This window comes from Notamacropus eugenii, chromosome X (assembly GCF_028372415.1).
Source record: "Notamacropus eugenii isolate mMacEug1 chromosome X, mMacEug1.pri_v2, whole genome shotgun sequence".
Classification (NCBI taxonomy): Eukaryota; Metazoa; Chordata; class Mammalia; order Diprotodontia; family Macropodidae; genus Notamacropus; species Notamacropus eugenii.
The window spans coordinates 78,411,948-78,556,126 of record NC_092879.1 but is presented as its reverse complement, the minus strand read 5'-3'; the positions used below and the strand labels follow the sequence as shown (position 1 = coordinate 78,556,126).

The following is a 144,179-nucleotide window of genomic DNA, read 5'->3' as shown; positions in this document are numbered from 1 at the left end:
CTTAGGTCCCTTTCAGTTCAAATTTCTTTAACTCTTAACCCAGTGCGCTTTGCTAGATGCTTGCATAAATTATGCCAAGCGTAGCCCAAGCTCCTTTCTTAAATTGGGAATTTATGTAGCTAGAGTCCTTTGAGGGATATACTTTGAAAAAACATCATGTGAATTATTTGGTGCAAGAAATCTTATTCGTGATTTATTCATATGAGATGAGGAAATGGGAAGCTTGGTGATAAAATGAGGGGCACAAAACTAGGGAGTGACCTGAGTGAGTCTCCAGAACTCTGTGTCTGGTACCCCTCATGAGATGGTGCTGCAGGTGTGTGGGTGAATTTATTGGGCTGGACCTGAGCATTATTGAAGAAGAATCCGACTGAAGGTTGAATTGCTTTAAAAAATAATAGAAAAGTTAATATTAGAGTCCAGAATTATGCAGAAATTTTCTTTAATCTGCACAAGTCAACTGAGAACCTACAGACATTTATATGATGTCTAGAACTTTATAGATAGAACTGGCATTTGTCCTCAATCAATCCTCATGCCAATGGTAGTGAAAATGATTTGAATTCTTGTTTGTGGAGAATTGTGTTTTCACATGTATTCTTTATATTTTGATTGTTATCTTGGCTGCTATAAAGTTTTCTCTAAGGGACTAGCACTTTTCTGCAATACACAGATCTAGCAACTTTAGGAGAGAGAAAAAGATTCCCAATCCCATGAGGAATTTAAAGGGAAAAAAATTTCCTAAAATGTAGCCCCTAAACTTTTGATACAATTACAAGCATTCTCCATTTTCACTCCATTCCTTCCATTTTTTTCCTGAATAATCCTCCAGAAATAATGAAATGAAAGCTGTTTAGCAGTTTTTCTCTTCATGTTTCAAGAAATGTTGGAAATATTAACTATGAAACAAAACTGAATAACTGGCTAGACTCTTTTGAAAGGCTGTACGAAAGTTTAGAAAAGGCCTAGCATTCAAAGTGGGTGAGTTGCAGTTAGCCCTTACAGGCCTTTAACGTATTCATCTTGATATTGCTCTTCCAACCAGCCTTTGTTTTAAATAAACATCATCCCTGCTGGAGGGATCATCATGGTGCTTACTTTTGGAGGTGATTGTTGGAAGTAAATAATGCTCACAAGATCATTGGTCGCTGATGAATAGGAAGGGTTTGTTGGGAAAAGAGGATTTAAAATATTTCTAACCAACTGCTAGACTGCTTTCAGTATGCGTTTTGAGTATTTCTGATTTGGTCCTTCCGCAGACTGTTTTGAAATTACTAGTCGTGTGTGGTGTAGAAGTAGATTGCAAGTAAACCTAGTGAATTAGGATGATTCTCTATCAGTTTAATTTATGTTTTATAGTTAGTTTTAGCCTTCTGATTTGATTGCCTTAGTAATGTGAATTGCCTACAGCTGCTGATGATACAGCTTTAATTCTGTTTTAAAGGTCATGTAAACATGTGCCTGTAGCATAAGGAATGCAAATTCAATTCCCTTTTAATGTTTCCTCACATTCACTTTGCAGTCTTCACCTAGAAAATTAGCAGGATCTAATATGAAACTGTTTTAACGTTATGATTTCATTACAATCTCCTTCACTTTCCCTTTTGCAGGGCAAAGAAGTCTCCTCATACAGCGTATTGCGTAGCTTCTGACACATGTAATACTACTTGCAGGCGAAACCGAAAAGGATTTTGTTAAAATCAATTTACTTTTCAGTTACTTTCCTTAAAAAAGACAAACAGACTTCATTCTAGGCATTTGTATAGCTGCAGGTAAACAGTAAACACATGGATACTAACTAGTGAATCTCACAAGGCTACATGTTAAGAGAATGAAGACTGTGCATGCAGTGGCTTAGGTTCACAGGCTTTTATATTCAGTTAAGATATTGAAAGCGAACCCTGGAAAGTACATATTAACAGGGAAAATGATTTACAATAGGGTTGGCATATGTGTGTTCCAAATTGGCATGGATAGAAGCTGTATTAAGACCCCAGGGTGCTCAGGCTTAAATAGAAATTGCTGTGCAGAGAGGTAATTTGAAAATATTTTTAAAAAACATTAAGCCCTTGAGATTAGTGGCTGAGTAGGAATCTGTATTATGTTAAAACTTTTTTTTCAAGAAAAGTTGGATAAATTAGTAGAATCTCTATGTTAGTAGAAAAGGTGAGGCATTTGTGGAGTGAATGGGGAGGGAGGGAGTCAACTATGCAAGCTGACATGAAATGGAATTGACTTCTTTTGCTCAAATCAAACAGTTTACGAGCCTGCAGAGCTTGATTTCAAATTTGTAGCAGCATAATTGGCAGTCGCCTGTTTTAGGGTTTCTATCTCTGCCATGCACATTTTGTCCAAACCAAAGTTTGTGGACACTGAACTTCAGCTGGGGGGCATCCTTTCATACATCTTTTCCCACAAATTGGATTGGACAAGAGATAAGCGTTTAGGAAAAAAAAAGAAAGGAGGTTCATTGGTTGATGATTCAGGTACCAACAGCAACAATTCATTTGGAAGATGAAGTCTGAATCACTTAAGATCAGTCTAAAATACAGTTTTATTTGATATCCAGGAGCAGTTATTCGAAAACTTAGCCTTTTCAACTCTGAAAGATAGTGACTGTGCTTGTAATGGGAAACTTTTTTCATAAGGCATTTTATGCTACCCATGGATAGGCCTAGATTCCTGGATGACTACTTATCTAAAGAACTCTGTTGGTGTTCCCAGCAAACAATCTATAAGCTGAGCACATTTGAAATGCTGTTTGAAGTGGGAGATTTTGGAGTTTGGCTCTGGCTTGCTACTTACATTTGTCAAGAGTTTATGTTCTTTCCCTTTTCTTTTTAACAGTGGAAATCAGCACACAAAGAGTATCTTCCAGAAATGGAGGAAAGGGTGCATCTGCTTGGAGTCTTCTTGATAATCATATAGTATTGTCAGGATTGTTGGCCCTTGAAAGTCAGCACAAGTGGCTTCTGTGCACTAGTAAAAGTGGCCTCTCTGGAGATGAGGCTGCCAGTGTGTTGGCAAGGATGGCTTTGTTAGCTTTTTTTTACTTTTCTAGCTGTCAGTTTGGCTTATAACCCTAACAAAACAGATCAGAATTTGTATTTTAAAAAATGACTAACACATCTATGCATATTTGTCCTCAGAATGATAACAGCACCCGAGAAAGCCAGCTCACATGCCAATAGCAGAATTCTAAATGTGGTTGGCCTTTTATTAAATACCTTCAACCACTGGCAATACTATTTTCTTGCTCAAGGCAAATCTAATGTGCTGTGCAGAATGTCTTCATTTTTGTTCTTTGACCAAGATTAGTGGGTGAATGTCCACCTTCCCAGGATGACTTTAAATGGTCTAAATTAGAGAGTTTCTGATCATAAAATTTCAAAAGAAACGAACAATAAGCAGTACTGAACTTGTCCAAACCAAATTCCTGCTTTGAGAGTCGGTACGTTGCTCTGCCATTTGCTTGTGTGCAGTTGATGGCCCTGTCCTCCGATGATGCTTCATCTATAGGTGCTGGTTTCAATGTAGGTGCATATTTTCCTTTGATGGCCATTATCCTGTCAAAAAGATACAGAGATACCACTCACAGTTGGAAATTAGATATTACATGACAGCTTTATATGCACCAGCAAAGAACATTCTGTGTGTGTGTGTGTGTGTGTGTGTGTGAGAGAGAGAGAGAGAAAGAGAGAGAGAGAGAGAGAGAGAGAGAGAGAGAGAGAGAGAGAGAGAGAGAGAGAGAGAGAGAGAGAAACACTTGACCTCAAGCAGCTAAACTAAATGTATTATGAAAGTGTATAAGAAAACCAGCTTGGCATTCACATCTATCCTAGACGTGCTGCAATTCACTTTCAAGGTGTTTCATTGCCAGGGCTTTTTGTAAATTGCATATGTATGTATTCTAAAGACAACCCTGAGTGCTCTTTAATGAAGTTAAACTTTCAGTCATCCATTTCCAACTTCTTTCAATTATGATTCTTTTCTAATCAATTTATAGTCCCTATAGGGTGGTCCCAATATATAGCACTTTCTGTTTGTGTTTTGGAGAATGAGCGATTTGCACAAAAATGTAATTCTTGCAGAAATGGTCCATTGTGAATTTCTATTAATGTTGTACACTTCATCAAACACCTCACATAAAAGAGGCTTAAATAATTTTATTAAATTAAAAATGGCATTGAAAAGCACCCCTGGTAATCTCTTATCAAATAATTACTTTATATTGTAATACAGATACCGATTCCTTCGACATGTCTATTCAGAGAAAGTTTATATATTTCCTGAAAATCAACTTCATTAAAACAACTCCAAGCAACACAATTTGCTTGAAACACTGAACTGCATTTATACATTTCCTAATAATGTATGTTCTTGTATGTTCCACTCTGTATTTTTCTTCCTTATCTTATATCTGCAGTTCTATTTCCAACCCCTCCACCCTGTGTATTTGATCATTTCTTGAACTCCCTTGGCTGAACCAATCTCTTTTCATGCAGAGGATAAAAAGGGAAGAACTTCAAAGTAGGTTCAGGTAATTAACAGCTGAGGGGAATACAATCTAAACCATAGGCCCTGCTTTGCACCCAGGTCTGCTCCCGGAGCCAGCCGGCAAGGGAGTGCTTATTCCCTGTAGCTTCCAAACCTGCTTCCTCTGAACAGCTTGGCCAGGCCGCCAGTTAGCACATCTGCATTTCAAACACCATGTCTCTGGCATTAATTATTAATTAGCCTACAGTCACCCCAGAGGATTCAAGTTCCAGTCTGCACATACTTATTCACTGACCTCTATCTTAGTTTTTACTGGAAAAAAAAGCTAGAATGCTTAATAATTTCCTTTCTCTCAGACCCTCTGTTCCAGCTTCATAGAAGGGAAATAGTCTATTTTCTTAGTGGGAAATATAAGTCACAGGGCTATATCCAAATTTATTTAGAATAAAATGCTCAGTCAAAGGTTGATGGTGGTGGTAACAGGGAATTGCAGATGGAAAAACTTACAGAATGATTTATGGGCAATATTGAGTATATGAAAGTTATTTTATGCTTAAGAAATTGCTTTACTATGGCATCTCCAAACTGGGAGATGAGATGATGAGACAAAACTAAATGTCCTTTAATTCTCAGTAGAGTATGTGCCACTCTAGAGCTTGTAAAGTTCACTACTGCTTATCCATGGATCATGATCAACCAAACCAGTGTTGACCATGTTTGAAAGAAAACATGGCAGATAGTTAGCAGTAGCACCAAATGTAGAATATTTTTTTATATAGGTTTGTTTCAAGTACAGCCTGAGGTAAACCTTTTTAACCAGTAATTTGTAGTTAAATGATTGAACTTTGAAACTCAATTATTATGCTATTTATGACATCTTTGCTTTTAAACAAAAGTAACTTGCATTTGAGTAACACTGTGTTGTTTTCAAAGGGCTTTCCTCAGCAACCTGGTGGGCAAGGTAGTGCAAGTATCATTACAGATGAGAAAATGAGTGATTTGCACTCAGGAGGTTCAGAAGAGCTGAAGTCACTTGTTTAAGGTCTCTTAGCTTAAGTGGCCAGAGTGGGGGTTGAACCCAGATCTTCTCCTTTGATGTACAGTGTTTCGTCACTGACAGGCCTCAGACCCAGTGGTGAGTTGCAGGGATGTCGACTCCAAGCATGTGAAGACTTCCCCTGGTGGAATGTGTGGATGAGAACAATTTGTTCCAACTGCCATGAAGGTGGCTGAAGAAGGCACTGTGGAATACTTGGTTGGGCATCAAAGATTCCATGGGTGTCCACTGCATCCTAGACCATCACTGGCCATCCAAACTTATCATACCAGTGGACTTTAATGACTCTGGAAGAGAGAGTGAGACTGACTTTATGTAACTTTGCCTTACTGAAATCCAATTTAGGTGACAGTCAAGACATCACCCTGTGATGTTATCAGTCCTCTTGAAAATGAAGGACAAACAGCACTTTCCAACCTCTAGTAATTGGAGGTCTGAGAACAAAGTCTTTTCATCTTTCTTCATTTTTGAAAATTTCATATGCATGAAAAATTGTTACTATCTGCTTGGAAGCCATAGCCCTTGCTAACATGAAAACTTTTCATGCTGGAGCCCCTGCCACTGCTTAGGAATTCCTATCCCTGTCCCCTTACCAATGGAAGTAAGGTTGCTATTCCATTTTAGTTACTGAAGATGTAACCTGATGACCACTGCTGGAGCCCTCATGGGAGTTTCCCCCTTCCCATAATCCTTTGTGGGAGCCACAGCCCCCAAAATTCTAGCCTCTTAAGGAATCCACATAGAACAAGAGGAGAGGGAGAACTTGCTCTATCTCCTTGGGCTGGGAAAGATGGATTTGAGCTCAGAACTCAGAACATATTTTCCCAAAGGCATTGTGGTATGGTAGCTAGAGAACTGGTCTTGAGGTCAATGCAACTTAGGTTTGAATCTTTCCTCAAACACATACTAGCTCTGTGATTCCGAGCAAGTCACTTAACTTCTCTGTGTCTCAGTTTCCCCATCTGTAAAATGAGCATGAAGATAATAGCATCTACCTTAAGAGGTTGTAGAAAGGATTAAATATAAAGTGCTTTGTAAATCTTAGAGTCATACAATTAAATGTGAATTATTATAATAACTTGCATTAGAGGAACATGCTACCACATGATGGTTACATTTTAGTCATACTAGAAGAGTATGATTAGAATTATAGAGAAGTACCAGAAAACTGGTGATTTTCAAGTGTTTTAATGGTCAAAGACAGATGTAGATTCAAGAAACTACAGACAGTCAACTTGCCATTGAGGTCACTGATTAAAGGTCTGCCCTGAATTATGACATGGATGGGGTATGACCTGGGTTATTGGGAATATCAAAGAGCCATGGGAATATCAAAGCATATTATTAAACAGATGATATGTGAGCACTTTTATGGGACAACAGTAACCCTTAGGAGCAAGCTAGTCATACCTAACTAAACTTTCTTTTTTGGATCGTGTACTCACTCTCTGGTGTGTAGAGATCAGTGAAGCACTTTTAAACGTCTCTCATGATGGCCATACAGAGAAGATGGAGAAATGTGGGCTGACTACCAGAACGTACAATGAGGGATACTCTTAAGGTCTCTCTAAAGAACTTGGATTTGTCTGTGTAACATGGGAGACACTGGCACAGTACCACTCAGCATGGCATGCCCCATCAGAAAGGGTGCTGTGCTCTTTGAGCAAAGTAAAATTGATATGGCACAAAGTAAATGCAGGATGCACAAATTTGGGATATCCACCCCACATATTCACATGGACTATTCTTGCCTAACCTGTGGTAGAGCATTCCAAGCTCGTATTGGTCTGATCAGCCACAGTCGGACACACTGAAATTTCATTTTATCGTGGTGATGTCACTTTGGTCCTCTTCAAAGATGAAGGACAACAACCAACACTGAGGGTGACTGAGAATCAGTTGAAAAACTGTCTCCCAAAAGTATTGATCAATGAGTTGATGTTGATTTTTTTTTTAAAGACCTGGACAGTGAATTCCAATGATATGCTAAGAGGTTATCCCTGCTGGATATTGTGTTGAATTTGCAGTCAGGAAGACAGCTTTGGACACTGACACCTACTAGACAATGTGCCTCAGTTTCCTCATCTTTTTCATGGGGCTAATACCTGTAGTACATCTACCTCCCAGGCTTGTTGTAAGACTCAGATGAGATGATATCTCTAAAGTGTCCGGCATACTTTAGTGAAAGTATGTTAAAAATATCTCATTGAAATCATTACAGAGAATTTTTCTAATCTCCTAGGCTAGTACATGATTCCAAGAAGGTACGGCATTTAATTTGGCGTGACTTGCTGCAAACTTTAAAACATTATATGTCTATTGCTATTTTTATAATATTTATTATACTTATCATTAATTGTATTGATTTATTAATTATGTTAATTACTTATAATTAATATTAGGCTATTAATTTAATGGCGTTTAGATAGAAATGGTCCTAGGACAAGTCACTTTCTTCTTATTATTTTATAGTTAATATTTTATAGACTATTGCACAGGTGTATACAATAACTGCTTTATATAGCTGACTAAAGTATTAGCATGTAATTGTATCCTCTTTGGATTTACTGAAAACATCCTTGCCCAAGGTCCAGGAGTAGGCAAGATGACAGGATTGATATGGAGCTTATCATCTAACGTTGCTCCTTCAACTTTGTAGATGTCTCCCATATTCACATGTTCTTTCCCCCGTTAGTATGTAAGCTCCTTGAGACCAGGGACTGTCCTTGTGGTTTTTTTTTTCCGTTCTTGTTTGCCCAACACTTTATCATAGTGCCCTGGCACATAGTAAATGCTCAATGAATGTTTGTTGATTAGATTGCTTGATTCTGAATGCTTGATTGCTGTTTTTGAATGATTTTGATTTCTTTTGCTCAGTGTGTACATTTTGAAAGCTTTTTGTTTTGTGTAGTTTGGAGATGATGACTTTTTGAGATATGTCATTTATTTTTAATGTTCATAAGTTTTTAGGCACCATTGTTATGTCTGGACAACTGTAACAATCTGATCTGTGATAATGTTCCAGTTCCCATAAAGTCTAATGACTGAACGTATATATATATATATATATATATATATATATGTTCAGGTTCTACTTATACATTCTTATTAAATACATTTTCACCTTAGTCATGTTGCATAGAAGAATTAAAATGAATGGGAGAAATCATAAAACAAAACAAAACGTAATACAAAAGAAAATGGTTTGTTTCATTCTGTGATCGAATTCCTTAGTTCTTTCTCTGGATGTGGAAGGCATTTTGCCTCAAGAGACCATTGGGAATTTTTTAAGTCCTTGCATTGCAATGAAGTACTAAGTCTACCAGAAAAATTCCTTGCACACTGTAGTTATTGCTGTGCACCAAGTTCTCCTGGTTCTGTTCCTTTCACACAGGATCACTTCATAGAAGTCTTTCCAGGCCTCTCTGAAGTGTTCCTGTTCATCATTTCATATAGCACAATAGTATTCCATTACATTCATATACCACAATTTATTCAGCCATTCTCCAATGGATGGGCATCCTCTTGATTTCCAGTTTTTGTCCACCATGAAAAGAGCTGCTATCAATATTTTTGTACATGTGGGGCCCTTTCCCATTTTTATGATCTCTTGGGGATACAGTCCTAGACTTCTCAAGTTTATATTGAGGTACATATTTGTAGAATAGGAACTTGTCATCTGTCAATCCATCAAAGATAAGAAGCTTCTTGAGAACATTGCTGTCCACTAGATTACGTCTTGCTAGGTGTTCTGTGGGTGCTAAATTTTTGCAACCACAGCAATGAAAATAGTTTCAATGAATTCTTTACATAATCTCCTTTTATCATTAAGTCCAGGTACCTTGAAGATAACCGTTCTCTAATTTCTGGTGGTGATGATCTGGTCCTGAATTGCCCCAACAAACTTCTATTGTGACCTACCCATTTGTTGATACTTTGCTGACATATTGTTGGTTAAGTTTTATGAGTGTTACCCATAGAGGGCCTTTTGATACTCTTGGTTCTTAGCCCATTCATGGACTTCATCTGGAGGCAAACTACTTTTTGGTTACATTTTAGTTGCTATATTGCTTGCTGCAAAAATATTTCTGTAGGTTTTTGGTGTGCTAATAGTGTGTTCCAAGAATGTGTTTGTCCTGCCTTCTCATCCTAGAGCATGAAGGAGCACACTCATTCTTATTATCATGTTGGTCTGCCATGTCACCCTATGCTGCCCTGCTTGTTTCTTGCCCTCTCCAAAGCAGTTGAATTACACCGATGGGCTTGACAACCCAGGTAATGGTATTGTAAAAGCTCAATTCACCATCGTCCCTGAATTCTTGTCAGGCTTTCATAGCTACCATAACAGTTCCCCACCATATGAACTGCTAGCTGCCATTTACCTCCTTTGAAGCCCCTCCTCCTCTCTGGGGCATGGAGGGTAGGCTGAATTTGAAGGGGATTCCTAGTACTGTCATACTTGTCCTCATCATGATTAGGTCCTTTCCTGTTCAATGTTTTGATCAATGACTTCATTAAAGATGCAAAGGCTTATTTAGGAAATATATAAATGATAAAAATTTGAGAGGGTCACAGGGCCCTCGGCTAGTAGTAATTTTTTGTGTTTTTTTTAAATTGTTCTTTTATTTATTATTATTTAAATTGTTCATTTATTCTGTGATCATGTATTTAATAAATAAATTATTAAGCCACTACTCTGTGTAGAAGAGTTTGCTAGGTGCTGGAGGAGATACAAAGTTTAGATAAAATACCCTCCCTGCTTTAAGCAGTTTTCAGTTTAATCACAACATTCATGTACAAGGCAGGGGTGGTATGGTATAGTGCATAGGATGCTGGACTTGGAGTCTGAAAAACCAGGATTCAAATCCTACTTCTGATGCACTTAAGAGCTGTGTGACCCTGGGCAAGTCACTTAACCCTTCTGAGCCTCAATTTTCTCATCTATAAAATGAAGAGGATAAAAACACTAGTAGTACCAACCTTCCCAGGGCTGTGCTGTGAGACTCCAGTAAGATCATGTCTGGAAATGCCTCACAATATTCAAATGATATGCATGGGTTAGTTATATGAGCCATTATGTAAGATGGCAAAAAAGAGATGCCCCTGAAAGGGATAAAGCTGAGCAAAATCACTTTGTACTTTTCTGAAGTGATTTTAATAAGGCTAAAAAGCCCTCCTGTTATCTGGGATGGATTGAGTTTGCTTGGGCTCTACCAGGCTTGGTACCTGGGACTCAGGGGAAGGGTATTTGTAGTCAGCTTGACAAGGGGAACTAGCTGTTATGGGAAAACATGACTGGGCTGTAAGTTTGGTCATTTAGAGTGGTGCCGGTGATGGGCAGAGAGGAAGGCAAAAGTAGATCAGAAGGTAGGATTGTTGAGGCTGGGCTAACACCTTCTCTGCTTTGGAAAAGCCTTTCTGGTACAGCAGAAACTAGCACATGACATGGCCAAGGAGAAAGGGGCAAAGAGCCAAAGAGTTGGCAAAGAAGGCCTGGGTCCAGGTTGGAAGCAAGAGTGGGAATCTCCAATCTGCTGCCTATGAAGTCTCCTTGTGAAATGGTGCCTTCTAATGGGCAGCCTGGTCCTGGAGGCAGGAGTATGCCCAGTCTTAGGGAGCATCAGCCTCTGGAAGAGTTTGAAGCTCTAGTCCCAAAGTATTTTCTAGGCCCTCATGCCACTGGTTCTCTGCAGGAATGCTGTGGCTTCCGATTGGATGGAGGGCTCCCTATATCTTTGTTTCCTGGTGTAGGGCCTGAGGGGTTTTAGCAGGGCATCTTCCTGGAGAGCTGATAACTACTTGCTAATAATTTCAGATGATCCTTTGGTTAATTATAATCATTTACATTTTTATACACTGTGGCATGCTTTTGTAATCATGCCAACTCTTGGTGTGGGTTCTAGTAAGTTAGACATTTCCCTTGTCACTGAGAAACTTAAATTTATTTCTGGTGGGAGGCTGGTAATAATGATGAAGGAAGAGCCAGTTCTCCTGCCCCACCCTACCTTTGCCCATCCAAAAGTAAGAGTTGGAGGGGTCAGACCGATAGCCAGGCTGACTGTGGCTATTGAATGAGATGTGCCCAGTCTGGCTGAATTGAGTGAACCTTAAGTATGGAGGTAACTGTCCACACAAAATGATGATCACTTGCAGGATGGGAATTCAGCTTCTAGCTCTTTAGAACACACTACTTGTGATCTAGAATCAAAATCTCTGCTTCTTAAACCGTGGGTCACAATCTCATATGAGGTCTTGAAAAATTTGGCAACAGTAAAAAGTTTCTAAATGTGCAATGATCAAAACTTAATTAAACATTGAGCATGTAATGAATCCAAGGTGTTTCTGGCAGCATGCTGTGGCTTAGCTACCCAAGGCATGCATATCCTCTTCTATCTGACACAGTGACTGGGGTGCCAACATCAGCCCTAAGGATCTCGCATATGAGGGGGGTGCATACCAGTGGTTTGGCCAGGGAAGGAGGTATTGAAGTGGAGTTCTTCATGAACAGAAATTTCAGCAGGGAAGCCAAAGTATCCCTTGAGCAGAGAAGACATGTAATCTTCACTTCAGCACCTGGCTGGATGTTGCAGCTGAGGGTGGATGTGTGTGCATGGAATGGGATGGTTGGCTGCCCATGGTCAGCAGACCAGGTAGCTTCAGGGTGGGAGTTGGATAGCCAGAAAGCTTCCCTGGCCTCCTGAGGCCCACCAGCCCTCATGATCATAAATGATCATTGGCCATCTCTCAACTTCTTTGCCCTCTGATTCATAGTCGCACACTCCCAGGATGGGATAAGCCACGTAGTTCATCCTGTGTCAGGAGGGACACACTTGCTTTGCCAGAGCACATGGGCTGGATTATTCAGTGGCTTAGGCTTAGGGTTAGAGATTCACATGGTGGAGGAAGCTTTAATGAGACTAGGGGTAGACTGGGTCACTTCCACCTCACTTGCACCAGGGGTACAGCTCTGAGTCACTTGTACCTCTAGCAGTGTGCAGGACCAGAGTGAGCCTAGGGCCAGCAGGCCCAGATGTGGCTGCATTAGCTGCTTGAATTTCTCTGTGCCCAGAAGAACCATGCCTATGTCATGCACATTGTGCCATGCTCACCTGGCAGCCCCAGCACTGACAGGTACCCCACATCCCCAGATTGCTACCATTGCCATCCTTGGGACTGCATGCCCTAATCTGTAGGGAAGAGCCCCCCTTCTCTCTTGTATCACTTTCTCATGTTGGTGGAAGGGGATTGTAGCAAGGCATTTGGGGTGGCTGCCTTGTTTCCAGCCTAGGGGAACATAGTTCCAATCCTCTAGTAGGGTTTATTCCCTGCTGTACAAGCAGGATAGATGACTGCCCCCATTGTGAGACTTTGGGGGAACCAAGAATGCCCCTGCCAGGATATTATCCTACCCCCCAACCAGATTCATTCCTCTGGGACAAACATTTATTTTTTCCTCCAGGGAGGGGTGACATTGGACCATCATTATTCATAAATATCTTAGTGGCTATCAGTTTAGGACTATGTGAGAATCTTGAGAAGGCAAGTCTAGGTGGGTGGCCTTGGGCAGGAAGACATAATGTATCAGGATGGCACCTGGTACCTGTTGGGGGGGAATCACCACATTGGGGAAAAAGGTGTCACGAGGAGATCAGGGGGCCCCTAAGATCTAATGTGCTATTAGGTGAGGGTCAGCAAGGTTGGATTAGACCCGAGGAGCCTTCTAGCTCTGGCAGTAATTCAGTAATCCTAAAGCATTCGTGGGAGTAGAGGGATGATGTTTATCTGAAAGGAATGAATCTGGCAGGGTCATGTTCATGGAGCCTTTCTTGATTCCTCCAAATCACGCCCTAGTGTGGTCATCCCTTCTATCACTTTGTACAGCTGGTTGTAGGGCCAGGCTAACATAGCACTGAAACAATTTGCCCTGATCTAGAAGCTTAGAGGCTGCTTCAGATGTGTTGGTTCCCCAGAGCCACCTGGGGAAGATAACATAAGAGAAGAAAAGGGGGATGGATGACTTATCCAGAAGTGACTATGACATCAAAACTAAAGGCATCAATGAAACAAAATTTTTAAAGGAGCAGAGTGCCTAAAACCTTAGTGCTTTTCTCTTAACTTGTCTAAATTTTAAAAACTGGGGCTTAGCGCAGTGCCTGGCACATGATGGATGTTTAGCAAATGGTCACTGATGAGTTGATTAAGAATTCATGGCTTTCTTTCTTTTTTAATTAATTAATTGATTTATTTTTAGTTTTCAACATTTACTTCCATAAGATTTTGAGTTCTAGATTTTCTCCTCTTCCTTTCCTTCCCCCTCCCTAAGATGGAGTGCAATCTGATCTAGGCTCTACGTAGATATTCATATTGAACATATTTTTCACATTAGTCATGTTGTAAAGAACAAGTACAACCAATGGGAGGAACCACCAGAAAGAAGAAACCAAAGGAAAAAAAAGGGGAGCCAATAGTATGCTTCGATCTGCGTTCCGACTCCGTAGTTCTGAACTCACGACACTCTAAGTAGGCTTCTATCCCCTTAGGAAGGTTACATTTGTCCTCTTTTCCCCTCCCATTATATTTCACCTTGTACTGCGTTTTGTATCTCTAATGTGTTATTTTGTATTGTAATTAATTGCTATTTTATTGTATCACCGATGTTCCCTGAGGTGACTGGCTTCTCAGAGGTGTCAGTGCTGAGCTCAGCAACAGAATTTGTCCTCTAAGGATCTGCCCAAGCACTGACAGGTTATCTTGTTGATCACTAAGTGATTATTTTTTCCTCAGAATAACCCCTAAAGAAATTTACTGAGGTATGGGGGTTTATGATTTGCATTGATGGTGGGAGTAGCAGGAAATACATCGAGAAAGATAGGATGGGGTCTCGAATGTCAGGCTAAGGGGATTATTGGTAGGGCACTGGGAAGCCATTAAAAAGTTGTAATGACCCAATGGAGCGTCCCTTCCTTGGTTCGGAGCTCCTCCGGGACAGGGAATGTTCTTTTCCTTTCTTTGTATCCTAAGTGCCTAGCCTGCACATGATACGTAGTAGGGGCTTGCAAAATTCCCATTGGTCTGTTGGCTTGACGTTCTAATTCTCAGTGAAGTACGTCATGTATGTGATTTTCTCATAGATCGAAATCAAACTTTCATTTCAAGTTTTATTTGAAAATGTAACGGGTCACCCCTGGCTGCATTAGCGAATAATAATGTTAGCTAGCATTTTATATAGCACTTTAAGAGTTACAAAGCACTTTACAGATGTTATCTCATTTGAGCCTTCGTTAAGGTAACAAAACAAAATACCCTCTATTCTGAAACCTTCTTGGCTTCTGAAATGAACTTCTCAGAAATGACAGTCCATCCTTCCACGGGGCCAGGACCAATATGGCAGTGAGGTAGCTTGGTGGATAAAATGCTTGCCTTGAAGTCAGAAAGACCTAAGTTCAAATCTTCTTCAGACACTAAAGTAACTGTATGACCATGGATAAGTCACTTAATACTAGAAGGGTGAGCTGTTTTAATGGATGCAAAACTTTTAAAAACAATTTTATTGCAGTTTACCATAACTTCTCCTATTTATACAAATATATTTTCGATACAAATAATTACAAATAGTGTAATTTTACTTTGAAATAAAATTTTTATCCATTGATCTCCATTTTCTTTTTGTTTTATGGATAAATGCACAATCAGTGCATTGGTCCTATGACGTATCACTAAATTGGAGTCATCTGCCTCATCTGTAAAATGGGGATAGTAAGAGCATCTCCCTCCCTGGGTTGTTCTGAGGCTCAGATGAGAGAATATATTCAAAGCCCCATCTAAATGTTAGCTATTACTATTATTGATGTTATTATTACATCCTTTTGATATTTGGGGAGCTTTAGTCCTCAGCTGTTTCGAGACCAACTGAAGCCGCTTACTCTCTATAACGTGGGCTATGAACTGGGACTCTGGACGTGAGATAAACTTGGTAGGCTGTTACAGATGATTGTGGAAGATGATGATATGGAGGGGATGACTCAAGGGGGATTGGACTAGAATAGATGATCTCTGGGCTTCTTTCTGACTGGGATTTTGGTCAGTTCTCTCAAGAGGCACATGGTTATCATTTTTTTGGCATCAAACTCTAATAGAAATAGAGTCCTACAGGCACATACCGACTTAGAAAACAACAAATTAACCTTATGTTGTATTTTATTTTATGTTCTTAAACATTTTCCTGACATTTGAATCTGAATCAGACTGAACTAGGTAGTAGTGATTTTTGACTCCTCTGGTGTAGTGGATGGGAGTCTGTCCTTGGAGTCAGGAGGCTCTGGGTTCAAATTCCCACCTCAGACATTTTAGTAGCTGTGTGATCCTAGACAAATCACTTTAGATCTCAGTTTTCTCATTTGTAAAAGGAGGGGTTGAAATTAGGTCACCTCTGAGGTCAATTTCAGCTCTAACTAGCTGTGATCTTCTCATTCTCTGGTTTTCTAAGTCTCCTATATGCAGATACTGAAAAAATCCTGTTCTGGGCAGAGTATACACCCATATTTATTTTTGGGTTTGATAGATTTTTTAAAAATAATATCATAGAAGCACACAGTGGGAACATATCATCAAAGCAAGTTTCCCTGTTTTATAGATGAATGTAATTCAATAAACATTTGTTAAGCACCAACTGTATGCTAAGCACTGCATGTATAGCTTCTGGCTTCATGGAACTTATAGTCTAATTGGAGGATGAGGCACTTGCCTTGCTCACTGGACTTCTCTGCCTCATTGGTTCTTCCATGTCCTCTGTGTGGGTACTTCTCCAACATAAGATCTCATGAGCTGTTGGTGAAGGCTGAAAAATAAACCATTCCGAGGTTATGTCCAGGACTGGCCTCTTGGCCCTAAAGCAGACTGGTCCTCTGATAAGATAGAAGCTATTGCTGAATCTTTCTAACCACTCACATACTTTGGCCAATAAGAGTTCTTAATCTACCTCTTCATTCCTATGGGGGAAAGTTAGACTAAGTCATGGGTGGGTAACCTGCAGCCTTGAGTCAAGGGGCTGCACTTGAGGACCTAGAGGGCCACATGTGGCCTGGAGGCTGCAGGTGTTCCACCCCTGGGTTGAGCTCTTATGAGTGATTTATAAATAATAAATGGCCCTTTCAGAGAAAACTTCAGGTTTCATTTTGCTTTGTGAGAAAATCTAGCTGGTGGTGTATGTCATTGAGAATTCAGATGTTCAAGTCTGAGTCCTGAACTAGGTAACTTCATCTCTTCAATCTCATCATTCATCATCTCTCAACCTTTTCAGAGGCTACCAAGCAAGTTCTTTAGCTTGGCATTCAAAGCCCTCCATAATTTTATCCCTGACCTATCTGTCCTGTTATATCTCTTGCCACTCTCACACAGTGCAGATCACAAGATCCCCCTGTTTCTCCCCCACATCCCGCTCCATGCCTTTGTAAATGGTCTTCTTGAGGTATTATGAGTGAATTAAATTGCCAGTTATCAAAATTACATAGGAGAAATTTGTCAGAGGGCTACAACACCGTGTGCTAGATGAGTCCAAAAGTTGGGAAGGGGAAAGTGAATGGAATGGAAATAAAGTTAACATTGTAATCTTCCTAAGTGAATATTGGTCTCACAAAAAGTCATGAATTCTCACCACTACCACTTTTAATTCTCAAGAAAACAGTAAGAATGTAAATATTTTCCAGTTTGGTTGATTGCATGTGGTATTACTCTACTTCAAGTTCATCTGCTCAAAGTAGCCCTTTGTGACTAAACCATATAGCGATACTGTGTACTCTGATGCTTGGATGGATCTGTGGTCTCCTGGGTGTGGAGATTCCATCCATTGGTGCAGGTCACTGCTCCTTCATGCCTTCTCATCCTCTGATTCTGGTTTGTGTACTTTCATAATTACTTCATAGAGGGCCCATGCCAGTGTGCTTGAAGATCTTTCTTCCTTTTAGGATTTCAGGGGTGTCAATGTAGTACTTTGTCCTTCCACCCTTGGTCGCTCATTCTTTCTGTAACTGGCCACCTTGTTTTCTCATTATGTACAAGTTGGATGATGCCTTGTATGCCGCTTCTTATGTTCAAGTGATCCCTGAAATACGCTGTAGCCCAGATACACTCACCACGTGTCTTTTCATTCCTCTTTGGATTACTTGTAATTTTCATTCTTCTGAGATTGTTATTTGATGATTTCCAGCCACGTAATGTTACTGGATGAATAGTGGGATGAAAGAGATGGACTTTTGTGTCAGGGAGCAATTTGAGATCCCAGGAAACTCCAAAAAACAATCTCCCAGTTGCAGGCCTGCTTGCTTTCTCACTCCATTTGGGGCCCAATTCATTGTCCACCCATAGGCCATGTTCCCAAGATGGAGCTAGTTCTGTGTGTGTCCTTCTTGGTGAGTCATTTAGTATTGCACTAATGGCATTACCTAGGTGTCATCTCTGAATTTACTCTTCAATGGAAGTGATATAAAGGGATAAATTCCATCTTTGGAAAGGCTATTCCAACTTACATAGGAACAAAATACCCATCCTCTTACTTAGTTGGTTAAGGTTCTGTTAATAGCAGTGCTTTGGGCAGTGTGGTGCAGTGGACAGAGTGCTAGACTTGAAATCCTCCCTGTGACCCTTCTTAGCTTTGAGACTAGGAGCATCACTTAGTCTCCTCCCCTGTAAATGGAGGTGAGCACACCTATGGTACTAACTTCACAGGGTTGCTTTGATAATCCAATGAAATGATGTTTGTAAAATGCTTTGCAAACTTGAAAGTGCTAGCATTCATGTAGTGCTTTGAAGTATGCAAAGTGGGTTACATTTCTTTACTCGTTGGAGTCTCACAACAACCCTGGAAGGTAGGAACTATTATTAGCTCTATTTTATAAGTGGGGAAACTGAGGCACAGAGAGATTCATGTCTGAGACAGAGTTTTAACTCAGATCTTCCTGACTGCAAGGTCTCTGGTCTCTTTACTGCATCAGTTATTATTGTCTTTGTTATTTAGACATGGTGGACAGTGAGATTAAAAAAAATTGAGGTCACTACTGTTCTAGATCTTCTGGAACCCACTTTTGAGAAGTTATAAAACATTCTGGAATATCCCTTCCACTTGCCCTCCTTTTTGCTCTGCCCTTTTCCTTCTTTTCTCACCGATTTTTCCTTCTCTTTTCCTACAACCCGTTTCCCTTCTTCCACTCTCAAGCCTCCAACCTGCCCAAGGTCCTGACTGGGAAGTGACAGTTGGTGGGGGCAGGAGATACGACAGAGCTTCTTTTTTCTCCCCTCAAAGCACTGGTTGACATGAAGCCAACAGGAGCTATTCAAGCGATCATTTCTATTTCTTTTTTTTGTTAATCCAACTTAATGGTTCCCACCAGCCCCTGCAAAGTTCCCACTGAATTGTCTATTTGGGTTGAAAACAGACTAAATAAAGGAACAAGTGATCAGTGCTTCCATTTTAAATCATAGTAGCCAAAGTATCATAAATTCTTGGAAGGCTTGTAACAATCAACAACAAATGTTTGTTATGCACCTACTCTGTGTAAGGTTCTTCTCCTGGCAGAGACGCAAAGACAGACATAACACAGACCTGGTTCTCAAGGACGTTTCAGTCTAATGGAAGGGAAGACCTCCTAACATATAATTCTGATATTATGCTAGAGAGTCACATAAGTACAAGGAGAGGGCCAGAAAAGAGTGCTATGGGATGTTTTGAAGAGGGAGAGATCCCTTTCACCTGGGGATGCAAATCAGGAAACTGGGATCAGGAAGGAAGAGACTGCATCAGAAGCAGGCCTTGAAGGAAGGGTAAATTTCAACCTAGAGTTTGGTGTGGGAGAAGCATCTTCTAGGGATGGGGGAATAGCATGAGCAAAGGCATGGAGAGGAGAAGAGTGAGATGCACTCCGGTTTGGCTAGAATGTAGAGTTTGGAAAGGGAAGAAATAAGCAATCAGGCTGGAAATGGAGACTGGGGCTAGATTGGAGGGAGTCCTGAATGCAAGCACAAGTTTAAATTTTATTCCACAGGCAATGGGGATTACTGGAAGGTGTTGCTTCATATGACCATAACAGTGCATTAAGAGGATTACTCCGCGTCATCAGTGATAGACTGGAAAGAAGAGAGAGATTGGAGGCAGGGAGGGCAATGAAGGGACTCTGAAATCAGCCAAGTAAGAGGAGATACTTTGTGTTTCTTCATATCTTACTCAGTACTTAATCTATTCTGCACAATAATATGTGCTGAGTAAACCTTATTACTGTGGTGATGGTGAATGCTCCTATTCATAGAATCCTTTTTCAGAATTAGACAAGATCTGGCGGTGGCCCAATTTCTAAGACAAATTTTTTAAAAACTTGCATTTTTGAAGAAACTTTCTTTGTAAGAACACTAAGGATACCTCATTTTTTTTCACACAAGTGAGGCAGGCAGAGTGGGGAGTCTTTTATGCCAATATTATATCTGCAGATTAAGGATATAGAAAGGTTAAGCAATTTCCCCAAGAGTAAGTTGGTGGCAAGTGGCTGTGGGCATTTTCCAGGACTGTTCTTTTGACCAAGGTTAGATCTATATATGGAAAGTGAAGAAAATATATAATTATGTGATAAATTCAGACAGTGTTCATAGCCAATCTGCATAATTCAAGACCCTAAACTAACTATCTGAATAATCTAGCAAAATTATAGTTTGGAATCAGAAGAATCAGTATAATTGTACTATGCAGACCTGGCCTCATGTAGGGATAGAACTGAACTTGTGACTTCATTGGCATAGGGAATTCCCAGGTAAGGAAACTCCCTCTATTAATGTAGCTTGGAAACTTCTCTGCAACTTATAGTCATAGAGAGTTGCCTAGAGCCCTCCCTAAAAGGGTAAGCGATTTGTCTAGGGTCACACAGCCAGTATGTGTTAGAGTTGAGACTTGAACTCAGATCTTCCTGGCTTCGAGGCCAGCTCTGTTCATTTTGCCATAATACCCCTGGGCCTCTCTATGCATTATCTAATAATGTAATAACTTTTCATCCACCTAGAACCACAACCATACTTTAATGCCAAATTTTTGTGACATTAGAAAAGGAAATATAAGTATTGTGTGATTCTTGGCCAGTTTGTTTTGAGATGAGTTTGGACTGATCTTCTAATTGCAAAAAATAAATAATCAGATGTAATATCAAGTGCAACTTTGATTTTAATTAACTAAATCAATAAAATGCATTTTCACAGCAGTAATAGCTATCTAATAACTTTATTTGATCTTTTAGTACTTTGGAGAAAGGGAATCCAATGCTAATTAAGCATGACTCATATTCATTTGTAGTCCAGTATAGCTTTTTAGACAAGATTATGACATTGATCAGTCCATTTTGATTTGTCTTATATAGCTTGTGGTACAGACCACCATAAACTGTCCTTTTCATTGGTGACTCGCCGAATCACCTGTTTGTCTTTGCTTCCCCACTCAGAAAATTGGGAACTTGTGAAGCTGTCAAGGTATTAAGTTGGGGACAGCTAGGTAGATAGAGTTGTGGGTCCAGAATCATCTTCCTGAATTCAAATCTGGCCTCAGACACTTACTAGCTGGGTGACCTTGGGCAAGTCATTTAACCCTGTTTACCTCAGTTTGCCTCCGTGATATGAGCTGGAGAAGGAAATGGCAAACACTCCAGTATCTTTGCCAAGAAAATCCCAAATGGGGTCTTGAAGAATCAGACATGACTGAAAAAAGAGTGAACCACAACATTATTAAGTTGTGACTATGTTGACAGATTATACTAACAGACTGAGACAAGGAACAATTTTGAAACAATATTGCATTTTATTGAGCCAGAGTGTCTGCAAGTAACAATAGGAAGCATTCTTACATTTTCTTTTCCCTTCCCTTTTCCCAGAGTAGTTTGGGATTCAAACTCCCCCAGATCTCATGACCCTGAAAGGGAGCATGTGGACACAACTTTTCTCTGTGACTGGAACGTACCTTTGGTGGAGCCTGGGGCTGAAGGCATTGCCAAAGAGCTAAATCTGTCTTCATTCCTTGCTCTCCTTGTAGTCCCTGTCCATGTCCAGTCCATGAAGCTTTTAGCTGTTATAGTACCACTCTCAGCACCATGGAGTCACAATCTTAGCAGAATCCTTTGGTATTCATCTGTCTTTTCAGGAATCTTCCCTCCCCAATCAACAGCACATGGTCTCATGGGAAATAGAGTTCTCCTATGAGCATTTTTTTCTGTGTCCAAGCATCCGGGGAAACGTAGTCATTTCTTGACTTGGTCACGCCTGTTATAGTTGGCCCGTACTGTTTTACTTTATATTGTGTTTTTCTTTATTTTCACATGAGCTTATGAAAGTTAAAAACATTTGCTACCTTTATTTATTTTTTAAAAACTTGCTATTTAAAAATTTCCTTCTCCCCTACCTCCACCCCCCCAAGCAGTAACACAAAGATTGTTGTACAGGGGCTCTATTAATCCTCCATTTCCTAGATTGTATCTGAGGCACAGTGGGTTTCTACAGAAATTAATTTGTCTTGACAACAGGCCTCAAAATTGGAGTCGAGGGATCACTTGGCAAATTCCCTTTAAACAGAACACAATAATAAATAGGAAGCTGATAATGGCAGTTCTAAAGGACCACACAGAGGAAGAACCCAGAATAGACTTCCTATGTGTGCATCCGTGACAACTCCTGTTAACCAGCACGCAAAAGCTTTCTAAGTGATTTTGTGTACCTTTAAATTGCAAAATTCAGGAGATGAAAATGCAGTTTTCAACGTAATTGTTTAATAGCAAATCACTTTTAATTCAGCATATCAAAGATCCTAAGCAATGCTTATTATTTTATATTTGAAGCAAATTTTTGCATTATCTAGAATAAATGTTAATATTTTATTGTTAATGTTTTATTGACTATGATTCAGACTGTGTATGTATCTTTTGCTCTCCTGAACGTCTTAAGGCAACAATTGATATATAATAGATTCCATTTATGTAATTCTTTACCCTCACAAAGTGCTTTGCATACATTGTTTGGCTTGCTACTGTCAATAACCCTGTTCAATAGGTAGTACAAGTATTGTTTTACATTCGTTTTATAAATGAGGAGACAAAGGTTCATCGGAGTAAGTGAGGCACCCAGATCAACACAGCTAGTAAGTGGTAGAGCCCGAGACTTGAGCTCAGCCCTTATGTCCAGTCATATATTCTTTGCACCATTTCAGTATAAATAGCTGTTCTCAAAGTCAGTAGTGTAACATAAAAACAGTCTTTTAATTTGCATCACTATTTTGAGAGTACTGAGGGATAAATTCTAGAGGTGTCTGAAAGACAAGAAGATTCCAAGGGTGAGGAAGGCATCTCAGATATTATTATACAGAAAGGCAACTGGGAAAATATTATTAACTATGGAGCCTTATTCTTCCACCTATATAAAGTGTTTATGAGAAAAATCTATATACTTATCAAAGGCATCTTTTACAAAGGCATGAGCAAGAGACAGGTAGGCCTTTGCAAATGGCATTCTACAGTACATCATCGTTTTACAATCCTATAACTGACTGAAAGATATAGAGAATACAAAATCTTATTACACTTGTTTGTGGATTATAAAAATCGTTTTATTTGGTACAGCAAAACAATTCCTTAAAGGTTGTCATTCCGCAAGATGTCTCCCATGCATATGTCAGAATCATATGTGGTCGCTTGAAAGATGAAACAACAGGAATGATTTTGTACAGCTATCTTCTGATTATTAATATAAAGTGAAGGATAAAATAGGGAGATATATGCTCACAAAGGTGTTGGACATGCTGATAGCATCAAACTCCAGAATGTTGCAGGGCCCCCTAAATGAGATCACTTACCAGAATTTAGCTTAACTACCCACAGAAGACAAAGCATGTGGATGTATGTTTGACCAGACTATGATATGAATATGGATGGATTCATTTATCAGGGTATAAGTATGTTTATATACACAGGCATATCTTATACAGACATTGCAGATGAACAGTGAACTGGGCCCAGAATTGAATAGGACAGAGTAGAGCAGGGTAGATCACTTTAAGGAAATTCTGCAGTTCTTCCAGCGATCCCAAGCTTTTTCTTGAAACAAGAACTGGTCATGGTCTGGTTGTATGGTTGCAAGTCCTGGAATTCCACATTCATCAAAAAATCGAAGGTAAGCATCATGCAAAGGGTGATGGAAGGGTACATGTTGGGTGTGAATAGTCTCAAAGTCATTGCAGATAAAGAATTGTGCAGTAAAAGGAACATAAAGGATATCACCAAATTAGAAAATCTGGGCCAGTCACCTAATGAAGGTGAAGAATAACATATATACTTCATGGGTATTCGTATAGTGTCAAGAAAATGCTTTGAGAGCTGCTGGTGTATTGGGTGGATTTATGGGAAGACAGACAAGTGTCATCCAAGATAGGCAAACAGATTGGTTGCAATCTGCATCATTAGAAGAAGTACTCACATTAATGGAATTAAGATCTATCAAAGTGTAAAAGGATTACAAATTTCCTCATCTAGTTTTGTATTTGCTTGTATAAAATAATTAATTGGGAAAATAGCATAAAGAATAAAAACCACTTAAATGTTAGCCTTTTTTTGCAGTTATACTCTGTCATGCTGGAATGTTAATAGGTAGAATTACAGTCACTGAATTTCAGAGTTGGAAGAGCCCTCAGTGTTCCCTTAGTCCAACTCACATTTGGAAAAGAATTCCCCACTATAACATTCCAGAAGTGGTCATCTAACCTTTCCTAGGTCTTCACTTTTCTCTTCATACTCTCTCATTTGAGTACCTCATCAATTCTCTTGGATTTAATTATCATCTTTATGCAGATGTCTCTCATGTCTACACAGCCACTGCTAGTCCCCTCTCCTGAACTATAGTTTGCATCAATAACTGCTGGTTGGACATTTCAAACTGGGTGTCTAAACATGTACAAAACCAGAATGTATTGCCTCCTCTCCAAAAAATACTTACCCATCTTCCAAACTTTGCTATTTCTGTTGAGGGCAACACCATCCTTCTAGTCACCCAAATTCACAGCCCTGGTGTCATGCTTTACACTGCATTTTTCTTGCCTCATACATATAAAATCAGTTGCCAAATCTTGTTTCTACAACCACAGCATCTATTTTTAAAAATTTTTAATCATTTTTATTTCTTTTGTTAAATATTTCCCAATTACATGTAAAACCTTTTTAACAATAATTTTTTAAAATTTTGAGTTCCGCATTCTCTCCCTCCTTCCCATCCCTTCTCCCTCCTTGAGATGGCAAGCAATTTGGTATCAATTATACATGTAAAGTCATGCAAAACACATCTCTATTAGCCATGTTACAAAAGAAAAAAACGAAATAAAAGAATAAAATAAAGAGAATAGAGAAAACTATACTTCAGTCTGCATTCAGATTTCATCAGTTCTCTCTGGAGGTGGATAGCCTTTTTCATCACGGGGCCTTTGGAATTGTCTTGGGTCATCATCTTGATCAGAGTAGCCACATCTTTCACAGTTAATCATCCTTTAAATATTGTTCTTACTGTGTACAATGTTGTTCTGGTTCTGCTCATTTCATTTTGCATCAGTTCATGTAAGTCTTCCCAGGTTTTCCTGAAACCATACTGCTCATCATTTCTTATAGCACAATAGTATTCCATCACAATCATGTAGCACATCTTGTTCAGCTATCCCCCAATTGATGGACATCCTCTTGATTTCTAATTCTTTGCCACCACAAAAAAGCTGCTATAAATATTTTTGTACAAATAACTCTTTTCCCCTTTTCTTTGATTTCCTTGGAATACAGACCTAGTAGTGCTATAGCTGAGTCGAAGGGTATGCACAACTTTATAGCTCTTTGAGTGTAGTTCCAAATTGTTCTCCAAAATGGCTAGACTATTTCACAACTCCACCAAGAGTGTATTAGTGTCCCAGTGTTTCCACATTCCCTCTGATGTTTGCCATTTTCCTTGTCTTTCATGTTCGCCAATCTGATAGATGGGAGGTGATATCTCAGAATTGTCTTAATATGCATTTCTCTAATCAGTAGTGATTTAGAGCATTTTTTCCACATGACTATTGATAACTTTGATTTCTTCTTCTGAAAACTGCCTGTATATATTCTTTTACCATTCATCCACTGGGTGGCTCTTGTTTTTATAAATTTGGATCTGTTCCCTCTGTATTTAAGAAATGAAGCCTTTATCAGAGAAATTTGTCATAAAATTTTCCCCCAGTTTTTGGTTTTCTTTTTAATTTGCCATATTAGTTTTATTTATGCAAAGGCTTTTAAGTTTCATGTAATCAGTTTCCATTTTACTTCCCATGATACCCTCTCTCTCTTGTTTGGTCATAAGCTCTTCTCTTTTCCAGACATCCAACAGGTCCATTTTTTCATCCTCCCCTCATTTATTTGTGATATCACCCTTTATCCATTTATGTCTTAGTAAATGGGGGGAGACGATGGTCTATTTCTTCTTCTTCTTCTTCTTGTTCAGTTATTCAGTTGTATGTGACTCTACATGACCCTGTGGACCATACTGTCCATGGGATTTGTTTGTTTTTGTTTTTCGAACGGGGGGCAAGACAGGAGCTGCTTGCCATTTCCTTCTCTAGTGGATTAAGGCAACCAGAAGTTGAGTGACTTCCCAGGGTCACGCAGCTAGTAAATGTCAGAGACCAAATCAGGTCTTCCTGATTCCAGGCCAAGTTCTCTATCCAATGAGCCTACTTGTTGCAAAACTGCTTTCTGGTTTTCCTGGCAATTTTTGCCACATCTTGAGTTCTTACCCCAAAAGCTTGGATCTTTGGGTTTATCAAGCACTAGATTATTGTCACTTACTACTGTATATTACATTCTTAATCTATTTCACTGATCCTCCATTCTGTTTCTTAGCCAGTACCAGATTGTTTTGATGATTACCTCTTAGTAATATAGTTTGAAATCTAGAACTGCTAGGCCACCTTCCTTCATATTTTTCGTTGATATTTTTGGCCTTTTGTTCTTTCAAATGAATTTTGTAACTTTTTTTTCTAACTCTATAAAATAATTCTTTGGTAGTATGATTGATATGGCACTTAATAAGTAAATTAATTTAGATAGAATTGTCAGTTTTATTACAATTGGCTCATCCTACCCATGAACTTCTCTAATTGTTCGTACGTGTCTTTATTTCCGTGAAAAGAGTTTTATAATTGTGTTTGTATAGTTTCTAAGTTTGTTTTGGCAGGTAGACTCCTAAGTGTTTTACATTATGTCATTATCTTAAACAAAAGTTTCTCTTTCTGCTCTTTCTCTTGCTGCTGGGTGTTAGAGTTGATTGTTTTAACTTGTTTTTTAGTTGGTTTTCTAGAGTTCTACAAGTATACCATTATATCATCTGCAAAGAGTGAGTTTTGTTTCTTCTTTGCCTATTTTTTTATTCCTTCATGTTCTTTTTCTTGTATTATTTCTATAGCTAGCATTTCTAGAACAATATTGAATAATGGAGGTGATAATGGACATTCTTGTTTCCCTCTTGATCTTATTGGGAAGGCTTCTAGTTTATCCCCATTACAGATAATGCTTACTCATGGTTTTAGATGGATACTACTTAACATTTTGAGAAAGTTTCCATTGATTCCTATGCTTTCTAGTGTTCTTTAATAGGTATGGGTGCTGTATTTTGTCAAAGGTTTTTCCTGCATCTATTGATATGTGATTTTTGTTATTTTTCTTATTGATATCACCAGCTATGAAGATAGTTTTTCTAATATTGAACCAGACCTGCATTCCTGTCTAGCATATGATACTTGTTATATAGTGCTGTAATCTCCTTGCTAGTATTTTATTTAAGAAAATCTCACGTTGATATTTATTAACAAAATTTGTCTACAGTTTTCTTTCTCAGTTTTTGCTCTTCCTAGTTTAGGCATCAAACCATATTTGTTTCATAAAAGGATTTTTGGTAAGATTTCTTCTTTACCTATTTTTTCAAATAGTTTATATAATATTGGGATTAATTGTTCCTTAAATGTTTGGTAGAATTTACTTCTAAATCCATCTGGTCCTTGGGATCTTTTTCTTAGGCAGCTCATTGATGGCTTATTCAATTTCTTTTTCTAAATAGGATTATTGTTTCTTCTTCTCTTAGTCTGGGCTGTTCATTTTGTTTTTGGTAAATATTCATTCATTTCACTTAGATTGTCAGTTTTACTAATATTTGGGGAAATATTTGGGCAAAATAGCTCCTAACAATTGCTTTAATTTCCACTTCATTGGTGGTGAATTAACTCTTTTAATTTTTGATATTGATAATCTGGTTTTCTTCTTTCTGTTATTGAATCAAATTAACCAATAGTTTATCTATTTTGTTATTTTTTTCATAAGACTAGCTCCTAGTCTCATTTATTAATTCAATGGTTTTCTTTCAATTTTATTAATCTCTCTTTTGATTTTTAGTATTTCCCTTTTGATGTTTAACTGAGTATTTTTAATATGTTCTTTTCCTGTTTTTTTTTAGTTGCTTGCCCAATTCATTGATCTACTCTTTCTCTCTTTTATTGATGTATGCATTAAAGATATAAATTTTCTCATAAGTACTGATTTGGCTAAATCAGACAAATTTTGGAATGTTTTCTCATTGTTTTCATTATATTTAATGAAATTATTAATTGTTTCTATAATTCATTCTTAGACCCATTCAGTCTTTAGGATTAGATTATTTAGTTTCCAGTTAATTTTAATCTATATTCCCCCAGCCCTTTATTAAAAGTAATTTTTATTGCATTGTAATAAGAAAAGAGTATGCTCAGTATTTCTGCTTTTCTGCATTTTCTTGTGAAGTTTTTATGCCCTAATGTATGGTGTGTGTGTATGTGTGTGTGTCTCTGTGTGTGTGTGTGTGTGTGTGTGTAGATACCATGTACAGCTAAGAAAAAAGGTGTGCTCTTTTCTGTTCCCATTCAGTTCACTTTTCTTCAGAGGTCCATCATATCTAACTTTTCTGAGATTCTATTCATCTCCTTGACTTCTTTCTTAATCTATTTTATTATTAAATTTATTTAGCTCTGATAGGGGAAGGTTAAGGTCCTTCATTAGTGTAGTTTTGCTGTTTATTTCTACCTATACTTAATTTGACTTTTCCTTTAAGAATTTGGATGCTATATATTTGGGGCATATATGTATGGTATTGATATTACTTCATTGTTTATGGTTGCTTTTAGCAAGATGTAGTTTCCCTTCTTATCCCTTTTAATTAGGGATTAATTAAATCCCTAAATTAAATTAAATTGATTCTGCTGCAATCCTTTATCTTAATTCTGTGTGTGCCTCTCATAAACAACCTATTTTTGAATTGTAGTTTCTCATTCATTCTTCTATGCACTTCCATTTTATGGGTGAGTTCATCCTGTTTACATTAAAAGTTATGATTACTCACTATGCATTTCCCTTCATCCTGCTTTCTTTTGTTTTTCTTTCTTTCTCTCTTTTTATCCTGTCCATCCTCTCAGGTCTGTTTTGCCTAATTTTTCCTTTATCACTCTGCTTTTGAAAGTTAGTTTTTTAAAAGCTCTTCAAGAAGTTATTATTGGGTTTGTGTCCAATTCAACTTTTTCCTTGAGGTTTTGCTTGTAGCTATTTTGACTTTATTGTCTTCTGAGTTTGTGTCTTGATCTTCCCTGTCACCACAGTACCTTTTTATGATCAGGTTCTTTTTCTGTTGTTGGTTCATTTTCTACCCTATTTCTTTATTTGGAACTTTATGTTAATTTTGGGTTCTGGTGTGTGTGTGTGTGTGTGTGTGTGTGTATGTGTGTGTGTGTGTGTATGAAATACTGTCTCATGCTTCAGCCTTTTTCACTCTGCTATTTTCAGAGTTAGCTCTGGGGGTTTGGAAGTTTTGGGAGCTTCTAAGGTGGTGTGATCATTGACCTGAGAACTCCTGAAACTGCTGTTGTTTCTATCATCACCACCTAGTCACACCTCTGGTGTTTCATCTACATGGTGTCCAGGTCAGCCACCTTCCTTGTGTTACAGATCTCTCTTTCCAACCTCCTTTGTTGTCTTGGGCTGGAAGAACGTCTCACTCTGACCTTTTGTTGGCTCTGCTACTCAAGAATTTGATTTGAGGTGTTATTATAAAGTTTAGAGGTGAAGGTTGAGAGAGCTCAGTTGAGTGCTTTCTCTACTCCACTTTTTGGAGCACAGTTGAGTGCTTTCTCTACTTTCTTGGCTCTGTCCCTGGAAGAAGCATAGCATCTATTAAACATCTCTTTATCCTCACTCACACAGTCATCATTCTAGTTCAGGCCCTCATTATCGCTCATGCAGACTACTGCAACATCCTCCTAATTGGTCTCCTTGACCCAAGTCTCTCCCTACTCTAAACCATCCTCCCTGGATCAGCCCAAGTGATTTTTGTAAAGCTAAGAGCTGACCATGTCAGTGCCTATTCAATAAATCTCAGTGGTTCTGTATTGCTGCTAGGATCACATATAAAACCATCTGTTTTGCATGCAAAGCTCATCACAAACTGGCCCCATTCTACATTTCCAACTTTACTACACATTGCTTCATACTGGCCTTTTTGCTGCTTCTCACATAGAATGTTTCATCTCCCATCTTTGTGTCTTTCTCCCATGCCTAGAATCCTTTTATTTTCCTCTCCACTCCTCTGACTCTGTTAGTGTTTAGAAAGAGAATTTATTGAGAAGATATAACAAGAGCAGACAGATAGGCATTGCAGTGGATAAACTGCTGGACCTGGAGCCAGGAAGACTCATTTTCCTGAGTTCAAATCTGGCCTCAGACACTTACTAGCTGGGTGACCCTGGGCAAATCACTTTACCCTGTTTGTCTCAGTTTCCTCACTGATAAAATGAGCTGGAGATGGAAATGGCAAACCACTCCAGTATCTTTGCCTAGAAAACCCCAGAAGGAATTACGAAGAATCAGTCATGACTGAAACATCAGAAAAACAAGAACAAATATAACAAGAGCAGTTGTTATAAACCATCCTCACCCCCAACTCTAGGGACATCCCCTCTCCTTGGGCACACAAGGTCCCTGGGGAGAGGGGCTCAGTCTTAGACTATAATGGTAATGAAGCACATGGAGTGAAGAAGTACTTTCTGACTCTTGACCCTGATGACCTTTTCTCCCATTTACGAGTCCTCATGTAATTTGCCCTGGGTTGTGGCATTGGTGTTGTATGTATCACTCCACTGGTCAGTTGGACTGACTTTTTCCAGAATACTGTGTCTCAGCTGGCTGGGTTGGTCCATTGATATGATGGGTCAGTCTAGCTGCTTTCCTGCTATTTTGACTTCACTGAGCCTGATGAGTGCTGTGCCAGCTCAATCAGCTGCTGCCCTGCAATCTCTTCAGACCTTAGAGTGCTCACCAGGTGTCACACTTGGGCATTTTCATCTCCAGGTTGCTGCTCAGTTGTCTCCCAATTCCTGTGGTTGCTGATTCTAGCGGACTATGGTACTAACTCTGGTCAGCAGTGGAAACTCAAATATGGCATTTGAATCTCTCAGGCTTACAAGGTCACTGTCTGGACACATCTGCTATAGCCATCTGTGAGATAGGACTGATGCCCTTCCCTCAGTCAACTCTTGGAGAAGCAGCCCAAAGTAGTCCTGCCTCATCATAGCACCAAAGGAAAAAAACTAACAGATAGGAGAGTCTCACCTTTTATGTGCACAGACAGTTCTAGCTCAGCAACTCCTGAGTCATCAATTTTTCTGGCTCCCTAAGCACTTAGAAGACTTTTCCTCATTACATAGTACCAGCCTCTGAGTCACCATGATCAGAAACTAGCTGCCTCCCAAACTCTACAAGGTCACTTGGATTGAAACTAGATAGGAAACATCTATGCATGCTTCAAGACTTCCCTCCCTCCCCCCATTAGCCAGTTCACCCTATTACATTTTTGTACTTCTATAGATGCCTGCTGTCTCTGTTTGAATATAAACTCCTTGAGGGCAGGGTCTGTTTTCACTTTGGTCTTTGTAGCCCCAATGCCTAGAACAACACGTAGCATATTCAGTTGTTCCATTGTTTTTCAGTCAGATCTGACTCTTGGTGACTCCATTTGGGGTTTTCTTGGCAAAGATGCTGGAGTGGTTTTGCCATTTCCTTCTACAGTTCATTTTACAAAAGAGGAAACTGAGGCAAAAGGAGTGAAGTGACTTGCCCAGAGTCACACAGCTAATAAATGCTCGGGAAACTGAATGTTCTTGGCCTGGCACCCTGGTGCTTAATGTTTATTGATTAATTGATTATCTAAGTCATCCACAAATAGCACAGGGACAAGCAAGCACCTCTTCCCAAGCTGACATGCTTGAAGTTTGTATTGCATTTACATATTGCATGTCTTATAACATGTCACTTTCATTTATTTGGTTTTTGTTCTTATGATAGCTAACCTCACCACAGAAAAGGTAACAGAAATTGTCAGAACAGACCAGTGTAGATGTGAAAGGAACTCAGCAAACAGTGCATGTTGTTAAAAACATGTAAAGGGAGACAAATAGAAAAGCTTGACATGGTCCTGTGTGAGAACTGTCAGCAGTTCAAACTCTTTGGATGTCCAGAGATCGCTGAGGAAAGCTATGGACAACAAAGAGCTTTTTCTTTTTAAATTTAAGGGTTTGGGGGGGAGGAAAAAGGAGGGTCAGAGAAGGGATATGGCTTCTGTTTTGAATAGATTGAGTGACAGAACGATAGAAATGATAGAAACATGATAGAAAAAGGTGGAGCTGTTCAAATCTAATTTAGTTTCTGTTTTCTCTGCCAAGAAAAATGAGCTTTGGACTCAAATAAATAGAACAAAACGGCTAATGATGGATTTGATACAGAAAGATATATGGGGAAATACACTAAAGAAATACTTAGCAGGCCCAGATGAACCAGATCCGAGTGTACAGATAGAACCAACAGATAATAGTTACAGTGAGAAGCATAGCAATCAGAATGCGATAAGAGCTTGCATTTGTGTAAAGTGCTTCACAAATATTTCATTTTTTATTATTTTATTTGTTTTCAGTGTTCTACAATCACTTCTATATGTCTTAGATTTTTCCCCTCCCTCTCCCTCCTTTCCCCCTCCCTCCCCAAGATGGTATGCCATCTTATATAGGTTCTACACATACATTCCTATTAAGTACATTGTCACCTTAGTCATGTTGAATAGAAGAATTTAAATGAATAGAAGAAACCACAAAACAAAACAAAGCATAATACAAAAGAAAATGGTCTGTTTCATTCTGCAATCCATTTCCATAGGTGTGATATGGTACCTCAGAGTTGTTTTGATAGGCATCTCTCTAATCAATAGTGATTTAGAGCTTTTTTTCATATGACTATAGATAGCTTTAATTTCTTCCTCTGCAAACTGCCTGTTCATATCCTTTGACCATTTATCAATTGGGGAATGACTTGTATTCTTGTACATTTGACTCAGTTCTCTATATATTTCAGAAATGAGGCCAAATATATCATTCTATAACAACAACAACAATAATAGCAACTGGTCTTTTACAAAATATCTACTATATTCCAAAAATTATGTGAAGTACTCTACAAATATCTCATTTAATCCTTTCAACAACTTTGGGAGGTCAGCGCTATCATAATCTGTAATTTTACAGTTGAGGAAACTGAGGCAAATAAGTTCGCTGACTTGCCCAAGGTAACACAGTTAGTATGTGTCTGAGGATGGATTGTAATGCAGATCTTCCTGAGGCCAGCTGCCTAGACATTGTGACTAAGTCATTGTCACTGATCTTTGAAAGATTGTAGAAAACAAAAGACACAGTATTACTTGAGAAGGGGTAAATATACTGATTTTCATAAAAGGGAAAAGAAAGGAGTCTGTAAACTATGGAATAGTGAACTTGAATGTATTACTTGGCTTAATTCTTGAATATGTTATTAACAGAATGCATGGTGACAATATAGGAAAGGAAGCGGTCACAAAGAGAGAGGATGACATCATCAAGAACAAAGCATTGTAGACCTACCTTATTTCCTTTTTGGTTTTCTCCAGTTTTACTAAATTATTGGAATTGCCACAGAGGTAATTTCCCTATATTTTTAGCAAACCATTTGACTGTCTCTCATATTCTCCCTGTGGTCAAAATGAAAACGTATGGGCCAGCTGATGGTATGGTTGGGTGGATTTGGAGATGATTGAACAGCTACACCCAAAGATCAGTCATTAATGAATCCATGTAAACTTATTTGTTTTGTTAGAAGGGGGAAGGCAAGGCAATTGGGGTTAAGTGACTTGTCCAAGGTTACACAGCTAGTAAGTGTGTCAAGTGTCTGAGGTCAGATTTGAACTCAGGTCCTCCTGACTCCAGGGCTGATACACCACCTTGCTGCCCCAATCTACGTCAACTTAGAAAGAAGCCTCTGGTGCTGTGCCTTTGGGCTTTCTTCTTGGCTCTGTGCTATTTACTATTTTTATTAATGACTTTAAGAAAACATGGAGGGCACTTTTATCACATTTGCAAGTGCCACAAAGTTGGAAGTCATCGCTAGCACCTCAGATGATAAAATCAGAATCTGAAAAGCTAAGTGGCATAGTGAACAGAATTCTGGGCCCAAAGTCAAGCAAACTTGGGTTCAAATTCAGTCACTGACTAGCTTGTGTGACCTCATTTGCCTCAGCTTCCTCATCTGTAAAATGGGCACAATAATAGCAGTTATCTGCTAGAGATGTGGTAAAGATCAAATGAGGTCATAATTGAATAGTGCTTACACAGGGCCTGGCGCATACTAAGTGTTCTGCAAAGGTTCTCTGCTGTTGCTGCTGCTACTACAACTATCCTGACAGACTTGAAAATTGGGTTGGATCTATTAAGATGAAAACTTTAAAAGAAGAAAGTAAAATCTTGGGTCCAAAAACAAATTTCCTAAGTACTAGTTGAGGGAAGCTGGTGAGATAGCAGTTTGTATACAGAACATGTAGGGATTTTGGTGGAGTCTAAGTTTGGTAGGAGTCAGCAGTGTGATATGGTGGCCAAAAAACTCCGGTATTCTGGGTCTACATCCATAGAGTCATGGTATCCAAGAATAGGGAAATGAAAATCCTGCTTTGCTCTGTCCTGATCAGAACACAGCTCTAGTATCATCTGGAGTTCTGAGTTTTGCATTTTAACAAAGGACATTGGCAAGCTAGAGATGATGGAGAGGATGGCAATCAGGATAGTGAAAGCACTTGAGTTCCTACCATATAAGGATTAGTTGAAAGAACTGGGGCTATTTATCCTAGGAAGAAAAGATGTCAAGGGCTTTCTTGAGGCAGATGGATTAGACTTGTTCTGCTTGTCCCAGAGTAGCAAGAGGAACGGCGAATGGGTGGAAGTTACAAAGGTCCCATTTAAACTTGATATGAGGAAAACCTTTCTGTAAATTGGGGTTATTCAGAAATGGAATGGCTACCTCTGGAAGTTCTGGGTTCCTCTTCACTGGAGGCCTTCAAGCAGATTCTCTCACTACTTGGTGGGTCATTTGTTAACTTTTGTCCAGCTATGAATTGGAATCACTGGTCTCTGAGATTCCTTCTACCTCAGAGATTCTGGGATTCTATAAAAACATGCCCTAATTTGTAATCTGTGGAACAGGCAATGTTTAACTTGTCAACACATTTATGAAAATGTCATTCTTGGTTATTAAAGAGCAGTACCCTGTGTGGTAAATACATCTTAATAACAGTCCACATCACCAGGTGGTTTTTGGTATTTCTGGTTTGAGAAGCAGAATGATGACTTAAATTGATATAATGCTTTATGTCAACGATCTCATAGAAGCCTTACACCAATCCTGGGATATTGGAGGTACAAGTATTCTTATCTCAGTTTTATATATGAGGAAACTGAGGATTAGAGACAACCAGTGATGTGTTCAGGGTCACATGGTTGGTGAGTAGTTGGTCTAGAAAATGAACACAGATCTTTGAACTCCTGGATGGATCCCCCTTCCCTCCTATGCCATCGCTTTCTACAGAAACTTTACTTCTTAACTTTGGGATATGTAATGGAGTTAATGATACATACCTCAGGAAATTCTGAGCTCGGAGTTTTGCCGAGAAGTGGTCTGAAAAACAAATAGAAAGGGAGGATGTCACTAACATTTGTGTCTGTATGTATGAGTGTGTGTACACACTTATTATTATATTGTTATTGGAATGTTGTTTATGTATGTACCCAAAGGGGTGATGGAAGGTAATCTCAGAAGAAAGACACTAGCAGAGGAGTATGGAGGGAAGACACTGGGAAAGCTGAGATCTGAGGGAAGCTAGGAGGAAGAGAAAGGGAGAGATGGAGGGAGGGAAGAAGGGAGAGAGAGAAAAGAAGAAGAAAAAGAGAAAGAATGAGGAGAGAGACAGAAAGAGAGAGGGAAAAAGACAGAGAGAGGGAGAAAGCATAAACGCATTCTGGGCATGGGAGGTAGACAGTGCAAAGGTGCAGGGTCGGGAGATGGATTGTCATAGGTTAGAAACATTAAGGGGGCCAGTAGAACTGGAAAGTAGAGTGCCTGGACATAAGTAAAATATAAGGTGACCGGAAAGGTAGGAAGGGTCCAAGTTGTAAAGGGCTCTAAATTCCAAATGAAAGAGTTTATATTTGATCCTAGAATTTACTGACTTGGGGGAGGTGACATGGTCAGACCCATGCATTAGGAAAATCACCCAGTATCTGAGTGGTGGATCATTTGCAGTGGGAAGAGACTTGAGGTAAGGAGGCCAGTTGTTCAGGAGAGAGGTGACGAAGGCCTAAACTAGATGGCAGCTGTGTGAGTAGAGAAGACACATACATGAGAGATACTGTGAAAGAAGCAATAAGATTTGATCACAGATTGGATGTGGGGTTATTGGGGCTGAAGAGTCAAGGAGGGCACTGAAGTTGTGATCCTGGGTGAGTTAAAGGATGATGACATCCTCAAAAGGAAATTTGAGGAGAGAGTAAGATCTCTGCTGTTTTGGATGTCTTGGGTTTTGGCTGCATATGAAACATCTAACTTGAGATGTCCAAAAGACAGTTGATGCAAAACTGTAGCTTAGGAGAGAGGTTAAGACTAGATATATGTAGAGCTAGGAATCATGTGCATAGTGGCGATATTTGAACACTTAGGGGCTAATGAGGTCACTGAGCAAGATAGTGTAGAAGGAAAAGAAGGCCCAGAACAGAAGAACCTTGGGGACACCAGTTATTAGTGAGAATGACCTGGATGAAGATCCAACAAAGAAGACTGAGAAGTGGTCAGCCAGATTGGAGGTCAGAACCAGGAGAATGCAATGTCACAAAAATTTGGAGAGGAGAGAGGATCTGGAAGATGTTGATTGACATGCCTTCCATGGTCAGAATGTGTTTGCACTTTTTCCTTCTCTCTCTGTTTCTTCCCCCCTTTCTGTTTGTCTTTCCTCATTCTCTCTCTCTCTCTCTCTCTCTCTCTCTCTCTCTCTCTCTCTCTTTCTCTGTCTGTCTCTCTTTTGGCTCCATACTCCTATGCTAGTGCCGTTCCTCTGAGATTACCTCCCATCACCACTTTGGGTACATACATAAACAACATTTAAAATTTGCAAAGAAGTTAAGGTAAGGATTGAGAAAAGATCATTAGATATGGCACATAAGAGATCATTGGTCACTTTGGAGAGAACCATTTCAATTGAATGATGAGGTTCAAAGCCAGGTTGCAGTGAGTGAGAACAGAGGAAGTGGAGGTAGATAAATTAGTGAAGAAGGAGAGAAGAGATATAAGATGACATCTGGTGGGGAGGGTTAGGTTTTGTTTAAGGAAAAGGGGATACATGAGTTTGTTTTTAGCAGGGAAGGAGCCAGTAGAGAGGGAGAGATGGAAGGTTAGAACTAAGAAGGCCAGCAACAAGGATTTATTAAGTGCTGAGGGCAATCTGTGGGAGAAGATGGGAGGACGTGGGAAGGATGGTGCATATGGAAGAGTAAGCCGAGCTACCTCTTCATGCACAACAGGAGGAGAGGAAGAGAGAGTGGGAAAAGATGTGTGAGTGATGTAAGATGAGCACAAGAGAAGAGGCAGCTTGGAGGGAAGTTAATGGATATTTAGAACTGTTTATGAAATTAATGGGTACAGTCGAAGGCAAACCACTGAGGTCTAACAGACTCCTCCACAGTGTTCAGAGAATGGTAAAAGACAACAGATAACATAACAATATTATACAAACATGTAGAGAAAGCCTTTCAATTTTCTAGTCAGAATGAAGGAATGAGTGAAAAAGCATTTATTAAGCATTTGCTGTTCTACAAGCACAGAGCTTGCTGCTGTGAGGCAGATAAAGCACAATATGGCACGAGGAACTCCCATTCTAATTGGTGGAGATAACAGGACAGAAGGCAAGGCCCAGAGGCCTTGATGGAAAAGAAGAAGGACACATGGTAAGATCTAGCGGGCTTGAAGAGGGTGAAGTGATGGGATGGTGGGTGAGGCCTGAAGAGGGCATGGCGACAGGGTGGCAGGTAAGGCCTGATGGACCTTGGACAGCAGTGGCAGGGTAATTGTTAATGCCCAGTGGTCATCTCTCACCAAAAGGATTGGAGTGGGTGGCTCTCTGCTCACTGAAGTGACCAGTTTCCCTTAGTTTGTTCATGTTAGCAATGCATAGTCTAACCATAAGCCTTTGCAGTAACAGAACAAGGCAAGCTGAGAGATCTCATTCCACAGGAGGGAGGTGCATTTCGTGATTGATGCTATCTCATTATGAAAGGGTCAGTGGCACTCTCTTATTAACTTTTGAGAGAGAGGTTTGGTTGCTGGCTGCCCTTGGTATTTGAAAGATCATAGCACGTTAGAACTAGGAGAAGCTGTAGGGATCATGTTGTCCAACTGCTTCATTTTGCAGGTGAGGAAACTGAGTTTCAAGAGTTAAAGCGAAATGCCCAAGGTCACACTCCAATTTATTAGCAGAATCAGGCCTAGAATCTAGGTCTCTTCACACTCAGTCCAGAACCTTTTCCACTGAACCTTGCTATTGCTGCTGGTCTTAGGAAAAAACAGTATTATCTTACATATTTTGAGAATGGATATTTTTTCAGGTATTGAAGAATAGGCCACAGTCAACTAAATATAATGCTTCATAGATGAAATACAATATTATGCTAATGTTCACGGGTGAAATATTCTGGAATAATTAATTTATTTCAACCACTATATCTTTGCGGGGAGGGAATTGGAACAACTTCAGTGTGTAGTCACCACAATTTTTAAAGAGTTCAATTTGATATGGAAGATTAGAAAAGAGCCAGTTTTCATGCTATCTTTCTTATTTTTTTATGCCAGATCAAATCAACCTGCTATGGCATTTTGTTCATATTTCCGCAAGAGACCAAAGGCACATCATATACGTTTTCTTTTATATAATCATGTCAGGTATTTCAATGTATGAGGTACTAAATATTTTGAATTTAGACTAGAAGAGGCAGTAGATTTTTTTTCATTTACGCATTTCTGAAGCATCCTTGATCTGTTTGATTTGAAGTACTGTATATTTTTTGATGTTCTTATGAGAAAAACAATAAATTTTCAAATACATTTTTTCATTTGAATAAGAGCCTATAGATTTCTCTCCCTGTATCCTTCAGGCGGATTTCCCTGGGGAGTCATTATCATGCAGCTCACACTGTCACTCACCTACACTGGTGAACTTGCTATCAAATAACCTGCAAAACATTATAAGTTATTATGTGTCATAGGGCAGATTTATGATAAACTCACTTTGAAATAAAATAATGAATTCCTGACATTTATCCTGTTTCTAATAACATTGTTGCTAATTTCATCAGATTTAATTTTAAATCAGGAAGTTACATTTCCTTTTGTTATATCTTATAGAAACTCCTCAAATAGCTCCCTTGTTAAATATGGCCCATGATTCTATGAATTCTGCCTAGGAAGGATGAAAATGAGAACATTTGTCTTTAAGCTGCCAAGGTGATCTCCAGAGTTCACTATGACCCCTTGCTTCTAACGAAATTTTGGGAACATTTTGTACGTACTGAAACAAAAATCTTTTTGGCTTGATTCGGTGAATACTGATTAAGCATCTACTATATGCAAAGCGATGTATAAGGGGCAGGGGCTACAAAGATGAAAAAGATATTGTAGTTCCCTTCCGTAATCAGACTACAGTCTATATAACGTATACATAAATGTTATAATATAAAAAAGAACATGAAAGGCATCAAGTGCCTTGCTTTATCCAGGGAGACCCAGAGTGCTTCTGACCAAGGTGAGCAGTGAAGATTTCATGGAAGAGAGCATTTGAGCTATGACCTTGATGGACTGTAATAAATGGAGTTGGGGTGGGAGAGGTCATTCCAGCAATAGGAGAGAGAAAGTGACCAAACAGATGTGGGAAAGAATGGGATGAGTTTGAGAAACTGCATTTAATACAGTTGGTTAGAATTATAGAGTATGTGAGATGGAGTAATGGAAGATACAACTGGAAGAAAAGGAAAGGGGTTGGGTTTTACTTGGGGAAGGGTGAAAGAGAAATTGAGGAACTTATTCAGTGGGGGAACCGCTAACCATTTTCCAGCAGGGGCGTGACATGATCAGAGGTGTGTATTAGGGAAATTGTTCTGGCATTGTTATGGCAATAGTCCAGTTTCTTCTATCAGTTTTCTGGGACAATGGTTTTTTAAATTACTTTTTTTTACAAGCATCTATTATGTCTCTTCTCATTCCCCCTCCCCATTTGATTTTTTTAAAAAAGAAAACCCTTTGAAAAATACGCGTAGTCCAGCAAGAAAAAATCCCATATCAACCATGTCGAAACCATGTCTCCCTTTGCTTTTCAAGTCTACCCTCTCTCTGGTAGAAGGTGGGTAGCATGCTTCATTTCTGGTCCTCTGGAATTGTGGTTTATCATGGCATTGACCAGAGTTCTAAAGTCTTTCGAGGTTTCTTTTCTTTATAATGCTGTTGTCACTGTATAAACTGTTCTAATTCTATTCACATCACTCAGTTCATAGAGACTTCCTAGTTTCTTCTGAAAATGTCCTTTTAATAATTTCTGATGGTACAATGATATTCCATTGCTTTCATATGCCATGGTTTATTTAGCCATTCCCAGTAAATGAGTACCCCCTCAGTCTCCAGTTTTGTGGATGCTATGAAAAGAACTACTATAAATATTTTTAGACATACAGGCCCTTTCTCTCTCTCTTTCATAGTTTTGGGGTACAGGACTAGTGGTGGTATTGCTGAGTCAGTGGTTATGGACAGTTTCATGATGTTTGGGGCACATTTCCAAGTTGCTTTCCACAATGCTTAGGCCATTTCACACCTTTACCAGCAATGCAATAGCTTGTTTTCCAGCAGTCCCTCCGCCATTTGTCATTTTCAGACAAGATCACAGTTATGGAGCATGTTGGTAACATTACCTACTAACATTACCATTATACAATATAATGAAATGTTTCTCTTTCTTTTCAGAGAATTATTGTCTCTGCTTCTACCTCAAGCCCATCAGATTGGCAAAGATGATAAAAGAAGAAAATGATCTCTTATACCCCAAATGCACCATTAACAATTTGGTCAGTTTTGTTAGTCAAGGTTTTAAGGTCCTCGCAGTCTCCTCTCAATGAGCAAACCCCTCTGGAAGAGATATCCCATTCAAGTCACCCAAATCTTATTGGGAATGAATTTATCAAATTGTTTTTAAACTAGGACAGCACTACAGAGTTAGTGCCTATGTGAGTAGGCAAAGGGAAAAGTGAAAGAGGGATAAAAGGCAAGAGAGAAAAATGAGGCACCAGGCACCCAAGACAGATGGCCAGATTCACATTTTTCCCCAGGACTGACCACGAACTCTATGTATGCTCTGGCACTGCCTTGATACTATATCTTTGGACAAAGTCTGGGAGCTTTTTGCTTTGATTCTAGTGTTTCCTTTAGGGTTACCTGACTTTGAATCATTGTTGTCTGGGTCAAAATGTTGCTAGATAAGAAGAATGTATTTAAGATTTACATCAAGTACTACTTTTCTTATCCGTATTTTAAATACCTGGTCTGTGCTTACTATCCTGTAATACTGAATGCGTTTTGGTGCTGATGAAGATCTGACAGCGGTGGATGAGTGTCAGCTGGCAATTAGTCGATTGATTAAGTGATTCCTGTAGGGCAGGCATTAAGGATATGAAGTCAAAATCGAGAAGTCTGCAGCTTACAGTCTATATGTACATATATACGTATAAACAGAGTAGATACAAGGTCATTTTTTGGAGGGAAGACACTAGCCAATCAATCAAGAAGCATTTATCAAGTGCGTACTATGTTTTGGGCACTGTGCTAAGTGCTGGAATATGAAAGAGAGCGGTGAAAATGACCTCAGCCCTTAAAAGTCTCACATTCTCTTTTTTTCACATTTATTTATTAATTGTTTTCAACTTTCAACAATCACTTCCATAAGTTTTAAATTTTCTCTCCCTCCCTCCCCAAGACCACATGCAATCTTATGTGGACTCAACACATACTCATATTCTTTTTTTAAAAGTTTTTATGTCTTATTTTTTTATATCATCATAGTTTCCCTCACTATCCCTTCCCATTCCAGTATACACTGAAAACATCAGTATAACGGAATAGGTACAACATGCACCACTTGCGGACTTCCCACCTCCATAAAAGGGTCAGCAAGGAGTCTCTTAATGAATTTCTTGTTTTGAGCCATGCTTGTCTGTGTTTGTGGCGATATATGTTTACATTACTTCAAACACTGTGTATATCGTTTTCTTGGCTCTGCTTCCTTTACTCTGCATCAGTTCGTGTCAATCTTTCCATGCTTTTCTGTACCTATCATATACAGCACAGTAATATTCTGTTATATTTATGTACCGTAATTTGTTTGGCCACTCCTCAGTCGATAGGCATCCGTTTTGTTTTTGATTCTTGACTATTACAAAAAGTATTGTCAGAAACATTATGTTATATATAGAGACCTTCTTATTAAGGACCTCCTTGGGGCAGAAATTCAGCAGTGGAATCTCTGGGCTAAAAGTTATGTACATTTAATCATTTTATTGGCATAATTCCAAATTGCTTTCCCAAATGGTTACACTGATTCACAGTTCCATCAACAATGTGCCTATCATCCCACAATCCTTCCAACACTGACTGTTCTCATCTTTTGTCATTTTTAGCAATCTTTAGCAAACCTCAAGGTTGTTTTGATTTGCATCTCTCTGTTTAGTGATTTGGCACATTCTATCTTGTGGTTATTAAATAGTTTGTAATTCTTTTGGGAAATGTTTGTTCATATCTCTTGACTACTTATCTCTTAGATAATGGCTTTTGGTCTTATAGGCATATCTATTGTTTTTATATCTTGGGTGCCAAGATATTATTATTATTAGAGAAATTGATAAAAAAGATTTTTTCCCATTTGACCTCTTTGATTCATATTTTAGATACATTCATTTTTATCAGTGCAGAAGGTTTTCAATTGCATTCAATCAAACTTTTAGAAACACACAGATGGCATTATCCTTATTGTACCCATTTGACAAAGGCGTTGCCTGAGGGTGAAACAATTGAATATGACTTGGCTAGGGTGCCACAGTTATGAAGTGTTCGAAATGAAATTTGGTATCAAAACTTCCTGTTTGCAAGTACAGGGCACTAAGCCACATCGCTGTCACCATTTGTCCTCATCTTTATTATTTACTTTTAATTCAAATTTATGACATGTCTCTGGCTTTGGGATCCATAAAGAGTCATAGGGTGGTCTCGATGAGACCTATAAAGAAACTGCAGCCTTCTGGAGTCTGATGACTATGTGGATAACTTGTATTTGGATGCCAGATCCAGACTGGTGACCATTTTATCTAGGGTGCTCTCACCTTGTTCTTGGCTTTTTTTAAAAAAAATTATGCCTTGTATGATCTCCCAAGCTCATATCTTTTGAATGGAGCAGGAATGTAGATGGCAAAGAAAAAAGATGTAATAATGCTTTCTAAGTTTCCAGGGTCATTTTAGAGTTCAGATACTGCATCTCTTTGCCTCTGCATATCTTTATGATAAAATGATTTCTCCATTTCATAGGATCAGATCTGTGATAGTAATTGCAGTCTCCTTCTTGTGGTCCAATTGCATAGGGCACCACTAGGCTTACTTTTGAAAAGTAAGCTTGCACAGTTCATTTGTAAGCTAGTTCTGGAAGTTGAAGTTGGAGGAAGTGAGAGTGGCTGATAACACAGGAAGTTCATCCTCAAAAGTGTTTTGCTTCTGACTATCATCTCCCCTAATATGCCCTGCCTTCTATCACCTCTCATTTCTCTTATCCCCTCCCCCTCCTACTTGCTGGTAGAGTAAGATAGATTTCTATAGCCAACTGAGTGTGTACATTATTCCCCATTTGGGAACAATTCTGATAAGAGTAAGGTTCAAGTGCTCCCCCTTACCTCCCTCATTTTCCCCTCTGCTGTAAAAGTTCTTTTACACCTCTTTTATGTGAGATAATTTACCCCATTCTACCTTTCCTTTCCCCTTCTTCCAGTTCATTACTCTTTCTCATCCCTTAATTTTATTTTTTTAGACATCATCTCATCATTTTCAACTCACATCCGTGCCCTCTGTCTATGTATATGTCTTTTAACTGCCCTAATAATGATAAAATTCTTAGAAGTTACAAGTATCATCCTTCCTTGTAGGAATGTAAACAGTATAACCTTTCTGAAGCTCCTTTGCCATCTGGAATGTCACAGTCCAAGCTGTCTGATCTTTTAATGTAGAAACTGCTAATCTTGTATGGCTCCATGATATTTGATTTGCTTCTTTCTGGTGCTTGCAACATTTTCTCCTTGACCTAGGAGCTCCGGAATTTGTTTATAATATACTTGGGAGTTTTCCTTTGGGGATCTCTTTCCAGAAATGATCAATAGATTCTTTTAATTTCTGTTTTATCCTCTGATTCTAGAATATCAGTTTTCCTTGAAAATTTCTTGAAATATGATGTCTAAATTCTTTTTTTTATCATGGCTTTCAGGTAGTCCCATAATTCTCCAGCTGTCTCTCCTAGATTATTTTTCAGGTCAGTTTTTTCCAGTGAGACATTTCACAGTTTCCTCTATTTTTCATCTTTTTGGTTGTCTTATTGCTTCTTGATGTCTCATAGAGTTATTAGCTTGCATTTACCAAATTCAAATTTTTAAGGAATTATTTTCTTCAGTGAGCTTTTGTACCTTCCTTTCCAAATGGTCAATTCTGCTTTTACTTTTACTTCAGTGGATTTTTGTACGTCTTCCATGTGGTCAATTCTGATTTTTAAGGAGTTCTCTCCTGTGGAAATAGTTGTTGTGATATATAGAGAAGAAGGTAGTTTCAGAGGCTTGAGGCAAGTTTAGAACAGTTGTTGTGGGAATTGGGATAGGTAATGCCCCAGATATATTTGCTTTTCCCAGATGGCATGCAGACATAGCTAAGCATTTGATATGTAAACTTAAATTTTATAAATCTGAGACATTTATTCATAGGTGCTTATTAAATACCTACTGTTTGCAGAGTAGCATTCTTGATACTAGAGGAGAAAACAAAATATTGAATGACACAGAATCCCTCACCTTAAGGAACTCCAAGTTTTATAGAAGAGATGATATTCGTTTTATGAAACAAATGCCTTTTCAGCCCTGCTAGATTCTAAACTCCTTGAGAGCCAGGCCCATATCTTGCTTACCCTTATAACATTCAGTGCTTCAGTGAGTCTGTGATCTTGGTTATTCTTTTCCATGTTCATCTATAAATCCTCTATGGAGAGTCTACTCTCTATGTGCTGGAAGCCTTCCTGTATGTCTCTTGATGTGACATAGGTACCAGTAGGGCTTGCGGAATATTCATCTGTTGTCCCTTACTCTTACTGTGGGACTTGCCTTCTGGATAACCCACAGTTTTGATTAATTGAAAATAGTATCCCATGATTAGCAGCTATATAACTTCATTGTAAGAATATTTATATTAAAAAGATAGAACCTTGTTATGCTGGATGAGGGAGAAGCCTGAGGTCACTGAAAGAACTGTGTAGTTTCCCAGATGCAGTCCAGCCTATTCTCTTCCTCTTCTTTGGTTGTGTGTCCAGTTTACTGTCTTCCTACAGTGTCTATCCAAGATTATGTATTGATGACCCAGCCCTAGAGGTTGTTCAGCCAACTGTATGTCGTAGGATAATAGGCATTCTTCCTCCACATTGTTTTTGTCTACATCAACGGTCAGGCCAAACTGCTCTGAGTAAGTGTGGACTGCTTTTAGGAGGTTTTACAATGTTTCAGTGCCTAGTGCAGTTAGCACAGTATCACTTGCCAATGTGAGAATTGTGGGGACCTCACCCTCTTAGAGAATCCCTATTCCAGTTCCTGGTTTTATCGCCTTTATTGAGTAAAGAATCTTGGATGATCTTATTATCTTAATGGGACACATGTTTAAGCTGAATCATGCAGGAAAGCAGGGAGTCTAGGAGATGAAGGTAAGGAAGGAGAATATTCCAGGCATAAGGGACAAAGATAGGAGATGTAGTGTTGTGTGTGCCAAATAGCAACAAGGCCACTGGGGACCAGTTGAGCACAGAGTGGGTTATCCAGAGCTGAAGGCCAAAGCCCTCATCAGAGAGGATGAATTGTTTTTGGTCATTGTAACTGCAGCAAGAGTATCTACATGGAAAGGTTGTGATCTCCACAAGTGCAGGAATACCCATGTTGATGTAATCATGAATATTTAAGGTACGAACTAAAACCATAATTAGTAACAACAGAAAAAGATGTCTATTATTCACTTTGTTCTTTTCTAAATTATTTTGTTTTTAGTGTTCTACAGTCACTTCCATATGTCTAAGATTTTTCCCCTCCTTCTCCCTCCTTCCTCACTCCCTCCCCACTCCCTCCCCAAGACAGTGTGCAATCTTATAGAAGTTTTACACATATGTTCCTAGTATTCACTTTGTTCTTGCTTATTTGGTAGAATGATTTAGTAGGAAAAGTGCTGGAGTTGGAGTCAAGAGAGCCCTGGGTTTGAATCCCAGCTCCACACCTGTAGTTGTGTGACCTTGGCAAAATGAATTATCTTCTCTGAGCTTCAGCATCTAAGGAGTTTAAATTCTTACTAATAGGCTATATACAATCTTTCTCTCTCTTTTTTTTTTTTTTTGAAAAAAGGGACCTCCCCTTCTCCATCTCCCTGCCATATTAAACTTTAAAGGGTTGGGTTGGTTCTCTTATTGTTGACCACATTTTTTAATGTATCAAATCTACTGACAAATTGTGGTCTTTTATTTGGGGGGAAGTGGGAAGAATTGAGTTGAGGGGAATAGAGGTGGCAGTAAAGAGGGGAACAGGACTAGATTCTCATTTCATTGGAATAGAAGACAATTCCTAGAGAAGAATTACCTCTGTCAATGCAGATCTGTAATATTTGGTCCTAGAGAGTTAGTTGTCAGAGATACCATGTGGTTAAGTGTCTTGCCTGGGGTCACAGAGCCCCTGTGACCGAAGGGATATCCTTTGGCCAGCCTTCCCTCCATGCCATGGTCCTGGCCTTCTCCCTCTTCTTCTCTCACTCGCTGATAAGTCTACTTAAGATTATGATATACTTTCTCCTTTTTAATGAAATCTCCCTTTCGACCTTTTTCCTTTTAGCTTTTCCACAATATTGGAACAGTGAGCTCCATGCTTTTCTTTGCTAACAGCTTACTAAGAGATACTTTGAAGGTTCCGTCCATCAGTCATATTACACATGTTAGTCGCTGCTGTTTTTCCTTTTGCTCCTAATGTGACTTATCCCAACAAGAAACTCTGATTTTAGGGAACTTTTCAGCCTCCTTGTTCTTTATGTTCAGCTTTTCATGGTTGCCAAATGTACAAATGGTCTGTCTTATAAGACTCCAAATCCTGATAGAATCTGTGGAAAGCGATGAATGGCAGACGGGCCCATTTTGACTGAGTTTGGACTGGTGGTCTCTTATGGAAAGAGAATTTCTAGAGTAGATCCGTGGACACCAAATGTTGCTTACCTTGCTTATGTCTTTTAGCTGGGCATTGTAGGAGAGGCTGGCCGTGCTGCTGTTATAACCTCAGACGACGAAAGAAAACACGGTAGGAAGTCTGTCTGTCTCTCAGCCTTACTCATTGCTAGGTCTCTAGACCATAGCAAATTGTTTCTTCACCAACCTCCTAATTTGCATGTCCTTGAAAATACACCTCAGAACTTGATTTAAATTTTTTACAAAGCCCACACACACCTTTAGTAGCTTTTAGGTTGTTCCTCTGTGATTTTACATTCCAGTTTGACTAATATAAATTATTTTTAAGATTATCTGAATTAATTCAGTAGCTAATTCTTTCACAGCTATAAGTTGAAGACCCCAGAGCAAACTGAGCACATAATGCCCATTACATGTGGGCCTTGTGGTGTTCAAACAAATCGTGAGATCCCTGAGCTCTATTTTGTTTTTTCACTGAAATTTCTTTTAATTCATTTGCTCTAGTGGGAAAATAAAATGTAGTGATTGGCAGCCTACTTTGTGTTAGATGTAATCCTTTACATTTTCTTATTTTTAAATATTTCTTATATTTAAAAGGCACTCTTCTCTTGATAGTTAGTTATCTTTATCAAAAATATCAGGGATAAAGCAGGTTTGGCTTTTTCCTCCTCTGTACCTTGGGGACAGAAAGTCACCCCAAAGAGTAGTAACTGAAGACCAGCCCTAGGTTAGAGCATTTAGGGTTAGCCATGAAGACCTTTAATTCACAATTGGGCCATAGTTACACTTCCTTCATCACTTGCATGTATAAAACATACAAGAAGAACAGTAATCAACTGTGAAAGAAAGTAGCTGCCTTTGATAACCTTCACTTTCTTCTAAGATTAATTTTCCTTTGAGAGAGGAGAAGTCCTTATCAGGAGGATGAGAAGGCTAGTTACTTTTTCACAGAAGTAATTATGTGAAACTAGTAGTCAGATAGAGCCCAAAGAGAGGTAACGGAGAAAGTGAATTAGTGTGCATCTGTGAAATTGATCTCCAAAGGAGGGGAGGTGTAAACCCAAGTCAGAATGTAGTGGGAATATCAATATTTTTGAAATATCTGTATAGATTTATAATACCAACCATCCATGCCGTGATTACAAATACTTTCATTCAAAAGTTACCACATGGATGACAAAATTGGTATTTTTGTACCATTAAGACAGTAACAAAAGCAGGGCAGACCAAAATGTGACTCCCAAGATGTTCTGATATCATGAAATTGAGTTAGATGTTCTTAGCCTTTATTATTTTAATATCCTGCCCAATGTCACTTAGCATGATGGACAATGGTGAAATTCATTACCAGTACAATATTATACACAACGTTTTTTGTTGTTGTGTGGCCAGCCAGCCAGCAGATGGAGCACAAGTTAGACAATAAACCACAACTTACTTTGACTAGAGCAATGTTCATATCTTCAATAATGATAGTATATAAACGATAGAGTTAAAAGAACCCATGACTTAAATGTTGGCTTGAGCTGGATAAAGAAGGCGAGTCCACAGACACAATGCACTGAAAACAAATTGAATGCCCTTCCTGCAGTCAGGTTCCATCGCTCCCTGTTCTGTTTGGTTCTGGGGAGATTTCCCCATCCTCCATTAGGAGTTTTCCATGAAAATCTCAGGAAGGAGATAAATGTTTGTGTGCATGTTCATAGTGTTTGTTTCTCACATTGTTTGCTCACCCGTCACTTTTGGTGAACTCTCTCATTCTCTATAGCCCGCAGTGCGCATAATAAGAGCTGAAAAGCACTGGTACTAATCTGGAGGGAGGATGCATGATGTTACAACAGCATCTTTGTCACTGTAGTGATACAAAATCAAGCAGATTTTCTGTTACTACCTTGGTACTCTGGTAAGGAATGTCCTAGCTTGTTTTAAAGAAGGAGAAAATAGAGGAAACATTCCTGAAACTCATTCAAACCTACAAGTGGAAACAGCTTTGTACTAGTTTCTAGGTTGAACAATAACGAATACACAAGTAAGGTTAGGAACTCTGAATGGAGTGCCCTTGTAAGCATAATGCAAGCTTACTGATGCAAAATGCATCTGTTTGATAGTGAGGAAGAATCTAACACAGAGGATCTTGGAATCTGAGAATTTTATTGCTGCTGGGATCCTTAAAGACCATTTAGTCACACCCCTTCATTTTACACATGAGAAGACTGAGAGAAAAAGAAGGGAAGAGACCTGCTCAAGGGCTCACACCAAGGCAGCAGGGTGACATAGTGGGTAGAGTTTTGGGCTTAGAGGGAAGACATGGGTGTGAATCCTACTGGAGACATTTAGCTGACTGTGTGACCCTATGCAAGTCATTGTCAAATACTGACTACTTTTGTAGTCTCAGTTTCTTCATCTATAAAGTGGTGATAATAATGGTAGCTTCTTTCCAAGGTTATTGTAAGGATCAAATGAGATAATAGATGTAAAAGAACTTTGCAAACCATAAAAATGCTATATAAGTGTCAACATCATCACCATTATCTTCATCTTCATCATCATCATCATCACCATCATCATCATCATTGAGCAGATCTGGGCCAGGACTCTAATTTGTCTTTGTTCCTGGTCCAGTGAACTTTTGAGTATACCACACTGCCTCTTCTTGTCTTTTATTCTTATTTTAATTGAACTAATGATTTCAGTTAACCCTGTGGTGTCCCATGTCACAAAACGTAGAACTTGTGCCCTTCATGGCCAGGCGACGGTAACTTAGGTGAACTGGCGATTCCCTGCACGATCTGGGATTTTGTCAGAGTGAGTATGGCCTCAGCTCATACTGATCGTTATCCCTCTATATAGGCTATAGAGCATAGATACGCCACTTTTTCTGGGAGAATCTAGTAAAGTCTGTGCCCCCTCCCAGTCCCAGAATGATGATTTTAGATGCATAAAATCCAAACACATAAGATTGCAAAGGAAATCCATTATACTGAAATGCAGTTGTCAGAATATTTTTTAAAATGCTCCCAGATCTTCTGAAATCCATTCACAGGCCTCCTGGGTACTCACCTGTTCCCAAGAGCCCATACCAAAGTTTATGCAATTGGCTTATTTCATACTCTGAAATACGTTTCTTTATGCGAGCACAAAGGATTTGGCTTACAGGTTTTATAAAGTTCAGAGATTATTGGAGAAATTATAAATATTCTAATTTTTCAACTATTTTCCCATGAAGTGCTTCCTTTCTGATAATAGTCATAATCTATAATAGTTTGCAACCAATTACTGGACATCATCATTAACAAATCAAAATAAGACGTTTTCATTGAACATTTAGCCAGTGAAATGCTCTTACGTGTAAGTTCTTCATGTGTTAAATTCCTCCCAAAGACCTCTGACATCTGTCATTCATTTTCATGAAGTCTGCTAATATAAAGCTAAATGTATTTTTCAGTTTGGTAATCTGCAGGGAGATTTCAATTAAATCAATGGAAACATTCTTAATAAGGAGAAAATAAAGTCTTAAGTATAAATTGTAAAAAATAGTGCATTTCAAGTTAATCACTTTAAAAAATACTAGGTCAAAACAACCTCTAAATGATGTATGAACATGAAGTTTATTATTCAGACGTACACTTGTTCTATCATTACATTGATTAGAATATGGGAAACTTTCTATTAGGTGAAGAATGAATGAATGAGTGAATGAATGAATTGTTTATTAAACCCTATGTTCCAAGCACTGAGGATTCAGATAGAAAACCAAGACAGCCCCTCCCCTGTCTTGGGGAGCTTACATTCTTATGAGGAAGACCATATGTAGGGGAGTTTTCATATGTAAGTCAGATGGAAAAGTCCCAGGGGGCATAGACAAAGCAGGTGGCAGTGCCTCATCTTTACTATCATTTCCACTGATAAAATGCCGTCAGTTTCAGGTGGTGAACCATTTACAGTGCCAAGGGCTGCCTTCCAGTATATAGTTGGAGCCCCTGCAAGAGCAGGACTAGGCCACATCTCCACAGAGGCTGCCTGCCAGGAGAATGGCTGAAGGCACTGGGGAGGAAGCTTAGTTCTCCTCAAGGTTCTTGGGTTCTGGGTGAATGGCTAAGAACTTGTTTTTTTTAAAAATAGTTGGTTGCCCTTATAATCCAATGTATTTCATATTATTACTTAAAAACACTATTCTGAGGTGTCCATAAGCCCAACAGCTCAATGAATCCAGAACATACACAGAGAACGTTAAGAACCCCTCATCTACTGGTCTGTTCTAAGGAGAAATCTCTCTGCTAAGATTATCACTGAGTGGCAAGGTTAAACTCCTTATAGAGTCTTTGCTTTTGAGTCCCAGGGCTCCAGATGTTCATCTTGAATAGTCCTAAGCCTCAAGTCCCCTCTATTTCTTTGTCCTCTCCAGCATCGGCAAAGTCATTCAGGTGGTTACCTGGGAAAATAGTACTGAAGGTTCCATAAGTTTGGTGTAAAATTCAATTGTTTTTGTTAAATGTCTCATTTCACAACTGTTAATTAAACAGTCAAACACAGTTTTATAGTGGCTCTATAGAAATACATAGCTAGATACATAAAACAGTTGTTAAGTCCTAACCATGAGCCAGGCAGTAGGGTTGAGCATGGAGGATAAAAATGCAATTAAGCCACATAGTCCCTGTCCTCAAGGAGGGGGAAGACACTTAAATGGGGAGCTGGGAATTGTGGTAGGTGGGAAGGGGAGAAGGAAAGGAAGAAGACAAAAAGAAGTCAGGAGAGGGGAGTCAGAGGTGCTGTGTAAGGTGCCAGGGCTCCTCCTGAAATAGTGGGCCAGGTGGACAGCTCCCAATCAGGAAAGGAGAGCTGACCCCAGGGTGCCAAGGGAATTGTCACAGAGTAAGAAAAGAAGTAATAAATGCCCGTTGACTTCAAAGAGTCACTTGATATGCTGTTAGATGGCTAGAGATGCAGATTGGTTTGAACTAAAACTTTTTTATTGGAAGAAAGTAGCCATTAGAAAATAGACTCGAGGGTCATTTTTATGCTACTGTGTTGGCCATAATGATTTCTTAGGAATGAGGTTCTTCTTTCACCCCCACTTTACATTTCCTTCCTTTGTCTATTGACAGCTCTCATTTAGTCTGTTCTGCTTGGTAGCACACTTTATTCGTATACCTGTCTTTTCTCTGTGTTAGAGTGTTAGACTCCTTGAAGCTGGGGACTGTGCTACAGCCAGCTAGATCTATCATTTATTAAGAGTTTACAATGTGCTAGGCTATGTCTTAAATACTAGGGATACAAATAAAAGCATGCCAGATAGCCCTTGTCCTCATGGGGCTTCTGTTCTTATAAAAAAGATTAAGTTTTTATTAACAAGCATTTATTTTTCTCCCCCTTCCCCCCCCCCCACTGAAAAAGGAAAAGAAAAACCCTTACAATAAATTGTTTTTGTGGTTGTGTTTGTCCTTCCTTCTGGAAGAGGGCCATGACATCAAGATGATGACATGACTTGCAGTTGACTTTGATTTGAGTGAGGGAGGGCTGTGCAAGGTCACCAGCCTCACTTTCTCCTCCTGAGCCATCTGGGTTCAGTGGCCTGATATTCATCAGGACAACTGGATATGGCCCAGAATGCAGTGGGAGACCCTGGCCCTTAAATATGCATAGTCAAGAAAACAAATTCCTGTAATGATTATGTCCACACTTCTTTGTTGGGAAGTGGGCAAAATGATTTATCTAGAATCTGGTTGATCTTTGTGTAGATCACATCTTTAAGTCTTTCAAAGTTGTTCTTTTTTAAACAAAAATAATTTTGTTATTCTAGTATGAATTGCCCTCCTGGTTCTGTTCTCACTGCATCAGTTCACACATATCTTTTGAAGCTGTCCCCTTCCTTGCTTCCAATAGTATTATAATATCCCATTACATTCATATACCAAAATTTGTTTAGTCATTCCCCAATTGATACCTTCCTTGGTTTCTAGTTCTTTGTTACATAAATAATTTTGCAGAGGACCTTTCTCTCTTTTAAAAATCTCTTTGGTGATACGAATGAGGGGAGACCAAAATAGAGAGCAGGAAAGGGGGGGGACACACTTGGTGACATGAGTGGAGATGTCCAGGAAGTTCCTGGATTTCAGTAAGATAAGGCCCAGAATGGCATATCATAGCCCAGAGTGGCTCAAGGGGCAGTGTTTAATTTTCCAGTGGTGAAGACATGGAGGTGATTGTCCTAGTAGAGGCATCAGGCTGGAGATGATCTGAAAGCTATCCATCTTCGTATCCCCAGTACATAGTACAAAGCACTGAACATAGAACAGATTTCAATAAATGTTTGAAATGGACACAAGGGACATTTTCTGAAAGGGGTATTTTCTTTGCTTTTTTCTTACTTGATGACTGGTCCAGCCAGCCATGCCAATTATAATCAATCGTGATATTAATCCTTATTTCATTAAAAAAATCCATTAATGGAAAGAATGCAGGATGTGGAGTCAGAAATCTACGGTGTAAATCCTAGCTGTATTACTTACTATCTGTGTGACCTTGGGGAAGTAACTTTGTTTTTCTGGCCCTCAGTCATTATGTGGGAAATTGGGAGGCCTTTGAGGTCCCTTCCAGCTTTAAGTCAATGACCTTGGATTCTCTTTGATTATTGTGCGAGGAAGAAAATGACATGGGTGCAAATCCCACCTTTGGGGAGATGCTAATGTGGGACTTTCTAACACTGCTGATTCTCTTTCCTTAATTTCTAATATTTCATATCACTGCTGTGACCTGTTCCTTGTTTCTTTTGTTAGATTAATTTCCTTACTCCATTTTGAGCTGTCTCGGTTAAATGTGAATATTGTAGGTTGTGTCTGTATAGTGCTATAACAGTCAGTTAAAAGTGAACATTTCAACCAACTGGTTGTTTTATTTGTGTTTGCCAAACAGCCGGGTTGGCAACTTCCCTCTGAATTGACATTGTTTTGGCACTGGAGAGACAGTCTTAGCCTGTTGTAGAAAAGAATCCATTATCTACGATAGTCAGTTCATAGAAAATATGACACAATTACCTTTCAGTTATGACTTGAAGAAGTGGTACAATGGTAACAAGAGACAGCATGGCATAGTGGAGAGAGGGCCAGCCTTGAAGCCAGGACATACCCCGGCTCTGTGACCCTGGGCAAGAGACTTAACCTCACAGCGCTTGAAGGCAGCCACCCATGAGGACTGGAAGGTGCAGAGAAGATGCTGCCCTGCATTTGAAGGGGGAGTTTCCTTATCAGGGAATTACCTAGAATAGTGAAATCACAAGCCTACTCCCTCCCCTGAGCCTATAATGATTACACATAGGGCCACTTCCCAGACAGCTCCAAGCCATGCCACTGTGAGACAGTCAGCCCCCTCTTCTATCTCCAGTTCCCCATGTGGATTGCCTTCCCCCACTGGATGTGAGCTCATTGAGGGCAGGCTCTATCTTGCTTACTTCTATTTGTATCCCTTGTGCTTAGCACAGTGCCTGCCACATAGAAAGTGCTTAATAAATGGGTTTTTTTTGTTTATTCACATTAATTCACACACACACATATTTACATGGGGCATATGACAAAAATGCTTATTTGTAAATAATCCTTGTTATTATAGGTGGATTACTGGACTTGGAATCAGGAAGATATAGGTTCAGATCTCTCACAAGCTGGGTGACCACAGGCAAGCTATTTAACTTGCCCGAGGCTCAGTTTCCTCATCTGTGATTATAATGTTATAAGAATCAAAGGAGATAATGTCTATGTAGCCTATATGTGTTTTTCAGTTTTTCTTGGTATTGCGTAGTTCTTATTGCTAGTATATAAGACACAGATACTTTCCTCCATGACTGCCTACATGGATACACTAGTGAATCTGTGAACCATAGATGTCTTTTCACAGTTCTTATCCATGCATTCCTTTAAGTTCTCCATAGGAGATTGATTCCAAATTCTGGAGGCTTTCCTCTAGCTGTTTAATATTTCGTTTAATAATCCCAGGGCCACATGCTGGCTGTCCACCTGGTGGCTTCCCTTAGTCTCATGGCTGGCTCATTGTCTTTTCCAATCTTGACTCTCCTCTTACAATATCTAAGTGCTACTTAGGAGTTCAGATTCATTCATTCATTCAACAGGCTTTTATTACACACATACCTACTAGGTGCTTGTCACTATGAGCTACAAAGATACACACAAAACAACCTCAGGTTATTAAGTGTCTGAGGCCAGATTTGAACTCAGGAAGATGGATCTTCCTGACTCCAGGCTCAGTGCTGTATCCACTGCAGCACCCCCTAGAGAATGTCACCCAAACATTTGTGTTGAAAAGATGGGCTTTTGTGCAAGGGAGTGGCTAGCAATTATTAAAGGGGCTTTCTTATATCCCAAATACAATTCCCATTCTCTTCCTTCTGTTCCATTCCTTACCCATTTGCAGTGCCCATCTTAAATTGATGTACTGATATAGACTAATGGATTGGGCTAACTTCATGTTGTTGACTGGCCAATAGACATTTTATCCCTTTCATTTTTCCTGTATGAGTTATTAGACTCATTCTTTTTAATAATCACAGAGCTCATTGGTGATGCCCAATGATGTTCCAAGGTCTGATAAAACCAAGTCAATATCACCTGCAAACAGATTACAGAACCATTAGTTGCAGGAATTCCCTTTTTATTATGACCTTGTACAAAATGTCCTTCATGACAGTGGCCAACCCCTATCGTGTGCGTAAGACTTCTTGTTTTATGTTTTGCTTTCTGTTAATAATCAAAGGGTCACTGAACAGAGTTCTTTGTGGTTGTGTTTACCCAGGAATCTTATGTTATCTTAACCTAAGCATGAGGGACTCTGTTGGAGGAGAGTCTTAAAGACTATATTTTTCTAAAACTGAGTCAAATGTTTTCTGTAATCAACAACTAAATGCAGTTCTGGAAGGAGGATTTCATTCAATTGTGTGATTGTAAAGAATGTAGTCTGCCATGGAATATCATTTTCTAAAAAAACTACCTCTTTCTTATTGAGGATGCCCTTAACATGCATGGAGAACATTTTGAAAATTTTTTAAATAAAGATGTGAAACTATGTACATAGTAATTATTGATGGTCTCTTGGTTACTTACGGAGTTACTTGTCATGATCTGTAATTTTTCCTCATTATTTTGGTCTTGTTATCTCCCAGAAATATCTTTTTTTGTTGTTTAGTCGTTTTTCAGTCATGTCTGACTCCTTGTGATCCCATTTGGGGTTTTCTTGGCAAAGATACTAGAGTGGTTCGCCATTTCCTTCTCCAGTTCATTTCACAGATGAGGAAACTGAGGCAAACAGGATTAAGCGACGTGCCCAGTGACTTGCTAGTAAATGTCTGAGGCTCGATTTGAATTCAGGAAAATGAGTCTTCCTGACTCCAGATCTAGCACTCTATCTACTGAAGTGCTACCTAGGTGCCCCAGAAATATCTGCTAAAGCCTGAATAATTTCAAGATTATGTTCCTTCCTGTGCAGGTTTCCTCAATATATATTTGGTTTGGTCCAACCACTCTTTCTACCTTTATTCTTCTAAATGCCATTTTTCTTTCCCCATCTAGTACATCAGGAACTGAGATGGTAGCATCCAAATATGGCTTATCTTCCAATGATGATGAAAGTAAGTGATTACAGAAATGTATACAAATTAATTTGGGCCCCTTTGTTTTCTTCTCACCAGTGTCTTTTTGGAATTCTCTTGGGATGCTGTGACTCCTGGTCGTCTCATACCAAGCCTCTGACTGCAGCTGGTGTTCCCTTCACTGGACCATGCTGTCTCTCTCAGATCAGACTGAGGGTTTGTGTGGCAGAATATTAGCAAGCAAGGCCAGAGGATAGACTGAGGCACAGCAAATCTCTCTTCATCTGACTAGTTTGAAAGGGAAGTAGAAATAACATGAATGCTTGTATTTCGGCTTCTGTTGTTACCCAATGTACCTCCCATAGTATATCAACATTATTAAAACTGTCCAAGAATATTATTATAAATTAAGTGGAAACACAAACTTGACTTTGTTAGATTAGAAATGTATTTTCAGGGAGGTGGAACATTAATGGACTTCACAAATATCTTTTTTAGCTGTTTTCATGAACATGAGTACCATGATTTCATTCGGTGTTTTTTTCTAAATCTTGCATGAACAGTTCTGAAAGGGAATTTGATGATGTGATGGCTGACTTGTAGTTTTCTTGTTCCCTCAGGTGTATACATGTGTGTGTGTGTGTTTCTGTACTGTACACAAAGCCAAATGACATGGACCCCACTTTGCTAACAGCATGGCTAAGCGGCTGGTGTGGTACAGAGATGATGGCTGTCTGCCTTCATGGTTTCTTCCTGCCCTAGCCACTGATTGCTGATGTGTAGCCAGAAAGTGCCAGTAAAGCTTTGGTGTAAAAACTAAGGTAGAGAATGATGGAAAAACCCCTTGATCTACTAGATATTTGCTACCATGCACTCTTATAGACTTACTTGACTTGAGGTACATGGTTTCTGAAACACAGCAATCTTTACAAGTTGTCCACCACACATTTACTTTGTCTGACCATGATTGTGTCAGTCCAATGCAGAACGGAATCCAATTAAGTTCAACGAATGTTTATTAATTGCCTACTATATACAAAGCACTGTCCTTGAATTTTGGTATATAAAGATGAAAAATGTCACAGAGTCCTCATTCTCAAGGAGCTAATAATCCAGTGGGAAGGAAAGAGCGAACAACAGGTATATAAGTTTGATACGAAGTGGAAGGTAATTGGGGCAAAGGAGAAATCAATCAGTCTGTTAGCACTTATCAAGTACTTCCTGTCCTCAAGATGCTTATACTCTACCAGGTGTTCTCAGAATGTTTGGGAAGGGAGTAGTCTTAATTGTTTCCATTCAGCGAGCTCAGGGCACGCTTCAAGGGAGAAGTGAGACTTCACTTCAGGATTGCAACAGGCAAAGATGAGGGAGGAGCATGTTCTAGGCAAGTGGAATGGCGTAGAGGCAAGAGAAAGCAGGCCCCAGCCAGGGAGCAGCAAGTAGCAGGACCCTTGGGCAGGCGTAATGGGAAGCAAGGTTGGTGGGAAGATAATTTGGGGAAAGATTGTGGAGAAAATTTTCTCTGGCTCTTTATTCCTACTGAATAGCTAGGTTGAATGAATTGAACTTCCCCCTATTTCTTTGGAGGGTATCACCATTCTTTTAATCACCAAGATTTTTTGGTCAGTCAATAAGCATTTATGAAATGCCTACTGTGTGCCAGGCATTGAATTAAGAGCTGGGGATTCAAATATGAAAAAGAAAGATAAAAGAGGTTTGTAACCTCAGTATTATCTGGGACTTCTCATTCTCCCTTATTACAGATGTCTGATCAATTACCAAAACTTGGCATTTCTGCCTCTGCAACATGTAGTGCCCCTCATACTATGTGTCCAACCACCACCTTAGTCCAAGCCTTCGTGACCTCCTGCCTAGACCATTGCTGCTGTGTTTGCCTTCATTTTTGAAGAGGACCAGTGACGTCATGGGTGATGTACTAGCTTGCACGTGAATTGGATTTCAATGAGGCAGAGTTGCACAAAGTCATCAGCCTCATTCTCTCTTCCTGAGTCCTCAAAGTCCAGCGAAGGGACAAAAATTAGGATGACTGGTGATGGCGCAGAATGCAGTGGATGACTTGGTATCTTTGATGTTTGACCAGGCTCTAAACAAAGCCTTCCTAATTGGTCTTGTCATGTTTTGTCTCTCCCCATTCCAGACCATTTTCCACTCAGCTGCCAAAATGATTTTCATTAAATGCAGATTGATCACATAATTCTCCTATTCAGTAAACTCTAGTGACTTTTTATTACCTCTAGGATCAAATATAAAGCTTTCTGTCTGTTCTTTAAAGCCCTTGACAACATGGTCCTTATTACCTTTCCAACCTATTAGGGGCAGTCTTAACTCTCATACCCTGTTAGCTCGGGTTCAATGTTGGGATGAAATGAGGTACTCATCAGCCGTTTAATAGTTAATGAAAGGAGGTTTACTTAGCTTTGACATAGCAAGGATACACAACAAGGACACAGTTACATTTGGCTTCTGTATACATAGCCTCCCTTGTCTCCATATTTAAATGTGTCAAGAGGGAAAGGTGTGATGAATCTTGTGGTCTTTAGACATCCATTAAGTCAGAGGGGAGCTGACTGCATACAGGTAACACCTTTTAGGCCTCTAGGTCACTAGAAAGCCAAGGTCCTCCAGGAAACTGCCTCAAGGAAGATGTTGTTTGAGGAAGATGTTGTTCCCCTAACCCTGAAACACTCAAGTCCCGGATTTGTCCACTTCTGCTAACCCGTGTTGGAGAATAGTAGGAGGGAACCATGGTATAAATGGTCCTGTGGCACAGCCTCATGTGTTTTCCTCCTTTCTCCATTCAGTGGTCTGGTCAAACTGGCCACCTTCTTGTTCTTTGCACATGGTCTTCCATCTCTGTCTCTGGTGTCTGGAATACACTTCCTTCTCACCCCATCCAGAATATTTTGCTTCAAGTCTTAGAAGAAATAGCAACTTCTGCATGAACCCTTTTTGCCCACCCCTTCCACTCCTAATGCCATCCCCCATAATTGCCTCTTCTTTATTTTGTCTCCCCTGATAAGACATCAGATCCTTGAGGGAAGGGACCGTTTCATTTCTTTTCTTTGTATCCCCAGCCTTTAGCATAGGGCCTGGAACACAGTAGACACTTAGTAATTGCTTGTTGATTGGCAACATTAGCCAATCAATTAAGGAAAAGAAATCCTTGCATTTATCTTGAATTATTGTTGGGTGTTTTACAGTGAATCTCATTTCTAAAGTTCAGTAATTGTATAGGCTTAAAAGAGCTGGGAGATTGCAGTGGAGAAAGTGTTTCTACATTAGCTTTTGTAGAGCAAAACCTCAGTTCAGCAGGATAGCACTAACAAGGCCAACTCATTTTGGTGTGGAGTGAAGGACACTGATTTCTGGGAGTCAGCAGACTTGAGGTGTAATGCTGCCTTGGTCACTAAATAACTTTATATGATTTCTAAAGTCCCCTCTAACTCTAACATTCTTTGATGTTAACATGACTTCTTTGGTGGTTTCTGCTTTTAGAAAAATGAAGCAAATTATAAGAAAACAAGCTGACTTCAGTGATTTGAGTAAAATAACAGAACATCCAACAACAGTTTTCAAGCCTCAGCACATATACCCTGACCAACTCACTACTCTTTCTGTTTCTCCTTCTACAAATCTAGAAACTGAGAATTTATATTCACACCCATGAGACCTGATTCCCAAGACTCTGCTCAACAAAACAGGAAAAGGACAGACAGGTTAGAAAGAATTTTCAATAAGAATTGAAACCAGAAACTCCTCAAACATGTGGGTTAATTGGTATTTTACTATACTCAAAAAATTCAAATCTCTGTTAAACAGGTATTTGACTTCTTATGTGTCAAATAGTTGACTAGATGCTCCGCATGAAAAGAAGCCAGTGGTGCCCGTCCATAGTCCTTAGATTTTCAAACTGCTGCTATGGAATTCCAGTATCTATTTTGAAGAAAAAAGCCCCCACAGAAAACTCACATTACAGACAAAAAAGTTGGAAAGCATTTCACAGAAACAGGAAACCAAGTTTTCTGGATATGGACAATTTTTATTGGCTCTTGCAATGGTGTTTTTGCACCAACAGGACAAAATTCCAATAGAGTTATTACCTGATGTACTTTGAATTGAATAAAATGTTGATTTTCAGTGTGACTTTTTCATTTTAAATCTATGTATTAATGACTGAGAAGCTGTTCAAAATGTGGCAACTTCTGTTCATTCCTCTAACAGCTTATTTTCTTCCCAGATCTAGTCCCCACAAACACTAAGTTTAAAGTCTCTTGGGTACAATATTATTTTGAGTAAACATCTTTGTACCTGTAAAACATAGGTGAAAATTCCATGATGCAAAGGAAATATTACTCTGTGCATCCTTATAAACTGGAATCATAGTAGAATATGTTAATCTTTTTAAAGTCTTGTGTTGGGTGTCAGCAGTAAATTAATAAGGGACACTAGAACACTGGACTTGGTGACTGTGGGTAGGTCATTTATCTCTTCGTTTCATTTTCTCTTTTGTAAAATAAGAGCTATAGTATCACCTGTACTTTACCTCATAGGGATTTTGTGAGAGTGATAAATGTGGTAGTAGTAATGTCTTTGGAAAATTACTAACACTATGTATATTTGGAAGGGATATTCTAGACCTCTCATTTGATCAGTGTGGGGTTTTCCCGGTATGAAAACTACTCCCATCAATAGATAGGAAACTCCTTAATAATTTAGAGTTCTAGGTAACCATTGAGAGGTTAAGTGGCTGTTCCTGGTCACTAATTTGTGTCTTTCAGAGACAAGTCTTGAATTCATTTTTTTCTGACCACAAGGTTATTCTTACATCCAGGGTATCATGCTGCCAGCATACTGTTATCCTTTAATTATTTAAGGATCTGCAATTGTGTTTTTCCATGACTACAGACTCTTCAAAACTTAATACATGGTCTTAGGTCTAAGAATATCCCACAAGTGGTCATCCAGTTTTTGTATGAGAATCTCCAATGTGAGGGACACCTTCCAAGATAGCCTATGTTTCTTTGGGGTATCTCTTGTTTCCTGACATCAATACTAAATTTACATGGGAAGACTTGTATGAACTGACACAAAGTGAAGTGAACAGAATCAGATGAACAATTTATATAATTACAATACTGTAAAAAAACAACTTTAAAAAACCCATTAGAACTCTAGTCAATGCAATGACCAACCATGACTCCAGTCTGATGAAGAAACATGCTACCCATCTCTTGACAGAGAAGTGATGCTCTCAGGTCCAGGATAAGAAATATTTTTTAGATATGGCCAATGTGGAAATTTGTTTTGTTTGACTGTGCATATTTGTTATAAAGGCCTCATTCTTCTTTTTTTGGATGGTGGGGGGAGAGTGGGAGAGAAAAACAATTTTTCTTCATTAAGAAATAAAATTTAATTTAAAAAACTATACCAAGTATAAAACTCTTGGTTGACAGAGAACAGGAAAAAGACTAAATTTTCCTCTCTGTGGTTTCTACCCACTGTGGAATTCATTTCTCTTTAGGCTGTACTCCAGATTTTCTTCACCATGCCCCAGAAACCTCTTCTTCATCTTAGAAGTATAGCCCAGTACTGGAAATTTACATGCTGGAAATAGCGACCACCCCTGCGGTCCTCTGATTGGATGGCTCTACCCAGAACCTCTACTTAAGGAAGGTGGCCAGGCCAGCCAGTGGATGTCTTCATTCCTCTCCAGCCTGTATTCAAGACTTTCTTTACCAAGCGGTGCTTTGTAGGCTGCCCCACCCCCACCCCTCATCCATTCCCACCCTTAGAATGTCTTTCCTGTTTCCTTGTATTTGTACTCCCAATGCTTAGCATGTGCCCACCAATGTTTGAATAAGTGTTTAATAAATGCTTTTTGATCAACTGATTGATATTGTTCCTGGATCTGGCCTCTGGGGCCAAATTAAGCAAATAAAATCTCTTTTTCAAATGACGGCATTTCAAACACTCAAACCTTGTCCTCTCTGGGTCTTCTTGTCTCCAGGGCTAAGAATCCCCACTTCCTTTACCTCATCCAAATACGGCATGAACAAAAGGCCCTTTACCATTTTGGTTGTCATCCTCTAGACACTCTCTAGTTTATCAATGTCTTTCCTCAAAGGGTGTACTCAGAATTGAACGCAGTACTTCAGAAGTGATCTGACCAGGGCCAAGTACAGTGGAACACTCATTGCCTTCCCCTTGGTAGCTATGCCTCTTTTTAATAAGGCTTGGGCAGCTAAATGGAGCGGTAGATAGAGCACTGGACCTGGAATCCGGAAGACCTGAGTTCAAATCCAGCTTCAGATCCTAACTGTGTGACCTTGGGCAAGTCACTTCATCCTGTTTGCCTCAGTATCCTTATCTGTAAAATGAGTTGGAGAAGAAAATGGCAAACCACTCTAGGGTCTTTGCCAAGAAAACCCCAGATGGGGTTACAAAGAGTCAAAAACATAAGAACAAATTAAAGCTTGATATTTCATTAGCTGTTTTTGGCTGCTATGTATCACACTGTTAACTCATATTAAATTTGAAGTCCTCTAAAACAATCAGATCTTTTATATACCAGATGTCATCTAAGCATATCTCCCCTCTCAAGAATGCTTTCTCCCCCATTAGATTGTAAGCTGTTTCAAGGCAGGCAGTGTTTTTGCCTTTCTTTACATCCGAGGCATTTAGTATAGTGGTTATCGAACAACAAGCAATTAATAAGTGCTTGTTATACTAGTGAAGTTGATTTTTTAAAAAATCCAGTTGTAAGATTTTACCTTTATTCTTATTAAATTTCATCCTGTGGTCTAGCCTGTCAGGCACTTTTTGAATAATTTGATAAGCATGTCATCTTTGCCTTTGTCCCAATCATTAATATAGCAGCACAGGGCCAAGCACAGAGCCCTGGGGCATTCCCCTGGGGACCTCCAAGTCAGCATGAGACCGTTAATGACTGCACTTTTTGCCTGGCCTTTCACCCTGTCCCGAATCCATCTTTTGCTGACTAGTCCACATCTCTTTTATCTTTCCCACAAGAATAGCATGAGAGATTTTGTTAAATGCTGTGCTCAAATTGAGGTAAACTACATCTTCATTCCTCTGATCTACCAGCCCAATAATTCTAGCTATCAGGTTAATGTGACCTGAGCTGTTCTTGTGTGGTGTAGCCCATCACCTTGTAGCCCATGCAGTGATAAACTCCTCCACTTTTAGCTAGGCTGGATAGAAGACAATAGATACACAGCCAACCATGGGGCATACTTCAAGGCTTCTCAGCTCCCAAAGACTTGCCAGAATTTATGTTGCGCTGCAGTAATAGCACTTGATAGCTCAGCATCATCCCCATACTGCCATGAGGCATTAGAGAAAGGAAAAAAATGACATTATATATAGATGTTATATGAATGTTTATATAAGCACTCACCTACATATATCTCCTAGAAGAGATTCCATAAAAATTCCAGGGCAGTTGCTGTGGTAACCAAGTTGCCCCTCACCCTCATCCCCCAGGATCTGAATACCCAGTTGCAAACTCTACATATAAGTTGAAGGTGTCAGTGCCTTAGGCCAGTATAGGCACCTACTCTTGCTGTTTATTTTCAGGATATGTGCAGCTCTACACACAAATGTGCTTTCAGCCTGCTACCCTCCCACCTTCTCCTTTCATCTTCTCCCTGTGTGGAATTAGTTGTACACCCTTCTGCTCACAGGAGTGAGTGATAATTGAGACATGCAGGGAAAAAAGGGTTGGTGAATTTCCCAAACGGGCTTAATTGAAAAACAAAGCTAGCTACATTTTACCCTTTGGTATAAACATGTGAGCACAGTGGAGATTAGAGATTTCCCTTTTCAAATCAGTGAATGCTTTGTACTTTACCTGTGGATTTGTTAGGCCTAAAAAATGGAATAGTTAAATACTATTAAAGCCAGTCAAACAAATTTGTTTTCTCTAAACACTCTTTATTTTGGGATGCAAACTGATCCTTTATGTGTAAACAGTGACGTATGCAGAGATCACTCATGAAAATGGTAACTTGGTGGAGAAGATAGGGGATGTTTATAAACTCACCTTTGCCTGTAGTAATACAGTGGGAAAAGCCCTGGATGGGCCAAGCATGGTGGCACACACATGTGATCCCTGCTACTAGAGAGACTGAGGTCAGTGTCTCTTGAGCATGGGAGTTCTGAGCTGCAGTAGAGCTAAAACTGACCAGGTTATCCCACTAAGTGTGGCATCAAGATGGTGAGCACCTGAAAGTGGGGGTGGGGGTCATCAGGATGCCTAAAAGAGGAATAAATCAACACAAGTTAGAAACAGAGCAGGTCAAACTTCTATGCTGATCATTGGTGGCGCCAGGCCCAGGAGCGGCCACGGCACTCAGAGCCTGAGTCTTTAAAAAGGAAAGGAAAGGAAAAAAAAAAAACGCCCCAGAGTTGGATGACACTAAATGTCATATCCACTCTCTGTGCCTCAGTTACTTTAGCTGCAAACTGAGGGAGTTTGCAATAGATGACCTTTGAAGGTCGTTTCCAATTCAAAACAGTCTGATTTTCAGTTAGACTCTGGAATTTAAGAAACCTCTGAAATTTGTCCTAACACATTTCAAGGATTAAGCCTATATGAACTCTTCTCCTTTCCCTCCCTCTCTTCCTCCTTCTGCCCCTTTGCCTCCCTCTTTCTGGTAATCTTTTCTTTGGAAGATTTTTTTCCCCAGTAATACTCAGACATTACAAAGTAATTCATGAATGTGGATAAAAAGAAAAGCCTTAAAAGTTACTCTGCATCTTTGTTTCAGGACAATATCAACGTGACAGTAACCATTTAGAGAAGGTTCACTTTTTTGCCAGGTGTAACAAAGAGCAGTAAATTAGTTTTGAACTCTTGTGATCTTGTATTATAAAGAGTCTACAACAGACGCTGTATTCAGATCAGTTGTCAAAGTGAAAAAGGATTAATAGCTGTTGTATTCTAACCTTTTATGAAACTGAACAGCGAAGGGTGCATTTCCAGATCCTGCCATATTTTGTTATTGTGACTTTTAACATAAGAGTGTTGTTGTTATAAAAGAAAGTAACAGCTTGGTTTTTCGATTCGTCTATAGAATCTGTTTTTGCTTTAAAGACCACTAATTTCCCACGATCCCACTGGGAACTGAAATTGAATATAGAGCAATGGGCAGAAAAATAAAACTTCACACAAAATAATTTTGACAGACTAGAAGATCAAGACTTCATATTTTATCATTTTGTCTCCTCCTTGCTGCTTTATCACTTAGGTACTTCTCCATCTGAAAATCTTGAGAATCTTTACAGAGAAATCTCACAATTTTTCCTAAGATCCTAGGGATGTGAGTAGGTGACTAGAGTGTCACCACTTTTTTAAGGAGAGAAATTCAGGTACAAAGAGAATAAATGACTGCTCCAGGAGAATTTCTAGCTCTATAAATCCATGGTACATTTTAGGAACTGATGGAAGAGTAAAGCTATACTTCCTGATTCTTGTGTTAAACTATCATTCTTTATTTCCTTCCCTTGATGATAGTGACTCTTGCAAAGCAGTTCCCAAATCAAATGCATTTTGCTGGTGCTAAGATGCGTTATACACTAAAGATCTGGGGGACCGATGCCAAAGATAATTAGGCTGCTTTTCAGAATGGCAAAGAACATTGAGGCTTTCAGTCACTTCCAGTGGCAGGTTGGCCCTGATACAGCACAAGGATTCCACTCCAGCCTGGAGGCAGACTGGGATTTTGAGTCTTGGCCTTAATGCAATGGAAGTGTACTTATTTGGAATTTGGTCCTTACTTCAAGGAAAGAACACCAGTCTGGGAGCAGAGTTCTAATCTTATAACTTTGGGCCTCATTTTTTTCTCATCTGTAGAATGAGAAGACTAGAAAATCTTTAAGGGTCCTTAGAGCTTGGATGTGCTGAATACCCTTTAGACAATGAGAGAAGTTGTGCAGATCTGGAGCTCAGGAAGGAGCTCACTGTCACACACTGTGTACCCAGAACTGAGGGTGCAGGGGCAGGGAGCTCATTGACATCAATGTCTCAGTCTTTGGAGTTAGAGATGGGGGGATGATCTGAAGCATGGAAAAGTTGGAGGAGGACATTGGGATGTTATATAATCTCATCTCCAGACTTCGATGTGGATGTACAGGGTGGGGCATGGATACGACAGGTGGGCAAGCGGAGGAAATGGGTTATGTGTAACCCTTTACTGGCCATCAGGCTATTACCCAAGATCAAAGAGGAAGAGTGATAGCTGTGTGGTTAAGTCCTGAATCCTGATTAGGCCAAAAGACTCAAAGAATATCAGTGCTAGAAGGTAGAGATAATAACAATACCAATACCAATCAACTTACATCGTGCTTTGAGATTCACACAGCACTTTCCATGTGTTAATACACTTGTTCCTCACAACCACCATATGCGGAAGGCGCTGTTATTGTCCCTGTTTTACAAATGAGAAAACAGAGGCAGAGAGGGTAGAAATGACTTGCCCAGGGTCACACAGGAAATATTTAAGGCAGGAATTGAATTCAGATCTTCCTGACTCCAAGTACCTCACTCTTTCTACTGTACTACCTAGCTGCCTAGAGGTCATCTAATTAATTTCTCTTATTTTAACAGAGAAGGAAATGGAGACCCAGAGAAGGGAAGTAACTTCCCTAAGGTTGCCATTTCTTTGCTTTTGATAAAAGATTTTATTTTCTTGCTGGTGCTTGTCAGCCAGTTCATTCCTTTTACAAAACAATAATGACAATTTCTATAGGATTTAACATTTATGAAGCACTTTCCCCACAAAGGTAAGGGTAGCTAGTGCAACTATTAACATTTTTCTTACTTCTTTGGAGAAATTTGCACAGTGCATTGCAATTGACTCATGATAGGTACTTTTTCGTAAACCAAAATTTTTAATGTTGTTTTTTTTGTCACAGATCCTTAATTTTATTACTATGGTTACCCCTTCACAGCTATAGATCATAACCCTTCTATTACTAAATAGATGGTCTTTCACTGATACTATTTAATAATAGGGAATTATTTGAGGACTATATTTTCAGGTAATTATTTTAGTAGAACACAGATTTGTTTTTAAAGACTACAGTGTGGAACAGAGATGACTTTGTGGGAGAGGGGAGAGAACTCATTGTTTTTCTACAGAGTTTACCCCTTTATATTTTACAATTTGCTATGAAAATTAAAGTTAATGATCCCATCCTGTTTCAGTTTCAGCAAAATACATTGAAGAATTCAAATAGTATCTTTTTCTCCTTGCATTTCCATATAATTTGTGATTCCAGTAGCCTGCTACTAAGGAGCTTCAGAATTGCCTCCTGTTGGTCAATTTACAGCAGATTAAGCTGCCTTTCTAATTGGACAATTGTAAGCAGTTGTTATTTTTAATGGGGAGAGATCTCATTTTTCATTTTCATAACAAACATCTGGGAAAAAAAAAATGCCAGTACTAGTTGGCTGTTGAATGTTGCTTTTTAATGACAGAGATGTGCTTACCTGGATGACTGAATCATTCAGATGTGGAAACAACAGAAACAGGAATTGTCTTAGGGAGCAAGTTCAGGTGAAGGTTAAGCCAAGGAAATGCTACTGGAATGGTATTTGTTGCTGGTGGTGAATTTTTAATCACTATAGACATGCACACACACATACACACACAAACACACATACAAAATTGGACAAGTTCTTCATTTTATTCTTGCCTGTAGCTTGGCTCCAGTCTAGCATTTTACAATTTGGAAAGCAACAGCATCTCCAATAACAATGCAGTAGTGAGGTGTCCAAATCTGCATTTTTACTAGGCACTAAGTGTCAATTTCAATCAGTGCTGGAACTAAGGAAATTATTATGTATTTGGAGTTTGCAGGGGGATATTGGTGGGTGATGTAATGTAGACTTTCCAGTAACTAATGATCTCCTGGTCAAAAAGAACACAAACGACTGCAGAAACTCCACATTTGCTAAATGTTTGCTACCTATAAGGTGAAGGCAGGGGCTAATTTATGCTACACTTCTCTCTAGTTTGTTGTAATCAATACTAACTTCTTCCCAGGGAGGGATAACTTGTGGATAGATCCTCCAGGTAGGCTGAACTACATAGAAGTAGGCAGTAGAAGTAGGCAGCAATTTGGATGATATGATATTGAGTTAACCACTTCTCTGCTATCTTTTTAAAATTCTACTTTTCTTTTCTGGTGGAGCAAGCCTGATTAAACAACCAATCAAAAGGACGGTGGTTTTTTTTTTGAAGCCTGGGAGATTATCATTTTCTTCTGTTAATCCTTACCTAGGTTTGTGCCAGTCACTCTGATTCTTGAAGTAACACAATGAGACCTGGACAACTTTTAGTAACTTATCACTGCCTGAGGCAGTTGCTTCACAAATATGAAGGCATCAGATTCTTTTTCCCCTTAATTTTATTGCTGTTTATAATTATTGATGTCTGCTGGAGTTTTGTAGCATTCTTTTCTTAGCTCTATTTTTTAAACAAAGTCGCCAGTTTTACATTATTGCAAGAGAAATTACTGTTGAAGGTTGCTGATAATTTAGCAGGATGGAAATCTGTAAGAAGTTGGGTGTGGTATCACTAGCAGCTATTATGTTAATTTCCTAATGAAATTGTCTGCAGGGTTTTTTTTTCCTGGTGAACATGAGCATAGTGCAATTTACCTGAGACTATACTGGCTTCCATTAGCAAACATAATAACAGTAGATTATGAAAGAGAAAAGGCTGAGCAGAAAGATTTTCCGGTGGCATGAAACAGTTGAATTCCGTACCTTGTTGGATCTGTAAAATTTTGAATAAACAAAGAAATAAATAAGAGGAGGAAGAATTACTGTTTGATGTTATGATTTTGCTATTTTCTCCATCTAAAAGCCACTGAGAAAGACAGTAATGGGGGGGGAGGTGGAGGAGGAGGAGGTAAAAGAAGAGGAGAGAGAGAGAGAGAGAGAGAGAGAGAGAGAGAGAGAGAGAGAGAGAGAGAGAGAGAGAGAGAGAGAGAGAGAGAGAGAGAGAGAGACAGACAGAGAGACAGAGAGACAGAGAGACAGAGAGAATGAAAATATGGAGGGTTCCCAAGGGCAAAGAGCAAGATTTGCAGGCTGTTGGCAGTTTTTTCCCAGCTGAATTTTCCTTATATGATTAATACTTGTTAGAATTGAAATGAGTGAGTCAGTTGAGTGGGGCACAGGAGAACTTCAGGCTATGGGCATTTTATGGATTCAGTCTTTATTTCAGGGGGAGAAATGAATTGAACCTGGTAAAGAAGTCAAACAATTCACTTCCTTCCCCCTCCCCCATGCCTTGAATTTTAATTTTTTCTCTAGGAGTTTTGAGATGAGGATGGTACATTTCTAGGAAAATACTTTTATTCTTATACAGATTAAGTAAACTCACTACCTGGATAATTGTCCTTACAGCACTCTACAAATGAAAAGAGAGATAGAAAAAGGAGCAGAGGAAGATAAAAACATCTGGGAGAGGAAGTTGAAATTATACTGTGGTGGACACTTGTAGTGAAGGGGAGATACAGAGGTATGAAAATCAACTCAGTCCCTCTGATTTCCATTAGCTTATTTTCATGTGCCATAAGGTTCATGCTGGGGTGACTGGAAAGTAGAGATGAGTCATTATGTTTTGAAGACTGTTCAAACTGGAAGATACCTTACAAGTAATTTAATCCAATCTCATTTTGCAAAAGCTTAGAGAAGTGGTTCATTGCCCAGGGTAACACAGCTATTTAGTGGCAGAATTGGGACTAGAACTCAGGTCTCTTGACTTTGGGTTCATTAACCTTTCCCAGAACCATTTCATTTTTCAATTCCGTATGATTTGAATGCTTTTACATATCCATGCAGAATCAAGTGGAAGATTGAACCAATTATCCAGATAATTCAGGTCAAAAGACCATTTTGCCTTAGTTTTCTGGATATTTCCCAGCAAGTACTTGTTTGGACTTACATGGTATGAATAATGGTGTGTGTGTATGTGTGTGTGTGTGTGTGTGTGTGTGTGTGTGTGTGTGTGTGTGTGTTCCCTTTTGCTTTCCTTTATAGACTCTAATTCTAAAGAAAATGAAACTCTACCTCTGGAATAAAAGTAAATGGTCTTTGTCTTAGCAGAACCTTTCATATTAAGTACCAAGATGTATCACTGCTTGTTGGAATAAGAAAAAGAGCAGTAGCCCTGCTTACTATCACACCACCCAAAGAAGATACAGCTCCCAATATGCCATTGGTGAAGGATGAACTTTGAATTTTTTTGTCTATTAGTGGAAATGGGTTTGTGCTGACCTATCCACTCTCCCTTAACTTGGTTCCCGTTGTGACCAGTAATCCAACGCATTTCCAATTTGGTTGTGTTAGATGTGTGATTTGTGGTCATGGAAAGAAATAAAAGTTACTTGCCTATGTGAACGTAAGACCTGTGAGGTCATAGCCTCATTAGTCACAAACTCTAACCCAATGAGCTAAGAACTCATAGATCCAAGAAAGATACTAACTTCCTGTTAAATGAATTTTCCTCTTGGCTCCTTCTATTTACATTTTCACTCTAACGGATATTTATGTCATTGAAAATTTTACAGATTCTAAGAATGACAGCAACCCTTCATCAAGTCGAAACAAGTTTGCAAATGTGATTGAAACTGGGCAAAAATGTAGTTTTTGAGACTTGGCAATGTTTTAATATATGTCGCTCCTAAGTTTCACCCAGCTGGAAGAAGGAAGCTCTGATGATTTTTCATGCCTCTTAAAGAACTAATGAAAATATTTGTTAGAGCGGAGATTCTATGGGGAGCCCTCCAGTGGGAAACTCCTTCCCCATCTGAACCATTAAGACTTGGAGACCAATCTCGAACTGAAAAACTCCTGTCAAAAGGAACAGATGGGGACAGTATCTGAAGTCATTTCTTACAGTATCTGAAATTAATTTACAGTAAAATACCTACCTAACTAGGAACTAATTTCTTTTAAGAGTTTCTGAACTGGAAAATGAGCTCACCCGCTTACTACTTCAAATTTCCCTTTGTAGAACTGATCAAGCGGAAGGATGAGTATTATCTGAAATGTAGATCTGAAAAAAGGACATTAACAATAATGGCATTTCTTCACGGTATTCATTTAGAAATTTGAATGTAGCTGGAGTGTGCAGATAGAAGATGTCTTCACTTACAGCATTGTTTCCTTCAATGGGGTCATCAGAAGGTCAGATATTGGGCCACCTTAGGCCACTTAGAAAAATGGAAGTCTTTTCATCTACCTTTAGGCCTTCTTTCTCTGTGTTTGGGTTTCACTTCCCCTTGGCAATTGTCCCTGCGTGCTAATTTTGTGAATTTGAAGGCCTTTAAAATAAAAAAAAAAAAAACGCCTCTGTACTTCAAATGATTGATTAATCCCCAGAGATGGGGAAGGGAAGGGAAGGAGAAAAGTGAGTGAGATACAGCCACTAAGTCATCATGATTGATTGCAACTACATATTTGTCTTGAAGGATTTTAGGATTCAAAATATGTTCAGGATAACAATTTAACTTTAAATATAAAATACTATTTGCCCTATTAGAGATCAGGTCATCCTTTGATCAACAGAAGCCTGTTCTCCCCTTCTCTTTTTTTTTCTTTAGTCTCCTGAACTCTTGAGAATTTTTGTTACTCCATATGAATGAAGAAGTTATTCTCTGGATCCTAACAATGTAGGGATGGCTCATTAATATGAACCAAATTTTTGGCAAAGAATATATGCCTGGGCATTTTTCAAAAGTAGAATCATCATTCACTCTGAAAATGTTTCATTGCAGTGAATTCCAAGTAAATGTGATTTGCTCTAATAAGAGAGTTTTCAATCCAAAATATAATGATCAGTAGCTTATTGTCTTTTGGGGAGTGTGTGTGTGTTGTGTATGTGTTAGTGGTGGGAGTTAACTAGCTTCTGTCTTTATTGTGGCTTATGATTGATTCTCAATTTGGTCATACGTAAATGATGCTTAAAGTGACAGACCCAAGGTTAATTCTATATAGAATGATAGAATGTTAGAGTTTGGAAGAAACTCTAAAGCTGATCTAAAGCCAAACCCTTCATTTTACAAATGAAGGAACTAAGTAAGGTAAGGTAAGGTAAAATTAACTTACCCACGGTCACAAGGCTAGTATGTCAGAAAGTTGCAACTAGAATCCAGGTCTTATGATTCCCAGTCCAGTGCTTTTTGAAATATATCATAGGATTGTATGCAGATAGATAAAGCAAAATGCAATAATTAGAAGATCCATTAAAGGTTGGAAAGAGTACAAAGCTAGAAATTGAACTTATAGTTTGGCAAGTGAATGGAGTTGGGGAAAATTTCCTGGAGAATATGAATCTATGAGGAAGAAAATAGTTTGGGATGAAAAGAGGAAAATACATTGAGTCTAGGCCAGGGGTGGGGAACTTGCAGCCTGGAGGCCATATGTGGCCCTTTAGGTCCTCAAGTGGGGCTCTTTGAGTGACTCCAGTGAAGGTGTGAATCCAGACTGGATTCAGTCAAAGGGCTGCACTTGAGAATCTAGAGGGCCACATGTGGCCTCCAGGGTATAGGTTCCCCACCCCTATTCTAGGATAAAGAGTACAGGAGTAGAGAAAGGAAGATTTTACTATAAACTCCAGGAAAGTAGAGATTATAACTTATCTACCTCCAGGGCCTAGCACAGTGGTCTGCACAAAGCTTTTGCTTATGAGACGTTACTACTCAGTCAAGGTCCAAGGCTAATGTAGAGCAAGAGACTGAAGCAGACAAGTGACAGAGCAGATATTTGGTAGAGGCCTTCAATGCAATGCAGTATTGATCCCAAAATGTACATACCCCCCAAATAGGCCATACTACTAAAATGAGATCCATTTGAAGGGGGAAAATGTTGAAAAACAGAACAATTATATATAGCGCCCAGGTGTTATACAAGCCAGATTTTGGGTGATGGAAAAGTAGAGCTTTTATCTGGACCAATACTTTCAACCAATGTAAATGTAAACTCTCAGTGAAAGAGGTATTCTGTTTTGGGTAGCCTAATTTTTCCTTTTAATTGTCATGAGAATTGCTCCAATTCTTTTTCTAGTTGGCTCTCCCCAACACAAAGTAAAGGAAAGACTTGGTAATTATCTGGTTAATTTGATCAATGTCAGGCTCTAGTCTAGATAATGCAAGCCCCAGTGTGGCTTTGCTCCAGAGTGGATTATCCAGTTGGCCTGGTGATGCTACTTAAATTAATTGGATAATGGCCAAGTCTCCCTTTCACATACTCCAGGCCTCATGTCACACTTCCTCTGTGAACTCAGCTTGAGAAAATGATTATTCCATTTGGGAAAAAGGAAAGGAACCGTCATCTTGAAATGGAAATTCTGAAGGGTCATGGGATTTAAAATTAGGAGGGGCCTTAGAGATCATCTCATTCAACCCCCTCATTTTAGAGAAGTAAAAACTGAATCCTGGTGAGAGGAAGTGACTTCCTCAGGTCACACAGGTAAGAAGTGGCACAGCTTGGGTTTGAAATCAGGTGCTCCCAAGTAATTCCAGCCCAATTACTAGTACATTATCAAAGTTTTCTACATTGTTCAACCTGGTGGATCTTGTGAAATCAAAGTGAACCTAGCAAGACATAGAATTCATTAGTAGTTGTATCATGGGGAAGCCAAGTACAGGAGCTGAACTTACTGAGCCACTTTCATCAAGAGACTTTGGAATTGATATGGGATTGGCTCTGGTATGAGTTTGTCAGATATTTATTTGGCCATTTTTATTAATTTATTTATTATATATTTTTAATATATAATATGTATACATATATTATTTATTTATTACAAATATTTATTTGTATATTTATTACAAAACCTTCATACATCTATATCCCATGGGCCAAGGTAGCTCTGCATTCCCAGGGATTCAGGCTCAATTTTAGAAGCTTATCAGTGCTTAAATACTCTCCTACGACTTGTGTCTTGTACCCAATCAAATGCTTTCTCGCTGTCTCTTTTGGTACCTCAAAGTCTAGCTTCCTGATAGAGTATTTAAGATAGCTTAGCTGATAGCAACCAAGATGACCAGGAGACATTTTGAACATACATTTTTATTATAAAAAAATCTGGTCATAAATGGAAGCTGAGTCTGAGTCCAGTATTAAGGAACATATTGACAACATCAGTTGGGAAAGGGTAGTTAAGCATGCTCCAATAACTTGTCCTATGACAAATATAGGTTTAACATTCTCATCTCTTGTGGTTGCTTCTTTTGTAGCTGCCATCAACTGCAAATATCATTGTTTCTGCTACATGTGCTCCTACACCTTCAAGACCCTTAGGCTCCTGTGTCCTAAGAATACTCTTTTCCATTTACATAGTTCTCTTCCCTTCTTTCTTCCAGTGACCCTTTATCTTTAGCCAACCATACTTGGAATTTTCTGCTATATGCCTTTGGTCCACAGCAGTCTGGGAAAACAATTTTTTCCCTACCAGAACCATGTCTACTGTGGCATATTTCACATGTATCTCTCATCTTCCTCTCCAAGCCTGTCACAAAAGAATAGAAATGGGGGGAAACAAAGTTAAGGTTCTTTATGCTTGTGTGCTAACTCTGCTAACAAGGGAACATGGTAGTCTATCAACTGGGGTTTGGCTCCCCAGCATGATTTCCGAGATTTTTAATAAGAGTTCTGCAGCTGTTTTTTGCTTCACATTTTTCTGGCTCTTTTTTGCAGAGAGAGGTGAATCAGACAATACCCTCTTGAGATTCTATGAAAGCCAATCAATTTTCAGTTTCAATGCAGAGGAAAATTGAATTAATCTTTCTTTTTTGCTGATTGTGTTCTTTTAGAAAACTGGCAGCAAAGGATTCCTTTCTCCCAAACTTGCTTTACATTCATATGGATTTCTCAAGTGTTTGACAATTAGTCTTTCTGTGTACATTTTGAAATAATGACCTTTTGAGAGATTCCAGAGCTCCAATGTTAGCTTTTTTTATGCTACTGTGGGTTTGAACCTCCATGCCTAGTGTATGTAAGTTCAGTGGCTACAGATTTGAAATTTGATTTTTTTTCTCCCTCAGCATTAGCATTCAGCTATGGGGTTGTAAGATAATGGTATTAAAAGCAACCCTTCATTCTGTTGTCATGGAGGCGGCACAACCCTGTATCAGTAGACTATGTGCCAGTAGTCTCTGCACAACCTTGTTTTTATCTGCCAATTTTAATTTAATTACAGGAGAAATTATTTTATTCTCTCTCTAAAATTTGCTATTTATTTTGGGTCTTGGATGTTAAAATGTTAAAACTCATTGCTCTTTGAGTATGAAAAACCTATCTTTCATAAAGCTCTTTTAAAAATCAAAACATTCTGTCACTCTCAGTTCTGAGACCGTGAAACAAGCATTGAAGTTAAATGTCTCCGTTTGTGATGGGAAAATGGCTTTCAGTGAATCTTCATGAATAGATGTATACGCCTGGGGATAACTGAGGAAAGAGAACATAAGAACTTTTTAGATTTTGCGAAATCTTACAATCCCTGATGCCACTGGGTCAGCCATGCAGAACTTCCATTGACAGGGGAGATACATGTTTCCTGGTTGTAATTGATATTGGTTTCATATATTTACCCTGAACTGGACTGATAGGTATGATTTCAGACTTTTTCAGCAATGTCAAACAAAATTGACCAATTCAATTTTAGGAACTTTTAAGGATTATGTGTTATGATCCATGAACACAAAGTTTCTCAAAGGAAAGAATGCAGTCATCTGCCAAAAACTAAATCCACCACAAGTTGCCTAGAAAAATGTACCGGCCTCCTGGAGCCCTTGTAAGGCGTGAACATATATATGTCTTTGTTGTTTGCATGTGTGCAATAACACGTGGTGACATCTGCTTGACTTGATGGGAGCTAATTTAATATAGGAAGTGGATGTCCTTTCATTTTTTTCCAAAAAAAAAAAAATAGACATGTCTGAAATTTCAACTTGAAAACCAAAAAGAGAGAAATCTTTTAAATAAGACAAGCAAAATCTTCCTCTCTCTGGAAGTATTGGTCATTTTGATACTTAGAATTCTGTTTACTCTAAGCCAAATTTTGGAAAAAAAAGGAATATTTTGGATTGTCAGTTATAATACAAAGCCTCCTTGAAATGCATTTTAAATATCTTGTACTGAATAGCTCTTATTCCTGACTGCTTAATGAAAAAAATAACATATATACGCATATAATGCATGCTATATGTGTGTGTGAGTATGCCTATATCTATCTACAGATAGATAGTCTAGAAGTAACAAAGTAGAAGTGTACTTTTTTGATGCAGCGATTATAAATGTTTTAACCCATTCTTTGTCTGCTTAACATCTCTTTGAATTTTCAATAATAATGTCTTTTCATGATCACACCATACATCACTTAACATCTTTACAGTGGAAGACCCTTTAGTTTTGTGAAGCCTTTTGGCTGAGGATGAGAAGGAGAGGAACAGGAGAAAGCTGTGCACAGCCCTAGTCACACAGCTATGGAGTTACATGCATCAGTCAGCAAAAGCAGGCTTCAGCATTATAGAGTGAAAATTAAAGAGTCAAACATCCCAGTATCTACTGTATTTGCCTGCTGCTAGACACTCAAGCATGGAGAACAGGATACACCTCTATGGATGGGTAGCTTTTCTTATTAAAAAAACACAGTGGGAAGCACAGTAGGGGAACATACTAAAACAAGGCTTTGTAGTAATTTCCTTGAAAGAAATTTCCCAAGATAGCAACTTGAAAAGCTTTTAATCTTATGACTAGCTACAGAGTGCATTTTGCATTAGGTGGTATTTAAGAAGTCCATTAGATGACTACAGATCTGCTAGAGTTTGTCTACATTGTGGTTTTTTTATTTAAATTTTTCCCTTAAAAACATTTCAAATTCCAATTCATAAAAAGAAAGCCATGTCTATACCTTGACCAAGAACTTTCTAAATAATTTGTTGGTGATTTTCCCTTAGAATGAAAAAAAATGAGTTGGCAATGGCTTCACTTGATAAAATGATGAACTTTTATGGCATTGTTTCCCGAATGTCTCACACATTTAAGCAGGTGAATAATAAAGGACGTTCTGTGTCCTTTCATTTGTTCTAAGCAGTACTAGGAAGCTAGAGCTTTTGTTGCTGTTTAGTTGTTTTTCAGTCATGTCTGACTCTATGTGACCCCATTTGAGGTTTTCTTGGCAAAAACACTGAAATGGTTTGTCATTTCATTTTGCAGCTCATTTTGCAGATAAGGAAACTGAAGCAAACAGGGTGAAGTGACTTGCCAAAGGTTCCACAACTAGTAAGTGTCTGAGGCCAGATTTGAACTCAGGAAGATGAGCCTTCCCAACTCCAGGCTTGGTACTCTATCCCCTATGTCACCTAGCTGCCTGTTAAGAGTTCTGGCACAATCTTGTTGCATGGTATTTTTTCATAATGGCATAAAAGAAACATTTCAAAGAATTGTCAGAAATGCTTGTTCACCCCTTCCCCCATTAGTATTTTCTGTGCCATCTTGGAGTCTTACCTGCTGGGTCAACTTATAACTTTTGATAATCATCTTATGAATTTGCTCATGTCTGTTGTTTATGTTTTCAATTAAAGATGATCTTTAAAAAGAAAAGACAAACAAATTCTGATATGAAAGCATCCTAAAGAGGTTTTGTGAATTGTAATCACTTGGTGGAACACAGTTCAGTGCTCCACTGATATTTGATATTCTGAAAGTACAGCTCTAACAATGTGGTCAATGTTTTCTAATAGAATGAATCCATTAATGTACTTTGCACATTTTGACCAAAGTGGAGGTTTTGATTACACTTGACTCGGAGTGGAAACTAAGACAGTTTTGGCCTACGTTCACCACAAACACAGGCAGGGAGTAAAGAGAAAAATGTCTAATTTGACTTTAAAGTAATGGAGTTGTTCTTAACACTTGGAGATTTGCTTAAGAGGCAGTCCTGACATCATTAGTAGAATCAGGGAATATCATACTTTGTGTCAACTTACAAAATAGAACTTTGAAAAGTTGGATTCAAGCAACACCTTCTGCCTTTGGATTGAATTTCAGGAGTTTATACTGTCAAATGTGGTAGGTAGGATGCTTTACAGTAGCAACAATGCTTTCCTAAGCAGCTGCAACTTGCATAAGCTTTATTTTCTATAGCTTACATCGACGAGGACATAAAATTGAATTTTCCCTTCTTGATAGTCCCTCAAAAGAAAAGTCATATGGAGAAGGATAGAAAACAAAAATTCTTCACCTAGTATAGGGTTCTTTACCTTATTAATATCACGGACCTCTTTGGCAGTCTGTTCAATCCTATGCACCCCTTCTCAGAATAATGTTTTGACATCTTCATTCACAATTGGAGGCAATGCTAAATTTAAATGAGAAGTTAGCGAAAATCAAGATATACATTTTTGCTCATTCAAGCTCACAGATCCTCTGAGATCTAGCTACAGGCTTCTTGGAGGTTTGTGGGAAGCAGGTTAAAAATCCCTGACTTAGTGGCTTATTAATGTAAATATAACCTGTAGGATTTCAGACATTGGCTTGTAAAAAAGAGCCATACATTATCTTGTAGTGAAGGTATTTTGGTAGTTAAGAAATGGAAGTCAAAAGAAGACAATCACACCAAGTACTGGCCTTCCATTTTTATCTTCATTTATCACCGAGTCTTGTTAAAATGTGATCCTCCTAATTTGAATTCGGTTACTTTCCTTTGGAGTAAAACTGGTACAACTTGATGTGGTAGTTTGAGTTTCCTTTTAGTGTATTTGATCATTTTCCTTACTAACTTAATCTGCAATCTTCATTTAATGCCTGCAAAAGAGTGTTGGAGGTGGCAAGGTTATATGTCTGAACTTCAGACTGGTTTTTATCTATTTGATGTTGCATTAGCTGTCTGAAATTGCAGAAGAAAAGCCTTCTTCTTTGAGGGGATGTGTCTCAGTGTCAGGAATAGAAACCATTTCTCTTAGCTTGGAGAATAAGAACTTAGAGTTCCAAAATAAATTATGCTTTCATGGTATTTAAAAGTGAATCGCCTATTTTAATGAATACACAATGATAAGCCCTATCTGAAAATATATATCTTTCTATGAGGAAAATAGAAAAAGCCTTTTGAGTGATATGTTCGAATCCCTCTCAACTTGCTAAGTAGAATCAGGGGAAAGGGCTAATTCAATATTTGGTGATAGAATGGTGTGATATCTTAAAACTCACTCTTTTTCTTATTTCTTGCACCATGAGTTCACAGTTCATCTAAACATCAGTAGTTAATGAGACCTAGGCTGTTTTGCCAGTACCCATTGTTGTTCATGCTGTAGAAACTCATTTAATTTGCATTAGAATGAAACAATCTGATGTTTATAATATACTAGGAGCATTGATTTTTGTGGATCTTTTAAAAAAAAACCTCCAAAAATAAGTCTTAGAAATGAATTTTTTTGACTCAACTGAAAGGTGCTTTTTCATACATTTCTGAAGTATCTATCAAGGGAAAGTACAATTCAACTTTCATTATGTGAATATGCTAGAAAATGGCCAGTTAGAGTTTTATTTTATATTCTTTAAAAAAAATCCTACAGGGAAACAGTTAATCTATTTTAAACTAAAGCTTTACTTTTGTAATCTATCCAGTGCTTCGAGTTGTGTCATTGATCTATGATTTATGGGATTTAAACTACCTCATGGCTGTAACACTGGTTTCTATCCAAGGTGCTGAGTTGAATACTAATTACAAGATCAGATTTATGCTGTTGGGCTAAGCAGCTGAAGGAGTTCTCCATGAAGGACTCCCTTCTCTAACGCTGACACAGTGGAACCCTAGGGAGGTATTTGTAAAGGAAAAAAAAATGAGGGGCAAATAAATGGTAATGAAGAAAATTTCTTAAGCTATATTTTGTAAGTCTGTTGAATTAATGTCTTCCAATCACACACAGCCAGCCATGGATGGACGTGTGTTTATTTATGCAGATGGGAGACACACACTTTATATTGTCCAGTTTATTTTCATACCCTTATATGTGCTTATCCATGTGTGTGGATACAGTGTAAACAAATCAATATTTGTGGATTCATTCTAAACCTTAGTTAGATTAACAGCTAAAATAAAAGGGTGTAATGGAAAGAGCACTAGACCAGGAGTGAGGAAATTTGTTCTTGGCCCATTTGGGCTGCTAATTAGTGACTGTGACCTTGGGCAAGTCACTTCACCTCTCAGCCACAGCTTCCTCCTCTCTAAATTGAAATGGTTAGTCTCTCTGTCCTTAATACACTCTGATTCTATGATGTAAGTTTTTCTTTAATAGTAGATTCAAATTGCTAAAGTAGCTTTCCGCTTGGTCCTCAGATACCCAGTTGCTTTACTGGATGGAAGGAAGAGATTTTTCAAGAGCTTAGGAAAAGCAGCTCTTTCTGTCCATGGGTACTAATGTTGCCACATTTATAGTTTGGTTGAAAACTGACAGTCATTGGATTTTTGTACACAATAGAAAATATTGTCTCCTTCCCCATGGAAAAACCAGTAGGACACACCTGAAAAAGGCAAATGGCATCATCAGAGACTGAGCATTGGTGGTTGAGATCTGGCAGCACAGCCATTTTTGTTGTTCAGTCATGTCCAACTCTTTGTGACTCCATTTAGGATTTTCTTGGCAAAGATGCTGGAGAGATTTTGCCACCTTCTTCTCCAGCTCATTTTCCAGATGAGAAACTAATGAGACAGACAGGGTTAAGTGACTTGCACAGGGTCACACAGCTAATAAGTTTCTGAAGCCAGATTTGAACTCAGGAAAATGAATCTTCCTCACTTTAGACCTGATGCTCTGCCCCCTGCAGTGCCACCTAGCTTCTCATAGATGTTAACTAAAGGCAGGTGTTTATAAATCTGAGTATGGTTTGATTTCCAAAAGATTCTAAAATATTCTTTTCTCCATGTCAGTAGGGAGCATGAGTGCTAGTTGGTAGTGCTAGTGCACAAGTGCTAGTGCTTTTTTGCCCTGAACCTGCCTCAAATTACTATTATCTTCCTCTTTGTTGGCTTATCATTCAGTCTAAGACTACTTACTAGGCCACAGCATAAGTAAAGCATTCTAGGTATTTGTGTCACTTAACACAATTTAATCAATCTTGTAGCAGTGGGCACTGATTGTTGTGGCAGCTGAATTGAACCGTCCTTTGTGTTATGGGCTGTTCATTTTGTGCACGTATATGGCCTATCAAATGAAATCTCTAAAATGGCAAGCCAAAAGAATATTCAGACCCAGTATAGAAACCATAAATGCCAAATATAACAGGGCACTTTATGGCCAGCTAAAATGTTGGGATGTTACTATTAAAATGAAACCTTTTGAATTAAGGAACAACTTTTCTTCATTGCCAATTTCCACATGACTTAATGGTCTGTATTCTCAAACCCCAAACATCTGATGACAAATGTGCAGCTTATCACGAGGCCCATTCTTTACATTTCTAGATGGCTAGGCTTGACCAAAGCAGACGTTTCTCTGGCAGAGCCTTTAAGAATCCAGGGCCACCTCCACAATCTTATGAGGCATTGGGGAGGACATAAGTTGATGATATTCAAGGAAATTCTGTGTAAAGATGGATTTTCTTTAATATGCTCTAGCTGTGTCTCCATGTACAAAATAAGAGAAATGAGGTAACTTTGGTCTCCTTTTCCATTCCAAAGTCTCTCAGCGGTAGCAGAGATGATGGTATCACGGCTTCACACCAGACAAGTGATTCAGATTTTCCAGATGCTTACCTCTGCTTTCCTTGGGTAAATAAAACAGGAGGAACAGGCTAATTGGGCTAAATATAAATGCTTTTATCTATTTAGAAGGTAATGGTGGGAGAGGGAATAAATAATGAACATTCTTTGATAATGGGAAGTTGTATATTATCTAAATACTATTGTGGTTTTATTATGGTTCTGGTTCATTTCCAATCTCTTGTTCCTCTTTCTGTTCTTTGGGGAATATAAGATCTTATCAGTATGAGTACTCTGTCAATGGAGGTCACAACTCATCCATGACTTCTCATCCTGTGAGATTTCTGTCATCATTCTTCCATAGAAACTCTATTTCCTTTCCACTTGTTGGAGGCCTTCCCTTTAGAACCTTTTTCATTTTTAGAGTACCAATGAAGTCCTCTGTCTCTTATCTCTTGCTCTTGCCACATGACTGGCCCATCTCTTTTCTGGTAGTATATTCTTTGGTGTTATCCCTTATGCTACTTCTTGAGCATAGGCCATCATTGGCAATATGGGACTGCCTACTTGGAGCTGTCATACATCTCCCAATTGTGCTTCATGTTACCTCCAATTTGAATTTTTTGGAGATTGTGGTGTTAAAAGATTTGTAATCATAGGTCATTGCCAGAACATTTGTTTTAATAGGGAACTTTCACAACAGGGAGCAGATTGGGATTATTAGATGAAATCCCAAATTTCACAGATAAAACCCAGGCCATTCACATCCTCCCATCAAATTCTGTGTCACATTCATTGTCTATCTCTAATACCTAACCCAAATATGCATTTTTATATACTCAATCAGTGGACTGAATTAGGTATTGTTTATCCATTTAGTCTTTCCTATACAGATTAGTGTACCAATCTCTTTTGAATATTTATAGATTTCCCTGGGGGAGGTCCTGTAAGGCTCTGAAGCTTGATGTAGTCAGACCAATAACATCCATAGATGAGCATTTGAAGGATCTCACTATCTATAGGGAATCTATCTTCCATTTGGATGTTATACAAGACAACCTCTGTGATGGTGATAATCACTTTTGATGAGCCTCCTTTGGCTTTAATCATCAGTCATCAAACATATCAGGGAATATTTATTATCTTAACACAGATACAAGAGTTACCTTGTTGGGGAATATCCTTTAAAGCTATGTTTTGCTCTATGGAGTCCCATGCTCCTTTGTAATTGATTAACAGTAGACAATAGAATCTTGTATTCTCCGTACTTTCTACTCACCTTTTCCCCTAATACATGTCAAGTTTACTAGAAATAATTTGCCCAGCCTCAAACAATATCACTTTTCTTCTAATGTAAAGCCATTGATCTTAGACTTATGTAGGCTGTTCAGTTTGGTAAGAAAGAATTTCTTTAAAGTGAAAGTAGCTCTTGCAAACTAATTGTAGAGTTTTAAGGATATGAATGAATTGCAATGTGGCCCACAAGGCTCAAATGATCTATAATAGGCTTCAAGATCTATACCATTTGCCTTCAGGAAATTGCAAAGCTCATTTAATGACCCAAACTTCATCTAGAAATTAAAAACCTATTAAAAAATCCAGTATTCTGCCATTGCTATTATTGTATCTTTATGAGACATGGAATGCAACAGTCTTAGAAGAATTGAAAATGATTATCACACAAGGCAATAGAGAGGCACATGGTGGACATGAGTTGGCTAAAACATATAAAAATGACAAACTTTAAAGAGCAAGAGGAAGACGTCATCAAGGGAATGTAGGGTAAGAAGAAAAGATGAAATAGTCACACATCGAGAATGAGACATGACAAGGGAATATCCTGAGGTCTTGATGAATATTCTCATGTTGTCAGATAAAATTGAGAAAGGGGGATGATAACTCATTATTTGACAAAAATTGCTTGGAAAACTGGAAAATAATATAGCAGAAACTGGGCAAAGATCAATATCTGATACCGTATACCAAAATAAAGTCCAACTGGATACATGATTTTGGTACAAAGACTGATACTATAAACAAATTAGGGGAGCAAGGAATAGTTTATCTAGTAGATTTATGGAGAATGGAGGAATTTGTGACCAAACAAGAGAGAGAGAACATTATTAAATGCGAAATGGATAATTACGAGTACCTTAAATTGAAAAATTTCTGTTCAAATGAGGCCAATGAAACCAAGATTGGGGGGAGGCAGAAAACTGGGAAAGAATTTTTATAACTAGTGTCTGTGATAAAGGCCTCATTGCTAAAATACATAGAAAACTGAGTCAAATTTACGAGAATACAAGTCATTCCCCAATTGATAAATGGTCAAAGGATATGGACAGTTTTCAGAGGAAGAAATTAAAGCTATCTATAGTCATATGAAAAAATGCTCTAACTCACTATTGATTAGAGAGATGCAAATCAAAACAGCTCTGAGGTACCACATCCCACCTATCAGATTGGCTAACATGATAAAACAGGAAAATGATAAATGTTGGAGAAGATGTGGGAAAGTTGGAACACTGATTCATTGTTGGTGGAGCTGTGAGCTGATCCAACCATTCTGGAGAGCAATTTGGAACTATGCCCAAAGGGCTGTAAAAATGTACATACCCTTTGACCCAGCAATACCACTTCTAGGGCTGTATCCTAACGATATAAAAATGGGAGAAGGATCCACGTGTACAAAAATATTTATAGCAGCTCTCTTGGTGGTGACCAAGAACTAGAAACTGAGGGGATTCCTATCAATTGGGAAATGACTAAACAATTTGTGGTATAGGAATGCAATGGAATACTATTGTGCTATAAGAAATGATGAACAGGAAGACTTCAGAAAGGCTTGGAAAGACTTATACAAATTGATGCTGGGTGAAGTGAGCAGAAGTAGAAGAACGTTGTTAACAGAAACACCCATAGTGTGTGAGGACTGATTTTGATAAACTTAGCCCTTCTCATCATTGCAAAGACCTATAACAATTCCAAAGGACTCATGATGGAAAATGCCATCCACATCCAGAGAAAGAGCTATGGAGTTGGAATGCAGAGTGAAGTAGGCTATTTTCTTTTTTGTTTTACTTTGTTTTGCTTTCTTTTCTTTCTCATGGTTTCTGCCATTTGTGAAAATTCTTCTGTGCAACATGACTAATGTGAAAATGTGTTTAATAGGAATGCATGGGTGGAACCCATATACTGTCTTGGGGAGGGAGGAGAGAGGGGAGGGGAGAAAATTTAAAACTTATCGAAGTGAATGTTGAAAACTAGAAATAACTAAATTGAAAAAAAAGAAATTGAGAAAGGACTCCAGAATTTAGAGTGAACCCTGGGTTGAATTATGGACAAGAATCACACAGGTTAGGCAGGCATGTATGAGTTGTGGTTTGTATCATTGGAAGGAATTGAGAGAGATCTGTACTAATTGGGAGAACTGACAATGATGAACCATATATCATGGTTCCTGCTACTGACTGTGTATAGATACAGAGCTGGTAGAGCTGATTACTTGACCTTCGTAGGGTATGTTTTAAGGGCCAAGAATTCTGTAATGATGTCCAGAATTGTTTTTGATTAAAACTGATGCTAGGCCTTGGAAGCTTTATGCCTCAAAGTGATAAGTATGGCAGTCATTCCCTACCTCTGGGTTGGAGTTATTGCAAGGGAGCCATGAATCTTTATGCAAAACCATAGATATCTTCTAGAAAAAGAATCATGTTTTATACATCTACATTACTATTCTTGACATGTACATAGTAGGCAGAGACTATTGTTTTTTTAATGAATTTTTTTCAATTAATATTTACTCTCTGTCTCTTTCACTCACTTCCCACCCATCCTCCCCCAGAAAAAGAAAAACAAAATGCCTGCAACAGATATGCACAGTCAAGCAAAAACAAATTCCCACGTTGGCCACATCCCAAACTGTGTCTCACTCTGCATATCTAGTCCATAACTTCTTTTTTAGGAAGCAGGAAGCATTCCCAATCCAGGTTAATAAATTACTGTCCTTGGTCCAAATGTGGCCTGCCTCCTGCTTTTGTATGGCTTGACAGACAAGAATGCTTCTGTATTTAAAAAATTGAAATCCATTTTTTTATGTGTCACATTCAGACCATGGGTTGTATTTTCCTGACCCCCTGTTCTAAATCGCTGACCCTGTGGAATCATGTTTGATCATTATGTTGATCAGAGATTTAAAATCTTTAATAATATTTCATTTTAACAATGTTGATATAGTAAAAATTGTTTTCATGCTGCTTACCTTTTTCTTTTGATGTTTTTCTCTCTTCCTGTGTTTATATTTAAAAGTTTCTGCTCATCTTCAGTCTTCGTTAAGGAATACTTGAAAGTCCATTATTTCATTAAAGGTTCATTTTTCCACTTGTAGGATTACTGGGTAAGTTTTTCTTTGTTTATTAGCCTATAATTTTTGCCTTTTGCCATTTATTTCATACCCTTGGCTCCTTCTGAGTGGTAACTGCTAAAAACTCATGGGATCTTGGCTGTGGTCCCTCAGTACTTGAACTCTTTCTGACTGCTCGCATTTTGTTTTCTTTCACCTGGAAACTAGATTATGGCTGTGACATTCCTGGGAGTTTTCATGTGGGGCTTCTTTTAAGGAGTTGACTGGCAGATTCTTTCTCTTTCTACTTTGCCCTCTGATTAGGGGAAATTTAGGGAGTTTTCTTTCAGATTTCTTGAACTATGTCTAAGCTTTTTTTTTTGGCATTGACTTCAAGGTAGCTCAAATGATTTCTTCTTAATCTGTTTTTCAGTTCAGTTGTTTGTAAGATATCTTAGATTTTCTTCTATTTTTTCAATCCTTTGACTTTGTTTTAATATTCCTTGCTGTTGCATAGCGTCATTAACTTCTGTTTGATTCACTCTAATTTTTAAGGAGTCTGTTACTTAAGCTACATTTCATACCTCTTGAACTGAGCTATTCTTCCAAGATTCTCCTCCATAACTCATTTCTTTTCTAATTCTTTCTTTTATCCCTTCCCTTTTGTTTTACTTATAATATTATTTTAACTCTTGCAAATTTTTTTTTTACTGATTCTAATTGATTTTGTGGACAAGATATATATATATATATGTATATATATTGTTTTACATATATGTATATATCTTATCCACAAGATCAATTATGTATATATGTATACATATGTACATGTATGCATATATATGTATGTACATACACACACATATACACACGCAAACATACACATGAGTATATATGTATATATACACATTTGTGTATATATGTACATATATATATATATATGTTTTGTTGTAGATATTTTGAAGTTATTTTCCTTTTTTGAGATTGTGGTTTGGGAATTCCTGGCCTCGTAATAGCTCTTTATTTGTTACTGGTCTAGCTGTGAGCTCTGAAGGCTGAACTTGGGATTGTGACCCCTCTAGAATTACCCTAGGTTTGGTTTCCTGAGTGAGGAATAAGTCTCTAATTTGCTCTGGATAACTTTATGCTTTTGGCTTTGGACACTGAGATCCTGGCCCCTTGGGAGACCCCATATTGCTGGCCTGGGTAGGAGGCTGAGTATAAGATCAGCTCTGGGCATCATTGCATTGGTATCCCTTGGAGCTATGTCTACAGAGTCTGTGACCCTGGACTGCCCCTGTTCTATAGCTCTTGCCCTGATCACTTGCATATATGTAGAATTTTTTTTTTTATCTTGCACTGGAAACATGTCTCACTGTAGTTTTTCTTTTGATTTTCTGATCACTACTTGTCTGGCATTCTTCTTAGATCATTGTTGAAGTAGTTGTGCTATATTGCTTCCTCCTGCTCCACTCTTGGCTGTTCTCAGGTAGAGGGGATTGTAATGAATAAAATACAAGTACATTTTAAAATATAACTAAATTCATAGTATATATTTTCAAAATAACAGATAATAGTATAACTATTATCACATGACAGTTCAAGATATTTTTACATTAAAAAGTATCTTCTTCAAATAAAAGAAAATATAAAAACCTTACTCATAACTTTAAATATGAATGAATTTAACAGTCCAATAAAACAAAACAAAAAACCTCCCAGTCTTTTGCTAACAAGGAAACATATATATAAAAGACATACAAAGAATCAAAATGAGAGGCTGGAACAAAATGTATTATGCATCAGATGTAGCCAAAAAAATAGGAGTTGCAATCAGGCAATCAGATAAGGCAAAAAAATCACAACGTGAACAGAGGGGAGTTACCTTATGCTGAATGGAACCATAGACACCATATCAGCATTTAAATTCGTAAGGCAAAAATTAACTGAATTGCCAAAAGATGTAGATAATAATATAACTGTAGTAGTAAACTTTAATGTTCAAGAAATGGTAAACACATCTTTTACAGACCATAATGCAATAAAAAATGATAATTTAGAGAACACAATCAAAAGACAAAGACCATAATGGAGATTTAATAATCAAATCCTAAATCATGAGTGGATGAAACAACAAACATAGAAATAATAAATATGTGAAAGATAGTGATGATAAAATAGCTTACCAAAATTGCTAGGATGCAACGAAAACAATCCTCAGGAAAAAACGGTTAAATTCCCTAAAACACACATTAACAAAACAGAAAAGGACAAGATTAATGAACTAAATATATATTAAAAAATTATAAACAATAGACAAACCCAGAATAAGCACAGAGGAAATAGTGAAACTTAGAGGAGAAAAAGATAAATTGGAAACAAACGAACAAACAAAAAGCTTTGATTCGCAGTTGCTGCTGCTGCTGGACATATGGCACCCCACTGAAGTTACTGACAGAAGAAATGTTTCATATGTACCAAAATATTTATAGTGGCTTTTTTCATGGTAACAAAAAACTATAAATAAAGGAGAAGTCTACTGGTTGTCAGCCAAACAAATGCAGTGCGTGAATGTAATGAGATATTATTATGATATAAATGATGAATATGATGACTACAGAGAAGCAAAGAAAAAGCTACAGGAACATCTGATATAAAGTGAAGTAAGCAGAGCCAGAAAAATATTATTTTTGTTGATCCCACTCCTTCTCCAGCTCATTTTATAGATAAGGAAACTGAGACAAACAGTTAAGTGACTTGTCCAGAGTCACCCAACTGGTAAGGGTCTGAGACTAGATTTGAACTCAAGAAGATGAGTCCTCCTGTCTCCAGGCCCAGCATACTCCACTGTGCCACCTAGTTGCCCGAGGAAAACATTATACGCAATGACTAAAGCAATGTAAATGGAGAGAACAGCAACCATAAAGCAATCAAAACTGAATTTTGTAAAATTATAAAGAACACACTTTGCCCAAAAGGACATATAAGAAAAGATACCTCCTTTCCACTCCTTTACAGCGGTATCAAAGGATTGGTCTCCATGGATATGGAATACTGCATATAATGTCAAATTTTTAGATGCATTGATTGGTTTTTGATAATTTTTTTTTCTTTTTCTCATTTAAAACAATTGTTATATGATCCTAGGAAGAGGTAGGATAGGGAAACAGGGGACAATTTATGTAACGTAAAAACAAAAAAAAATCAATAAATATCTATTGAAAAAATAACCAAAAAAAAGCCCTCATAGTTGGAAGGTTGGGATGTTCTGACACAAAGTTAATGGTTACCCTAAAGGTATGCTCTGTGATTCCCTTTTAAACTGACTGAGCTGTGTGCTTTGGTGTGAGTCACTTTGTGAAAGAACTCTGTGAAAAATAGGTTTTAAAAATGCCCTGCAAAGCTTTTGAAATAAAAGTACAGATGATTTCTCCCTCACATTTTTTTCCTGTGTCTACAAGACCATATAATTAACCAGTGTGGTAAAAAGTTGATTACCATTTTGAATTATGATAATGTCTCATTCATTCAGCATAATAGGAGGATTAATGGTAAATAACTTGTTCTTATAACTGAATCATATTCCCCTAACCATCAAAACTTAAAAATAAAGTTTTCATGGTTTCTGATCAAAATTCTTCAAAGTTCTGTGACAGTGTTCTATAAACAGAGTATCCCAAACACAATTTGACCTTTTATTGATGACTCAGGGTCGTCATTATGAAAGTCATTTACTGTGCTGTGCTTTTAAGACAACAGTGTCCTCAGAAACTCTTGAGGTGGGGAGGACTCTTTGCCCCTATCTGAAACAACCACAGACTTGTACTTTTCTGGCTGGAGTTTTATCTGTCTTCTTCAATGTCAGTTGTTCCCTCTCAATTGTCTTTTTTTTCAGGCAACCCTATTGCTACCACTACTCTGATGTCTATTATTATTTAGAGTAGACTGAAGATTAAAGGAAGTTAGGTAACCATATTTGTTGAGTCACTAACATTAATTTTATTTTAAATTTTTCCATTTTAGTAGCATTTTATTTTTTCCACAATTATATGTCAAGACAATTTTTAGCATTCATTTTGACAAGATTTTGAGTTTCAAATTTTTTCTCTCTCCCTCCCTTCCATTCCCTTTTCTGAAAATGGTAGGCAATTTGATATGGGTTATACATGTATTACCATGCAAAACATATTTCCATATTAGTCACAGTTGTGAAGAAAGAAACAGATCCAAAGGGGAAAAACATGAGAAAGAATAAAGTGAAAAAAATACTTCAATCTGCATTCAGAATCTATCAGTTCTTTATCTGGATGTGGATAGCATTTTCCTTCATGGGTGCTTTGTGCTTGTCTTGGATCATTGTGTTTCTGAGAAGAGCTGAGTCATTCATCGTTGAGCATTACTCAGTATTGCTGAAACTGGGAACAGTGTTCTCTTGGTTCTTCTCACTTCACTCTATCAGTTCATGCAGGTTTTTCCAGATTTTTCTGAAATCTGCCTGTTCATCATTTCTAGTATTCCATTATGGTCATATATCACAGCTTATTCAGCCATTCCCCAATTGGTGGGCATCCCCTCAATTTCCAATGTTTTTCCACCACAAAAAGGGCTGTTATAAATATTTTTGCACATGTAGGTCCTTTCCCCTTTTTTATGATCTCCTTGGGATACAGATATAGTAGTGGCATTAGTGGATTAAAGGATACGCACAGTTTTATAGCCCTTTGGGCATAGTTTCAAATTGCTCTCCAGAATGGTTGGATCAGTTCACAATTCCACTAGCAGTGCTTCAGTGTCCCAATCTTTCTGCATCCTCTCCAATATTTATCATTTTCCTTTTTTGTCATATTAGCCAGTCTGATAGGTGTGAGTTGTTAAAATGAGTTGCATTTCTCTAATCAAATGCCTGTAGATAGCTTTGGTTTCTTCATATGAAAACTGCCTGCTCATATCATTTGACCATTTATCAATTGGAGAATGACTTGTATTCTTATGAATTTGACTCAGTTCTTTATACATTTGAGGAATGAGGCCTTTTCTCAGAGACACTTGCTATAAAGATTGTTTCCCAGTTTTCTGCTTTCCTTCTAATCTTGGTTGCATTGATTTTGTTTGTACTAAAGCTTTTTATTTTAATATAATCAAAATTATCCTATTTTATATTTCATAATGCCTATAACTCACTTAGCTTCTCCTTTAAGAATCTGGATGCTATACCACTTAGTCCATACATATTTAGTATTAATATTGCATTATTGTCTAAGGTACCTGTTAGCAAGACATAGTTTCCTTATCTCTTTTAATTGTCTGTTTTTGCTTTTGCTTTGTCTGCCATCGGGATTGCTACCCTTTCTTTTTTTCAACTTTTGCTGAAGTGCAATAGGTTCTGCTCCATCCCCTTACCTTTACTCTGTATCTCTCTGCTTCAAGTGTGTTTCTTGTAAACAACATATTATAGCATTATGGTTTTTTATCTACTCTGCTATCTGCTTCCATTTCATAGGAAAGTTCACCCCATTCATTACTAACTATGTATTTCCCTCTATTTTTTTCTCCTGTTTGTCCTCTCTCTCCTTTCACCCTTTTCCTCCTCACCAGTGTTTTGCTTCTGTCTACTGCCTCCCCCAATCTGCCCTCCCGTCTGTCACTCCTCCCCCTTTATTTAATCTCCTTCCCTCCTACTTTCCTGTTAGGTAAGATAGATTTCTGTATTCAACTGACTGTGTTTATTTTTCCCTCTTTGAACTAATACTGAAAAGAGTAAGATCCAAGTGATGCCCATCGCATACTCTGTCATTTTCTCTCCGCTATAATAGATGTTTTGTGCCTCTTCATGTGAAATAATTTACCGCATTCTACCACTCCCTTCCTTTTGCCTCCACTGTACTCCTCTTTCTCATCCTTTAATTATTTTTATGTGATTCTCTCAAATCCACCTTATTCCCATATCCTGTTTTGCTTTGGAATTTTGTTGTCCTCTCCTGAGTTGGTTTCTCAGTCTTCCCCGTCACCATAGTAACTTTCTATGGTCAGATTCTTTTGTTGCTGTTGGGTTTTGCTCATCTTTTTTGATACTTTTCCTTTCTTTTAAATTTGATCTGTTCTTGTGTGGAAGAAACTTTGTGTGCCAGGGACTACAGGCCCAGGTTATGTACCTGTGATACATTGATGCTGCCCACATGTCCATGGGGCACCCTCATGTCTGGTCCTGCACTGGGAAGGGGCATGGCTGGAGCTGCTGGAGGCCATAAGGGTCTGAAAGTTTACCTGTTGATTAACTGGAGTACTAGTGCTGGTGTCTAGGGTGTGCTGAGGCTGGCGGGGCATTTCTGCCATTCCCTAGGGATTCACTGAAGCAAGTGGCATTCTGGTCAATGGAGGTTGCCTGTTTGCCAAGGGCTTTGCTGAAGCACGGGGCAGTTCTCAGAACTGGAGTCTGCCTGGTTCCCTGGCTATGCTGAGGCACGCGGGGGTCCTGGTTTTGGCATTTGCCTATTTCACCACAGTGGAGCTCAGAATCTACTGCTCATTTTCTTGGATCTTTCGTGAGGTGGGGCTTGCTGAGATGCTTTGTGTCCTGGACTGCACTCCCCTTTTACCCTGTCAATCTTCCAAGTTTTTTGTGCTCAAAGATTGTTTCATTTCAACTTTTTCCTGGTTCTACTGTTCTAGGATTTGTTTTGGGAGTGCTATTTTACGATTGGTCAGAGGTAAATATGGGAGAGTTGCTTATTCTACTATCTTGGCTCCCAGAAGTCCTCTCACTAACATTAATTTGATATATAATATTCAATCAACTGGCTTTGACTGGGAAGGTGACTGCACTCTTATCCTGTCCTGTGATAGAGTGCTAAACACCAAGTCGGAAAAGATTTGGGTTCAAATTTTACTTCTGTCACCTAGCCATGTATATGATTTAGGGCAAATTATTTATCCTCTGGGAGCCTCAGTTTTCTTATCTGTAAAATAGGAATAATAATACTTACAGATAGTGCCTCATAGGGTTGCTGCGAAGCTCCAATGAGATGATTCATGAAAAGTCCTATAGAAATGGCATCTTTCTCCCTACCCCCAATTCTTTGAAGCTTTTTTACTTGCTTCTGAGTTTATAGTTTTGTGGAGGATTATTAAGGCTACCTTAAGTTTGACCACTGAATATGATTGGAAATCTATTGAAGTGACAGGATCATTAGTCAGTTACCAAGCATTTGGTAATTGTTTACTATGTGCCAGGCATCATGATATAAAGAAAGGGAAAAACACAAAACCAAGTCCTTGGAGAAATGCCTCTTTCCCTAAAGCTTCTCTCAATTATGGCATATCGGTGATGCTAAGTTCTTAGAGGCTGTGCTAGCTATGTGCAAACTGTGGAAGGTCTGACCGTGCTAGAAAGGCTTTATGTATTGGCCTGGTGATGAACCCACTTTGAAAGGCTCATCACTAAGCTGACTATAACGTAAAGATGAATATTTTTTTCCACAGAAACATCTGTTAAAAATAAATTTTATAAACCATGCATACACTTTGAACTAGCAATACCACTACTAGGTCTGTATCCCAAAAAAGATTTAAAAAAACCAAAAAGGAAAAGGACTTATATGAACAAAAATATTTACAGAAGCTCATTTCTGTGGACATAGAATTAGAAATTGAGAGGATACCCATGAATTGAGAAATGGATTGTGGTACGTGGTTATGATGGAATACTATTGTACTGTATGAGGAGGATGCTCTCAGAAAAAACCTGGAAAGACTTGCATTAGCTGATTCAGAGTGAAACGTACTATGTACAAAGTAACAGCAATATGGTAGGATGATCAGCTGTGAATAACTTAGTTATTCTCAGCAATACAGTGATCCAAGACAACTCTAGAGGACTTATGATGAAAAGTGCTATCCATCCCCAGAACTGTTGGTATCTGAACACAGATTGAAGCACACTTTTATCCTTTCTTTATTTTCCTCGAGTTTGTTTTTTTGTCTACGTTTTCTTTTTACCATATGATTATTATGCATATGTTATGCATGACTACCCATATATAACCCTATATTGAATTACTTGTCTTCTCAATAAGGGGGTATTGTGGGGAGGGAGGAAGAGAGAGAATTTGGAACTTAAAGTTTTAAAAACTAATGTTAAAAACTGTTTGTAAATATAACTGGGGAAAATAAAATAAAAATAAAAAATTAAATTAAATTTTATTTTTAAACTAACCCAAATCTGGTTTTTCCCCCTCTCACTTCCCTCCTCTCCCCATACCCCCATTGAAAAAAGAAAAACAAAGCCCTTCTCATATATACATATATGTATATTCAAGCAAAACAAATATATATGTGTTTGCATAAATGTATAAACACATACATATTTTACATAAAACAAATTGGAGCATTGATCATTTAAAAAATGTTTCATTCTGCTCTCTGAGTGCAGCACCTCTCTTTCAGGAGATGGATAGCATGTTTCACAGCATATTTCATCATGGCTCCTCTAATTTCATGATTGGTCCTTGTATTGATCAGCGTTCTTAAGTTTTTAAAGTTTGTTTTTGATAGTATCATTATTGTATAAACTGTTTCTACTCACTTGACTTTGCATCAGTTCATACAAATCTTCTCAAGTTTCTCTGAAACTTTACTTTTCATAATTTATTATTGCACACTAGTATTTTCTCACATTCGTATATCTTAACTTGGTCAGTTTTTCCCCAAAAGATGGACATTGCCCTCAGTTTCTAATTTTTTGCCACCTCAAAAAGAACAGCTATACACATTTTTGCATACATGAGTCCTTTCTCTTTCTTTGGTCTCTTTGGGATATAGACTTAGCAGTGGCATTGCTGGATAAATGAATTTTGCACAGTTTAGTAACACTTTGGGCATAATTCCAGAAAGTTCATTCATAGTTCATTGCTTTCCAGAACGACTGAGCCACCACTTCACAGATCCATTAATGATGTATTAATTTGCCTGTTTTTTTCCTTTGCCCCCTTAGGATGTTATTTTCCTTTCCTGTCATTTTTGCCAATATGATGAGAATGAGGGAAAACCTCATAGTTGCTTTAATTTTCATTTCTTTAGTTATTAGTGATGTGGAGCATTGTGTTGTGTGACTATTAATAGTTTGATTTCTCTCTCTGAAAACTGCTTGTTAATATCCTTTGACCATTTATCAATTGGGGCAATTTGTTTGTTTCCCTATTTTTAAACTTGCATATTAATCTTTTTTTTTTCTATTTTGTTAATGTATTTTCCCAGGGATATAAATTTTCTTTTGAAACTGCTCAACTGCATCCCAGAAAATTTAATCATCATTATCATTGTCTTTTATAAAGTTTTTACTTGCTTTTAGGATTTATTCTTTGACCCATTCACTATTTAGGATTTCATTTCATTAAGGCTCCATTTAGGTTTGTATCTTTTGCTCATCCTGCCTGTTCTGATGACTATTTTTATTTCATGATGGCTTATAAAGGAATGTTTTAGTATTCCTGCTTTTTTACATTAATTTATAGTTTTCCTTCATCCTACCACATGGTCTAATTTTGTAAAGGCACTATATGGTGCTGAGAAATATATATATTCTTTAATGTTTCTATTTATAAGGTACCACATTTCTTTCAGTCCTAAATTCTTCCAAAATTGATTCAGGTCTATTGTTTCCCATTTGTTTAGCTTTATATTAGATTTGTTCAGCTCTGAGAGAGGAATACTCAAATATCTTGGTACTATTTTGTTACTATCTATGTCTTTGTATTCAGTTAAATTTTCCCTTATGTATGTAAATTCTATGCCATTTTGTGCACATATGTTTAATACGGCTTTGGTTAATTGTCTGATTCCTTTAATAATAATGTACATTCCTTGTTTATCTCTATTAATATTGTGAATTTTTATTTTTGCTTTATCTGTTAGATACTTGCAACTGTTGCTTTCTTAGAGTCACCTGATGCATAGTCAATTTTGTTCCAGTCTCATTTTCGTTTTGTGTTTGTCTGACTTTTTAGAGATGTTTCTTGTAAACAACACATTGTGGACTTTTGTTTTCTTATCTATTCTTCGAGTCTTGTGCTTTATCAGATTTTTTAGTCCATTAATATTTAAAATTATGAAAGTTAGGCCATTATTTTCCTCCATTTATTGCTTTTATGTTTTGTTTTAATTAACCCCTTATTTCCATTATAAATCAGATTTTCTTAGACTACTTTGACGTTAGTCTGCTCCCACAAACTCCCTACACCCTTCCTTTGGCAGACCTTTCCCCTACTTTTGTTTAAATTATTTATTTACTTTTTCTTTCTTTTATTTATTTGTTTAATTTTATATTCCCTCTCTCTTTTGTCCTATCTCTTTTTTGTTCAGTCCTGTGTAACTTTTCATGATCTCAGTTGGGGCTTTCCTGGCAAAGATACTAGACTAGCTTGCAATTCCTTCTCCAGCTCATTTTACAGATGAAGAAATTGAGGCAAACAAGGTTAAGTGACTTGCCAAGGGCCACACAGTTAATAAGCATCTGAGGCCAGATTTGAATTCAGGTCTTTCTGACTACTGTGCTGCCTAGCTGCACCTCATCTCTTTTATCTCTCAATTAAGGTCAGTTAAAAATCTCTTCTTTTCTCGTTTTCAACTTCTTTTGTTTGTTTTTTTCCCTTTTAAAGAAGCTTTTCTTTTCTTTGTTTTCTTCATTCGTTCTCTTCTTTTCTATTTTCTTCTGAAATTTTATCTCTTTCTTGTTTACTGTACCCTTATTTATTCCTTCTTTAATTTCTTTTTGTTCCTCATGGAGTTAAAGCTACTGAAGTCCCAGTTTGAGCCTCCTCTTTTAACCATTTTCCATATTATTTACCTTATGAATCTTGCCCCATCATCCTTTTTTCTTCCTGTAGTTTATCACTCTTCAAAGTATTCATTTTTGTGGGCCTTAATGTTGGCTAGAAGCAACACTACATTGTAGAAATCCTGTTTCCTCAATTGTGTGGTCCACTTCTAGTCTCAGCCCTCCCCATGCTCATTTTCCTTCCCACTGGTCATTGCCAGCTCATCTCTGTATCTGTCGCCTGTCTTTTCTGGATGCTAGCTACCCTTATTCACTCATGGCATCCCATTTCCTGGGCAAGGATGTTGTTCATAGATGTACAACATCATACCAGAGGAGGCACCCTCCCAGTTCACCAATGTCATGCAGATTCAATCCAGTGTGAGGTCCTCATCTCCCTTTTCTAGCACACATCTCTTCCCCACATAAATACTTGTCAGTGGGATCTCCTCCCCCTCCATTTGGGTTGGAATTTCCCTCTTCAATCCATCTGTTATGCTGCCTTTCTCATTCTCTGGCAACCCCCTTCTTGCCAAGAAACTAGAGGAGTCATCATCCCTGCGCCCTTCACCTATGGACTTGGTAGAGTTGTATTATCTATTGTCTTATTTCTCCCACCTCTCTTCTCTCCCTTTATGCATCCTTGAACTGTGCAATTGCATTACACAAAATGTATTCATTCACCAGTGGGGGTAGGGGTGGGAGATGGTGCTTTTCACTTTTCACATTCCCCTTCTACTTTTGTATCTCTAAGTTCTGATTTCAACTTTATCCCTTTGTGTGTTTTTTTGTCCCTTGATGATCCTTTCCTTCCCTACTCAATACGTGAATCTCTCTATCTGTCCCGATTGGTGACTGCCTCTCCCTGACCACTATTTTAGAAAAGCCCAGACATGGTTCATTTCACTCCTGCTCTCTACCCATGTCCCCATTGCCAACTACCTTCATTTTGTATTTATTGCCTCTGCCCTATTCTGGAACTATGAATGATGACCAAGTAAAATCTCACATTATTCCTGGAGTGTGTCAATATATTCCTCGAAGGCTTCAGTCATCAACGTAGTAACATTCCCAAGCCAAGTGTCCTTCCCGGGACCATTTCCCTTTGTGTGTTGTACTCCTCTATTGGAATGCAAGCTTATTGAGGGAAGTCACTGTCTTTGCTTTTGTATTTGTATCTCCAATGCTTAGCATAAAGCTTGGCACATAGTAAGTGTTTAATAAATTATTTTCATCCATTTCTTCATTCTCTCTTTTTAAAATAACCTCTAAACATGAAGTAATATATTTCATTATTCTTTCCTCCATAACTATACACATTGAAATTTGTTGGTGGGAGTGCTTGCAAGCTTAACATTCTGTTCATGTAAATTTTTTGGTTCAAATGCTACTTTTTGCATAAATGTCCATTTTGGGAATTTCTTATTAAGCTTGGGCTTGTAGGGTATAGCTTTTTTTTTTTTCCAAATTGGGGCTTGAACTCCTTTGTTTTTTTCTTCTGCTGTTTCTTATGCACACAAAGTCACCTTGTATTATTGTGTTTTCTTTCCTTTACATTTGAAGGTCTTTCTCTTGGCCATGTATTTGCATTGAGATTCTTAAATTTAACCCCTGACCATCTTGGAGTTTGAAGAAGAACTGATCTACAGAATCTCTTGATTGGTGATTTCTTGTCCATATTCCAAAGATGTGGACAATATTCTTGTGTTATTTCCAGTATTATAGTGTATCACATGTTCTTCCAGGAGACCTGTGATTCTAAATTGTTTCTGTGCAACCTGTCTTTGAAGTCAATGACTTTTGCTTCTATAGAGTTTGTGTATTCTTTTAACATTGCTGCCTTTTGCTTCATATATGCCAGGTTTTCCTCCACTTCAATATTTTGTATTCCAAATATCTTAATCTCTCTCCTCTTTTTGGGGGGAGATTCCATTATGAATTTGATTTTTTTCTAATGTGCTAATTGATTTTTAAAAATCTGCATTTAAAACTCTAATTTCCAACTTTTGTTAATTATCAGTTTCTTCTTTCTCTTCTAGACCACTCTGACATTTCTTGATGCTGTTTCATTGTCTCTTGGGAGTCCACTGGACTCTATATTTCATCAGGCATTGGTTTACTTTTCCTTGTCCTGTAGCATTTGTCAAGAAAGCTTTGCATTCACTTTGAGAATTCACTACATATTATCCTTCTGACTTTAGGACCCTTACTTTTGGTTTATTTCCTTGTGCTGTGGGTTTCATTGATAATTTTCCTCTTGAAATTTTGGCATTTCAACCTTTTGGAGGGGAGTACATTCCTCTACCACTCATTTTCTTTTTCCTGATCTTTTATTGTGGGTATGTCCCCAAGGACTAGGCTCAGGTTCTGTCAGCCTTATTGCTGGAGATACACTTAAATGTGGCCCTTCCCTGAGTCATTTTAGTGGAGATGGCACTGGCTCCATCTTGGTTCAATCTCCTTGTCTTCATTCCTCCCTTGGTTCTCCTCCTTTCCTTTTCCTCCTAGGCTAAATCAGTATGACCCTTTTGGGGAGTGAGAGTGAAAGGAGGACATCTTTAGAGATAGGCACTATGTAGTTGCCTGCTATATTTATCTTTTCAAGCTGATTTTGATTTTCACCGTTTTCATTTATTTATGGGCTTCTCCTGGAAAATGCAGAGTAGAAAACAATCCATCAGTAATAATATTAGTTTTTGGCTTCCTTCCCACCTATCCTCATTTTATTTTCTAGTTATTCCACAATCTTCACTCTGTGCTAGCCAAGCACACCGGTAATGACAATAGAATTTGATTCATATACAAAGAGATTTCTCTATAATGCTGTTTTAAGAGTCCATGCTGTGAGACCACCTTATAATGAGTTTATTTTGGTATGTCAGTAACTAAATCCTTTGGGATGGAGTCCTAGCTGGACCTACCTTAGTGTTAGAGTGAGGTATCGGGGTAGTTAGCCTTAATTAACTTGTTTCAGTTCCCAAGAGAGGGGATTTGCAGCATCCCATTTAAATGAATATTTATAAAAGATTCCAATATAGTGTGCTCATTAACTTGCCAGTATTATGGACATCATCTTTTAGCATTGGACTAGTTCTTACTTACGGCAGCTAGTATTCTTAGTCTTGTGACACAGAGTGACATAACTGAAAATATACTTACTGGACTTCAGGATGCCTAGTTTCAAGGATTGGCACTGCCACTCACGGACTATCTTGGTGATGCTGAATGAGTCATTTCTTCTCTTTGGACCTTAGTTTCTTGATTTATAAAATGTGAGGGCTGGACCAAATCATTTCATATTTTCAGTTTTAATGTTTGATTCAGTTCATTGTTATACCATCTTATTCAATTCAAGTGATGCTAAGCATTTTGGTCCATACTATGAATGGCCTGGGACAGCTGGGGAAGAAAGATGTTGGCATTTGGGGCTTGTTTCCTCTGACTCATTCTTGCAATTAGAAATCCAACAGCATCAGTTAGCTAAATAGGTTCATGGAGATGCTTTTCAATGTACCTCCCCACAGGGAAAAAGGAGACTTACATTGAAAGGGATCTTAGAGATCATTTAGTTTGGACTTTCTCATTTTCTGTGTGTACTTATTTCTAAACATGCTCAAGAAAGAAGGCAGCTCATTGGGCACTGGCTGTGTGAGCTATGACGAGGAGGATGTGTATGTGACTTTGTAGCAGGGCTCTTCTGAGTTCTTTTTCAAATTGCCAAATATCTTTAGCTCACACTCTGGTAGCCAAGTTAAACAGTTTTAAGCTTTGTGCTCTATCACCATCACACGTGTTTAGTGACTGTACGCATCCAGAATGAGGAAGGACCTTGAGTCCATGTCATATCGAGGATCTGTCAAAGGAACTGGGAATGATTAGTATGTAAAAGAGAAAACTAGCTAGGGACAGGAAAGCTATCTTCATATATTTGAAGGTTATCTGGTAAAGGGATTATACTTGTTCTATTTGGCCCCAGAGGGCTGAGTCAGAAGCAATGGTAGAAGTTGTAGAGAGGCTAGTCGAAATGATGTTAGGACTGACTTGCTAACAGAGCTGTCCAAGGTGGAAGGGACTGACTGCCTTGGGGAATAGTGAGTTCAGTCTCATCAGAGATTTTCAAAAGCAGGCCACTTGTCAGGTATGTTATAGTAGGGATTCCTATCAGATTCAGGTTGGATTAGGTTGCCATTAAAGCCCCCTCTAGCCAGCAAATTCTGTGATTCTGCTCTCTATACTTGAGCAGTATGGAGTAATGGGATAAGCTCTGGACTGGTAGCTAGAAGATATGGGTTTGAGTTCAAACTCTGACAGTTACTAGTTGTATAACCTTGTGTAAGTTCCTTAACCTCCCTGAGCCTCAGTTTCCTCATTTGTAAAATGAAAGGATTGGTCTTAGATGATCATTAGGATTTCTTCCACCCCAAACATTCTGTGCTAATATCTCCTTTTCTCTACAGTTGAATCAAATCTTAAAGTAAATGCTGCATTATCTTCCTCTTTAGCCTCTTCTTTATTCCTTAACTGAATCTCCTCATTGAGCAACATTTAATGCTAATGGAGGAGTCACATCTCTCTGGGTACAACTGAAACTCTCAACATCATCCTATCAACTGGTAGGAATTTATCAGGCATTTATCATGTGACCTGCCTGTGTTGGCACATAAAAGAGAAGCTTAAAACATAGTCCTTTCTCTCAAGAAGTTTACATTCTCACCAGAGAAGCAAAGTATACACACACACACACACACACACACACACACACACACACACACACACACACACACACACACACATATATATATCTTAAAACAACTAGTAAACTCACCGAGGTGGTGTATGTATAATAATCAGGTGCTAGACCATGGTGTTCAGTTTGTGAGAGCCCTAGGAGTTCTGAGATGGGAATGACTGTGGGGAACAGAGTGTGCATATGATGTTTTCAAAACTTTAATTTTTTATTCTGAATGTTGCAAATATCCCCCAAATGAGCATCTTCATATACAAAGCATATCATAAAAGAAGACTGTTAAGGAAGCAACTATAGACGTCTCTCACCATTTGCATTGTTTAAAACCATATAATAAATTCAAACTTCACTTTGAAAATTGTCTAACTTATCTTCTTCCTCATGTAATTCCTTCTAAACTACCTTCTCTACTCTTCTGTGTACTTTTAAAATGTCAGTGACCCAGCTCTCTTTTCATCTTTTCTTTGTTACACCGCCACCATTACTATCTCCCCTCTTCCCCCCACTCCCACCCAAATTCAAAAGAGGAAAAACAAGAAACTCTTGTTAACCAATAAGCAGAGTTTAGCCAAAACATACAAACAAACAAAAAACAATCCACCCAGTAGCCACATCTAAAAATGTATTTCTCCTTCCACAGTCTCAGTCTACTCCCTCTGTCAGGAGGTGCTAACACACCTCATTCCAGGCTCTCCCTCTGGCCGGAGGCAGCTCACATGCTCCATCCCAGGTCCTCTGGACATGGGGCCAGCTGCTCTTTGTTTGTCTTTATAGGGTTATTTCCATTCTATAAATCGTTCTTGCTTTACTCACTTCACTCTGCATCAGTTCCGACTTCCCAGGATTCTCTGAAATTATCTCTTTTGCTGTTTCTTACAGTGCAGTAATAGCTAGCTAATAATAGCTATTTTGCCATTTCTTACAGTGCAATAATGTTCCATTACGTACATATAACACAATTTATTCAGCCATTCCCCAGTTAATGGGCACCCCCTCAGTTTCCAGTTCTTTGTCACCTTCTTTCCCCCTTTTAATCCATACTTCGGGATCAAGAAATTTGTTTCACTTGAGCCTTTTCCCTCCCCGATATTATCCTTCCTTTTAATTCCACCCCCCAACTGTTTCTCTGTTGAGTTTGATGTATTTCCACACCAAACTCTTTGTGTGTGTTTGCCGGGTTGAGATGAGAGTGAGCTTCAACTGATGCCTGCTGGCTCTACCCCTTCTTCCATGTTTGTATGAGAAATAGCAAGTTCCACCCCTTTCTTTCGACACTAATGTATTCCTTTTATTCTCCCCTTCTTTTCCCCCTTTTATATCCTGAGTACAAAACCAATCCACCCCCAGGAAGGACCTCTGTTTTATTTTATTTAAAATTTTCTGTACCCTTTGAAGATGTTAAAATTGAAGGGACTCTTGCTTCTTCTTGCCCATTAGAATGTTAGCTCTTTATCATCATACACACCTTTCCAATTACTCTAATAAATTTACTTTTCTGTGTTTTTCTTGACTCTTATCTTTGTGTTTCAAAGTTCCTACTAAGCTCCGTCTTTTCGTCAGAATGTGTGAAGGTCTTCTATTCTATTCCCACCCTCAGGATTACACTCAGCTTTTCAGGATAAGTTCATTTTGGTTGTAAGCTCATATCTTTGATATTTTGGAATATCATATCCCAAGATCCACTCATGATTATAGCAGAAACTTCCAAATCTTGTGGAACCCTGATTGGGATTCCTCAGTACCTGAATTCTTCCAAACTACTTGCAGTTATTTGGGTTTTTTTTTCTTTGTTTAACATGAGAACTCTAGACTTGGGCTATGATATTTCTGTAACTTTTCCTTTTGTGGTTTCGTGAAGGAGGTGATTGGTAGTTTCTGTCTTACTTTGGTCTAATAGACCTGGGAAGTTTTCATTTGTGACTTCTTGAAATAAATGTCTAGCAGTCAAAGGGGAAGAATATGTTCGTGTGTCTGTCCCCACTTCTCACCGCCTCCTATGGCCACCTCTCTCCAGCAGTAGGTTTCAATGGCAGGAACAAGCAGCTAGTGGAGCAGGGAGCAGAAAGGGACAGGCATTTGCCTCAGCTTAGCCAAACTGCCCTAGGGGCAACCTCATGTAGTTGAGCTTCAGACCATGGCTACACTCCAGCCCCTGGCCCTACCCCTCTCCCTCATCTCCACTCCTTCACCTCTGAGTCCTGTGAACAAGAACCTCTGGGGGTCTTCTAGTTGCCCTGTGGCTCCCTACAGTCAGCAGCAACCAGAAGAAATGCAGCAGTTGGAGAGACAGAGCCCATGGCATGGCATAGGGCAACCATTTTCAAGTCTGAAGACTCCTTCACACTCTTCAAAATTATTGAGAATACCCAAGATCTTTTGTTAAGGTTTTGTTAAGGTTCCGGCACCCCAAAATAGTGACATGTGGATCCTGCCTTGAATGAATTTGACCCAAGTCATCTTTAGGCCAAAGACAAGGTTTATTAGAACACTTATCAGGGTGGGTGTGATTCTAAAACTCTGCCATATTGGTCAGACTCTTAAGGAATCTGAGCACCTTCATGGAGGCAAGATGGATCTCATATACAAAAGACTATGGGAAGGATCTAGGAGTGGTCACATAGTCTGGGGTGACTGGGAGGTAACAGAGAAGGAATTGAATCCTTAGGTGAACATCAGGGACCTGGACCATGTGGCCAAGGGAGAATGGGGTCTAGATGTGATCTGGGGTGGGGAGTATCCAGGGGCAATCTGGAGGAAACAGACAATAAAGGGCTGGACTAGGTTAGAGGTAACAGAGAATTGAGAGATTGGGCGTAAGCCACAATGAAAGGCCAGTTGAAAGGACTACTGGGATGGGTGGAGGCCTCAGGTGAATGCCAGAGACTTGATCATGTGGGAGAGTTCAGGGGAAGTTGGGGGGGGGAGGGTTTCTAGGGCCTACACCCTGTCACTTTTGTTTATGTGAGTTGTAGCTATTGATAGTTATCATATTAGAAATGAAAGCTGATAAATTTGTACAAATATTTAATTCATTCTAAAATAGCAAACAATATGTTAAAATATGTTAAACACAAATCTGTTAACACAAATGTAAAAAATATGTTTACACAAATAGCCTATTTTAAATGAAATGAATTCAATTTTCCAAAACCTAAAAATTTAGTGGAAAGAGTGGACTTATTTTACATATTTTTACAAATCTCTTTAGTGTTCTGCATTCATTCTGTTGTGATATGTTATTTTGGTTGAGGAATATGAAGAAAATCTAGCCTTATATAATACAAAGTTGGAAAAGAGATAGACCAGTAATGTCTTAGTATTATGAAAATAATTTTGGGGGGGCAGAGCCAAGATGGCGGAGTAGAAAGACGCACATACACATAGCTCCGAACCCACAACCCATAGAATATCTGTAAAAAGGAACTCACGGTGAATTCTGGAGCAGTAGAGGCCACAGAACAGTGGAGCAAAGGAGATTTCTGTTCCAGAGGGACCTGCAAACCTCTCCCAAAAGGTCCGTCGCGCTGCGGACGCGGAGCCCAGCCCAGCCCTGCCGCGGCTGCGGCACGGAGAAGAGCAGATCTGAGCGGGCTTCAGGGACGGGATCTCCAGCGGCCACACGGGTCCCTCCACCCACAGGTGACGGGGGTTGGTGAGAGGTTTTTTTTGGCAGGTCGAGAGGGGAGTGGGGTGCCCCCATAACTCAGGCCCCCTCGGGAGAGAGCAGCTGAGGCAGCGGCAGACCAGGGCTCCCCAAGCAGGAAGAAGCCTGGATCCATTGTTGAAGGTCTCTGCATAAACCCCCTGTGGGAACTGAGCCCGAGAGGCGGTCCTGCCTTGACCTGAGCACTTGAACTTAATCTCACACTGAACAGCAGCCCTGCCCCTGCCCAAAGCCCTGAGGCTGGGAAGCAGCATTTGAATCTCAGACCCCAAGTGCTGGCTGGGAGGATCAGGAGGAGAGGTGGGTGTGAGGAGAATATTCAGAGGTCAAGTCACTGGCTGGGAAAATGCCCAGAAAAGGGAAAAGAAATAAGACTATAGAAGGTTACTTTCTTGGTGAACAGACATTTCCTCCCTTCCTTTCTGATGAGGAAGAACAATGCTTACCATCAGCCAAAGACACAGAAGTGAAGGCCTCCGTATCCCAGCCCAGTCAATGGGCTCAGGCCATGGAAGAGCTCAAAAAGAATTTTGAAAATCAAGTTAGAGAGGTGGAGGAAAAGCTGGGAAGAGAAATGAGAGACATGCAGTCAAAGCATGAACAGCAGGTCAGCACCCTGCTAAAGGAGACCCAAAAAAATGCTGAAGAAAATAACACCTTGAAAAATAGGCTAACTCAATTGGCAAAAGAGGTTCAAAAAGCCAATGAGGAGAAGAATGCTTTCAAAAGCAGAATTAGCCAAATGGAAAAGGAGATTCAAAAGCTCACTGAAGAAAATAGCTCTTTCAAAATTAGAATGGAACAAATGGAGGCTAATGACTTTATGAGAAACCAAGAAATCACAAAACAAAACCAAAAGAATGAAAAAATGGAAGATAGTGTGAAATATCTCATTGGAAAAGCAACTGACCCGGAAAATAGATCCAGGAGAGACAATTTAAAAATTATGGGACTACCTGAAAGCCATGATCAAAAAAAGAGCCTAGACATCATCATCCAAGAAATTATCCAGGAAAACTGCCCTGAGATTCTAGAACCAGAGGGCAAAATAAATATTCAAGGAATCCACAGAACACCGCCTGAAAGACATCCAAAAAGAGAAACTCCTAGGAACATTGTGGCCAAATTCCAGAGTTCCCAGGTCAAGGAGAAAATATTGCAAGCAGCTAGAAAGAAACAATTCAAGTACTGTGGAAGTACAATCAGGATAACACAAGATCTAGCAGCTTCTACATTAAGGGATCGAAGGGCATGGAACAGGATATTCCAGAAGTCAAAGGAACTAGGACTAAAACCAAGAATCACCTACCCAGCAAAACTGAGTATAATACTTCAGGGGAAAAATTGGTCTTTCAATGAAATAGAGGACTTTCAAGCATTCTTGATGAAAAGACCAGAGCTGAAAAGAAAATTTGACTTTCAAACACAAGAATGAAGAGAAGCATGAAAAGGTGAACAGCAAAGAGAAGTCATAAGGGACTTACTAAAGTTGAACTGTTTACATCCCTACATGGAAAAACAATATTTGTAACTCTTGAAACTTTTCAGTATCTGGGTACTGGGTGGGATTACACACACACACACATGCACACACACATGCACACACACATAGAGACAGAGTGCACAGAGTGAATTGAAGAGGATGGGATCATATCTTTAAAAAATGAAGTCAAGCAGAGAGAGAGAAATATATTGGGAGGAGAAAGGGAGAAATGGAATGGGGCAAATTATCTCTCATAAAAGAGGCAAGCAAAAGACTTATTAGTGGAGGGATAAAGAGGGGAGGTGAGAGAAAAACATGAAGTTTACTCTCATCACATTCCACTAAAGGAAGGAATAAAATGCACACTCATTTTGGTATGAAAACATATCTTGCAATACGGGAAAGTGGGGGATAAGGGGATAAGCAGGGTGGGGGGGATGGTGGAAGGGAGGGCATGGGGAGGAGGGAGCAATTTGAGGTCGACACTCATGGGGAGGGACAGGAGCAAAAGAGAATAGAAGTAATGGGAGGCAGGATAGGATGGAGGGAAATATAATTAGTCTTATACAACACAACTATTATGGAAGTCATTTGCGAAACAACATAGATTTGGCCTATATTGAATTGCTTGCCTTCCAAAGGGAAGGGGTGGGGAGGGAGGGAGGTCAAGAAGTTGGAACTCAAAGTGTTAGGAACAACTGTCGAGTAATGTTCTTGCCACTAGGAAATAAGAAATACAGGTAAAGGGGTATAGAAAGTTATCTGGCCCTACAAGACAAAAGAGAAGATGGAGACAAGGGCAGAGAGGGATGATAGAAGAGAGAGCAGATTGGTCATAGGGGCAATTAGAATGCTTGGTGTTTGGGGGGGGGGGAGAAAAGGGGAGAAAATTTGGAACCCAAAATTTTGTTAAAATGTATGTCAAATAAATAAATTAATTAAAAAAAAAAAAGAAAATAATTTTGATCTCTCAGCTTGTCTGAAAGGGTCTCAATAACCCCCAGGGTTCTAATGACCATACTTTGAGAATGACTGCTCTAGTGGAAAGAGCACTGGATTGGGAGGCCAAAATCCTCAGTGAAGGTCTTTAACCTGCTATTGACTACTTGTGTGACCTTAGACAAGCCACATAAATTTTTGTGGGCCTCAGTTTCCCTACCTATAAAATGGATAGGTTGGAGAATATTATCTATTCCAGTTCTAAAGCCTATTATCTTATGATTATGAATGGATTTTAGGATTTGGGAAGCCCACAGCTAATGGGGTCAAGGGGAGCTTCCTTAGTCAAAACTCTAATGGCCTCAGCTCTCAGCCCTTCCCCAGGGGCAAAACCATATGGTAAACTGCCTTAAAAACATGACATCTGGGCTTTATTTTTTATCATGGGAAAGCATTTTAGGCATGACAGAATGCCTAGAGCCAAGAGAGGCAATGTCTTGTTTGTGATACAGCCAGGAGGCCAACGTCACAAGACTGGAGAGTAGGTGTTAGGGAGTAAGGTGTAAGAAGCTTGGAAAGGTAGGAGGAGACTAGGTTATGAAGGGCTTTGAGTGTCAGAGCATTTTGCTTCTAGATATGACAGGAAGCCACTAGGTTGTGTTTTTGAATTGCTTATGTTCTGTATCATTTTCTGCTTGTTCATCTCTTTTCAACATAAGTTTCTAAATTGGGAGTTTGTGCCAGGGCCAAGCTCTAGCCCTATGACGCTTTTGCATGGAATGGTTAGTCTTGTTCTTAACCTGGGTTCCTACTGTGACTTCCACCTCTCAGGATTAGATTCCCCTTCAGATTCAGAGGCTGCATCTTCAGGGTTCTCTATGGCATCTCAGGAGAGACTGTTAAGGATCTGGTCCATGGACCTAGTCTGAGCCCTGCCAGGCCCAGCCTGATTGATGTAGCTCCTAGAGGCTTTGAAAGTTCCAATGGTGGGTTTCTGTTCACACTGAGACTTCCTTAGGGAATATTCTGCTCTTGCTTCCTCTGGATGTGACCTTTTGGTCTCTGGTAACACTGTTCCCCTAAATGTAGGTACCGGCTATGCTAGTAACTCTTTCCTGTTGCCTGTAGGTTTCTGACTGACTTTTATGTAATTGTAGATGGAATAAAATCTCTCTGAAGTTTACTTACTATGATTTTTCATTGAGTTTTTAAAAATCATTTCATCTGATTTATTGTGATTTGGGGGTATTTTTTGAAACAGGTGTTATGGGGGAACTGGGCAGCCTGCTTCCCTCTTCTGAGGCAGCCATTTTGGCTGGAAGTCCTGAGAGAATGGTTTTCAAGATGATTTTTGTTTTAAAGTATATGTGGGTGTCTACCAGTTGTCTTGGAGAATTTTTCCAAGGCAGATGAGAATTTACTTGACCCGAAGTTCTACCCACTTCAGCAGATGAAGATTGGGTGGCATGCAAATCAACTTGGCTGAGTGGTCTCAGGGTGAGTCAGAGTGTTCCTCCATCTCAGGAGGCTCATTTATATCAATAAATAACTGATAATAATGGAAATGAGAAGTGTCCACCAATGGCTTAGTGAATAGAGGCCTGACCTCCTTTTAGGAGTCTCATCTGTGACATATCTATAGGCTTTGTGATCCTGAACCAGTCACCTCATCTTTCTTGGTGCCTGTGACAACTCTTGACGATCTAAGAGGTACAACAGGTGCCCCAGTCTGCCTTGCTACAAAGGCTCCTTTACTAAATGTTCCCCATGTAGATGAAATTGCATGTCTGATCAAAACAAACAAACAAACAAACCAGCAAAGAGGAACGAAAACAACGGTAGAAAGGGTCTATTGAAGCCACAAGTGCCAAGGTCCCAGTAAATGCTTTACCACAAAAACCAGAGGAAAATGCCTGAAACAGAACAATTAAAGATTAAAGACAGGACCACATAGCTCCCTCCCCATGCCCATTTGGGGATTATTGTGCAGAAAAAGTAATATTGCTTATGAAAATGAGCCCAGGAAAGGATGAAGGTATGAATGATTGAAGAATGAATCACTATTTACCTTTCTGTTCTTGGGAATAAAATAATTATTTGATTACATATTGCATTTCGCTCCAAAGCTTCTTATAAAAGCTAAGTCTTCTGTATTATAGAAATGACTTCCAAAGTTAGGTGGTTATGTGGATTGGTTATGCCTCATTGTAATATGGGTAATGAATGTAAAGCACTTTGTAAACCTTAAAGTGCTATATAAATGTCAGCTCTTATTATTATTAATAATAATAATCTCCAAACAGTTGGCTTAAAACCCGGCTCACTGTTTGAAGTAGTTTTAATTTCATTAGACTTCAATATGCCGTAATCTAAAATCCCTCCCCTCCCCCCTTATCCCTTGCTAGGGGTGAGGCATATAGAGGTCGCTGCACGAAGGTGACTTCCCAGCCATCCCCACACCAGGCTCCAATGGGCCCCATCCTTTTCCAGTTCCTCTTCATGTATCATCTTCTGCTGTCACAGTGTAAGGTGATACTATCCTCTTGCTTGCTTGTTTTGGTGTTCTCACTGCACAGGACAGTGTTTGACACATAGTCAGACCTTAATCAATGCGTGCTCTCTATCTCAGTCTCTCTCTTTTATTTCCCCTCTCCCCTGCCTGAGCTTAAAGTTGAGTGAGAGAGCATCAAGGAGGACTGGCTCACGAAGGCATGGTGGTTACATGGCCCTGTGCTGTGTAACCTTTTTATCAGTGTCTTAAAAAGAGGCTCACCAAGTCTGCAGATGGCACAGAAGTGAGAAGAGCTGACCCACCCACTGGACCACACAGCCAGGATCCAGAAAGATCTCAACATGCTGGAGCTTTGGAGTGAGTGGGACACTGTGAAACATCATACGGATAAATGTCAGTTCTGATGCGGGTCTAAGTGTGACTTCAGTGCTTAAACAGTCCTAGTAACAGGCAGTCAGAAGATCTAGGCTCCACTTTCACCTCTGCCACTTACTCATGTAATTGCCATTGGGGCTTGCTTGTTCTGTGAGTACAGAATGGAAAGGTCCATTAAGGAAGCTACCATCTGGTTCAGGGGTGGGGAACTTGGGGCTTCGAGGCCTCTTGTGGCCCTATAGGTCCTTGGGTGCAGCCTTTTGACCGAGTCCAAGCTTTATAGAACAAGTCTTTTTATTGAGGGAATTTGTTCTGGGAAGTTTGGATTCAATCAGTGGGCCACACTTAAGGATCTAGAGGGCCACATGTGGCCTTAAAGCTGCAGGTTCCCCACCCCTGATCTGGGTGCTAGGAATTCTCACTTCCACAGCATACATCTCACTCGATACTCATTAACTTGCTTTGATTAAAGAGAGATCTTTTGCCACTGTGTGCCCCCTGAACTTGATGTGGGAAGGGAACTAGAGAATAAACAGATAGCAGCAAAATAAGCAGAGTTTTCTTCTCCATTAGGCCCCTTGGGGCCAATTCAAGGGTGAATACTTGAAAATACATTTTGTGCCAGTCTTGTGTCTGTCCATTATGGGCAGGGAGGTGACTTGCCTAATGACCCATTGAAAAGTTTCTTCCACAGGCTTTTAGCTTCTGCCTTAGTTAATAAAAGGATTTTAACTGAATCAAATGTTGAACCCAAACCAGAATGAACCATTAGAATGGGCTAAACCTTTCCCTTCTCCTCCCTTCTCTCCAATCAAAACCCAACCTCCATATTTATTTTGAGCCCAGCTATACCTTAAATGCAAGATTCCTTCCCTTTCCCATCCCCACTCCTAGTCTGAACTGAAATCAATGCTACATCATTTTTTTAAAAAATCCTATCAACCTGTAACAGAAACAGGGCATCAAAACATTTCCCCAACCAAATGAAGTGGAATCAAACATATTTCTATTAGTTTGAATTCTTGGCAAAGAAGAAAGCAAAAATATAAATCTAAAGTTAGAGAACAGCAGTCAGGTTTGTCACTATTGTCCCCAATATGTTTCTCTCCTTTTTCAGTGATTGTTAGGCTATAGAATCATAGAACCCTAGATATCATCTAATCTGATATTTTGTGGAAGAGGAAACTGAGGCCCAGAGAGGGAAATGACCTTTCCCAAGGTCAAAGAGCTAGTAGTTACAAAGCTAGGGTTAGCACTCCCATATTCAGATGTTTGTCAGAATTATTCCCATCATGCTACTACCACACTGTGCCTAAGGCAAGCAACCCTATAAATGACTTTACTATTCTAACCAACCAAGAGCTGGCTTGTGATTTAGAATGAAAGATATTCTAGGGCAGGCCAAACATCTCGGAACATAAGAAATGAAAAGTGAAATGTACAAAGTAGGCCTTCAACCAATATTTGTTGAATCGAGTTGAGTTCCATCTCACTTGTGGTATGTTCCTCCAATCAGAATGTGAACATGAAAATTCCATGAGGAAAGAAAATGAACCATACTCCCTGGAGCCAGCTCATATTTGCTTTCCCTTTATTGGTGTTTCCTTAATGGTTGAGCCTCTTCTAGCCCTGTACTTAACCTTATGCTCCAAAGGATTTTGCTCAGAGTCAACAGAGATGGTTATCTCTCTGTCAGCCTCTATCTTTGCTAGCTCCAAAGGAAATGTGGGTATTAGAGATATCCCATAGCTGCACTGAAGTGAAGGTAATGTATTAGTGTGGTATGAAATGCTATTATGAATGTGTGAAGGCAGGCCCAAATGCCAGAAAAGACCCATTGGCAATGGGGCTGGCATAAGCCCAGAGGGAAGCTGGATTCAGAACTACAAAAACCAGTGAAGTTCAAAGACCCAAACTAAAAACTAAGCCATGAGCTATCAACATGTGTTAAGAATATGTCACTTAAAATATGTTCAGTATTACTTTTACTTTTAAACATTGTGTTTCTGAGAAGGTAGGATTGAGTATAAGTCATGAAGGAAGTCAGGGAATCTAGGACTTGGAGGTGAGGAGAGAGAGCGCTATAGGGTAGTGTTGTTACATAGTGGATAGGGAGTTGGACTTGGCAAATAATTTTGTGCCTCAGTTTCCTCACATGTAAAAATATGACTTGATGCTCTCTGTGTTAGGATCAATATCAACTTGTACTCTTAGTATGCCTACTAAGACATTCTCACCCTACCCCTCTACCATACAACATAAGCTTGTTCTTTTCCTAGACAATCCCCAGACCCTTCCTTTATAGTACACAGTATTCAGTGGTGGGTTTGGGTAGGTTAGTCAGTTGCTGAGAACACTGTGCAAATACAACTTAGAACAAAGGACTAGTCTTTGGGTGAGCAAAGAGGCTTTGCTCTGTATTGTGGTCAGACTACATGGTTACCTCAAAGTAGCCATTGGTCAAATAATTTTTGTTTGTCCTTTGTTCTAGAAGAGGACCATGACATCAGGAAGATGATGCCATGACTTGCAGTGAATTGGATTCAAGTGAGGGAGGGCTGTGCAAGGTCACCAGCCTCACTTTCTCCTCTGGAGTCATCTGGGTCCAGTGGGAAGATATAGATCAGGATGACTGAAGATGGCCCCCAGACAAATGATATTCTAGCTCAGAAGGCAGAGTGAGAGAGTGTGAATGAATCAGAGAGAGTTCATGCTTTTGTACCTGAGGAAGCAAATCAAAGATTTGCCCTACTGATGAAGGATGAGCTGTCTAAATGTCCAAAAGGTCACATGCTATTTTTCAAAGATAATATCTGTACCAAGAAAGCAACTTGGTGCTGAAAAGAAATTCGTGTAATTTGTTTATCATTTCCTAAGATCCTTGGTGCATGCTACAGACCTTCAACCTTCTTTAAAACAGTTTGTGTGAAAGAATAGAAAATTGCAGGAGAGATGTATTTGGGCCTATAAATCCTAGTTAGTGTCTGTGATTCAGTTTGGGAATGCCAATGTGCTCCAATATTCTATAACTTGAGGTCTTAGAGAGTTATCTGTAGTTTAGACAGGGACTTGTCCATGGTCTCCCAGCTAGAAAGTATTAAAGTCAGGAATTGTACTCAGGTCTTCTTGACTTTGGATTCAGCACTTTCCACTCTACCACATTTGGACTGGTCAAAAGAGTATTTTCCTATACTTCTTTGGCCTTGGGTGTCATTAAAGAAACACTGAAGGGTTAAGAATTATGACTTAATGTCTTTTTGGATTGTGTCCTTGAGCCTTATCCATGCTGTGACCCAATTACTTGCACTTTATGGCATTGTGCTTAGAAATGTCTCTTTGTTACTTGTGCCTGTGATATGGCTGCCTCAGGAAGTTAGAGCAGATAATTGAAATTAGTAGCTTAGCTGTACAACTGGGTTTAGTCAGTAATTTTACTCCTCAAGGGAGAGAAAGTTTTTCTTTTCTTGTTCAGGCAGGTTTATAAGCCCAGTCAAATGGTTTCCATCCTATTCGTGAGCTCTTCCTATGTTATTCAAAAGGGCTGATGTAGGTACTCACTTTTCTGCTAAATCAAACCAAAGAATCATCTTCATGAGCCATTGCCATATGGTGTTTTTCCTGGTGTGAAAGATGCTTCCATTCAAAAGCATAGCAGACCAAGGAAGTGAGACACAGCACTTGGATCTGTCTGGAAATTAGGATCTCTGTGTGTTTTTTTTTTCTTCAAATATACTCTCGATTTGTTGTGATGAACACTTTTGAAAGTCTTGTGAACCATGTACTTTCATCCCCACAGAGTTCCTAGTGCAAGAACCTGTATTCATAGTTGGAGTCCAGTAAACATTTTTGGTTGATTTTAGGGTTCATTTAATGAGGAAATCATTTGTTTATTAGGCAAGCTCTGGTTTCTACTGTGCCAATATAGGCTTTGGGCCTCAGGTCATCCTCACTCATTCCTAGTTGGCTCTTTTGGTTATCGTTGAACTTTGCTGAGAAGCTCTCCTTTGCCCCAAGTTTGATGTAGTGGATCAGTGGCAAAAGGGAAGGCCTTCATCTTGCAGCCAGCATAATGAATCACATAATCAGGTCACCCTGATTTTATTAGCATTTGTTTCATGAAAATAGTGCCTTGTTTGGGAGTCTTACAAACTTATCAGGGAATTTCATCTTCTTCTGTGGCTAATGGCAATGCAAGGTCAACATGACCACCATTGGACAGTTCACTAGTGACTGCACAAAACACGTCTTCTGCCATTCATTACTTAGCAAAATGGCTCAGCAAATATGCTGTTACTCCCTCTTCCAATATCCTTTGTCCCTCCCAGAAGTATAAAATCACTTGTCAATCTTTGCTGACAAAGAAACATGCTCCATAAGAACTTTTTTGCCCAACTTTAATGGGAATCAAATGGGATGCATTTTCTGAGAAGGACATGTTGAGCCATAGATGCAGCAAGGGGTCTTGAAACGTCATCAGCACCAAACCCATTGAAGCATGCCAAAAGTGTGTGTGTGTGTGTGTGTGTGTGTGTGTGTGTGTGTGTGTATTTTCCAGAAATCTATGGATGCGTGATTTTTCTCTCCCTTGTCAGTTTTGTTTTTGTTTGTTCCTTTTTTTTTTTTTTACAAAAATGTTCCTTTCTCTTTCTCAAAGGAATACATCTTATTGATTGATAGTTCAGCACATCTACTCTGATGTTCTGATTGATTTCATCCTGAAATGTCACACTGTAATTCTAGGGAGTACAGTGTTATGAAGCCATGTGATTGTAAGGTGCTGCAATTCAGAATTAATTTTCTGCTATGCCTGGAATATTATGTATATGTGCATATGTCCAATAACACAATGGTGAATAATCTGATATAGGTTACTTTGGTAAGTGGGTATGATTATTTTTTCCATGCTTGGTCTTAGTAGAAAATTAATTTTTCCATGGGGAAATAAAAGTTAGGTAGGGATTTTTTTGTTATGTTGTTTTATATGAACGTATTTTTTCTTTGGTGGAAGAGAATGAATTTTGCTCTGAGCATCAGGAGAGTTTATTCTGATCCATTATGCTGTTAACCAGCTGTGTGACTTTGGGGAAATCCCTTGGCCTCTTGGGATCTCATTTTTCCCCAGTATCATATGGGGGTGGTCTCTAAGTTCTTCCCACTCTGACACTCTATGATTCTTTTATATGAACTAATTACAGCAGTGGTCCTTATGAGTACAGGTTCACATATATTCCTCCAAGTAGAGAATTTCTATATTCTGTAATGGTTATTCTCATTAGTATCAGGGTTTTATGATTAGTACTGTTATTAACATGAATTCAATACACAGTAGACTATGTGCTACACAGAGGACAAAAAAATGAACAAGGCTTGAACCAGTTGTTAAGTTGCTTAATTTAATTTCTAAGGGAACTCTGCTTAGGGAGAAGTAATGTGCTGCTACCTTTGGAAGATGTAAACTTGGGCTGAGGCCAGAGTCTTTGGTTTGTCATGGAACTGGAATTGTGGAGGCTGTTAGTGGAACTCTACAAGGGAACCTTGAATGCTCTATTGAGCTACAATGCTATATTTTGTATTTTTCCATCTGTGAGATTGTGCTCTTGGAAATGGTGGGCTGATCTCACCAGATCATTTCCAATTTCTACTTCTCTAAATCCATGTGTCAATTTGGTTAAGTCACTTCCCACCATTCTAAGTCTCAGTTTTCTCTTTGTGAAATAAGGAAAATTGGTCCCAACAAAGAAGAAATGTATTTAAGATGCAGAATGAGACATTCATTTTCAGCCATGGCTAATATGGGCACTTGTTTGGTTTGACTAGGAGTATTTAATTTAAAAGTCTGGTTTTTTTTCTTGATTTTTTTGAGTGTGGAATGGAGAGGAAAAAGGGAGCTAGGTATAGGGTGGCTGAAAGAAAGCAAAGGAAAGCAAAGGAAAGAGGGTCATCAAAACTTATTTTCTTTCTTTTTTAAAATTAATTTATTTTTAGTTTTCAACGTTCACTTTTATAAGATTTTGAGATCGCAATTTTCCTCCCTCCCTTCCCCTCTCCCCAAGATGATATGCAATCTGATATGGGCTATACATGTATGATCATATTAAACAAATTTCTACATTAGTCATGTTTGAAAGAAGAATCAGAACAAAAGGGAAAAACCATATGAAAGAAAAAAAGAGAAAATGGTATGCTTCGATCTGCATTCAGATTTCATAGTTCTTTCTCTGGATATGGGTAGCATTTTTCCATCATGAGTCTTTTGGAATTGTCTTAGATCATTGCATTGCTTAAAAGAACTAAGTCTGACAAAGTCAGTCATCACACAATGTTGCTGTTACTGTGTACAGTGTTCTGGTTCTGCTCATTCAGCATCAGTTCATGCAAGTCTTTCCAGGCTTTTCTGAAATCCACCTGCTCACCATTTCTTATGTAACAATAATATTCCATTACATTCATACACCACAGCTTGTTCAGTCATTCCCCAATTGATGGACATCCCCTCAATTTCCAATTCTCTGCCATCACAAAAAGAGCTGCTATAAATACTTTTGTACATGTGGATCCTTTTCCTGTTTTTTATGATCTCTTTGGGATACAGACCTAGTAGTGGTATTGCTAGATCAAACAGCATGCACTGAAAAACATATTTTCAAAAGTGTAATGGGGGGGTGGGGTCTGGTGCATTCCCAGAGTACCTCAGATGATGCCTCCTGGTGAAGTATACAAGGGAGAAGATATCTTTCTAATTGGAGGATTCTAGAGAGTTGCTTTTGGAAAAATCATGATGACATGTAAGGGAAGTTCCTTAGAGAGACAGACTGGGGAACATGTGTAGATATTCTGTGACTGGCTCTGATTACCTAAAGCTAACTACATATTGAGGAGGAGTCTCTCTGATTGGCTGTAGAAGCATTCAAAATGTCCCATCAGCTTTAGCTACTGTCTCTTGGCTTCATTCACATCTGAGAGGTCATGGTGACTCCTTCAATCATGACTTTTGGTGAAGGGAGTGAAGTGTCCAAGGAGAAGGTTGGAGGAATGAGCCACAGGACTAAGAGTCAGGGCTAAGACTCTAAGAGTCAGAGCCCAGGTTGGATTTTTCAGCCAGTATGGAGTCCATACTCCAGGGACCAAGGAGCAATCTTTGCAAGTGAAACCAGTGCAATGGAAAGCTTCATCTGGCAATCTTCTGCAATCTGGACATGAATTTGGTGAGGCTATTTAGGAACTCAGCTAAATTTCCAACCTGCTCTCATCAGAAACCAAGGTAGTAGAGGGGAGAGGATGCCTCTAGAGTTCCTAGGGAAAGTGTCACTATGTTTGCTCTTGCTATATTTTGGAATTAATTATTTGTGTGCAAAAGCTACTTGATATTAAGTGGTTAAATGTAACTGGGGTGCTCATGACTAGACCCCTAACAAAGAAGGTAGCAAAGCCAGTGGGGGGTTGACCCAGTGTTGGAGTAGAGACAATCCTAAAGCTCTCAGGGTACCTGAGAACCCTTTGGGGAGGAGTCCGTCAGCCTAGTCCTGGGAGGACCTGGCCAGAATACACACATCAGAAAATGTACGGAGAAAAGAGCCAACATGGTGAAGTAGCACAGTGAGCTCTGCTTCCCTCTGCCTTCATCCAAACAGATTTAGAAACATAATGTATCCAGTCGTGATGGTGAGATACAAAAAAAGATAATAGTGATCCATTTTTTTCTGGCCTAGATTGGAATAGCCAGAGAGGTCTGCAGACACTGGGAACAGGGTCAATATAGAAGCATGCTGCATAGAAAGACTGCCTGCCATGGCAAGAAGAGGTCCCATATCAAAGCTAGAGGGGCCTGATCTTATGCAGGGCACAGGAATAGGTGCCAGCTGGTAACTCTGTCACTCACTCCCCAGTTCTGGGTTACAGATCCAGGGCAGACTGAGAAGGGACCTGTGCCTAGTAGTAATGTTCTAGGGTGAGGAGCAGTGGTGAACCATAGGCAGTGGGTTGAGCAAGGAGCAAGTTCAGAAACAAGCAGTGGATTTGTGTCTTTGTCCCCAGGAGAAGAGCTGGCTCTTAATTTCAGCTTCCAAGCTTGTCTGAAGCTTGTAGCAAAAATAAGCAAAGCCAGAATCCCAAACCAAAGGAGATCCTACAATTTTGTCACTGAACCAGCAGAGCTTTCTAATGGCTTATAATGACTGAGTCTAGCAATGGTCCATTTCAACTTCAACAGGAGTAAGCCTACAGGCAACTTTGGCTCAGATCCAAACCCAAGTCAGGAACTTGTAGAATTCATACTAGAGTTGAGGTGGGTGGGGGGCAGTAATCAGATTTGGCTTTGAATTCCTGCTCCTTAGGGAGCACTGAAAGTATGAAGATCCTCAGCCCAAACTGTCCCTGATATCTTGGAATAGTACAACACTCGATACCCCAAGAAAACAATAGCAGGACCATTGCAGACAGTCCCTCCAGAAGCATACAGAATCTGGTTCTAACATAAAGTCTAAAGTCACGAAGCAGGTTGAAAGAACAAACAAATGAAAAAGAATCCCACCATCCAAAACTATGATGACAGGGATGCTCAACACAAATCTGGAGTAAGAGAATGTCTTCAAGTCACCTACAAGCAAAGCCTCAATGAAAGACACAGCTTGGGTACAAGTCCAACTAGAATTCCTGGAAGAGATAAAGCAGGAGTTGAAAAGTTGCTATTAATGAAATGAGAACACTAGGAGAAAAAATTTGAAAAGAAATAAAAGCTATAGAAGAAAGAACTGGAAAGGAATTAACATCTTAGCACAAGAGGTACAAGACCTTGCCTAAGCAATAAACTTTCTGAACAGTACAATTGACCAAATTAAAGATAATGACTCCATGAAACAATAAAGTCCAAAGACTGAAAAATAGAAGAAAATATAAGATCAAAGTTGTCAAAGGCAACTGATCTAGATGACGGTTTCAGGAGAGTTAATTTAAGAATCATTGGATTAGCTGAAAGTCATGATAAAAAAAGAGCTTAGGCATCATATTTTAAGAAATCATGAAATAAAAAATTTCCCCATCTCTTAAAATTTGAGGACAAAGTGGAAATATAAAGAATCTACTTATCACCTCCTGAAAGAAAATGTAAGTTGAAAACTTCCAGGAACATTATAGTCAAAATCCAGAGCTTCCAGGTCAAAGAAAAACTACTGCAGTTAGCCAGGAAGAAAGAATTCAAGTATCTAGGAGCCAGTCAGGATCACACACAATTTGGCAGCCGCCACTTTAAAGGAGTAGCGAGCTTGGTACTTGATGTTCTAGAAAGCAAAGGCTCTAGGCTGACAACCAAAATTTAATTTTAAAAAATGCATAGAAGAGAACAGATGGACATCTGGAAAGGATGGTAGGCAAGGAGGACAGCTAGGAAAGTTACATGCTGAATTGATTATATACTTAAGAAGAAAAGTATGCTGTAAGTAATAGATTCATGGTTGAATTCACAACCTCTTTCTGTTCTACTGTGTTTATGCAAGCATTCATTTTAGTTGATATTTGTTGTTAAATTGAGATTTTTTTAATGGGAAAATAAAAAAATAAAATAACACCAAGAAATTGTAGTGGACAATTTCTAAGGGTCCTTCTAGCTCTAATATTCTGTGGTTCCATGATCCTATGAATATGTCCTCGGGACCCACTCCACACATTGTAGACTGATATTCAAATTAAAATTTATTTTCTAAATTTTTTAAGTCCCTTGAAGGTAAGAACTATGTGTTATTCTTTGTGGTGGGCCACTATATCTAGGACAGGAGTTTACACTTAGTAGGTTCTTAATAAAAGTTGTATAAATGAATCAATAAATGTTTATTTGTGTTGCTGACAATGATCCAAGGCTAAGTCTGAATGGTGCTCTAACATTTGGATGTTTGTTATAATGCAGGCAAAACACTTGGACGACTGACAGAACTGCTCTCTTCATTTGCAACTGGCGTGGCCTGGTGATGTAGGCCCATCCCAAGTTGCTTTCACAGTCAGCCACATTTCAAAATGTTCAGAAAATATCCGGAAGAAGGAAGAGGTTGAATTTCTGCCAAAGGCCTATAGCAGGAGCAGAAATTCCAGCTTCAGCTCTAGGTCTCCCCTCCCAGGGTGAGTGAAGAAACCTAAGCTGTTTTGAGGTTTGTCAGGCCAGAGAGGCGGAGGTCATATGCAATTTTTGTTGAGTACTGAGTACTTTAAAACTTTACTAAACATGGTAGAAAGAAAAAACAGATTGAAAATCTTTTTAAGGTGGCTTGTTTCACTGTGTCCCAGGCCGGAAACCAGAGATAACAAGTAGTTTTCTACTTTGGTGAAATATTACAGGTAAACATTGAATGTCACAGGTAAAAGCATTCTTAGGCATCCTCTAGTATCAAGTCTTCATTTTATAGATGAGGAAATTGAGATCTATAAAGGGGAAATGATTTGTTCAAGGTAGCTAGTGGTGAAGATGGATAAGAATTTGTTTCTCTTGACTCCAAAAACCATGTTACTATCACACCAGGCTGCCCAGAAACTTTGGCTTATAGTAGCCAGACTTTGGATGGATGAAGATGGTTGTTAGGCCGTCCAAAGTAGAATGCTAAGCAGATGAGCTCCCTGAGGACAGGGACAAAATTCTAAGGATGTCTTTTGTGTTTCTCCTCACACTTTTGCACACAGTTTTTAGTAGAGATTTGATAAATGTTTGTGTTGCATCCTATCTGGAGCCATTGGCCCGCCTAGCCAATGCTGGTGCACTGGCAGGTCAGGTTCCCAGAGTGGATGTCAAGCAGTTGACATCAATTAACTTTTACAAAAGATATATTTATTGAGGAGCTATAGAAAGGGCAGAAGTTATAAAACCATCTCCCAAGCTTGTACATACTAGGTCTCTAGGGAGAATGGGATGAAACTTAAAGAATGAAGGTAGTAAGGCACACATGGAGGGAACACATGCAGCTGAAGGGTATCTAAGCCCTAGGGGAGTCCTTTCCTCCTTTTGCAGAATCCCCACCAAGTTTGATTCTGGGCATCGTACTACTTATTGACAATTCACTCCCTTGTCCAACTGGGCTGGTTTCTTGCGGGGTAAGGTGTCTGGCTGATGATGACCTTCTAGGCTGAGTCAAGCAGGCCTCCCAGCTGATAGACTGGCTCTTCACATTCTTTGGCTGACATTCTGACGCTGTGGACTCAGCTGCCATTTCTAGTCACTCTGGTGTACTCTGCTGTCAAAACAGTGAGACAGGAAGTTAAGAGAGAGTCAGTGATGACAGTGAAGTTGCAAGCCATGAAGGACTGGATGGATGATAATAACTCTGGACAGAAACAGGGAAGTACAGAAGATGAGTGTGTTTGAGGGGGATGATCATGGACATTTTGAGTTTGGGGGTGGAGTGGGGTTTGAGAAGCTTATGGCACATCCAATTGGAAATGTTCCATAGGCCCTTGGTGATGTAGGCCTGGGCCTTAGGAAAGAGACTACAGCTAGATATAAGGATTTGGGATTCGTGTGTGTAAAGATTGTCATTGAACTCATGGTTGTTGGTGAGATCAGCAAACAAGAGCTGGAGAGAAAAGAGAAAAGTGAGAAAAGAGAAGAGGGCCCAGGATAGAGACAAGGAGTAGAGCAAAGGGTGGAATAGGAGGTGATGTCCTTTGCTGAGATGGAGAGAGGAAATGAAGACTCAGTCCTTGGGGAGCTACAAATATTAATTGCCTACAATTCAATTCTCATTGAGGTCATGCAATATAGTAGTCACTCTGACAATGATTTGGTTGGTGTTACATTAGACCTATTTCAGAGCAAATGAAGCTTTCTGGGGAAGGCAGCATAATGTATAGAACACAGCACATGGCAAACAAATGTCATTGTCTCTGAGGAACAAGTATACTGGAAATTACTTTATTTGTTGGAAAATTAGGAAAATACTTGAAGTGAGAGGGAAAGCACATACAAATAATATTAAAATTCCATGGGTGGTTGGTGCATCTTATAGTCCATCCAGAAGGCCCAGTAAGCCAGAACCAGAGGAAGAAGGTGAAGCTGGAATGTTAGAGACAGCACAGAAGTAGGGAAGCAGCCCATCAGTGTATCACCCAAAAAAATCTGTCCTGTTTTCCAATACAAAAATATTTTACATACAATAAAACCCTGATTAAGTGGAATGCAATGGCAGATTTCTCACTGAAGTGAAATTCAAGGGTTAATTGAAAGTTAATCATTATTGCTGAACACCTTTCTATATTGCCTGAGTCCTTTTCCCTGGATTAGTGAGTAGACTTTGGTGCTGATGGCCAGATTGTCTTTTGCTGCCTGAGGATCCTGCAGGGCACATTTATTTAGAATAGTAGCTCTCAGGAGATGGAAACATACAAAGTATTTGAGCTAAATCTGTTGTTGTTGAGTGCTGAGTCCAAAAAAAGATGTAATTTTTATTTTTATTTTGCTTAATCACTAATAAGCTATTTTATTTCTAATAGCCTCATTTTGATAGTCAAAAATTCTGGTTGATTTAGAGCTTCTAGTTGGTTGGAGTTTCATTGAAATTTTGTTGTTTTGCACTTTGGAATAACATACAAATTAACCACTTTACTCATTCCTAATTGCGGCTAATGTCTACTGTTGAATAGGTCTATATTTCAGAACTTTGCTGTACGATATATCTGGTAGAGTAAAAAACTTGAATTTTTTAGTAGGCACCCTCTATAAAGAATTTAGATCTCAGAAGTTGAAGGTTGGGTTTCATGAACCTCCTCTGAGATGAGCAAGAAATGTCAATCATACCTAACTTTGACCAACTAACTCTGAGGCATGCCAGGAATTTTGTTTCTACACAAAAGATAAAATTGATCATTTTGATTACAAAATATTCAATAACTGCATCAGTGTATCTGGGATAAGAAGGAATGTTGTCAATTGGAGAAGATATTTCCATCAAGTTATCTGTAATAAGGGTATGTTGTCCAAGGGATGCATGAAATTAACATATTATAATATTTTATAAATTAATACATCAATGAACTAGTTGGTCCAGTCTAATATGATCTATGATCAAGAGCCAGTACCCAGAGCATAATCAATCAGTAAGTTTTTGGTGATCCTCTCAAAGGATATGGATAAGCAACTACCAGAATTATAAGAATTATAACGCTTAACAATTAGGTGGAAGATTGCTCCAGATCACTAATGCAAAAAGAGATACAAATTCCAACAATACTGAGATTTTACCATTCACCTAGCAAATTGGCAAAGATGACAAAAGATGGAAGGGATGAGACGGGTATACTAACACAGTCCTAAGGAACTATGAGTTGTTCTAACCACTTTGGGAAGCAATTGGAAGCGAGGCAAAAAATGATTAGTTTCTATACCTTTTTGCCAAGAGATCATCCTGCTACGTGTGTTCCTCAAATGGATCAAAGACAGAAATAATTGTCTTATGCATAGCCAAAAAGTCCCTGTAGCACTCTTTGTAGTAGGGAGAACTGGCCACAGACTAAGTATCCATTGACTGGGAAATGGCTAAGATTGTGGTACATTAATGTTAGAAAATGTTACTTCATGGTAAGAAAGGCTGAGTATGAAGGATACAGAGAAGCATGGGAAGATTGTTCTAAACTGATGCAGTTAAGTGAGCAGGAGCACAACAATATGTACGATGACTATAACAATGTAAAGGAAAAATCAACAAACGCCAGTGACTGAAGGTTGTATAGTTATGATGGCCAAGCTTAGCTTAAAGAAGAGTTGAGAAAAAGTATCCTTCTCCTTTCATTGGAGAAGTGGGAGAGTATGGGTATGGCATACTGCATATATTTTCAGATATGGTGGATAGGTTGATTATTTCACTGGCTGGGAAAGTTCCCTGGGTAACAAGGGAGGGAGAGAAAGGTGTTTAGAAGTGTCTATGATACAAAAGCAAAAGGTTAAAACCATCTCTCTCTAAGGAAGTGACAGCTTGAACATGGAGGAGAGAGTAGAATTGGGTGGTTGTTCATTGCTAACTTGGGCAAGGTAACTGGAGAAACGAAGATTCGACTAGCAGAGTGAATCCACAGAGTGTTGATAAAAGAGGTGCCCATGAAGACTGGGGCAGAAATTAACTCCACAATGTTGCCTGTAATTATCTACATAAATGTCAAACCAAATCAACAAGCATTTATTAAAGACTTATTCTGTTGAGGGCTGTGCTAGGCACTGGGGATCAAAAGAAAAGCAAAGGACAACCCCTGCTCTCAGGGAGCCCACATTCTAAAGGGGAAAGACAACAGGCCAACAACTATTTCCAAACAAGATACATAGAGGATAAATTGGAGATAATAAGATGAGAGAAGGTACTAGAAATAAGGGGCATTAGGAAAGATTTCCTATAGAAGGTGGGGTTTTAGTTGGAGTTTGAAGTAAGCCAGGAGACAGAGATGGAGAAAGGGAGAATTTCAGGCATGGGGAGATAGCCAGTGAAAATGCTCAGAGTGGGGAGATGGAGAGTCTTGTCTGAGAAAGAGCAAGGGGCTTAGTGTCACTGGGTGTAGAATATGGAGGATGGGTTGGGGTGAAGGAAGAAAACTGGAAAGGTCAGATTATAAAGAGCTTTAAATCTATAGCTGTGATCTTGGGCAAGTCACTTGACCTCTATTTGCCTCAGTTTCCTTAACTATAAAGTGGGAATAATAATAATAACACCTACACCCCAGGTTGTTGTGAAGATCAAATGAGATAATATTCAAAAAAAACCCACAGCACCTACAGTGTGTCAGGCACCATGCTATAGAAAATGCTATCATCATCATCATCATCATCATCATCATCATCATCATCATCATCATCATCATCATCATCATCATCGTCATCATCATCATCATCCCCTCACGTACCAGAAGTCTAGCCAAGAACAAAATACCATTTTGTAGTCATTCTATGCGATGGAAAGAACAATGTGTAAATTAATCTCTGGGAGGGCAGGGTAAGTGAAGAGGAGGGGTGGAAGGTACATGTCGGGTGAAGTTTATCATGTGAAAATACTGAATAGACCATCAACATCATCCTTATCATCCTCCAACAAGCATGGCACCCACTATGTGCTAGACCCTGTGCTAAGCCCTAGTGATACAAAGGCAAAAACAAGTCCCCTACCCCCAAGGAACTCACAGTCTAATGTGGAAGACAACGTGTACCCAGCTATGAACGAATTGCTAGCCTAGCATACTGGGTATAATTGATGCCATTGTGTGTGTGTGTGTGTGTGTGTGTGTGTGTGTGTGTGTGTGTGTGTGTGCGCGCGCGTGTGCTGACACACTGAAATGGGGAAGGGAACAGTCCTGTTTTAGGTTCAAGGCACAAAATGTGTCCCTGAGAGAAGCATGGGTGGTGAGTGAGCATCTTTCAGGATCAGTTCTCACATTCTCGTTCTATGGATTCAGGTGTAATTGTTTCACATCTGCTGTCTAATTCCTCTTTTGAGGTTGTTATGACAATGGGGATGGCAGAGAGTATCTAGTCTGTCATTTTGTTTGGAATACAGCGATGATGAGATCTTGTACCTGGTTTCAGCCTAAACAATGCTCTATCTTCTCTAATGGAGAAAAAAAAGTATAAATCGTGGCTGTGAATGAAAGATCACATGTCACCTGATCTCAGCAGACAGTGCCATGAGGCTGTAGGTTCTAGTCTTCAGTCTGCCACTAATAGACTACGTAGCCTACGGCAAACCATTGTCCCTCTCTTGGTTTTGTCATTTTCTTTGTTGTATATAGTCTGCCTCCGTGTCTATCTGTGCAAAAGGAGAGGGATAAAATGGAGTCATCATAGAATCATTATAGCTCTAGAGCTGAAAGGGATCTCTGAGGCTGGCTAGCCTAGTCTCTCATTTTCCAAATAGGGAAACTGAGCCTCAGGGAGACTAAGTGATTTGGTTATCTCTAAGATGCCTTCTAACCCTAATGCTCTTCATTTTTATTTCTGAACAAACGCCGTAGGAGGATGATAGAAAATAGAGAAACACATAGATGTCTGCTGTGTATCCTAATAGCTTGTCAGTCTGGGTGCTTTCATAGACTTGGTTGGTATTAGTACAATCAAACCACCATTTACCTCATAATTGGAAGGGAACACCCTTTTAAAATGCAGAGTGTAGGTGCTTAGACCCACGTTTGATTTGTGAGGCTTTTAAATGGGAAATTCATTGACCTTGGTCTGTCCCCTTGCCTCCATTCAGTCTGGAAACTCAATTTCTCTTTGGTAGTTCAGGTCTAGCTGTTGATTGACTCACTACGCCAACAGATCCAGGCAAGTGGCAACACTGAACAATAGACAGTAAATAGTTTAATTAGGACACAAATAAGTCTGAAAACATTATCTGTCACGTTCCCCCATGGGTACAGTAGCCTTTTACATCCTTTTGAAAACCTACTTCCCCAAGATGAGTCTGGGCCTCAAGATCCTGCAAACTCAATGCTCCAGGTCCTAGTGAATCAAGGCTAGGTCATCACAGTCTCTCTGCAGCTAGAATATACTCCTGGATGGTCCCCAAGCTAAAGCTTTCAGTGAAGTGTCCAGTCTATGTTTAGTATTGCTCGGCTCTCCCTGCTACTGTCCCTGTGTACCTGGTCTGTAGCCTATTTCTCTGTGTGACTCCTGTCTAGTTGTCTCACATTCCTCAGCTTGCTCAGCTCAACCATCAGTTTCTTCAGCTATGTCTCACCTCCATCCCATCATGCACAGCAAGCCATTGTAAAGGGGTGCCACACATGGGCTTGGGAGTCAGTGACCATACAACAGTGCATCTTATTCCTCACTTTTGACTCAGTTGATGTGAATATTTTTCATATATATATATATATATATATATATAATTTCAAATATATTTGCTTTTAAAACAAGAAGAATCATCTCTAATGAAATTGATAATTATATTGGGGTGGCCTTGCTACTTAGAGGTATAAGACCTACTGACCTCCTAGTATGTCTCCTTATTATTCTAGCTGAAGGACCCCCTAGCTCAGCAATTCCTAGTCTGTTTGTGTTTGAGACACACTGTTGTCATCTGTTTGGTTTCCTGATTTTTAAAGTACCCTCTATGACAAGCACTCAGAATCTCATGAGACCTCAGTGAGTGTGGAAGTGTGACATGGGGCACAAAGTACAGGGTTTACAGTAAGGATACTCATGCTTGAGTTCCAGTTTTGCCACATGACCCTAAGCAAGTCACTCTATCTTTCTGGGTCCAAAACAAGGAGGTTGGGCTCCTTGGCCTCTAAGATCTCTTCTATTTCTGACATTTTGCAATTCCTAGATTAATGGTAACACTTTATAGTATCAGAAGTCTGGAGGTGAGCATCCCTGCTCTATCCTGATTCTGCAGAAATCATGAATCCCAGAATGTTAGAAACTGCCTATCCCAGTCTCCTGTTCTTACCAAGCAGAAAGCTGAGGCCCAGACACACTAAATGAATTAACCCAAATTTCATGGCTAGTTAGTGGCAGGGGTAGGGATAGAAATGTTAGTCCTGCCTGTCAGGTCTCTGCTCTTTTCTGCCTTTCCTTGCTGCTCTTATTCTACTGCATGACTTGAAGACAGTAGGGAGAGATGAACCACCGCAAGTGGTATTATCTGCTGCCAAAACTAAGTTGGTTTGTTGTGGTCTTTTGTTTTTCATTCTACTGGATTTCCTGCATTTGGGCAAGTATTTGGCGTAGTTAAAAGTTGAAGTTGGCTAAGCCTATCTTTTTGCTTATGGTCAAGAATATGCTGAAATGGTCACTTAGACTCAAAGTTTGTTTGACATGGCTAAACATTTCACTTATACTAAATAGCAAATAGAAAACTTCTCACATCTGTCCAGAAAGGGAACACGTGGATGCCAGTTCTAGCTATTTCCTTCTTCTCTAACCCAAGAATCTCCTGGAGGGACCTCCCCGAAGTTATCCTAGAACATATGATGACTAAGACTTGTTGACATAAATGGTTCTGCCAAGAATTTTTGCTTGGAATGGCTTAGAGCCTCCCAAGGACTGCTTTTTCTCCCAAAGGCTTTTAGTGAAGCTATCAGACCATTTACTATGGACTCTTTGGGCCTGTGGGGATTACACACATCTCCATCTCTGTTTGTGTTTCTTCTGGTTTTTCAGTCAGTGCCCCCCTCTCTCTCCATGTGTGCATATATGTTGCCTCCTATAATGTCTGCTCCTCAAGGTCAGGATAATTATACTCTGTAGAAGCCCTTGCCTGTTACGTAAAAGTGGCCAAAATCCATCCTGAATCTTGAATATCTTCTTTAAAACTTAGCAGTCAAGTAACAGTATTTCTTGATTTACCATATACTTGGCACTTTGCTAAATGCTAGGATAGGGGTACAGAAAAAGTATATGTCTCATGGTTCTTATCCTTAAGGAGTTTACTATTTGTCTTGGAAGACAAATATAATGTACATTAAATAATTAAGAATTGGATTTTGTGTTACAAGAAAGAGAGATAAGTAAGGACTGATGAAAGGTGGGACTTGAGATAGGCCTTGAGGGATAGTAGGGTAAAGGGTAGAGATGGGAGCAATGTAAGCCAAAGCATGGATGAAAGGAGCTTGCTACCTCGAAGGAGACAGTGAAGAAACTGGCCTTATTATAACAGAAGATTTATAATTAGGAGTAACAGGAGAAAAGGCTGGATAGGTAGGGACCAGACTATGGAGATCCTTGAAAACCAGGAAGAGGAATCTGGATTGAATGCAATAAGCAATAGGGAGCCACAGTAGGTTCTTGACTGCCATGAAACCATACCAAGTTAGGTCTGCAAAGAACCTTAGAAATCTTCTAGTTTGTTGGTTTTAAATTCAAATTGCTCATTTCCTGTGTGTTTTCTCAGTAATTTACCTGGATTGATGGTATATAAAAATTTTTTCTGTTCCCAAAAATTGGTAATCTGGATATATAGCCATTTGAACAAAGAAATCAAAGGCTGTACAATATGATGCAATTGACTGTAAGCAAGTATCCAGAGTGGCTGTTTGAGAACTCAGCCTCGCATTTTGACAGATGAAGAAACTGAGGTTGCAGCTAGTTAGTGCAAGCATGGGATTTAGAAACCTAAGTGTCCAATACTCTTTCCATTACATCACATTGAGCATGGGAAAGACACGACAAAAATGATGTTTTGAGGGTGTTAATCTGCCACTGGCATGATGGATGACTCAAATTTTCCAGTTCCAGGCACCATTTCTATAAGTGACTCTTCTTTCTCTAGTTTAACTGTACACTTTTTAATTAGAGATCGAGAGGAAGGCTAGCAGAAAGTGAATTGTGTACAGATAAGGCTAGTGTATATAATAGAAATCTACCCCATGCATACTTGTTTTAATCATTTTTCATATATATCTTTTGTTTACAGATCACCTGCATCTTCCTATCTATTTCTCCCCATCCCCTCTCAAGGAGCAATCCCTTATAGTAAAGACTTTTCCCCAAATTCATTAATTTATTTGTTTTCAGTTTTCAACAATCACTTCCATCAGTTCTAAATTTTCTCCCCCTTCTTCCCCTCTCCCTCCCCAAGACAAGAGGCAATATGATATGGGCTCTACACATACATTCCTATTAAACACATTTTCAAGTTAGTCTTTTTGCATAGAAGAATTAAAATGAATGGGAGAAACCATGAGAAAAACAAAACATAACAAAAGAGAAAATAGTCTGCTTCATTCTGTGCTCCACTTCCATAGTTTTTTCTCTGGATGTGGATGGCATTTTCTATCATGAGTCCTTTGGAATTGTTTTAGGTCTTTGCATTGCTGAGAAGGGCTAAGTTTATCAAAATCAGTCATTGCACTGTGGCTGTTTCTGTAAATAATGTTCTCCTGGTTCTGCTCACTTCACTCAGCATCAGTTCATATAAGTCCAGGATTTTCTGAAGTCCACCTTTCTTATAGCACAATAGTATTCCATTGCATTCATATAGCACAAATTGTTTAGCCATTCCCCAGTTGATGGGCATCCCCTCAATTTCCAGTTCTTGACCACCACAAAAAGAGCTGCTATAAATATTTTTGTACATGTGGATCCTTTTCCCATTTTTATGATCTCTTTGGGATATGGACCTAGACACAGTATTGCTGGGTCAAAGGGTATGCCCATTTTTATAGCCCTTTGAGCATAGTTTCAAATCGCTCTCCAGAAGGGTTGAATCAGCTCACAGCTCTACCAACAATGAATTAGGCAAAGATTTTTTTAAAGAAGAAAAATAAATCAGCAAAGCCCATCAACACATGGAAAAAGATTTATGTTATATGCATCATTCCATACCCATGTGCTCTCACCTCTGCAAAAGAATTATAAGATGTATCTTTCTCATAGCTTTTATTTGGGGCTAAGTTGAGTCCCCATAATATTGAAATATTCAGTCATGATTGTTTTATAGTTATTATTATTTCCATTTCCATTGTTGTAGTTTTTGTTTTACTAGTTGCAGCTATTGTTGTATTATTTTCGTTTGCTTTCCATTGGTTCATGTATGTCTTTTCATAATTCTCTCTATCCATCATGTTAATCATTTTGACAGCACATTAATTTTCCATTACATTTATGAACCACATTTGGTTTAGCTATTTCCCAATCAATGGATATCTACTTTGTTTCCAATTTTCTGATACCACAAAAAGTACTACTCTAAAGGTTATGGTGTATGTAATCTCTGGATTAAACCTTATAGACATTTTAGTCACTTTCTTTGCATAATTCTCTATTGCTTTCTAGAACACTCAAACCAATTCACTGCTTCACCAAAAACATATTGGTGTGCCTGTCTTTCCATAAATCTTCCAACACTGACTATATCTATCTTTTGTCATTTTTGATGATTTACTGAATGTGAAGTGAAACTTCAGAGTTGTTTTCGTTTGAATTTCTCTAATTATTTGTGACTCGGAGCATAATTTTATATGGTGGTTAATAGTTTGCAGTTCTTCTGAGAACTGTTTGCTCATAAACTTGGACCATTTATCGGTTGCACCCCATGGACACTTAATTTGTGATTGCAGATTGATTAGTTAGTATTGGGTGCTGTATAGATAACTTAACAATATGATTATTGAAATCCTCCTTGAAGAAAAAGGTAGACTTGTTTATGGATTGCCTATATAAGTATTTCCTGATTCAATTCAACATCCACATACTATGTATAGGTACTGTGAGGTACTAGAAATATAAAGACAAAATGAAAAACTTCCTGTCAATACAAGAATTTGCCCTCCAATGGGAGTGGATAGGTGATACATCATGTATACAGTTAAGCATATACATTATTATTTGAGGAGAGAGCTAGGGAAATCTTTGTATAAGGAGGTGTCACCTGAGTTTTGCTGGCATGGAGTGTTCACAGAGGTTGGAGCATAGGTACCCAAAGTGGGCAATACTGCCCCTTGGGTGGCACTGGAACTATCCAGGGGGGTGGTAGTAGCCTTAGGTGCAATTGGAGGGTTTTGAATAAAAATAAGTGTGGTGGAAGTATAAGAGAAGAAGAAAAGATAAGAAAAATTTGAAAATCCATTCATATGTGTTTCATCAGTTGTGTAGCAGAGTTAAAGTCATAGTAATTGCATTATTTTCCAAATAAACATACAAAATGCAAGTTATAACCAATCAGTAGTCCAAGTCCACTGACAGGTCTTAATAAGCAAGTGTTGGCAAGCGAGCTTGTCGCATATTGTCAAGAAGTCCAGCATGCATTGGCAGGAACATGTGCATGTAATGATTTGTTTACAATACCATATGGTTACATGTTGCAATATTGCATCATCAAACTTTCAACACAGGAAAAACCCCACAAATTTGCAACAAATTATTAAATTTAAGATGTGTTGATTTTTAAAAAAAAAAAACAATCTTATTTTTTTTTTGAAATAATGCAAATTTCCAAAAAAAGAACAAAAAACATTAAAGGGTAAAAGTTTTCCTGGGGATGTTGAGTAATTTGTTTTTGAAAAGGAGGCAATAGACCAAATAAGTTTGGGAATCTCTGTTGGAAGAGGGACCAGATACATTTCAAATGTTCCCAATATTTGCATGGGTGGGGAGGAGACAAAAACAGTCAAAGAAATTAATGTTAAAAAGAGATCTCCCAAATTAAATGTGGTCTATGTGAGCTCAGAGCTATGGTTTTGAATTCCAGGTTTCCTTCATAAGGAACTAAGTCTAGTCCCATTACTAACATTCGTTACAGAATTGCAGACTTATCAAATGCAGAGCTAGAAGGGACCTCAAAAGCCATCTCATACAATCTTCTCACTTTGCACTTCTGACTGTAGAGCCTTAATGTTTTTCCCCACTATACCAGTAGTTGAGTTGAGTTGAGCTCATTTACTTTTGTTGCTGTTCAGTTGCGTCAAACTGTTTGTGACTTCATTTGGGGTTTTCTTGGTAAAGATACTGGAGTGGTTTGTCATTTCCTTCTCCAGCTCATTTTACAGATGAACAAACTGAGTCTAACAGGGTTAAGTCCAGGGTCACCCAGCTAGTAAGTGTCTGAGGCTGGATTTGAACTCAGGAAGAGGAGTCTTCCTGACTCCAAGTCCCATACTCTATCCAATGCAGCACGCCCTCGCTGCCCACTTACTTTATAGAGGAGAAGGCTAAGACTCAGAGGGAGTAAATGATTTGTCTAAGGATTAGAGAAGGGAAAGGAATATGCATTTATGTAGTGCCTACTATGTGTCAGGTATTTTGCTAAGCGCTTCATAGTTATTATCCTATTTGATATTCATAACAACCCTACTGGATTTATACATCCTTTTATATATTTATAAATATATAATATACACATATATATTTATAGTTGAGGAAACAGAGGTTAAGTGACTTGCCCAGAGTCACACAACTAGTAAGTGTGTAAGCCTGTATTTTAACTCAGATCTTCCTGACTCTGCCCTCAGCACTCTGAGGCATATGTTATATAGCAAGTTAATGGCATAACTGAGACTTGCTCTCAGGGCTCCTGATTCCAATTCCATAGATATTTCTACTAGACTACGTAGATACGTGCTCACTGTCATGAGAGATTTCAGTGGCTTGTAACCCAGTCTGATGGATGTGGAATGATCCTACCCATTGCTTGTATTGAAGCTGCAAATGATTGATCCAGTGGATTTATTGATCCCAGGGAGGAATTTGCAGATAAAAAATTCCCAAGTCCAACCGATCTATCTTTTGGATGATACCTCCCTAGATTCTATTAATTAAATTGACATAGAAGGAATTCTCCAAAGGGTCATTTGCAAAACTATACTTTTGGATGACCTCTTAAAGAGTACAATGTTTCCTTATAAGGAGCATAGGACATATGCCCTCAATCATGGGAGCTGGCAGTGAAAATGTTCTCCACTCAGCCCATGGCATGCCATAATACTGCTGCACTTAATTTTTTTTTTCTTTTGGCATGGTGACATTTGTGCAGATCTTTCCAGTTCTGTACTGAGGGAGGCTGTGTAGAAGAGACAGAAAATGAAAATTACATAAAACAGTGGTTCTCAAAGTGTGGTCCTGGAACCCCTCAGGGTCTGTGAGGTCAGAACTCTTTTCAAAATAAAAGTAAGATGTCTTAATTTCTAATACCGTAAATATCGCTCAACATAGCCCACATAAACAAAAGCTCTTTAGGGGGGACTCAGTAATTTTTAAGAGTGGAAAGGGGTTATGATGCCAAAAAATTTGACAACCACTGATATAAAAAAAAATAGAAGTTATTAGCATGTGAAGTGTTTTTACCCATTAAATATCTATATCAAAGCAGGGTAGTGTTTAAATTCTCATTTTTACACTTTTAGAAACATTTTGTCCATTTGAGCACTTATACAACCCAAGGAAGAACTTGAAACCCCTTTTTACATTTCTAGAAAAAAGTCTAGGAGAGGATGGATGACAGATGGAATTTGAGGCCAGGTTCATTAACCTCTTCGTTTCTAAAATCCAGAAGATCATGAAAGAACTACTTAACCATAGTCCTTTCCTATATTCTCTCTGATCTACAACCCCCAGAATTAGTGCAAGAGACTGCTCCACAAGCAAATCCAATAGTAGCAGCGATGGAAAAGTGACCACATTAAGTATTAAGCTTATAAAAGGGGTAGTTTTAAAATTTTGTTTTTATTTTAATTAACACACATTTATTTTGTCTCTAGGACACCCCTAAGTGAAAAACCAAACTCTTCTAACATAGTTGAGCAAAACGAATTCCTCTTATTGACCGTGTCCAAAAATGTATTTCTCATTGTACAACTTGGGTCCATTACCTCTCAGTCAGGAGAAGGGTAGTATGCTTCATCATCATTCCTTTGGAGTCATGGTTAGCCATATTGTGTTCATTCATGTTCTAAAGGCTTTCAAAGTCTTTACAGTATTTTCGTATTGTATAAATTGTTCTCCTTGTTCTTCATAACTCATTCTGCATCAGTTCATATAAGTCTTCCCAGCTTTCTCCATAACTGTACCTTTCATGATTTCTTATGGCACAAAAATAATCCATTATATTCATATACTATAATTTGTTCAAGTATAGCCCAATTGAATGACACCCCTTTAGTTTCTTCTAAAGGAATAGTGAAGGGGAAGTTAGCCCACCTGACTTCAGGAAAAGGCAGTTGCTTTGCTAACCTTAGATGTTGAGTTTAGTGGGAACTCTAGTTTCAAATTGCCGGTGGATAAACATTGAACAGGGTGGGGGAAAGTCATTCTGAGGATATAGGAAACAGTATTTGATTTACAAGATTCTCTGGGGAGAAAGACTTCTTTGGAACATTCTGAAACAGCAAAGGAGACTTGAAAAGTGAATATGATTGCTTTGAAAGAAAAATAAATTCTAGATTTCTTATCAAATGTAAAGTTAATTCATGGAAAAAATAATGCAGCTGTTTGTGAGTTGGGTGCTTTTCAGGGCAATAAAGATGCTCTTAGGCTTATGTATTCCATTGAGAGAAAACATATACATAGAAAAGTAAATGCAAAACATATAGAAAATAATATCTCAGAGGACACTGCAGCTGAAAGATTGAAAATGATATTAAAATGAATTTCAGTTATTCTTTCCTTCAGCATAATGAATACATTATTAACATTTTGGAGAAAAAATTTCCTTCCCTTGTATTATATTCTTTTTTTCATGGACCTTCTTTGAGAGTAATGAAAAACAGAAAATAAGACTGCCGAAGCCAGTACGGCTGGGGCTCAGCATTAACATTATATGTTATTTGGTGAATTAATTTGCAGCTTCTGGGGACTGAGCACCTTTGTCTGAAGTAATCTCCTTGGGATTTCTGCATGTGACTAGAAAGGCATATTTTCTTTAATAATGTTCTTATTGAATCTTCCATATGAGGAGATTAGGACAGTAAGTGGTTAATTATGGGAACTGAGTGAACCACACTGACTCCATCTTGTGATTCCGTTCTGGATCTAGCTCCCTTCTCTTTCTACTCAATTATAGGTCTAGTACAAATTCAGTCTGGAGAAAACTTTATTCAGTTGTAGGGATTGGGAGAAGACTGTATTGTATCATTTGAACCTAGCCCCGTGTGGCTGGAAAGCTACACTACCTCTACCTGCTGTTTAGAGACTCAACCAAGGATGTAGGTTATGCTGACCAGAAATTAGGTCGCATTCAAAGATTTTTCTGACAGTTGTGTATCTCAAGCAACCCATATGTCTTATCTGAAAACTGGCTCTCTACTGATCGATCAGTCATTGCTTCCATGTTCCCTGTTTCCGTGTTTTCCATGTTTACAGACACGTGGGGGAGTGGAGCACCTCTTTTCCTGAATTCAGGGAGCTACACTTATTTGCTCTCTGTCTCCAAACTTGGAAAGTCTCTAATCTTTCCTCCAATTAGAAATCAGATTACCTAACGTTGTATTGCTTTCTTTTAATACACTGGTCTCCTCTGGTTGTTTTTAATGTATAAAGGTCTGCTTCCCCCTCTATTTAGGGTCCAGGCCTAAGCTGAGGAGGTCTGATTCCGGTTTATTGAGCAATTGCCATGCATTGCTTAATAAATCGATATACTCAGAAGATCAAACCTTTGTTTCCTCAGTCTTTTCATCTGTCATCCTCCACACATACCACTCCCCTGCAGCTGTTTAAATAATTTCCTCATTTTATCCTCTACACATTCCGAGAAAGGAGCTTATGTAGCTAAGTGTGTGCCTGTTGTGACAGAAAGTGCTGGACCTGCAACTTAAGACTATTCCCACAAATGGGAAGGCTACTTCTGCTAGAATATACGTTAGAAGCAAGGTGTGTAAGGATGCATGTGCTTCTAATCCATTAAGAGCATTTTCCTTGCTAAGTGAAGGCCAGGTTGCCCGACCTAGGAAGTCACTGAAATATCATTGCTAAAGAACTCAAACCACTTTTTCTTCAAAATTATAACACCTACTTCATTTGTTATACAGAATAAACAAATGTTTTTATTAGTTATTCTTTTATTAAGTTATATATGAAGTGGTTGAGTATTACTATTTTTGGTTTTGCTTTAATATCACTTAGGTCTTTCAAAAGACATATCACTTTTAATCCATTAGTCTTTTTCTTGGCCCTCATCCTTCTTCACATCTCCATGCAGACTATGTTAGTATCCTCATGTCTCATCTCTAGGTTTCCATGACATTGCTCCCTCCTGCTTCTCTCCCTACCTGTTTGACAATTGCCCCGTGTCCTTCTATCTTTATCCCAGTCATTCTCACAAATTATGGGTTTTCCCCAAGATTCTCTCCTGAGCCCTCTTGTCTCTCCCTACTATTTCACTTGGTGATCTTATCAGTTCCCATGGATTCAGTGATCATCTCTATGCAGATGATTCTTAGGTCTATATATCCAGCCACAATATCTCTCCTGAGCACTAGTCCCAGAGCCTTTTGGCTACGCTAAATGGGAGGTCATGTAGATATCTCAGACTTGACTTGTTCAAAGCAGAACTCCTTATATTTACTGCCAAAGCCTCCTCCCTCTCTTAACTTTCCTCTTACTGTCAAGAGTGCCCCCCATCCTCATAGTCACCCAGTCTGTGTTCTTGTTAACTCCTCACTCTCATTCACCTTATCTATCCAATCTCTTGTCAAATCTTGTTCTACCTTAGCAACATCTCTTGTATGAGGCCCCTTCTTACCACTAACCAGTCTCTTACACTTTCATCTTGAGTTTAATTCCAACCCTAACCCATCTTAGTCAGCTGCCAAAGTAGTTTTCCTAAAGGGCAGATCTAACCATACCACCCTCTACTTAGTAAACCCCAGTGGCTCCCTATTAGCTCCAGGATGAAATATAAACCCCAGTTATATTTTGAAACATGGCGCTTCCTCCCTTGCCAGTCTTTTTTCTGCTTTACTCCCCTTTATGCACTGTAAGATGAAACTACCCTGGCCCATTCGTTCTTCCTCACAAACTATCTCCTGATGGTCACTTTTACTGACTCTTTTTTTCCTGGAATGTTCTCCCCCCTCACTTCTGCCTCCTCTTTTCCCTGGCCTTCTTCAAGATTCAGCTCAGATCCTACTTTCTGCAAGAAACTTTTCCCAATCCTCCCCCACTGATAGTGCCTTCCTTCTGAGATTGTTTTCCATCCATATTATATATGTCTTGTTTGCTCTTAGCTCTTTGCATGCTGTCTCCCCCATTACGCTGTGGGCTCTCTGAAAGGAGCAGCTATTTTTTGACTTCTTTTGTATCCCTGGCACTTATCACAGTGCCTGGCACGCTTAATAAATGCTTATTGACTGACTCACTCACACTTGTTATATGCAAGATATGGTGTTTTTGTTATAATGGATACAAAGTCAGGCCACTGCCCTCAAGACAGTTAGAGTCAATTCGTAGAGACAAAACATAAACCCTTAAAGTTACGCTGCAAAGCCAAATTTAAATAAGAAGTCAGTACATCAGTGTTAGCTTTGTGAGCAAATGGTATAGGATTAATCATACCCAAAGGAGTGGTACTGATAAGAAATGAACATAGTTCAGAAGAAGGAGAGGTCCCTGGGAGTTCGACTGAGTTAGGAAGGCTTCATAGAGGAGAGATTTGAGTTGTTTCTCCAAGAATGAGGCAGGATTTGGATAGATGCAAAGAAACCTCACGTCCCCTTCTACCCTGTTTGTTGCCCTACTTCCCACTTCCTGTTTGTCTGCCTGCTTCTTGGGGACATCTCAATAGATCCTCAAGTTTTCCAGTGACCCAAGAATAGAAACTACAGAAAAAAGGGCTCTTGGTACCCTCCATTTTAGATTTAATTCTCCTTTTGTTGCTTTTTTTAAAGGAGTGCTGCACCTCTAGTATCTGTGCTCCCTCATTTTCCCCTCAGGATGTTTTGAGGACTTCTTGGGCAAATGATTTCACTTTCATTCATGCCTCAGTGATACTGTTTGAAAAAATGGGCAGTACCCAGAACCCTCAAGTATGCTAGGAGGATGTCTGTTTGCTCCTAAGGGAGCTAGATGCTCTACAAGATGTCTAATGGATGACACATGCTCATTTCTTTGACTGTAGTTGACAGTACCCAGCTTGCCACTAATCTTGCATTTTCTCCCCATTTATTTTGAGCTGACTGGGCCAGATGCATATTATTCCCTTACTCTCTTCTCTTGTCTCCAGATGCTGTTCACAAGGCTAGTAATATTTAATGCCAGAATGCCTGCACTTGGATATTTGTATCATGACAACTGATGCTTTAATTATGGCCAGTAAATGCGTTATGATTTGATCTGTGTATATTTAATAACTTCTGCCATAAGAACATTGTGAGTAGGTACTTTATGAATGTCTGTTGAATTTGTTGTTGAATTATTCAGGTTTAAAAGATGAGAAAATGAGGCTCAGATCTGAAGCGATATGTCTAGAATGGATCTAATTCAGTAAGCATTTAAGTATCTACTGTATTTGAGGTACTCTAAATACAAATAGAAAAAAAAAACAAACAGCCCCTGTGTGCAAGGAACACAGGGGTCCATGAACAGGGAGACAACATGCACACAAATCGGTAAATTGAGGAGGAAGAAGAGGAAGAGGTGGTGCAGGCAATGTGGGGCAGTGGATCTGGGCTCCCATCCCGGCTCAGCCAGTTGCCAGCTGCGTGACCTTGGACAAGCCCCTTCTCTTCTCTGGGGCTCACTTTCTTTTATGAGGGGGTTGGACTTACTGATCCTCTTCCTATGAAGGGCTGTCTTTCTCATAAGTGAGAGTCAAGAAACTGTGAGGTAGAACTGTGGAACTACAGTTGCAGTGAAAACACAGTACTGCACAATAATGTTTTCCTATGAGACCCTAGACAGATGTCATGGCACATTCTTCTTTTATGTCTTCTCATTTTCATTTTCCTTTAAAAATGTACTTAGAATATAGCCCAGAATAGAAATACAGGCATCAGGATTGGGCGTAAAATATTAAGTGGCTATAGCCCTCAAATTTGCAGGCCAACATGATTCCCACCAAAGTGCTTCTGTTAAGCAAGATTGAAGGGAGATTTCCCTCTGGTTGTAGCTGGCATCCTTTTGTATTACTCACCTATCTCGAAGGTCTCACACTTTCTTCTGGCTTTTGCAACTCTTCAGAGGGATTTTTTCCCTTGAAAATAAGACTTGTTTCCTATTTTGTTTCTGTGAGTAGAGCAACAGCTCTAAGTTTGTCACGTGATGGTCATCTGCCCAGCCTGGCGCTGGAATGTCCCTGTTGCAGAGTTTGGCTTTCCCAGCTGGTGTGGCACATGCTGTGGCTTGCATGTTCTCTGGACAAAAATATTCTGGAGCTTTTCTTGCATAAAGCCTGGCTGGCCCTCTTCTCGAGCTTTCGTTTCACTTTCTTTGCTCCAGCCTAACTGGCTCATCAACTGTTCCCTGAAGCTGACACAGCCCTTCCTTCCTTCTGGCATTTGTCTGGGCTGCCCTGTGGTGAAAAGCAGCATGGTGTAGTGGCTGATTCCTCTCCTTCAAAGCAGGCCCAGGCTGAATTCAGCTCTGGCCTTGAACATTTGATTGCTGTGTGACCCTGGGAAAGTCATGTTCCCTTCTTGGGCTTTTGTATCCTCCTCTGTAAAATGAAAAGGCTGGATTTGCCCTCCAAGGCTGGGGCCAGATCCTTCACACTTTGCCCATTGAAATCCTTTTCTTTCCTCCAACTTCAGCTCAGTTACAGCCTCAACAAAGCCCTCCCTGATCCACCTGGGTGGAAAAGAGCCTTCCCGCTCCATTTTGCTAGAGCGCTTGGGAGCCTTCCCAGCTCCTCATCCTACCCTGACTTAAAGCCTACATTCTGGGAGAGATCTTCTCTCCCAAAAGATTGCTTATGAAAAGCTTGCATTTGGCTTGAAGTCAGTCACTCCTTTTCTTTTCAGTTCCATAATCACTCATCAGGTACCTAACATGGAACTGACTTTGGCCTCGGAGGACCATGGTCCTAACTCTGTGTCTGTCACATTGCTACCTTAGTAACCTTGGTCCGAAAGGGAAAAGTCCCCTCTCCCCCTCCAGGCCTAAGTTTTCTCCTCTGTAAAATTGCAACAGTTAGATTAGAAAACCTCTGAGGTCCCTGCTAGTTCCATATGTATGTCCTTATGTGTAAGGCCTTTTAGCCAGGATGAGGGAGGCAAGATGTGAATGAAGCAGTCGTTACCTTCGGATAGCTTTCATTCTATTAGAGGGCTAGAGATAGATGTGCAATGCCAAAATGGCAAACTAAAGCATTTGGAACAGTTTTCTGGGTGTGGTGGGACATGCCTGTAACCCCAGCTACCTGGGAGGCTGAGACTGGGACGTGGCTTGAATCAAAGAGTTCTAAGCTGCAGGTGTCAGCCCTGTTTGGCATCAATATGGTGAACCCTCAAGAGCAGAGCAGGGCCCCCCTTTTCCCTGCCTCAGCTTGGGTGAACAGGTCCAGGTCAGAAATGGAACGGGTCAAAGCCAATCAATCCACATTTATTAAGTATCTACTATATGACAGGGCAAAGCTCTTGTGAGGAGAACTGACCTTGTGAGGAGACGCAGTACTTCCAACTTGGCTGAGGCAGAGAGATGAAGTCTTTAAAAAAGAGTTTGGAACATTTGGAAATAAAATTAGGAGAAAAAACGGTTTCCCTCCTATCTCCGCTCCAACAGGGTAAGGAGTGGGAAGCAGTTTGCACGCTAAGCTGTTACCATTTGACATGGTCATGGGACTTAGATGACATTACAAGAGAAAGGAGGCTAGATTGCTGAAATGACTGAGACTCTCCGGCACAGTTATAGACGAGAATGTTGCAAACATTTCGAAGGGTGACTAGTCTACCCTTCAGGAGGTGCATGAATTTATAAAAACATAATTTAATAACTATTTCAATTGATTTCCTTTGTAATCTTTGCATTTTATTTTACACATTTAAAGACATGAAGCTGAGAGAAGGGGTCTGTAGGTTTCACCAGACTGACATGGGTTCCTCAGCACAAAAACCCTGCCTGTTGGTTTATGTGAAGGAAGGAAGATTCGTCTCCCTGTCCTAAGCCAGTTCAAGAGAGCAGGTTAGTTCTTCATAAACCCATTCCCCTTCCATGGCTCCCATTGGTGAGATACATATGCCCTTGGCATGGCATTTTCCCATAGTAAAGTAATGCTCCCTCATGAAGCCACACACATCTCAGAGAAGTAAGTAAGAAGGTATAGGGGTTGGTCTTGTAAATAGCCTAGCAATTCTTGGGTCAAGGATTTTGCATAAGATCCAAGTAGTTTGAGTTTCAGGATGAAATTGAAAAGGAGGTGCAGAGGAGACTCCCTCCTCAGGTTGATGAGATAATCCCAGTGGAGTCCTGGCACAGTGGTTACAGCATGATTGGTTGAGTCAGCTTTTCAGGGCCTTCTGGTTCTAGAGGTACCAAATTTCCAAATTCAATACATTTCAGAATAAAATGATGAAGCAGTGTTTTTCTTTAATCATCTCTATCATAGCTGGTTGAAGGCTATCTCTAGGCTGTGCAAAAATATCTGGCTTTATTTTTACCATTTACCAGATGCCAAACATCTGGCTTTTTGGGAATAACTTAAGATTACACAAAATACTCAGTGGATTGGATGGTTTCTCACTTTGTATCCAGAGGTTCTGGTATCCCCTTGATTCAAAGCGTAGTCTGGATGACTGGAACCAGAATATTGTGCAGACCCAAACCACCATTCATTAGAGCCACATATCCAATAAGATTCAAGAAATGAACTGGTTACACGTGTCTCTTGCCCTTGAAAGTAAGCACATGGCTCTGTTTGGCTTTCATCTTGTTGGGGCCTGAGATTTCAGGTGTAGGGGAACATTGGTGAGGAACCTCCTCTCCCAATGGTGATCAAAAACCCACTGTAACCTCTAGTTAGAGAGGATTGCCTGGGGCCATCAAAAAGTTGGCACTTTTCCAGAGTCAGCC

At 39.0% G+C, this 144,179-nt stretch overlaps 1 long non-coding RNA gene across 1 annotated transcript; it reads left to right on the top strand.

The window, feature by feature from the left end:
* The first annotated feature begins 60,812 nt into the window (after nt 1-60,812).
* LOC140515383 (uncharacterized) lies at nt 60,813-63,063 on the top strand. The gene is made up of 2 exons (XR_011970997.1): nt 60,813-60,901; nt 62,707-63,063. It is a non-coding gene; the product is annotated as an uncharacterized lncRNA (long non-coding RNA).
* The last annotated feature ends 81,116 nt before the right edge of the window (nt 63,064-144,179 follow it).